The sequence below is a fragment of the Talpa occidentalis genome, unplaced genomic scaffold (genome assembly GCF_014898055.3).
Source record: "Talpa occidentalis isolate TD23 unplaced genomic scaffold, MPIMG_talOcc4v2.1 talOcc4.16, whole genome shotgun sequence".
Lineage (NCBI taxonomy): Eukaryota > Metazoa > Chordata > Mammalia > Eulipotyphla > Talpidae > Talpa > Talpa occidentalis.
The window spans coordinates 2559305-2696668 of record NW_023601653.1 but is presented as its reverse complement, the minus strand read 5'-3'; the positions used below and the strand labels follow the sequence as shown (position 1 = coordinate 2696668).

The following is a 137364-nucleotide window of genomic DNA, read 5'->3' as shown; positions in this document are numbered from 1 at the left end:
CTCGGGACCTGCCACACTCTGCTTCTATGCAAACGAGGGCGGAGGAAGCCGCCCTGAGCTCACAGGTGGCTGCTGCGGTAGCGCTGGACCCGGCTTGGCTTCCCCGTGTGTGTCCACTTCCCTCCCCCGGCTTACTGCCCTAGGCAGGGCGAGGGCCTGAGAAAGCCAGTGGCCTGCCTGGAGGGGGAGTATTCCCGGCAGGGACTGAGCTCCTCGAGAGCATGTAGAGGAGGGGAGGCCCCAGCCCCAACACAGAGGCGGACGCATGCCGGGGCCAGTGGGGAGAGGCTGAGGGAGACATGGAGCCTGGGCTGTGGGGGGCTGCCCAGCCCTTAGGGGGCCTTCTTGCCAGTTAGAGAAAGGCACCCCCCGAGGGGGATGGCCTCACCCCTGGGATCCAGGGCGTGGCCGTAGCCACACTGGGTCCCTCGTCCCCCTCCCCTCCTCTGCCAGGTCTCACGTAACAGGACCTGGTGGGTCTGGGTCTAGGGGAGCCACATGGCCAGAGAGCAGGGGTCACTGAGATCACACCGTGTCCCCAGAAAAGCCTTCGGGTCCCATGGCACGGGGAGGCAGACACCCCAGCTGCCTGACCTGGTTTCCAGATGGGCGTCTTGGCGGGGCCTGCAAGAGCAGACGCACCCGCGCCCTGCCTGGAGCCGACACCGGGTGCCCTGGTGGCCTGCGTGGGGCGCAGAGAACATTCTGCCCCGGGATCCTCCCGCATCGGAGATTTGTCCCGCCTCCCCCACTCGTTATTAGTCGTTACTTCACCGGTCATCTAGGGGCCGTGGGCATGTTTTTCAGAATACCGTGTTATAATCCAGTTCTTTTTTCTGTCTTTTCTTCAAATTGTTCCATCTTTGGCTGGTGTCTTCCTTTGGGCCCACGTCCCGTAAGTGTGTGTGTGCGTGTGCATGGGTGTGTTCGTGTGTGCACGTGTGTGTGCCCCCACACGCTCAAGCACTTCGTTTCTGGCATGACCAGGGGCTTGGGGCCCATTCTGCGGGTTCCTGCCCTCGTCCTGGAATCAGCCATGTCCCCACGAGCCTGGCTTCCTTTCGTCGCAGGACATCAGAAGCCGGGATCGGGTCGTGTCCTGCTGCGTGACCCTGCGCCGTATTGATCCTCCCTGGGGGGCACTGGGCTGCTTCCCCTTTGCATCCATTACCGTGGCCATCAGCATCTGTGCGCAGGGTGTGGTGTGGCCACACGTGTCCCTGTCTCTCGGGCGACCCCAGCCATGGCGCTGCTGGGCCCCACGGAGCTCTGCACCTGCCTCTGCTGTGCGGCCGAGCTCCTCCCCGAGGCCCTTGAGCCATCGCGTCCCCGCCGGCTGCTCTGAGGCTCCTGTTTCTCAACATGCTCCTCCCGGCCCGCGGTCGCCTTCTGTGACAGCAGCCCCTCCGGTGACCGGCCAGTGGCGTCTCGCTGAGGTTTGGCTTCCTGTCCCCGCCCACGCGCCGGGCAGGGCCTCGTTCCGCGTGCTTGTGGCCATTTGTGTATCCGGAAAATCGTCTGCTGGGGCCCTGTGCCTGCTGCTGACTGCGTTGTCTTGTTTACCGCTTTTTGGGTGCCCCCTTCAATTTGGGGCCTGAGGAGTGTGCCTCTCTTGCTTTGCCCCACCTCGATCTGAAAGAAAAGAACGGGTGACATGAGTCTTGGTAACGGGGTGCCCTGTCAGTTCCCAGAGTCTCTCCTGACCAGGTGTGGGATGGGAATGGGGCGACAAGGATAAGGAGCCCTAACTCTATCTCCTCATCCTGGTGTGAGGAGGGGAGGGCTCCGAGGGCACAGTGTCATCTGCAGGACCCTAGCAGTGCCCGGCGGCCCCCTCACTGCACAGAGACAGGGCAGGGGCCACCCCATTATCAGCTACAAGGGTGGTCCCAGGGTCCCAGCAGCTGACACAAAATAGAGGAAGGACCCCCCCCTACCTCCCCTGGCACCGCACCCCTCCGGGCCCCCAGGGAGCCTGAAGCACAGGTGCTGGGGTGCCCTACTTGGTCCCTCTCCAGGCCACCCCCACCTGAGCGAGCCCAGGGTGTTTGTCTCCAAACCGGTTTGTGCCTGTTGAGAGCTGGCTCTAGAAGCTCCAATGCTAAGTGTTATGTAAGCTGCTGAAATCCGAGGGCCAACGGAGTGGTTCCCGCGAAAATAAACTCCACCACCCTGGAAAAGCCCGACATAGGCAAGTGTCTCAATATTTTTCTGCCAATCAGGCGAACGAGATGACGGCTCTACGGGGAGCAAATGGTGCAAACCCGGAAGGGCCGCGCTGTCAGGTGACATCTCCAGCCTCGGAAGGTCCTAGCTGCACTGGGGGGACCTGGAAGTCACAGGTTCCCTGCGGGAGAGGGGGTTAGGTAAGAAGAACCACCGGTTTCCAGGCTGCACCCTCAGGCTCCAGAAAGGTCTGGAAGGGAGGCCGCATGTCGAGTTCCGGCAGACTCAGGCTCAAAGGAACAGTTCATTACTGACATGGTCACACCAGTCAGTGACCTGCAGACACTGCCTGTCCCCCAGCCAGCTGCAAAGGACGAAAGGTCTAGACCACATGATGGGCTCCTGCGCTCCAGGGGCTGGGGGGCTGTCAGGAGACGGGGGCGGGGGGGTGCGCGCTCAGGGCAGGGTCTCAGTTCCTGGGGTGCACGCAGCATCCCTGAGCTGGAGGCGGCCCAGGTGAACAGCTCCAATTCCCAGAGGCCACCACAGAGACTGGGAGGAGGGAGGGGCCACCCAGGGCTGTGGGTGGGGCTGCCCCCCAGGCTCTCCGAGCTCTGCTGCGTCAAGGAGCAAGCCTGGCAGAAAGGAGCAAGGCCAAGGATTGCACTGAGTGCAATCCCTGAGGGTGGGCCTCAGGGTTCAGACCCCTACACACCTGGGAGTTGCACAGAGGAAGGAACGCCGGCTCCTGAGTCAGAGGGCACCGGATGGCCCTTCCCGCCCACCCGCTGCGTGGCCTCAGGCATGTCCTGGCTGGAGTCTGTTTTCCCACTTGAGTGGAGAGGAGGTTGCCTGTGCTGCACACGCCCCTCCTGCGGCCTGGGCCCCCTCCTCCCTGAGGGCGTCTCCGCACACGGGTACCTGGCAGGCCTGCGTGGGAGACTGAAGTGCTGCTCAGGCCCTGGCACTTGAGCCCAGTCCCCAGGCCCAGGGTTCCGGCCCAGGTCTTGCACGGCTGGTGGCGGCTCCCCCTGCCCAGCCAAGGGGTTTTCTGCGTCGTGACCTGCTCAGGGCCTCAGCTCCTCACCTGTACGAGGGGGTCAGCGACCCTAGCTGGTGTGGGGGTCCTGGGGGCGTGTTTTCCACTTCCAGCACCAGTCATGCCAGGGCACCTCAGAGCTCTGTCCCCCAAGGCCTCACCCCTTTTGTTACGTCCTTAAACCAATTCACTTTTTTCCTCATGAAAGGAAACTTTATGTCATTGCAAACAGAGAACAAGGACCACTTGCCAGAAATAGAAAGTGACCAGAAAGGTAAGTGCCATAGAAATGTGATTGATTTCTAGCCACTGCACCTCCAGTCTGGCCAGCCTCGCCTCTGGAGAGCGTGCGTGCCCGGCCCGGGTCGCAGGGGCGGCTGGGGTCCGCGCACCCACGGAGGCTGCTCCTTAGCCCCATCAGAGGGCCGGAAAGAGAACTTTCTCCCCAGGGAAGCCACGTTAGTGAGTCTGTCAGTCCACAGAGCACTAAGCAACCCAGGCAACCCCCCCCTGCCCTGCCCACAGAGGGTCACACCCACCCAGCGGCCCTGGGAAGGACTTGCTGGGGCAGCCAGGGCCCTCCCTGTAGAGGTGCCCTGCTGCAGGCCTCCAGCAGCCCTCAGCTGCTCCCCCGGATGCCACCCCCGCGTGTCCAGCTGTGTAAACCAGGACCCGGACACTCGGGTCCTCACTCAGCCTTTGGAGTCCCGTTAGCAGAGCAGAGGGCGCCTGTCCTCTTGGTCCCGTGGTCCTGGATGGGGCCACCGCCAGCCTCCGTCCCGCCCCCAGCAGCCCTGTCCTTTGTGGACACACCCCTCACCCGCAGGGGCACTCAGACCCCACAGGAAGGGCTCCTCTGACCTGCCTGGGAGCCGGGTGGGGCTCAGGCCCAGGGAGATGAGGGCGGGCTTCAGAGCGAAGATGGAGATGCAAAAGGAGGCCTTGAGGGGCTGGGAGAGGCAGGGGACGTGGCCGACAGCTGGGCTGGCTTGGGGAGAGGTCAGCAAGGTGGGGTGCCGGGCTCCCAAGTCCTGACCCGGGCAGGCCTGTAAGCTTGAGAGCAGCTCTGGGCAAGATGGCGCCAGGGGGAAGAGGACAAAGGAGGGAGAGGCCGGGAGCTTGCTGCCGCCAGGAGGAGGCACATGGGGTCCCCAGAGAGACATCCCTGGCCAGCTGGGTCAGAGATCTCTCTGCAAAGCTGGGTCAGAGATCTCTCTGCAAAGCTCAAGTCACAGGCTCCCCATCCTGCTTCAAGAGCCCACCAAGGCCACCTGCGCCCCCTGGTGGCCAATTCTAGGCTGTCCACGAGAGGAGACGGGAAATGGCAGGATCCTACCTCAGAGGCGGATAAGGGCGGCCCCATCCATTCCGGCATCCCCCTCCCTGCTCCGGGACTTCAGCAGGTCACTCATACACCCAGCGTTGTCCTGGGGTTCCGTCCCAGGAGCCCTCAGCTAACTGGAGGCCCCTTCCTGCCCACCGTCCTTCCCCCCACCCCACCCCAGTGATGCTGCCTCCCTGAACAACACAGTCCCAAAGCTGCAGTGGAGCTGAGCCAGGCAGGCGGGCATCGTGTGAGTGACCCCCAGTGTGGGGGTGGGGGGAACTGACCAGAAGGGGTCAGGAGGACCAATGTGCAGGAAGACAGCTCCTGGAGTTGCTTGTTGGAACTAGTGTGATGGGGGGGTGTCCAAGGGAAACTGACCCAGGAAAGGATTTGGGGCTACAGTGGGGTGCGGAGGGTGTCTACAAGGAGAGAGCTTGGGATATTCATAGAGGATCAAGCAACTATGTAAATATATTCAGCCTTCTCATCTGAACAAACCCTTGGATGTTGGGCTGGAACTGGGGTGTCATTGCAAATTCACCAAAAATGAAACCAAATATTTTAATTGAATAAAATGCGAAGCAATCCCTTTGCACACAAGGCCATTTATCTAGACCAACAGCATGTGGAGGCTGCCTGTCCTTGTGTTAGTTGCCTGCAGCCCCATTCTGTGATTAGAATCTCACTTGTTCCACTAGATTGGTGGACACATCGGTCATTTCCTGAGTGGCTTCTATTAAATCAAGTGTCCACAGGAGCCTTGAACACACCTGTCCAAACACAGTCCTCTCCCCAACCTGCTTGGCTCCCTCAACCTTGCTCCCAAGTCCTGCCTACCTTGCCACTTCCTCCAGGAAGTACCTTGGGCTTCTATCCTGCCCCTGTTATGGTGCTCATCCCCCTTCACAGGGATACAGGATGTCCCAGGGACTGCAGGGCCCCAAGACTTCCAAGCACCTGGGCCAGGGAAAAGGAGCAGGGATTCAAGGAAAGAGACCCTAGCTCTGCTACCTGCCTGCTGTGTGGCCTGGGCAAGCGACTTGACCTCTCTGAGCCTTGTCTGCTGAATTGTAGAGAATCCTATCTACCACTGATTATAGGAGAAACGTCAGCTGAGCATCTTGATAGATGCTAAGGAGGCATTTGGTGGAATCCAACATCCATTCTTAATTTTAGAAAATGACAATTAAAATAAGAATAGATTTTATGTCCATGAAAAGGCAAGGATGCCCTGTCACCATTTAACACCGGTCTGGAGGAGCCACTGCATCGAGGACAAGGGTGATGTGTGGGGAATGCTGGGCAAAACACCACTGTTTTTATTTTATTTTTTAATAGTTTTTTTTTTTAAGATTTATTTATTTATTTATACAAGCACTGGGTACAGTCAGAAGCGCGGGAGGGTGAGAGAATTCACCAGAGCCAGAGCGGGGAGCAGAGCAGGCAGAAGGACCGAAGTACACTGCTGAGGGGAGCAGCGGGCGGCAGGAGAGGTCTGCGCGCCATGCGGGACCCTCCTCCGGTGGCCGGGGAGCAGCCGGGGATCGAACCGGCGCTGCAGAGGCTGTGGGCAGCTTCACAACCCAGCGCTCAACTGCTGCGCCACCGGGGAGGCCCAACACCACTGTTTTTAGATGGTCACTTGGAAGAGCTAAGAGAATCAATTTAAATATGAAACTTTAAGGAGATTAGAAAAAAGTTCATCGTTAAAAGTCAAGTGAGGGGCCTCCCTGGTGGCGCAGCGGTTGAGCGCTGGGTTGTGAAGCTGCCCACAGCCTCTGCAGCGCCGGTTCGATCCCCGGCTGCTCCCCGGCCACCAGAGGAGGGTCCCGCATGGTGCGCAGACCTCTCCTGCCGCCCGCTGCTCCCCTCAGCAGTGTACTTCGGTCCTTCTGCCTGCTCTGCTCCCCGCTCTGGCTCTGGTGGATCCTCTCACCCTCCCGCGCTTCTGACTGTACCCAGTGCTTGTGTAAATAAATAAATAAATCTTTAAAAAAAAAAAAAAAAGTCAAGTGAGGCTCCTCTGCGTGACACCATGGTGGGAACGGCTCATCGGATATCTGTCGAAACTCATGGAAGGGTCCGCGCCTAGAGCAAAAGGTGTGGGGCTTTAGATGGTCGTGGCGCGTCCAGGCAGGCTCACCTGGGGAGGGAGACGCAAGTGGGGGGCTGTGCACGTGTACAGTCGGGGCAGGACTGTATGGGAAAGCTCTGCACCTTTTGCTCAGTCTTGCTATGAGCCTAAAACTGCCCCCACCCCGCCCAAGTAGTCTATTTAGAACAATCAATTGCCTCGATGCAGCTATAGATTTGTAGTGGTCCATTAGGTCTCGGAAGGAAAGACCTTACCCGTAATAGCTCGAAGGGGGAAAAAAAGTAAAACGAAGGGCAAGGGCATAAGAGAAGAGTGAAGGAAAGGCAGGCTTTCCTCTTGGTCAAGAAACCCAACACCATTAAAATGCCTTTTTTCCCCTAATTTAATTATGCAGTCAATAAATCCAAACGGGATATTGAAGAAAACCATATGATTTCTCTAGGAGAGCAAAATGTGAAAATAGCTAGGAAGGACTGACTTTATTAGCTATTAAAAGATGTAATGCTTGTAATTCTAATTATCCAAGCTACTTAAGCATCGTATGTTCCACATTCAGTTTCAAGGGCTTTATAGAAACTCACTCATCTGATCTTCATCACAGCACTTAATGCAAAAGAAGTAGGGTTTTTAGGGTTCAGTAAGAGTACGTTCCTTTCCCTTGCCCCGCCTCCCTCCCAAGTTCAAAATCACAGAGAAGACAGATGCAGATCCATGGACATCAACAAATCCTCTTGATTGCTGATAGAAGCTGCAGTAGAGGCTGGGTATGAGCAGGGCAATGTGGGCCTTAAAACTCCACCAAGAGAGGGCCTCCCTGGTGGGGCAAGGGGTTAAGACACAGCGCTATGAAGCTATCAGCAGCCTCTGCAACACGAGTTCGATCGACTCTCCCGCTGCTCCCCTCAGCGGTGTATCTCAGTCAATCTGCCCGTTCTGTTCCCCACTCTGTCTCTGGTGAATCCTCTTACCCCCTGCATCTCTGGCCTGTACCCCAGTTCTTGTATGCATAAATAAATAAATCTTAAAAAAAAAAAAACAAAAACCTCCAACAAGAGAATGAAAAGACAAGCCACAGATATGCAGAAAATATTTTTTAAATACATGTCGGAAATAACTTGTCCAAAATATGCGAAGAATTCAGCTCAACCAGAAGAAAACAAAAGAACGACCCAATTTTAAAATGGGCCAAAAAGGGGGGTAAAAATTGGAACCAGACACCTCATCAAAAAAGATCTCGAGGTTTCACGCTGGGGGTGGGGGTGGGGTGGGGGGGAGATATAGAGGTTTCAAATAAGCCGATGAAAAGACAGCCAACACCCTCTGTATTAGGCAAGTTAAATCACCAAACGCCACCAGGACGGGTCACGGTAAGGGGGAACCTGACAAGGGGCCCCATCAGCCCTCGCTGGCAGGGAATGTGGGTGTTTGGATAAACGTGAAGCACACACTTCCTCCAGTCCACACTGCAGGCCTCCCGGCCGGCCGGGCCTTCCTTCTGCTCAGCTCGGGTTAAAGCCTGGGCGTGCCCCTTCCACCCAGTGAGCCCTATGCCAAGCCAGCGCCTGGATCCTCAGCTGGCGCAAGGGACAGCAGCCCCTACCCCGGCCCTCAGAGGTGTGGTTACAGACCAGTTAGCGCATTGGCATTTATTTTCTAGGCCGTACATCTCTGCCCTGTTTTCCCTCCTTAAAATCCACTGCTTGGGGGGGAGGGGCGGGGAAGGAGGGATTGGGTTCAAAATAAGAGGGTTGCAATTGTATGGGGAATATAAAAATAAAATTTAGGGCCTCCCCGGTGGCACAGCGGTGGAGCGCTGGGTTGCGAAGCTGCCAACAGCCTCTGCAGCTCCGGTTCAATCCCCGGCCACCGGGCGAGGGTCCCACAGGGCGCGCAGACCTCTCCTGCCGCCCGCTGCTCCCCTCAGCAGTGTCCTTCGGTCCTTCTGCCTGCTCTGCTCCCTGCTCTGGCTGTGGTGGATCCTCTCACCCTCCTGCGCTTCTGACTGTGCCCAGTGCTTGTGTAAATAATAAATAAATCTTTTTAAAAAATAAAAATAAAATAAATTTAAAAAAAAATCCACTGCTTAAAAAAATAATTTATCTGGGGCCTCCCCTGGTAGATCTGCCTGTTCTGCTCCCCACTCTGTCTCTGGTGAATCCTCTCATCCTCCCGCGCATCTGGCCTGTACCCCAGTTCTTGGATAAATAAATAAATAAATAAATAAATAAATAAATCTTTAAAGAAAAATAGAATAGAATTAGGGCCTCCCTGGTGGCACAAGGGGTTAAGACGCACCTTTGAAGCTGTCCGCAGCCACTGCAGCATGAGTTTGATCCCTGGCTAGGGAGCTACTCACATGGCGCAGCAGACCTCTCCTGTCTCCCCGCTGCTCCCCTCAGCAGTGGATTTCAGTCATTCTGCCTGCTCCTTCCCTCCAGCCTCTTCATTCCATTTATTATCCACCCCACCCGGACTCCTAGTTCTCTTGCACCCCAGGGACACCCGATGTTGGAGGCCCTGTTCGGGTCTGTCTCTGGTGAGTCCTCTCACCCCCCGCACCTCTGGCCTGTACCCAGCTCTTGTATGCATAAATAAATAAAATCTTTAAAAAAAAAAATTATCTGTTGGAGAAGTAAAAAAAAAATCCAAATGGCGAAAGAAAGAACGAGAGAGAGAGAAAGAGAGACAGGGAGACAGAAAGAGAGAAAGAAAGAAAGAAAGAAAGAAAGAAAACAACAACTAAAGCCCCCCAAATCCCAAAACCCAGCCCAGCGCCAGCGGGCACCGAGTGCCAGAACCCGCTCCCCTGCGTTGGGAGCGCCAGTTCCCACTGGAAGGGTCTGGCGGCTTCTCACCAGGCCCAGCCAGAAATCACCCTGCTCGTCTTCGGCCGTGACCTGACAGCCTGTGTCCACGCAGAACCCGCACGCTCGCGGGTGTGCACCTGCTGCGCCCGAGCGTCCGGGACCAGCCTGGGGCGTGCGCCCCGCAGGTGTGCGCGCCCTCGGGGTGCTCTGTCACCCCGCGTCCCCTGGGACGCAGAGGCCTGGTGATGGGGGGACCCGCGGGACCTGCCCCTGCTGGCCGCTCTGATCTCCAGGAACGCGAAGATGTGGAGGGGAGAGGGGGAGAGAGGGCGGAATAGGGGAGCCCAGGCCTAGAGGGGTCTCAGGAGGCTCCCTGACTGAGATCAGAAATGCCAGCACACAAAAGGGGGGATGCGCTCCAGCTGGGAGGCTCCGGCCTCCAGGGGGCACCCCCGAGTCAGGGAAAGACTCCCTGCACCAGGGGCGGCCTGGTCTTCCAGGCAAAATAAGGCCCCCTCCCATCCCTCTCTGGGGTATGAGTCCCTGAGGCTTGTCCAGCGCGCCCCCATCTCCGCTGCTCCGGGAGATGTTCCAGTTCATTCCCCTCTGATATCCCCGCAGACCCCCGGCTGGGAGGAATGGGGGCGGACCCTGAGGAGGGCGCTGGGGAGAAGGGGGACCCCCAGGAATGGCTCGGGTGTTGGGCAGACACTGCCCAGGGTGGGAGGCCCGCCCAGGGCCTGGGAGACAGTAGAGCATATCGGGTGAAGGTGTTCTGGGCAGCTGGCACAGCTTGAGCAAAGGCCTGGAGGTGGGAGAGTTGGAAGCGCCTGGAGCATGGCGGGTGGGGGTGGGGTGTTGGGGAGCCCTGGGTAAGAAGGAGGGGGTAGGTTTGTGTCCCCACCACGCACCCTTCCCGCACCCCCACCCCGCTCCTGCTCCTTCCCTCCAGCCTCTTCATTCCATTTATTATCCACCCCACCCGGGCTCCTAGTTCTCTCCCTGCCCCCTAGTTCTCTTGCACCCCAGGGACACCCTGGGGTGTCCTGTTCGGGCCCTGTTCGGGTCTGTGAAGCAGAGCAGGCAGAGGGCCAGGCCGCGGTGACCCCACCTGGAGGGCTGGAGGAAGCTGTGCCCTGGGGTGCTGAGGACAGGCCAGGTGCAGTGAAGGGGTTGGTAAAACACCAGCGCTTCCTAATAGCAGCCCCCCAGGCCCCTCAGGCGACTTCAACACCCCCCCTGAAATTTTCACTCTTCAGTCTTCCATACCTTTCCATGTCCCTCCTTTCAAAACCAATTGCTTCTTTTTACTAAAAATCCAGAAAAAAGGGCCCAGCCCCTCCCTCTCTGTCTTCTACGCAATAAGAGTTCCTACCAGTCCTCCCTCAGGGGACTCTTCCGTTTTACGAGAAAGCACCTGCTACAGGTAGACCCAAGGGAGCGGTCACGGAGGAATTTCAGGCATGAGCCAGGCCCTCTAACCCAGCCAGGTGAGGGTGGGATCCTGGATCTGTGGGCCCAGCCCGCTTTTCCTTCCATCCAGTCAGGCACAGGTGCTGAGCTACGTGGAGACGGGGGAGGGCGTGCCAGTCACTTCCCAGGGGACTTGCTGCAGAGCCTGGGCCGGGAGGCCTGGCCGGGGAGGCCTGGGCAGACTCAGCTAGAGGAACCAAGCTGGGCCAGGGTCACCTGCGGCTGCTGGGAAGTCCTGTGTCCTTACTTATCGTTCCAAAGAGGGACACTAGCAAGGGCGGGGGTGGCCAGAGGGGCCCGGCTTAGACACCGACTTTGAGCTCGTGTCCATCGTGAGCCTCAGTCTTCTCAGCCGTAAAATGAGCATAATTATCCCTCTTCTGTCTCTGGCAACCTTCTGAATGCCCTTAAGTCTCCATTAGTCACATGTAAGGCGGGGTTAATCACAGCCTCTGCTGTCTACTTTATAATTTTGCTATTACATCCACCCATCTATTTATCAAATAATAATCACCTAATAAGAAAGGACCGTGCAGGCCTGATGCCTGGCACAGGGCACCTGCCTCAACAGCTTGGCGGCTCCCGACAGCTCGGAGAGGCTGATGTCTGTATTTCCGTCACCTCACGGGTGAGAAGACGGAGGCCACTGACTCACGCAGTGTCACGTAGCAGGTGTGAGTCAGACCCCGGCGCCTGGCCCGCGGCCCGGGGGGCTGCTGCGGGGTGGCTGGCAGCGCACAGTGGTTACGCCTATGACGCCGTGAAGGTGCCCTGTGGAGAGAGGGTCTGACCGTCTGACCCCCTCAGACTGGGTCAATTCACATATCCCCTTACGAAGTTGTCGGCATTCCCATTTTTAGGGGGTTGGGGCGTCCGCCCCCACCCTGCTCATGGTCCCAGGTGAACTTGGAGGCTTTTGCATGCGACATGCACAGAATTCGCAGCACCAGGTATTTTCACCCCCTCTACGATCTGGGACTTCTTTGGGTCCCCCAAGTAACTGCTCCCCATCTTTGGGAGACAGTTCACGGCTCAGAGCAGTCTGTCCTCCGGGACGGGCGTTCGAGCTTGACTGTGCGACCACCTCTGAGCCTCAGAGGCATCATCTCTAGAATGGGAAAGTCAACAACTTCATGAGGGGATATGTGAGTTGACCGAGAAGGCGTAGGTGGGAACACCTGCTAAGTGAGCGGGGCTGGACCTGCCCACCCCCTCCATGGAAGGCCCAGGAGGAGCCGCGCCATTCCACACCATTTTCTCTGGAAAGCAATGTGGTGGCTGTTGACGTGGTACCAGGAAAAAAGCACAGTTGCTGGAAAATACCTTCATGGCAGCTGGTGGTCATCTCAGCTCCTGGGGCCCTGCTTGTGGCAGGGATTGCTTGCTCTGGGATCCCACGAAGCCCTTGGGGCCCCAGGCTGTTGGCTGGTTGCCCCGCATTTACTCAGCTGCTCCCACAGACAGCACCGCGCCGCGCTCTGTCCTCGGAACCAAGACAGCCAAGATTTTTCAACTTGCATTCTGAGGTTAATTTTATCATCAAAGAAATCAACCTTGTTGTTCAAGAAGGAAGTAAAACCATCGCTTGATGGGCCTGATGTGCCGGCTCCTGCTTCCTCCTCATTCTACCTCAAACCTGAAGCTCCTTCCCGGGCTCCTCTCCCTCTCTGATTGCAGGCAGCCGGCGCGTCAGCATGGGGCCTGGGGCTCCCGCCGCTGGATCTGCAGGTCGGCTAGATTCCTCGGCTTCTGCTGGCATCAGGAGGCCCTCACGTGGCCTCATGGCAAGACCCCAGCCCCAGCTCTGCTCCCGTGGATGAGGTCCCTGGCTCACAGGTCCTCCCTAGCCCCCGGACCTGGGGCAGTATCCACCTGCCTGGCGTAGCTGGCTTCACAGCCCTGGCAGCCTGTGGAGTTATCCAAACAAGCTCATCGCATCTTCCCGCGGAGCCAGAGACACCCACCCTCTTGGCGCTCCCCAGCCTGGCTCCCCCCCGGCGCGCGCTCCGGCCTCAGCTGGGCCTGCTTGCTGAACGGGGCCCTGGGGGGCATAAACTGTTGTCCGTCCCTCTGCCCAGTGTTGGGTGTCATGCTCGTGCCATCCCCGTGCCCCTGAGGTGGGATCCCTCTCTCACCCGCGAGGAGATGAAAGCAGGTGTCTGCTCCCATCTAACCTGGGTAACGTGACTGGGGTCCCATTCCCTGCAGCAGCCGATACAGCTCCCTTGTGCTTGAAGCTTTTCACTCACAGTTTTATTAAAAATAAGACAACAGGCCCAAATGGAGTCACGTATGCCAAGCCCCACATCTCCAGACTGAGACTGAACTTGATTCAAGCGCCAGCCTCTTCCAGAAGTGGCCTCCCCTCGCGTCAGCCAGGGGACGCCGGGTCAGCACTGGTCCGGGCAGGTGCCTGCTGGGCCCCTGCCAGCCCCTCGAGGACGGTGGCCTTGTACAGCGCCCCCCCCCCGCCCCGCTAGCGTCACCCCTTGATCTTGCTCCCTTCTACCCTCAGTCCTTCTTGACTGGATGCTGCCTGATTCGTGGATCCCCGAATGAAGAAACGAGATCTTTAAAATTCAATCACTTGAATTTTGTGGAACATTTTCCACAAGGCCCTTCCTTCCGTCTGGTCCCCAAACCAATGTCACATGGTTAAGATTTTGCCTCGACAGCATTTGGCTTCACAGCAGATTGCCTTCCGAGCCTCTCCTCCCGCATAACGGAACAGTCCCAATCTAGCAGCTTGAGGCAGCTGTCATTTCCTGGCTCACAGTCAGCCGCTCCGGCCAGCCGCTGAGCAGGGGAGTTGACAGCAGGGAAGACCTGCTTTCCCCGCGGCTCCCTCCCCGGCTGGAAGCTCTGAGGGCTGTTGGCGAGTTTGGGGCCTCACCCTGCTCCACAAGGGCCCATCCATGCAGCTGCTTGGGCTCCCCATGGCGTGGCATGTGGGATCTAAGAGGGAGAAGTGGAAGCTACCTGCTCTCTTCAAGTCAGGCCCAGAGTAGCCCGCCATCACCTGTGTGGGGACCTCGGCCCACTCCAGGCTCAAGGGGTCAGATGGAAGCACCACATCTTGACAGGAGGGCTGGCAGGTGTGTTCGAAGAGAGAAGCAACCATTTGGAGCCATTTTGGGGCACTAACTACCACATCCTGATTTTACAACTGGGGAAAATGAGTTTCAGAGACAGGATGGGGGGCACAGGGGCAGAGTAATAACAGAAACGGCAGCACCGGTCTAGTTTTCACGAGTGCCAGGAGATATGGGTGCCCCACCTGCAATCTCATAGTCATCACCTGGGGCAGCTGTCACAAGCAGATAGGTAACTCGCCCAAGGCTGTACAGCTTGTAGGAAGAAAGTTCAGAATAAAACCTGATGGGTCTGACTATAGGCCCCACCCTCTGAACTAGCAGCAAAGTCAAAAACCATTACATTTTTGTCTTGGGACGTGGTTCTGGCATTAACAACAAAGTGAAACTGCGCCCAAGATGCCAGCAAGTTCCAAATAAAGCAAAATGCAACATTCTTCCTACTTCAGCGGGTGTATTCTGGAAAAGTGTGTCATGGAAGGACCAGCATGTTCCCACAGGAACCCTCACTTCAGACGTGGCCAGTTTCTCTCCAAGACCAATTTTCTGTCCTATGCAGCACAGACATTTTAGTGGGGCCCCTGGCTCCCCTTGTAACTAGGAGAGTAAGGTCTAGCCAGTGGGATAAAAATGATGGGAGCAATCTGGGTTAGATCTGCTGTCGAGTTTGGGGGCAATGGCAGGAGCTAGAGCAGCTTTTTTGGATCATGAGGTGAAAGTTGAGTGTCATGGGGTGGACCAGGGGAGCAAGACCCTGGGATGTTTGGATGACTCTGGGAAGTAGCTAAACCTTTGAGCCCTGACTGCCCATCTCTGGCCTCTTACCTGAGAGAAAGAAAAACCAACCTTCTCTAAGCCACTGTGAATTTCAGGGTTTCTGCAGTGGACAATGTATCATGACTTAAAAACTACCTTCGGATGAAGGGTAAGCTGCTGGCCCGGTGGCTCTATGGTCCTTCCCAGTCCTGAAAGTCTGTGCTCTGTGCTGGGAAAGGTTTGGACTGGCTTGGGGTTTCCAGCAATTTCTAGGCCTTGAACTGGAGGTTGATCTTTTCCGCCCTTCCTTCATGTGAACTTTTTACTCCTTCAACCTCGGTTCTGACCTTCTATAATGGAATTGAAGGTTGGACTGCTTTAAAAGCCCATCTGGGGCCTCCCTGGTGGCGCAGGGGATTAGGCACCACACTAGGAAGCAGTCCGCAGCCTCTGCAGCACGAGTTCAATCCCCAGCCAGCCAGGGAGCAACCCACATGGCGCAGCAGACCTCTCCTGCCTCGCCCACTGCTCCCCTCAGCAGTGCATTTCGTCAGTCTGCCTGTTCTGTTCCCCGCTCTGTCTCTGATGAATCTTTTCACCGTCCCCCATACCTCTGGCCTGTACCCCAGTTCTTGTATGCATAAATAAATAATTTAAAAAAGAAGCCCATCTGTTTGCCAATGAATTTTCCTTTTCCTTTCAGTCTCTGTGGGAAGTTGGGGCAGTTTATGATCATTTTGCAATGACCAGAAATCCATTCTGTGAAAAGCTGTCTCTGTTGTTGTTGGTTTTCTACCAAAGCGTCACAGAACCATTTGGGGGTTTTATTGACTGTAATTTAAAATATATATATTTATTTGTTTTCCTAGAATGGGTAGGATGTGGAGTTTCCTGGTAAAGAAATATCCAGGTTTGAATTCATCTCCTTTCTAAGATTTCCTGAAAGATTCTGGGACTATCAGCTCATCTGAGGCAAGCAAGGGCTTCCCTGAGGCGGGGAACAGGGAACGTGGGGCTAGGAAAGACAAAAGCAGAACTGGGATGGAGGGAGGGAATGGCAGGGAATGGGGCCTGGTGTCCCAGCTGCAAGACAGAAATGGAGACGAGTGTGGCAGGGCAGTCCCCGCGGGGACAGAGGTGTAAGGCGGGGGCCAGGTCAACATGACAGTGACCACAGATAAGAAGGTGTTTTGAGACCTTGCAAAGCAGAGTCAGGGTTAGCCGTCTGCTGCGGAGTGAGCGAGGACTGGTGACATAAAGGGGGGCGCCTGCAGCCCGGCCCGCAGTCACCGCCACTTCCCGTTAAACGGACACGTATGCCCTGCAGCCAGCGTGGCCCTGCGTGACCAAGACAGGTCGGTCCTTAGAATGTTTCAGGGTATTAAATCAGCGGAAAGTAGCCAGCAAAAAAGGAAGGCGCTTCAACTTCCCTGAAACTGGAGGAAATTTAGGTTGGGGATTCCTGTCCCCGTGGAGACTTCTCCGTCGGGTGGATTTCCAGTTCAGCCACGGACTTGACCGTCTGCTTCCTGGCCTCGCCTCCCACATCCTATCTCTTCATTATTATTATTTTTAAAATGATTGTGGTAAAATACACATAACACGAAATGGATCCTCAGGACCGTTGGTGAGTGTTGCAGCCGCGGGGAGCACCCGTTGTTTGGGCCCATCACCATTTTGAATAGAATAAGGGCTCGCAGGCACTTGGGGGGGCACTTCATTTCTCTCTAAGCCTCCAGGATCATCTCTCCCTGTTGTGTCCTCCCAGTAGGATGAGCGCTTCTTGAGTGTGTTCGCTTGGAGGGCCCGCACCCCGACTTCCCCAGGTGGGCATCAAGGCTGAGCGCCGCCCCCAGTGGCGGGAGGAAGCACGGCCGCCGGCCCTCAGTGCGCCTCCTGCCCAGCGGGTCTTCATGATGCTGGGGTCGCCCAGATGCTGGGACACCCAGAGACATCAGGCCCAGCGGGGAGGGGCGTGATGTTCTGAAGACTCAGCGCATGACTCAGCTGAAATGACGGGGTTCGTGCTGACTCAGTCAAAGAAATGGAGTCCCGATGAGGGGACAGCTGGGCTGTGGGAGCAAAGGTGACTGGGAGCTTGAGGTGGGCAGAGGGCTCAGGTGGGGGGTCCGGGGAGGAGTCCAGACTGTGATGGAAGTCGAAGCTCCCCCGCGTCCCCGCCGCTGGCTGGCAGACTCAGCTCCTCCAGACAGCTCCCCTGGCCAGCTTCCTCCCTGCGCTGAGCTCAGTCCTCAGCCAGCCAAGGGCTCAAACCCCGGTTCTTGCCGAGCCTATTCCCCGTGAGTTGCATGTAACTCGCTAGGTGCCAGCTGCTAGGCTGGCTCATTTGATGGCAAAGATGATGCTACGAGGCAAAAGAGGCAAAAGGCACAGCCCAGGAGGCATCTCTGGGCCCCTCCCTGCCCAGAGGAGGTGCCAGAACATGGCATCTACACTGACATGTCAGCCTCACATGCCCCCAGCTCACTCCTGCCGATTCTGGTTGGGGGGCCGTCCCCGCACTTGTCACCTCCACTGAGACCGTTGCTGGCCCAGGGGGCATCCCCACAAGTCTCACACTGGCTTGTAGGAGCAGGTCCCAGGGTGCCTTCAAGAATACTCCTTGGGCTGACATGTCGGGAGCCTGCTGCCCTGCGGGGAGCTGGAGTCTTTGGAGAGCACCTGTTGACTCTGTACGCGGAGTGCCAGGACTTCGGAAGTTCTGCAAACAGAACTTCTTCCCAGAACTGACTCCTGTTCTCTGAGGAGGTGCTGGCGTGTGCTCCCTCCCAACCTGGTAAACTTGTTTTCAGCAGTAACTCATTCATCTGTATAAGCAAAACCACAAGCGCGTGCTATCTTCTCGTTCCTTTGTTCAAGTCTTTCATAAAAGCGTGGGCTGGGAGAGTGGGAGGCAGCGCTGCTCTCTTGCTCTCCCCAGGCTCCCCCTGCTGCAGCTTCATTTAGACTCCGGGTCTCCATTCATGGCAGAGAACTTCATCGTTGCCTGGCCTCATCTCCACGTCCCCAGTAAGAAAGGCGGAGACCCTTTTCCCTTGGGGTGGGGGGCCCGGCGGCCATCAGGAGTCCCCCTTCATGGCCGCGTGGGTGGTGGGGCAGTAGCGCGCCTGGAGCTGGGCCAGCAGGGCCCGGGAGGTGGCCTGGAGGCGCGTGCCCTGGCTCATCTTGTTCCACACGTGCACGGCGTAGGTGGCGTGGAGGAGGCGCAACAGCTCGGCGGGGCTGATGTCCTCGAAGTACCTCTTCCAGTCCTGCCAGGGGATGGGGTAGAAGGCCTCGCAGGGCAGCGCGCTGACGCCGCGGCAGGTGCTGTTGCAGCGGCAGGTGCTGCTGTCGCCCAGGCTGCGCAGGGCGCACCACTTCTTGAAGACGCGCGTGAGCAGCTGCGGGCCCTGGTGGCCCCAGACCCAGCCGTTGTAGCGCGCCACGAAGTCGCGCATGCACAGCGCCAGGAACTCGTGGTGGCGCTCAAAGGCCAGGAAGGCGCCGTTGAGCACGTAGCGGGACTGCTTGCCCAGCACGTTGGTCAGGTTCCGCAGGCTCTTGAGGACGATGAAGTCGGTGTCCAGGTAGACGCCGCCGAACTTCCACAGGAGCGCGAGGCGCGCGGCGTCGGACAGCACGGGCAGCAGGTAGGGCTCCCAGCGCCGCCAGGCCGCCGCGTGCCAGGCCGCCAGGGGGGTGCCCCGGAGCAGCGCGGGCAGGTCCAGCGGCCGCAGCCGCACGTTGGGGAAGCAGCGCAGCAGCGACAGGCCCCGGCGCCGGGGCAGGGAGGTGTTGGAGGCGTCGCCGGCCCGCAGCCCCTGCATCAGGACCAGCACGCGGGCCTCGGGGTGAGCGCGGGCCGCCGACTCCACTGAGCATGTGAACAGGAAGGTGGGGTCGGTGCGGTGGGAAGTCTCCAGGAAGAAGATGTTGCCGGGAGGGGGGCTGCCGGGGGACCGGGCGGGGGGCAGGAGGCGGGGGCAGGGCACGTCGAGGGGCGGGCTAGAGAGCTGTCTCGGGTTCCTGGGCTCTTCCACAACGTGCCAGTAGATCATGATGGAGATGAAAAACATGAACTTGAAGCTGATGATGAACAGGGTGCAAACCCGCTCCCGTCGGGTGCCCCAGAGCAGCCGGGGCAGACAGTGGGGGGATGTGGACATGGTCTCTTCCCAAGACACCAGGAGCCTCCTGCAGCAACTGGCCGGTCTGCAAGAGACGGGCACCACATTCAGGCAGGCTGCTGGCCTCCACGACCCAAGAACCCCACCAAGACCAGCCAGAGCCAACAGTGACTGTGGACCCTCCGCCCCTGGGTCAGAGCTCTGTGTCCTCCCTCGGGGGCAGTGGGCCGTGGGCCGAGCTCTGGGCAGGACTCCCCTGTGGGTTTCCCAAGTGCCACCTACAAAGTGCAGTCATCACGGCCCAGGCCAGCCAGGCACGTGAGAGGCTGTCAGAACCAGGCGGGCAGACTGTGGTCCGAGGGCCCACAGTTCCAACCAGGCCTGGGGCTGCCCCCAGAGGGCCGACTGCCCGGCAGCCGGGAGACCTTCCAGCATGGCCCGGGGCTCGGGCCAGCCTAGGCACTGCATGGCCAAGGCACCAGCATGGCGAGCTCACTGACAGTCAAGGTGGTGTGTTCCAGCTACGTGGGGATGCCTACCCGGTCCAGAAGCCTTGCCCAGGCTGGCTTCCCCAGCCCTTGCCCTGGACTTTGCTTCTCAGAGACAAAGGTCTGGAAGGGAGAACAGGGAGACTGTCCGTGACCCTGTTTTGTCCTTAGGGTGATGCCTACTGGGCCAACAGCCCACAGGTGTCTTAAGAGAATAAGACAGGCTTGGGGCCTGTCCCCTGACTGCCTGGAACACACAAGCGAGCAAAGGGCCGGTGGCCGGGAGAAGGTGCCTTCCGGGGAGGCGCCGCTGTGGGATGCTGAGAGGGGCTTCGCCAGAGGGACCCCTCTCCCTGCTGCTCAGCTCAGTGCTGGCACACAGTAGGCACACAGGGAACGGGCTTCCTCTCATCGACTCACTCAGTAGTCAGAGACATGCATCTAAAGTGCAAGCGAGGCCGTGCCACTCCTCTGCAGACCCCGAGGGCGTGGGGTGCGGGTTCCCAGGTCCTGTGTCCACACACCCCACTTCTCCCCTGGCCTCTTCTCTGCCCCGTCTCCCAGCCTCCTGCTCTTTCTCAAACCCAACCCAGCTGCTGTCTCAGGCCTCCACGCTGCCCCTGACCGCATGCCTTCATTCAAAAAATCATCTCCCGAAGGAGCAGAGACTGGGGTTCCAGACTGGGGTCTGGGGCAGGGTCATGCTTAGGTGCAGAGCTAGGGGCTTAGGAAGGGGCTCCCCAGAAGGGGGTCTGGGATCTGGGCAGCCCCTGAAAAAATCATATTTCTGCCAGGGCCCACTCCAGCTCCCTTAAAATGCCAACCCCCATCATGTCACAGCCTCCTCTGAGCTCACGCCACAGCAGTGACCCTACGCACCACGTGTCTGGGTGTGCACTTCTGGGGTGAGAGGACTCACCAGAGACAGAGTGGGGAGCAGAACAGGCAGATCCATTGAAGCACACTACTGAGGGGAGCAGCGGGTAGACAAGAGAGGGCTGCTGCGCCGTGTGGGTATCTCCCTGGCCGGGGATCGAACTTGGGCCATAGTGGTGACAGCGCTGACTTAATCCCTAGACCACTAGGGAGGCCCATTTCTGGGCATTTTTAAAGCAAGGTGAAGCACACCCAGGAGTGGACACACAGTTGGATGGCCCTGGCTGTGGGCTGGTGCGGGCTGACCCGGCGCAGCCATGGTGCAGGGTGGGGTCTCATGGTGCCGCCGGTGCTTCCACCTAAGCCGAGGGAGCAGACTTGGATAGCTCCATATTTGGTGCTGGAGCCCGAGACCCAGGAATAGAAAGTGTGTATGTGGCCAAGTTGGTCACAGTCCAATACCCCTGTGACCTCAGGCCCAAAGCATGCTCCTGCCCCCTGGGTGGGGGCAGCTGCCGTCCAGCCCTGGCTCTCATCAGTGGAGGCTCGTACCACTGCTGCCTCCCACCCCCCAGTTCTAGCCCCACACCTGGGAGACAGCGCCAGTTAGCCTGTGACTCGGTCACACCCTGCTCTACACGCTTCCGTGGCTCCCCAATCTCAGGAACCCCAAACCGTCACAGGCAGGAAGTGAAAGGGGAGAAATTCATGGCTGGTGGAGACAGGGCCCAGGGCCTGACCAAACCTTGCTGGTCTGGCCAGTGGCACCCCACTGGGGAGCAGGGCCTCAGGCAGCAGGCCTAGGTGCCTGGAAAAGGCTCCACAACCTGGTGCATGTCACCCCTTCAAAGCCTGCACCCACCTCAGCTTCCACTGTGGGGGAGCCGCACCTCTGACCTTCGGTGGGCCCCCATGTCCAGCCCGGTTTATCCCGGTCTTAGCTGACAACAATCCTAACAACAGCCTCAGTGCCAGTCAGGCCCAGCCTGCCCAGAACCCTGCTGCCGGGCTGGGGGCTGGCCTCGTGGCTCCCGGAGGACCAGAGGTAGTCCCTCCGAGCCCCCAGCACAGAGCCCGGGACAGAGGCTAAGTTGGGATTTGGACACAGGCACAAGGGCCAGTGGAAGTGTCTCCCAGCACCTCCTCTGGGGCCCCTCCTCTCTGGTCTGGTGACCCCGGGGTCACATGTTGCCCTGAACATCCCTGACAAGGCAGTTCATGGGGAATGTGCTGGCGGCCTTTGCTGGGCAGGAGAAAGGGTTCCCAGTACAGGGGGGTCATGCTCTGTTATGTCTACCAGCCTCCCCCTAGAGCTCACGCCACAGCAGTGACGCTACGCACCGCGTGTCTGGGTGTGCACTTCTGGGGTTTACTGGGAGCATAACCCCATGAGGACAGGCATCCAGAACTGTGCGTGGCTGCGTTACCTGGCCTGTGAGTATGGGGTGAGGTGCGATGACAGCACGAGAGAGCGTCTGCGCGAGGCTCCTGCATGAGGCTACCTGCGTCCACCCCTTCGCTTCATAACAGCATCCTGACTCCTTGGGGAACCCCTCTACCCCACAGACCCTACTCTCTAGCTCTGGGGGTGGGCATGTGATTCAGTTCTGGCTACTGACCATCACGATGGGCGCATCAGCCAAGCAGACATGCCCCTTCCCAGGGGGCTAAGATGTGAGCAGGGGGTGAGGGGTGGGGGGGAGCCTCCCAAGAGGACAGCGGCCTGGGGGCTAGCAGGGCCAGGAGATGGGGAGAAAGAGGCATGGCCACATTGTCTGTACACCCCAAGGAAGCTGCTCCCCCAGCCAGGGAAGTGAGCACTTGCCCCTAAAGGGCACCAGCACCCCATGCCAGGGAGAGGAAACCTGCAAGGCTCGGAGCTGGGTGACTCGGTGGTGGCAGCTTCGTGCTGATGGGGTGGTGGGGCCCGCTGTGCTCTTGCACTTGGCCACAAAGCCCCACTGCAGCCGGGAGGCCCTGGCCCGGCCATGCCATCTGAGTTCACACTGAGCGCCGGGGAGGGTGGGTGGTGCTTTTCCAGCCAACGGCAGCTCTTGTTCAGTTTTCAGAAAAGTGACTTGTCAGAGGCGGCCAGAGGTGCTGGGGCTGGCGTTTGCTTCTGGCTCTGCCCAAACCTGCTCGCAGCTGGCCATGTGACCTTGGGAAAGTCATTTTTCTTTTCTGGGCCTCAGGTTCCTTCTACACAAAGGAAGAGGGTGAGGGCAGGGTGGGAGCCACCGAAAGTTCTGACCTGGAGACACAGGGCAAGGGCTGATCAACTCCTTGATAAGTTCAAATGAGCAGATACCTGAGGCTCAGAGGAGTGTGACGTATCTGAGGAAGGTCACTGGGCCAGAAAGGCAGCTTCCTCCTGACAGCAGTAGATCTGCCACTAATAACCCACATGACCTGCGCCCATGCCTGCATCTTAGCTTCTTCATCCGTAAAATTGAGGGGTGGGGGAGCTTTTTGGTCATGAAATTCAGACGCTATTCAATATAAAATAAAGGGAACGTCTAGAGCTTTTAAATCCTGCTGGAGGGTTCACTGTCCTGTCCCCTGGCCACCGGCCCACACCCTCTGATCTTTTAGGGCATAAATTATGATTTCTATGCAAGAAGTAAGTGTGACAGTGACCAGCAAGTGGTGATCTTTGTAAGGATGCCTGTTTTTACAATCTGTTCCTCCTTCAAAGCCAGAAATCAGGGAGGCAGTGTTTGCTCTTCGGGGACTATTACAAACAGGAAAGTTGGGGAGACAGACATTTCTTTTACTGTTAGGAATAAGGCAGATTCTTGTGCTGAATCCTTTCTCTTCTGCTGATGTCCTAGGGAGCAGCGGGGGGAAGCAAAAATAAACTACAAGCTACAGCTTTTGGGAGACCAGGGCCAGGGGAAAATCACACGTAAGCATGGCCCAAAGCCCAGCATGCCAGCAGCTTTGGCAGTGAGGTGGGGAGAATGGGGTGCAGAGAGGCCCAGCAGTGGAATGTCTCAGAAGCAACCCCTTCTAAAAAGAAGTTGAACAAGTTAGAAGGCAGCCAGGTTGGGTTCTGGAAGGCAAAAGAGGTGTGGACAGGGGGAAGAGCCATTATCAAAGGAATAAGAGAGAGCTTTCAGCAGAGAAGCCTCCAGAACTATCCTGGCCTCTCTCCCAATTTCCACTGGGACTTCCTGCTAACTGCTGGTCCAGGAAAATCCAAGTAATTCAAATACAGAAAAAAGCCCTTTTTTAAAGGACTAAATATACTGTGCATGCACAGATGTTACAAGACAGACAGGGGAAAGGAACACTAATACTCCCTGATGTGTGAGGAAAATTCACTACAAAATATTGCCACAAAACAAAACAAAAATTAATCCAAACTACAGCATGAATTGACAAAAAAAAAAAAAAATGGAAATGAAATTCTAGTTTAAGAGCCAAAAACAGAAATACAAGAACTAGGTTAGAAAGGAACAGATAAAGGGCGGGTGGACATGAGGGTGGTGTGTGAGAACGAAAGAACTAAAGAAGATAAAGCATTTCAGAAGGGAAGGCCAACTTACAAGGAACAGACTTCACCAACAGGAAGAGATTTCAAGAGAAAAGTGAGCACACATTGCTGAAAGAATTAGATCTCAAAGGATTTCAGAAGCAAAAACAGATAACATGTACAAGAGGTCTTGTAACAGGGGGGTCCCCAGGAAAGGGGAGGTTCCAGGTTCCCTGCCCCCCCCCCACCAAAGAGGGTGGAGCTGAGCAGGGAGGAGAAGAAGCTGCAGAGGAGACTGAGGAAGGAAGGAAGCAGGATGGAGCCAGAAGGAGCCCTGGAGGAGGCGCATGGAGCCGAGAGACATGTGAAGAAACTGCGCCTGCCTTTTGGTTGTGGACTGGGCGACACAGATGTGGGTGAGACCCGTGGGGAGGTGACAATGGCAGCTTTTATATCGGCTTTGATTTTGCTCTTTTCCTCCCAGACTTGTCTGGCTGTTTCTGATCCTTTTCTGTGGGTCCCCACTGAAAGGTGCTTTGGACTTGGGGCAGCTTTCGTGCCTTGCTCTGGGCCATTCCCCTTTGGGTGGACTGTTACCCACCCCCTAGGGGTGCAAGGGATTCATTAAGACACAACCTATGAAGCTATCCACAACCACTGCAGCACAAGCTGGATCCCAGGCCAGGGAGCTACCCACATGGCGCAGCAGACCTCTCCTGACTCTCCCGCTGCTCCCCGCAGCAGTGTACTTCATTCATTCAGTCTGTCTGTTCTTCTCCCCACTCTGTCTCTGGTGGATCCTCCCACCCCCTACACCTCTGGCCTGTACCCCAGTTCTTGTATGCATAAATAAATAAATCTTAAAAAAAAACTCCTTTGGGGAAAAAATAGAATATAGTCCCTCCAAAGCCTGCACGAGGGGACAAGGCAGAAGAGACTGTTCTATTCAGAAATATAAATGGTTACACTCCATTATCTTTGACAAAAGATTTTTAGTTTAGATCCTAAGCAAAAACTAGCTCTGAAAGAGTTATACCTCCAACAGTGATTTTTTTTTTTAAGATTTATTTATTTATTTATTTATACAAGCACTGGGCACAGTCAGAAGCGTGGGAGGGCGAGAGAATTCACCAGAGCCAGAGCAGGGAACAGAACAGGCAGACTGACAAAGTACACTGCTGAGGGGAGCAGCGGGCACGGTAGGAGAGGTCTGTGTGCCATGTGGGACCCTCGCCTGGTGGCCGGGGATCGAACTGGCACTGCAGAGGCTGCGGGCAGCTTCGCAACCCAGTGCTCAACTGCTGCGCCACTGGGGAGGCCCTCAAACAGTGATTTTTAAATGGTTTCAAGTAAAAGAATGGGCAGAGGTATAAGGAAAATTACAAACAAAACAATGCTGGAGTCATAATCTTAACATCAGACAATGAGATTTCAGGTTAAATACCACTAAGTGAGCCAAGGAGAGCTAGTTATCATGCTAAAAGGAGAATTCACAATGGCCCTGCAGCAATTTTCAGGAAGAAGAAACGACAGGGATCCTAATACGGGAGAGGGTGAGGTGATTCTGGGGACTCATTTTATTAGTCAGTCTGTACCAGATATTCGCAGAAAACTCCAAAAACTAGCCATGGGACCCCAAACTCTGCCACACGAGCTTTTAGAAGCGGCTTTTAAAATCCTTAATAACAGGGACCAAAGTGCAGGGTTGGAGAAGGAAAGGAAGGCTGTGGTGAGTGAGAAAAGGCAGCTCAATCAACAGGCGCCGCCATTGCCGGCGCCCTGCAGACCAGGCTCAGCAAGACAGAAGACTGACCTGCCTGGAAGAAAGAACAGAGGAGCTTCGACGGCCCCGAGCTGCAGGTGCAACAAGACGGGACGCCGCAGCACAAACTGTACACAACCCAGAAATCCACCTGGCCGTGCCCCTGCTGCAAAAAGGAAGGCCACTGGAAAAGGGATTGCCCCCTTCTCCGAAGGGAGGAGGGACCGGTCCCTCAGCCGCCAGCCCGCCTCCTGGACGACAAGTGACAGGGCCCAAGGACGACGCCGGCTCCCCAGCTGACCGTCTCCATGGCTGAGCCTGGGGTGGGGTAACCTGGATGTCGCAGGTAAGAATATTAATCTTCTGATTGATACAGGAGCCGCTTACTCTGTACTCACCCACTTACTCTGTACTGGACCTCCCTTCCCTTCCTCACAAAATGTAGTAGGAGCAGGTGGAAAACTACAAAAATATCAATCCACCCAACCTCTACCCTGTTCTTAGTCCAACTCTACATTCTCTCATTCCTTCTGTTCCAGGGCAGCCCCGATACAAAACGGGGTGCCTGGCTGTGGGTCCTCACCCGCACGCTTAAAGGGACTTACTAATACTCCACTGCAGGCGCACACGAAAGGTTCATAAAAGGGAAGGGCAAATGAGGAAATGTACAACTCAGGAGAAAAGTGGGAGATAAAGTCTTAAATGCGTCCCACCCGATCTGCCGACCTGGAATCCCAAATGGCGCTCTGAGGGCTGGCCGCGAGCCACCAGCCGTGAAGCCAGGAGGCGAGCGAGAGAGAGATCCTGTTTGGTTTTATACCAAACCTGGCTGCTTAACCCCACCCTCAGGTCCCAACAACCTTCCCTTTGGTGGTGACGGGATTTGTCTCTCCCAATGTCCTGATGGCTTTGGTCTGGAGTGGGGGTGGCGTCCACAAAGCCTGCATGGAATTAGCTCAGGACATCCCTTCCCCCTAACATCCTTTCCCCCTATTACCCCAGCTGCCCAACTCCCTTATCAGAGAGAGATTTATTTATTTATTTATTTATTTATTTATACAAGCACTGGGTACAGTCAGAAGCGCGGGAGGGTGAGAGAATTCACCAGAGCCAGAGCGGGGAGAGCAGAGCAGGCAGACTGATGAAGTACACTGCTGAGGGGAGCAGCGGGCGGCAGGAGAGGTCTGCGCGCCATGTGGGACCCTCGCCGGTGGCCGGGGATCAAACCGGCGCTGCAGAGGCTGCAGGCAGCTTCGCAGCCCAGCGCTCAACCGCTGTGCCACAAGGGGAGGCCCTATCAGGGAGAGATTTAATGACGAGGCTGGGCACGCAGTTTTCCTCCATGGAGACGCCAGCCCTTGCCGGCCTTTTTGCCCGAGCCATCGTCGAATCAGATCAGATTTGTCCCACACCCAGAGAAACAGAGGAAAAAAATAGATCCCTTGGCTTGGGGTCAAAGGGTACCTGGAAAAGCTATAAATGCAATTCCAGTAAAAACCCAACTTAAAAACCCTGAAACTTAGGGGCCTCCCCTGGTGGCGCAGCGGTTGAGCGCTCGGTTGGGAGGCTGCCCGCAGCCTCTGCAGCGCCAGTTCCATCCCCAGCCACTGGCGAGGGTCCCACAAAAAAAAAAAAAAAAAAAAACAAAACTGAAACTTACCCAAACAGGAAACAATACCCTATCAAACCTGACGCTCGCTGAGGACTCCGGCCTCGCACTGCTCAGCCTGCCGGTCTCCCGCGTGGCCTGCGAAAGTCTGCCAGGCTCTGCGCAATGCTCCCATGCTGCCTGGAAAAAAATGTAGTGGTGAGTACCGATTGGTGCGGTACCTGCGCCTTCTAAATAAGGCAGTGGTTCCCCGGCACCCTCTAGTCCCAAATCCACACTCTTCCCACTCAGATCCTTGGGCACACCGAGGGGTTTGCTGTCCTTGATTTAAAAGGTGCATTCTTCTGCACCCCCTCCTCCCGGAGCCACGGAACCTTCTTGCCGTCGAGTGGAAGGCGCCTGACACAAACCTTTCTCGCCAATAACTTGGACTGTTCTTCCCGGGGGGTTCAGGGACAGCCCCCATCTCCGTGGAAATGCCTTGGGAAGGGGCTTGAGAGACTTAACTCTCTCAGGGGAGCTGTCATCCAACACGTGGACGACTCCTTTCCTGCAGTCCTTCCAAAGGAGCTTCAGACCTAAATACTATTCAGGCACTACATTTCCTAGGACAGAGAGGATACCAAGTGTCTCGGCCAAAAGCTCAGATTTCCTCCGGAAAGGTTAAATATCTGTCCCACGAGACAAAGGAAGTCGTCCTCAACCGCAGCCCTCCAGCTACTCAGAAGCAGCTGAGGACTTTTCTGGGAACGGGGGGGGTTTCTGTAGACTTTGGATCCTCAACTTTGGAGTCCTAGTGCCGCCATCCCCAGGATCCAGGGGAAACTGGTGCTGGGTCCCCCCACATCCTCAGGTGCTCAAGCCCCTTATAAAATGGCATAACATTTGCATCTGACTTACACATCCTTCCCTGCATTTTATTTTTTTTTATTTTTTTTAAAGTTTTATTTATTTATTTGTTTGTTTGTTTTGTTTTGTTTATACATGCACTGGGTACAGTCAGAAGTGTGGGAGGGTGAGAGAATTCACCAGAGCCAGAGCGGGGAGCAGAGCAGGCAGAAGGACCGAAGGACACTGCTGAGGGGAGCAGCGGGCGGCAGGAGAGGTCTGCACGCCATGTGGGACCCTCCTCCGGTGGCCGGGGAGCAGCTGGGGATCGAACTGGCACTGCAGAGGCTGTGGGCAGCTTCACAACCCAGCACTCAACCGCTGCACCACCAGGGAGGCCCCTTCCCTGCATTTTTAATCACCTCAGGTTACTCATAACACTGAATGCAAAAATCCCAAAGGTTGGCAACACACTCTCCTGACCAGACTGGGCGGGCAAGCTGTGCCCCGGGCTGACAGCAGTGTGCCCTGCTGAGGCAGCGGGCACAGGAATGGCCCCTGCAAAAATCACACACTATCACCTTCCCACCATGCAGCCCCCCGACCCGGAAATGTGCCCTATAGAGAGGTGACACTTGCACAGGGGACGGATTTGTTTGCCATGGCAAAGATGAGACACTACCCAAGGTCCTTTTTTTTTTTAATTTATTTTATTTATTTATGCATACAAGAGCTGGGGTACAGGCCAGAGGTGTGGGGGTGGGGGATTCACCAGAGACAGAGTGGGGAGCAGAACAGGCAGAGCTACTGAAATACACTGCAGAGGGGAGCAGCGGGTGAGCCAGGAGAGGTCTGCTGCACCTTGTGGGTAGCTCCCTGGCTGGGGATCAAACTCGTGCTGCCAAGGCTGTGGATAAGTCCACAGTGCTGAGACTTAACCCCTTGTACCACCAGGGAGGCCCTATCCAAGTTCTTCTGGAAGGGACTGATAAAATACACACAAGGGCACACCAATACCACAGAGAACAAGTCAAGACCCACAAGGCAGGGGCTGAGGCTGCCCATTGCTACCCATTGTTCCATCCTACCACCTGGCCAGCCCAGCCCTAGCACACAGCAGGTGCATGTGGCAGAGGGGATGAGTAAATGACCCCTAAACTGCCCACGAGCTGGATGCTAGGTGGTGCCGAGCTGAGGCGTTTACTCAAAGCTAACTAGAAGACCATTCCTCTGCTGTCTCACATCCTCCTTTGTCTGAACTGTAGAAAAGATCAGAAATACTTGGCAGTAAAAGAGAAGGCCAGACTGCCCCACCTCCCCCAAGGAGCACAGACTGTCATATGAGAATCTGGGCTGGGTGGGGGCTGGCCTGCCGCGTCCAAGGACAGCGTGCCCTGGCTTGTCCAGGCTGCCCGGGACAACAGCTATTTCCATAGCACTCGCTTTGCATTCAGTGTTAGGAGTAACCTGAGGTGATTTAAAATACATGGGAGGATGTGTGTAAGTCAGATGCAAATGCTATGCCATTTTATAAGGGGCTTGAGCACCTGAGGATGTGGGGGGACCTAGCACCAGTTTCCCCTGGATCCCAGGGGGGTCTGCACTGGGTATTCTTCTGAATGGTCTTTGCTAACTGGATATATTGCCTGAGCAAGGGACCAACCCAATTCTGATCCAATTTCTTCATCTGTGATATAAAGAGCTTGTAAAAGACCACCCCTAAGGAGCCTTCTAGAAAGATTTTTCTAATCTGGTCTCTGGATGCAGATCTGGTCCATTCCATCAGAGGCAGCTTTCCAAAGGCAGTCTCGGTCAAAAGCTGGAACTTCAGAGACAACACTCAAAGGTGCAGACCCCTGACCTGTCCTTTGGTGCCAGGCTGCCTCCTGTCTCTGCCTGGGGACCTTTCGTCCCAGCACCTCCATGACTTCCTCGTTCCCCCGACCCTACCAGGTAACCACACACCTTTCCAGGCTGCACAGCTTTCAGACCAGCAAGCTGACCTCTACCCACTGCTGCAGCCACCAAACTCTGGGGATTTCCACCTTCTGCAAAATGCTCATTCTCTTCCTGAATGTTCCTCATCCTCCCTGCCCAGGAACAGCCTAATTACGTGCAGGAAGAGCCACCAAAGACTCTCCATGTGCCAGGAGCCCTGCCAAGAACTCTACTCTTTACTAGACATCATGCTCACGTCGCCACGAGGACCCCAAGCTCAGCTGCAGAAAGGAGAGGTGGGCCTCCTAGCTTGTGTGGCCAGGCAGTGTGGGAGGTGGGACTTGCACCCGGGCCCGGCTAGGTCTGCCCCCAACTCTCAGACCCTCTTCCTCCCTGAGTCTCTCCTGACTTAGGTGAGCAGAGCAGCCACCTCCAGGAAGCCACCTGGATTTCAGCACAGTCCTCACTGTGGTCCATCAGTGGGGTCCCCGTGCTGGTACACAGTAGGAGCTTGTGGCTACCTGCCGAATGGGAGGGCGTGAGCAACACTTACCCTAAACTCTAGGCCACACCCACATCCTAATGCTCCAGTGAGTCCTCTTGGGAATGACCAGGTGACTGTCTTGGGAGTGAGCTGGGAGCCAGATGCTGCCCACCCTGCTTTCACTGTCAGTGACATTGAATTAGGGAGGGCCTGGCACCAGCAGGCACACCACGGCATGGGGTGGGCATAAGGAAAGCCTCCCCGATGATATTCAGGATGCCTTTGACAATGATGCTCAAGACTCAGAAGGATGCCATCGCCTCGCCAGCCCAGCTCAGCCCCACCAGGCACTGGGAATCCCGCTTCTGCCACATGTGGTTTCCTTTCCTAAAATGTCCCTCCACGTCCCCGATGCCCCGCAGCTTCCTAACTATAGTAGGGACGCAGAGTGGGCATTTGCCAAGAACTCTCCAACACGCTGCGGGTCTTCCTGCCGGCAGTAAGGGCTAGTGTGACTGAGCTGTCTTCATGCCTGTGCGTGTTGTCTCTGTGGCTCCAGGACACACACAGGAACGTGAGCCAGAGCTGGGGCCCACCTGCTCCAAGGGGGGGCACCTGTCACCCCTGCAGGGACGCCTGCTACTCATCTCAAAGTCACACCGGCCCTGGGACATGCCAGTTGCTGTGGACAGAGGGTACCTGCTGGCCTTCTGGTGTATTCTCTCTGATCTTTTTCTGTTGCCTCCACTCACGGGGAGCCATGGAGACACAGCCACTTCCAGGAGACTCACAAAAGCAGATCCTGTTTCATGGACGGTTCCACCCCTTGTTTATTTTTCGCTTAAAAATTAGCTGGGCCTGTATTCTAGCCAACGGGTGCCAGTGGCTGCACAGCTACGCGCATTTTCTAAAGCTGCTGGAGCTATCTGCGTGCAGGGTATGTGAAACACACCAGCACAAAGCTTCTTTTGTATTCCTTCGATACAGGTTTGCCGGCCCGGGGATCTGCCCCCAGGGCCGCCCCAGCTGTCCGCTCACCCCTCTCCCATCCTGACCCCAGGAGACGTGGTTCTCTCTCCATGCCAACGCCCCACCTCAGCGCCCAGCCCCATTATTTCCCAGGTCTGTTTGCTGGACGTGAGCCTCTGGGGCCAAGGGAGATGTCATTGAAGGTTTTATTTTTTTCTCCGCTTTTTTTTTTAAATATATATTTTACATCATTGTTCATTTTTAAAGAATGTTTGCTTCCCCCCACCCCCCCAGGTGTAGTCCCCATAGAATTTCCTTCACCATTTCAACAGCAAGCACATGAAAAAATGTTCAACATCCCTTATAATCAGGGAAATGCAATAAAAACCTGCAGGGGACAGGAATGACACAGAGCAGGTTTTCTGATCCAGCAGACCGGGTAAAGGAGGCGTCCTGGAGCCCTCAGTGGCTTTTCAGGCTTTTATTGGCTTTTACTGGGTACATGGCAGGTAGGCTGGCAGGCCTCCCAGCCCCCAGCAAGTCTTCACTCTTTCTGAGCTCTCTGGTGGTCTCTGCTGCTCGCGTGGTTCTGCATCTCTCGGCTTTTCTGTTCTTCTCGTGGTTCACTCTGCTTCTGCTTCTTTTCTTCTCTGTTTCTTTTTTAATAGTTTTGTTTTTCTTTAAAGATTTATTTATTTATACAAGCACTGGGTACAGTCAGAAGCGTGGGAGGGTGAGCGAATTCACCAGAGCCAGAGTGGGGAACAGAACAGGCAGACTGACGAAATACACTGCTGAGGGGAGCAGCGGGCATGGCAGTGGAGGTCTGCGCGCCATGTGGGACCCTTGCCGGCGGCTGGGGATTGAACCGGCGCTGCAGAGGCTGCGGGCAGCCTCGCAGCCCAGTGCTCAACCGCTGCGCCACCAGGGGAGGCCCCTTCTTCTCAGCTTCTGCTGGCGTCCCCGTGACGCCGCCCTTATAAGCCCAGTTTTAGCCCAGGTGAATCCCGTCTACCTCTGCCCACACCCTACTCCAGGTGCTGCCATCAGGCATGCGTTCAGGACCGCAGGATTTCGTCATCTATCCTAATGGCGGGAGGGCAGAAAAGCCTGATACCTTCTACCCTACCCTACAAAACCCCAGTGAGATAGCGCCTCACACCAGCAAGCAGGGCACACATCGAGGAAACGACCATCTAAGGTTTTGGATGCATACTATCAACTTGCCTCTGGGAAGGTTTCAGAGGACCCACGTTCTGCCCACGGAGCGGCCGAGTTCACGTCAATCAAAAGCTCCTGTCGGGCAAGGAGCACCCTGATTTAATAGTCACAATCGTGTGTGTTTTCTGAGGGCTGAGGACGCACAGCCTCTGGGACGGCGCTCACGGGGTGAAGGGGGACGCCACTCCAGTCAGCCCGTCTGTGGAATGGGGACAACAGCGCCCAAGGCGGCCAGAGGGCTGGAGCAGGGCAGGGGGCAAAGCAGCTGGCACCTGGGGGCTCAGTCCGAGGAAGCCTGCCCCTTGAGCCCTGTGGGAAGGGGCAAGTGAAAGCCACAACCATGGAGGCTGTGGGAGGCCTCTCTAGGCTGTGTCTAGATCTGAGAGACCCTCAAATTGAGCCTGTTCAGGGGGGACCACTGGCTCATGCTCACGGGCCTGCCCACCGAGCCCCCCTGGGTCCAGCCCAGACTGGGCACAGGTGTGACCCCGGAGGCCGTGTGCACCTGCGTGAGTCGACGCCCGGTGAAGGCAGTGCAACACGGGGAGTGTGCGGGCAGCAGTCAGGAAGGGAAGGGGGCTCTCCTCGTCAATGGGCACATTCACAGAACTGGAAGCGCCTGGATCCACTGGGGTCTGTCCAGGGGGAGGACAAGCCAATGCAGACGGGACAGGAAGGGACACTCACTCGTGCAGGTCCAGGCAGGCAGAGAGGCGGTGCCCCCATTGTGGCCTGGAGCGGCAGCCGTGGGAGCAGAGTCTCCCTCAGGATCATCTGGTTGGCACCGGGAGCCCACTTGCAATTCAGCCCAGCTCGCCTCAGCTGGCTGACCCTGAACAGGCCCGAGCCCCTCCCTCCAGAGTCTGTCACGGGAGTGCTAACACCTGTTACCTCCCAAGAAGCAGGAGGACTCAGGTGGCGAGGCTAGCAAAAACAGCTGGGGACCCTCTGTCTCCAAGCCCACCCCCTCCATTGGCCTCCTGCCCTCACCAGCCCAGAGGGCCCTCTGGCCAGGGCCAAACTCCCCATCCTCTGCATCATCCAGGAGCTCAGGCTGCTGACCTGCCCCTCTGTCTCAGTCCCTCCCATCAGACCTCAGTCCCTCCCATCAGACTCTTTCCCATCAGCTCCCAAGAGGCTAGAAGCCAAGCCTCTTATCGAAATGCATACAGATAGATAAAGTAAAATGAAAATAAAATGTGCAAGGCCTCCCCTGGTGGTGCAGGCAGTTGAGTGCAGCGTTATAAAGCTGTCCGCAGCCTCTGCAGTGCGGGTTCGATCCCAGCTGGCTGGCGAGATACCCACATGGCACATCAGACCTTTCCTGTCTCACCCGCTGCTCCCCTCAGCAGTGTATTTCAGTAGATCCGCCTGTTTTGCTCCCCACTCTGTCTCTGGGGAATCCTTTCACCCCCTGCACCTCTGGCCTGTACCCTGGTTCTTATATGCATGAATAAATAAATCTTTTAAAATTAAAAAAAAAAAAATGCGCAGCACACACACACCAGCAGTGGCGCACATCACTATGGCCCAGCGCACAAATACAAGCTACAAAGAGCCCAGCAACTCGACGCTTTGACTCAGTCACTCAGCGCACTCGGGCCCAAGGACACACTCTGACAGCTAGCTGGCTCCCACTGGAGACACACATGCTACCGGGGGAAAAAAACCCAGCAGAGTCAAGTTAAGCATGCATTCAATGTAGCATGCAATGTAGCATGCAATGTAGCCGAATTAGGGCTTCCCTGGTGGCGCAAGGGGTTAAGCACTGCACTATGAAGCAATCCGCAGACTCTGCTGGCCAGGGAGCAACCCACAAGGCACGGCAGACCTCTCCTGACTAGCCCGCTGCTCCCCTCAGCAGTGTACTTCGTCAGTCTGCCTGTTCTGCTCCCCACTCTGTCTCTGGTGAGTCCTCTCACCCCCCCACACACACACCTCTGGTCTGTACCCCAGCTCTTATATGTATAAATAAATAAATCTAAAAAAAAGCCAAATTAAAAAAAATCCTAGGGCCTCCCTGGTGGTGCAGCGGTTGAGCGCTGGGTTGCGAAGCTGCCCGCAGCCTCTGCAGCGCCGGTTTGATCCCCAGCCACCGGCGAGGGTCCCACATGGCGCACAGACCTCTCCTGCCGCCCGCTGCTCCCCTCAGCAGTGTCCTTCGGTCCTTCTGCCTGCTCTGCTCCCCGCTCCGGCTCTGGTGAATTCTCTCACCCTCCCGCGCTTCTGACTGTACCCAGTGCTTGTGTAAATAAATAAATAAATCTTTAAAAAAAAATCTAGTTAACATGGAGAAGCGGGGCCTCCCTGGTGGTGCTGTTATAGGACAGGGAGAGGGTCAGCCCAAACCCCACAAACCTGCCTATTCTAAAAGGGTTCTGTCATCCGCCGCATCAACACAAAACATAGGAGACTTTAATGGGAAGGAACTTTAATAAAACTAGGAAACAATACAGGTAAGGCAAAGAGTCTAGTTTCTAGATGAAGCACCCAAAGTCACCCGTCCCCCCGTGGGTAAAAGTCCATCCATATGGGAATGGCGCAGAGCAAAGCCCCAAAGCCTGCTACAAGTCTAAAGCATTTTCCAGTGGGGACCCACAGAGAAGGGTCACAAACAACCGGACAAGCCCGGAAGGAAAAGAGCAAAATCAATATCAAGATAAAAGCTGCCATTGTCACCTCCCCATGGGTCTCACCCACATCTGTGTCACCCAGTCCACGACCAAAAGACAAGCGCAGTTTCTTCACGTGTCTCTAGGCTCCATGCGCCTCCTCCAGGTCTCCTGGCTCCATCCTGCTTCCTACCTCCGTCTCTTCTGCAGCTTCTTCCTCTTCCTGCTCAGCTCCACCCTCCCTTGGGTGGGGCAAGGAACCTGGAACCTCCCCCTTTCCTGGGGACCACCCTGTTACAGTGCAAGGGGTTAAGTCTCCACACTGTGAAGCTGTCAGCAGCCACTGTGGCAGGAGTTGGATCCCAGGCCAAGGAGCTACCCACATGGCCTGCAGACCTCTCCTGCCGCCCGCTGCTCCCCTTAGCAGTGTACTTCGGTCCTTCTGCCTGTTCTGCTCCCTGCTCTGGCTCCGGTGAATCCTTTGCGCTTCTGACTGTGCCCAGTGCTTGTATAAATAAATAAAGAAATCTTTGAAAAAAATCCTAAATGTCAAGTGAGATCCACTGGCCACATATGATTAAACAATAAGTAAGCAGTTGAGAAAGACAGACTGTCTTGAGGTGAGGAATTTGAAAAATGTTTGTATTCAAAAATGTAAAAAGTGTTTTGAAAAGATCTTGCCAGAGGGCAAAGCTTATCCTTATCTCTAAAGTGATGCAAGTGTGGGGCTTTTCCCCTTTGTAAGGACCCAGGCTTGGGGTGGGGGGGGGGTGGATGGAGACCCCAGCAACAGGTAGGGGCGCGAAAACCTAACGCAAATCAGGAAATGGATGCTCAGCTAGGGCGCAATGGTGGCACAAACAACTCCTGGAACTGGACTCCCCCCTAAAAAGAAAATTTTGCACCCCCACGGACAGGCATAAAACCCGCAAAGTGGGGCGCGACTTCTTGGACTCCCCTCTCTGAGCCCCTGGACCTCCCCGAGAGCGCAAAATAAACTCCCTTGGCTCTCCTCTCTTCCCCTCGCCTTGCTCCTCACTCCGTGCCGATGCCGGTGCCGTGCGCCCTGAGCCCTCCGCCCTCGTCTTCCAGGTAATTTAGTCAAATAAGCAACCAGCGTCCTCGGGGGGCTGCGCGAGGGGACCCCTCGGCGGGGCGGGCTCTGCCCGGCGCTCCAGGCCGTGGCCTCTCCCAGGCGCCACGAGCGCCCCGGGGCCAGCCCTTCCCGTCTCCGGGGGCGCGGGGCGGCGCTGGCCCGGAGCGGGGGTCCCGAGGGCCGGGCCCAGCCCCGACCCCGCCGCTCGGACCCGGCCTTCCCTCGGCGGGGCCGGCCGGCGCGTCCAGCCCCAGCATCTCCAGGCCCCGGCGACGCCTCCGGCCGCGGGCAGCGCCCCTCCGTGCGCCCGCGCCCCTGCGGCTCGTCCAGGGGCGAGGCCCCCCGCCCCCGCCGCCATTCCGCACCCCCAGACCAGCTCGCGCTCGGCCGCGCTTCGGGCTCCCTGGGCCGCCCTCCCGCCGCGGGACCCGCCGGGGCGGCCCCGCCCTGCGCCCCGCGGCCCCCGCTCCGCTCCGGGCGCAGCTCGTGGAGGTGCTGCCGCGCCGCGCGCTTACCTGTGTCGCTCCCGAGCAGGTGGGCGGGCGGCGGGACCCCCGCACCTGCCGGCCAGCCCCGCCGCGCCCGCGCCCGCGCCCCGGAGCTCCGCGCAGCCCCGGCCCCTCCGGCTCCGCTGGGCGGCAGCGCCCGCAGCGCCCGGGCCGGGAGGGCGCGGGGGGGGGGCAGGGGGAGTGGTCAGCGCCGCCTCCCGCCCGCCGGCCGCGGCTCCGGGGCTCACGGCGGGCGAACCTGCCGGCGCTGAATAGGTTCTGCCACCCGCCGCATCGGCACAGAACACACGCGATTTTAATGGGAAGGAACTTTTTAAAAAAATATATATTTATGTACACAAGCACTGGGCACAGTCAGAAGCGCGGGCGGGCGAGAAAATCCACCAGAGCCAGAGCGGGGAGCAGAGCAGGCGGGAGGACCGAGGTACACTGCTGAGGGGAGCAGCAGGTGGCAGGAGAGGTCTGCGCGCCATGCGGGACCCTCGCCGGGGGCTGGGGAGCAGCCGGGGATCGAACCGGTGCTGCAGAGGCTGCGGGCAGCTTCGGAACCCAGCGCTCAACCGCTGCGCCACCGGGGAGGTCCTGGGAAGGAACTTTAATACAACTAGTGAACAATACAGGAAAGGCAAAGAATCTAGTTTCTACATCAAGCACCCAAAGGGACCCGTCCCCTCGTGGGTAAAAGTCCACCCAAGCAGGATCGGCCCAGAGCAAGGCCCCAAAGCCTGCCCCAAGTCTAAAGCATCTTCCTGTGGGGACCCACAGAAAAGGGCCAGAAATAACCAGACAAGTCTGGAAGGCAAAGAGCAAAATCAAAATCAAGACAAAATCCGCCACGGTCACCTCCCCACAGGTCTCTCACCCACATCTGTGTCGCCCAGACCACGACCACAAGGCAAGAGCAGTTTCTTCACGTGTCCCTCGGCTCCACGAGCCTCCTCCAGGTCTCCTCCTGGAGACCACCCTGCAGGGCCTCCCTGGTGGCCAAGGGGTTAAGCACGGCACTATGAAGCACTCCACAGCCTCTGCAGCACGAGTTTGATCCCTGGCCAGGGAGCAACCCCCATGGTGCAGCAGACCTCGCCTGACTCGCCCGCTGCTCCCCTCAGCAGTGTATGTCAGTAGTTCTGCCTGTTCTGCTCCCCACTCTGTCTCTGGTGAATCCTCTCCTCCGCCCCCACACCTCTGGCCTGTACCCCAGTTAATGTATGCATAAATAAATAAATCTTAAAAAAAAAAAAAAGAACTACATCTTGGGCAGCTATGAGAATTTAAAAAAAAAAAGCACCTGCACAGGCACAGGGGGCAGAGGGGGTGCTGCCCGAGCCCGTGCAGAGACTGCACTGCTGTGGGCTCCTTGTGTTTGGACGGGGCCACCCCTTGGGAGCCTTGGGGGAGTTGCTGATTTTGGTAACCAGGAGAATCTGAAAGGGACTGGAGATTCCACAATGGGCTCCATCTCCATATCTTTACCTTTAGATGCCCAGGGACGCCTGCCGGATGTTACCCTTTGGGATCTAGGGTCCCGCCTCAGGAGCTTGGTGTCCCCAGCGGTGTGCATGGTTCTGCTAATCTCTTCTGCCCCCACCTCCTGCGCCAGCTGGGTTTCTGGTCTTGTGGTGCCTCCTTTTTCATCTTTTTTCTATTCCTGTCCCCCATCAGTGGCAGGTGCCCCTCACTGAGGAAAGCTCCACCGCGAGCTGCTGGCGCTTCGTGGGCATCCCCAAATTATCCTTCAAATGAGGGAATCAGAAGAAAACCCCCCGCCAGCTCCCGCTGCCCTTCTCCACACCCATTCCAAGCCTCCCCTCTGGGGCCAGTGGCCCCCTCTGCCAGGTGGCCCCTGCGCTCCCATCCCTGTTTGTCCACCGGCCCCCCAGCCCAGCCCACCCTGACCCAGCAGCTCTGCCCCTCCCCGCCCCCCAGTCAAGCCAGCTCCCAGGCTGTGCTTCTACATTAAATTAAAGCAAGAAGACAAGGCTCCCCTCCCCCACCGCGACTCTGCTCCCTCCCGCGGCTGCTGTCCCCTCCCGCCTCCCCTCTCCAGCCAAAGCCCACGCGGTCTCCAGCCTTCCTTAAAGTTCCTGAAGTCCCTGTAATCAGGCTCATACCCCTGCCCCCCACTCAGCCCCTAATACGTCCCTCTGGGCTCCCTGCAAGGCCCATGCTGCTGGAGCCAAGGCTGGTCTCCACCTTTGTCTGTTGTTCTCCCCAGAGGAATTTGTCACTGCAGCTGCCCCCTCTTTCCTCCTGGCTCCCCAGACGGCACACCTGCCTGCTTCTCCTGGCCCCCAGCCCCCCCCCGCCCCCCCCCCGGCCTCCGCACACCCCCTTCCTTCCCCAAGTCTAAGTGTCCCGAGGGCCCAAGCTCTGCTCTTCATCTTTTCCTGCTCCTTCTGTAACAGGGGGGTCCCCAGGAAAGAGGGAGGTTCCAGGTTCCCTGCCCCACCCAAGGGAGGGTGGAGCTGAGCAGGGAGAGAAGAAGCTGCAGAGGAGACTGAGGGAGGAAGCAGGATGGAGCCAGAAGGAGCCCTGGAGGAGGCGCATGGAGCCTGGAGACACGTGATGAGACTGCGCCTGCCTTTTGGTCGTGGACGGGGTGACACAGATGTGGGTGAGACCCGTGGGGATGTGGCAACGGCAGCTTTTATCTTGATTTTGATTTTGCTCTTTTCCTTCCGGGCTTGTCTGGTTGTTTCTGACCCTTTTCTGTGGGTCCCCACGGGAAGATGCCTTAGACTTGGGGCAGGCTTTGGGGCCTTGCTCTGGGCTGATCCCATATGGATGGACTTTTACCCACAAGGGGACGGGTGACTTCGGGTGCTTGATTTAGAAACTAGATTCTTTGCCTTTCCTGTATTGTTTCCAAATTGTATTAAAGTTCCTTCCCATTAAAGTCCTATGTTTTGTGTTGATGCGGCGGATGGCAGAGCCCTATATAGAATAGGCAGGTTTGGGGGTTTGGGCTGCCCCTCTCCCTGCCCTGTAACACTTCCATGCTCTTTACCCCACTCCTGTCCCGCCCTGTGTTTTGGAGACTTCCACCTGCTGGTCAGCTCGGCGCTGCCCCTCCCTCCAGGCCCATCAGCGCCTGCCCAGGGCGCTGACTGCCTGCTCCCCCCACTCGCTCCGGGCCATCTGCGCACCTGCTCTTCTGGAACAGTCTTGTCAACTTTGTTGAACAGCTTGTTCAACTTTCAATGTGAGATTCTCATTGAGGCTTCCCTGACCTGCCCCCTTCAAACCTGGCCTCCCATCCTGTACCCCCACCCTCGCCTCCTTGATTTCCCCTCCACAACCTGGCCTGACAACAACAATATAGCTAACAAAGCCACAGGCTGACCGACTTTACGGGACACCTACAGCCTTAAAAATATACAAGTATTGGGCCTCCCTGGTGGCACAAGGGGTTAAAACGCAACCTATGAAGCTGTCCGCAACCACTGCAGCACGAGTTTGATCCCCGGCCAGGGAGCTACCCACATGGCGCAGCAGACTCTTCTGACTAGCCCGCTGCTCCCCTCAGCAGTGTATTTTGGTCAATCTGCTTGTTCTGTTCCCCACTCTGTCTCTGGTAAGTCCTTTCACCTCCCCACACCTCTGGCTTATACCCCAGCTCTTGTATGCATAAGTAAATAAATCTTTAAAAAACTATATACAAGTATTTCCAGCTTTGTTGCTGACAAGAGTGGCCCCGGAGCACCGACTCTCCCATTTCATGGGCACCCCAGCACCCAGACTTTGGTCTCTAGGACCTCCTCCTCTAAAAGAAACCAGGATTCCTTGCAACTTAAAAAACGAAAATAGAATGTTTCAGAATGTCCTGTCGTGACCAGGAAGACAACCCTCAGAAACATTAGAGGCACAGAGAAGACAGAGGAGCAGTAAAAACAGGAGGGTACAGCCCACGGTCTCCCAGCCCCAGGTAGGCCTTTACTAATTGGAGTGACAATAGTTACCTTGAGAAAATTCACCCTGTCAAAGGCCTGGGAATGATGAAACTCAGCAGGAGAAAGGCGTAGACTGCAAGGCATTCAAAGACTTGCAAGCATTTTTGCATTTTCACATTTTCACGGTGCTCAATAAATTGGGGTGTGTGGGTCTGTGTATTTTGTTTCTTTTATTGTTAGCAAACTAGAGAGACGAGTTTGCTTTATCTGTGTGATCAGAAAAGGCTGAGCTGGGAGCTCTGGGCTGGAGGCCTGGGGAGGCAGCAATGCAGCAGATACCCCTGCCCCCAGGGAACCCTGGGGGGTGAGACTCCAGGCCAGAGCCCAGGCCACTGCTGTCCGGGAGAAGGAGGCTTTGGCACAGAATGTCCAACATGACTCACAGCCAAGTGTCACCCCGGAAGAGGCAGCCAGTCCTGCGTCCCAGCCAAGGTTGACCCTCTAGCCCAATGACCTCAGCCTGTCTTGGGAGATGATCACGAGCTGGAGGGGTTCTCCAGATTCCATCACCGAAGCCCTAGGGTGAAATCAAACAGGTACAGCCAAATCCCTGAGAAGAAATAAAGGCAAGGATAGAGATGAAGCAGAAATGAATGATCTTGACGTCTTAGATGAGTTTTAAGTTCAAATGTTATGATCACGTTGTTCTCAGACTCCGCCGTAAGACACCTGTAGTTACAGGTGAGCTGTTGACAGGGACTTATTCAGATTCATAATCTAGGTTGGAAGAGAGTAAGAGCAGGGAGTCCCCGCCGGCTGTGGCTGTCCCTTCCAGGGACTGAGCTCTCTCAGTAGCAACAGCTTTCTCGGCAAATGAGTGGGTGACCGTGAACCCCACGCCCTGGGTCTCCTGCCATCTCACTGGCCACCCTGTGGAAGGCTCTTTGTTCCCAGCCCACCCTCCCATGCTAGAGGCCGGGGCCTTTCTTAGCTGCCCTCTCCTTGCCCTGCTTGGAGCCCAGCTGTCTAAGGCAGATGTGGCCTGGCCTCCTCCACCCTGCCTTCCCGCTGGCTAAGGAGCCCTAGTTCAGCCCTGAGCCTTGCTGCAGGTGCTGGAGCCAGGGTCTGCTCTTAAAATAGCAGCATCAGCCCTCTGGGGTCCTCCTGACTCCCCCACTGCCTTACCCAATCAGACACACATCTGAAGGATTTCATCGGCTCCATCTCTCAAGCCTGACTCTACCTTTCTGTCCTCTACATCAAGCAGGCCTCAGTCCCATGTGAGTTCATTACTCAGTCCTTGTTGAGCACTCACCCAGTCTGAGTTTCTAGAAACCCAAGATGGACAAATGTCCCGACCCCCGGGATTCGTAGGCACGAAAAGAGAAGGGCTGAGGATTGAAATGAGGGGCTTGAGACAACTTGACGCTAGCGTTTACTTCTTTATTTTTCCTTTTCCTTTCTTTTACTTTTCCCTGTCTTTCTACCTTCCCTGACCTTCTCTCTGCTCCTCTCGCAATAACCTCTCTTGCAATAACCTCTCTCGCAATGACCTCTCTCGCAATGACCTCTCTCGCAATGACCTCTCGACCTTCTCGTGGTTCTCTTCTTCTATCCTGGTAGCTCCTCCCATCGTACCTCCCAGTCTCATTTGATTAACAGGAAACACCTGTGGTTTCTCAGCAGGCAAACGGTAACGCGAAAACTAATTAATAGCACGTGTGTTGCGCAACACGGCGCATGCTCCAGGCGGCTCCGGACAGACAAAGACCCAAACTAGGGAGCTAGAGTCATTCCCTGGGGGACTATTCCCTAGGGGATTGGTTAAAATGCAGATTCAAATGCTACAGTTCTGATTGAAATGGGTACCCTGCCTAAAGCAGTATGTAAATGTAATGCAACCTTGATCAAAATGCCAGCACTATTTTTCAAAGAAACTGAGCAAAAATTATTGAAATTTATATGGTACTATAGAAGGCATCCAAGAGCAAAAGCAATCCTGAGAAAAAAGAGAGATGGAGGCGTCACATCACCTGACTTCAGACTTCACTGTAAAGCAACAGTACTAAAAACAGTATGGCACTGGAGCCAAAATAGACACAAGGATCAATGGACTAGAATCCACAGTACAGAAGGAAATCCACTCATATTGTAACAGGGTGGTCCCCAGGAAATGAGGAGTTTCCAGGTTTCCTGCCCCAAGCCAAGGGAGGGTGTTGCTGAGCAGGGAAAGAAAAAGCTGGAGAGGAGGCTGAGGAAGGAAGGAAGCAGAATGGAGCCAGAAGGAGCCCTGGAGGAGGCACATGGAGCTGAGAGACACGTGAAGAAACTGCGCTTGCCTTTTGGTCGTGGACTGAGTGACACAGATGTGGGTGAGAGACCCGTGGGGAGGTGACAATGGCGGTTTTTGTCTTGATTTTGATTTTGCTCTTTTCCTTCCAGACTTGTCTGGCTGTTTCTCATCCTTTTCTGTGGGTCCCCACTGGAAGATGCTTTAGACTTGTGGCAGGCTTTGGGGCCTTGCTCTGGGCCAATCCTGCTTGGGTGGACTTTTACCCACGAGGGGCGGGTCACTTTGGGTGCTTGATTTAAAAACTAAATTCCTTGCCTTTCCTGTATTGCTCACTAATTGCATTAAAGTTCCTTCCCACTAAAGTCTCATTTGTTTTGTGCTGATGTGACGGATGGCAGAACCTGTTTAGAGCAGGCAGGTTTGCGGGGCCCGGGGTGTCCCTCTCTTTGCCCTGTAACAATATCAGCACCTAATCTATGATAAAGCAGCCCAACTGTACAATGGGGAAAGCAGAGTCTACATGAAAGAATGAAGTTGGACCTCTCTCTCACTCCACACACAAAAGTAAATGCCCATGACACATTACATAGAAAACATTGCAACATCAATAAATATATAGAAGGGCCTCCCCTGGTGGCACAGGCGGTTGAGCGCCACGCTATGAAGCTGTCCGCAGCCTCTGCAGCGCCGGTTCCATCCCACTGGCCGGCGAGGGTCCCACATGGCGCGCAGACCTCTCCTTCCTTGCCCGCTGCTCCCCTCAGCAGTTTATTTCGTCAGTCTGCCTGTTCTGTTCCCCACTCTGTCTCTGGTGAATCTGCTCACCCTCCTGCGCATCTGGCCTTTATCCTGGTTCTTGTATAAATCAATCAATCAATCTTTAAAAAATAAAATAAATAAAAATAAACAAATACATAGAAGAAAACTTTGGTGATATGTTCCAGGACATCAACAATAAAGATTACTCAAGTTAAAAGGCTTTTACACAGCAAAAGAAAATAGAAGTAAAAAAAAAAAAATCCCACTGAACGGGAGAAAAATAATCACACAATATATAACCAACAAGGGGTTAATATCCAAGCCGTTTAAAAGAAAAACCTCACACACACAATTCAAGACTAGAAAAACAACCCAATTAAATGGGCCGCAGATATGACAGATGATCCTCCAGAGAGGATCTGTGGCTCTTGGACCAGTAGATGTGAAAGTGTTCATGTCTCCCGGGCAGCCTGGCTGAGACTCGTGGCTGCTTGTCCTGCCGGGAAGACGGTGTAGGGGTGAAGGGAGGAAGCACGTGCAGGGCGGAGCATCCAGAGCACCTGCGTGTGCACGCGTGGGGAACAGGTACGCGTCCGTATGCGAGTGCTCTTTCTAGAACACAAGCACCTGCTAACAGCAGCTGCTTCTGGAGGGGAAATGTGGTCGCCGGAGGAAAAGGGGGCTCACTTTCACTCCACCCTATGTCACTATTAGCCTCCCTAATAAGTCACCTGCCGTGGAGTCCACGCGCTCACCAGTCCACAGAGAGAGGTCCTGTGTCTTTTCTCTCTCAGGGCGCCCATGATGCCCTGGGGAGTCCAGCCTCTGCCGTGGGCCAGAGGGGCACTACCAAGGCTGCCGGTCCCCCTGGAACACTTCCACCCGCCTGGAAATTTAATTCTTTTCCTCCAGTTTGAAAACTCCTGGATCAGGGCTCTGAGACCTTCTCTCCCCTGCCCCGTCTTCCTCGCTGGTGCCTCCGAACTCTCACTTCCCTGTCCGGGCAGGCTGAGAACTCTGTTCTGCTGAGAACTCTCACGTCCCTTTAGAACGGGCTACGCTTCAGAATGTTGTTGGTTTTTTTTCCCATTAACAATTTGGGGGCCCTGGGCACACCTTGGTTTCATCCGATCACGGTCTCTCCAGGTGCCCAACTGCCCCGTCAAGGATGGACCCACACCCAGCCAGGCCTCTCTGGGGCCTCCTGAGCCCTGCCCGAGGGTGGAGGCCTGCAGCTGGCCTGGCACCGAGAGCTGGCCCATCGTCCCCAGAGCTGGCGCAGTGACCCTGCTCGCCTGTCTTCCAGAGCCCGGGCTCCATCATTATTTTATGGTTCTTGGCCGCTGCACACTGGGGCTGGCTGGGCTCCACGGCCTTCTGGGCATCAACTCACCCAAGAGACAAGCCTTCAGGAGGTGGATCCTCAAGCTCTGGGGCGGGACATGAAGACCAGGTTCCCTTGCCCTCCTGGCAGAGCTGGGACTGGCAACCGACTCCATCTTGCAGAAGAGGACGGGACTCTGGCCAGGGTCAGTGTGGGCCAAGCCAGGGGCTGGCAGGGCTGCAGCCTGGATGCCTGGAACCCAAGGATCTGAGAATGCCGAGGCAGGCCCTTCTGGACCCTGGGTCCGCGCAGCTGGACACAGACCCAGCAGAACCTGGCGAGGGCCCCACTCGACATGTCACCTGAGGGACTTCCTCGCCTGCTCAGCGTACATCTGTTTCCTCGCTGACGCCCCAGGGCAAGCTGCCTTGACCTGTTATTGGAAGTAAAACCAAACAAGGAGGTGGTAGGACTCACAATCATCTTAGAGTCGTCTTAAAAACATCCCCCAGGAAAGCAGACAAGCAGGACGGAGCTTTCCGGTGATGCGGCTGACGGTGGGGAGAGAGGACTTGCCCCGAGTCATGGGCCCATGGGAGCCGCTGTGCCAGGCGCCCTCACCTCTGGGCCAGCCCTGGACCCCAACCACCCTGGGCCCCCCGGGGGCAGGTCACAAAGAAAGGTCAGGATGGCCAGGGGCCTTCCAGGCCAGAGCAGGAAGGGGAAGGGAGGGTAGAGGTCACAACTGACTCGCTCCACCAGCCGGGCCTTGTCCTCACGCGGGCCCAGCCTCACTGAGCTGTTCATCCCCGGAGGCTGTGGCTATTCGGGCCTCCGCGTCCTCGTCTGCGCACAGGACGGGTGAGAGCTCCTAGGCCCAGCGCTGGCACCCGGGCCTGGGCAGGGAGGACGTGCGGGGGTGGACGGGGCTTCCGGACCCTACCAGCCAGGAGGGCTGTGTGTGGCCGCCTTCCCTCAGCCCCAGGACACCGCTGGCTGCCGCGCAGCTTGGCCCTAATCAAACTACTCGGACATCTGGCTCCAGCGCTGGTGGATTCCCGCCTGGCTCCGCCCTTCTCTCCCAACGGAACAGTAGATCAAGGACCACTTCTGCCCCTCTAGCTCATGGCTGGTTTTTCCTGACCTGAAGTGGGATCTTTCTAAGTGAGAAGAAGTCAAAGAGGCAGACTCCTGGCATCTGCGGCCCCTGACGTCCTGGGCGAGTCCCAGGAGCCGCGCATCCTGGCAGCCCTGTCAGCGCCTCCTCCAGGGAGCTGCCCGGAGCCACCCCCCTCTCAGGCTCCTCCCCTGCGGGCCCTGCGCGCCGTCCTCTAGCAGGGCCAGCCACGCCAGTGGACAGGAGGCCCAAGCCCCTCTGAGGCGGCGGAAGTGCTCTGGGAACGGCACGGCCCCCGAAGAGCCGGGCTCACCGTCCACCGCCCGCCATCACCATCTGCGCCCGTTCGTCTCCGTTACCCTCACAGGCCCGAGGCCTGAGGGACGAGCCCGGGCGTGCCCGGCCCCAAGTCACAGGTCCGCCGGGGACTGGGTGCTTTGGGCCCGTCCCCTGGCCCCTGAGCCTCAGTCTCCCCCCGGAGTAGGGACATGACGCTGGACAGCAGAGGGAGTGGACAGGCGGGGGGACTTGCCACGTGCAGGTGAACGTGTCTTCCAGGCCACGCCAACAGGGCGCTTCAAGTCAATTTTAAAGAAGACTCGTGCTTGTTGAAGTGAGAGGAAAAATAGGAGCTCATAAAACAAAACCGGACAACGGTGATGGCTCGTCCTTAGAGGGTGGTGTCGGGCAAGGGGCCGCCGTGCGGACGCGTGGGTTTTGCCACCCTCCCCACACGGGCAGAGCATCCACTCCCATTGGTGCAGGGGCCGCCAGCCCAGCGCGTCCAGAGCGGTGGACAAGCAAAACTGCTAGCAGAGAACATGACGGATTCCTTCCTGGCCTTGGCTTGCACAAAGACGTCCAAAGAGGACACAGAAACACTAGCCACAAAGAAAATAATTGCTAAATTAGCTACATTAAGATGAAGAATTTGTGTTTATTTTTTTACAGATTAATTTATGCATGCAAGAACTGGGGTGCAGGCCAGAGGTGCAGGGGTGAGAGGACTCACCAGAGACAGAGTGGGGAACAGAACAGGCAGACTGACTGAAACACACCGCTGAGGGGAGCAGCGGGCAAGACAGGAGAGGTCTGCTGCGCCCTGTGGGTAACTCCCTGGCCGGGGATCGAACTTGTGCCTCAGTGGCTGGCAATGACTTGACAGCGCTATCTTTAACCCCTGCGCCACCAGGGAGACCCCAAGAATTTCTGTTTATTAAGAGAGAAGATGGGGGACCCGCAGAGTGAAGAGGACAATTGCAATGTCCGTCCACCACGGAGGTGTCTGGGATACGGGCACGCCCGCGGGTGGACATGACGAAGAGAGTTGACACGGGGCAGATGGCTGCACAGAAGAGGGTCTGGAGGTGGTGGGCAGGGGCCGCTGGGAAACGAGCCAGAGCTGGCGCCTTCCCTGGCGCCACCCACCGTCAGCAGGTGGACCACAGGCCCCGCCCCGTGCTGGTGAGAAAGCAGAGCCAAGCTGGGGTTTCCCAGGGGGACCCCGCAGCAGCGGCCTCGGCAGTGTCTGTCCAGCTCGAGTTTCTGGCTCATTCTCCGGCTGGTCTGCCCCACCCCTCCCAGACCCCAGTTCGCACCCTCGGGGTGTTTGGGTGAAACTGGACTCAGAAGCTGGGAACACATCCCCACAGCTGCCTGCAGTGCAGGCCTCCGGGCCTGCCGTGTCTCGGCGAGCAGAGCCCAAAGCCTCTCTCTTGGGGCGTTTGTTGGGAGAGCTCCCTGAGGTCGGCCAGGACCCTCCGAGCAACGGACGTGGGTGCCCCTCGGCCTGTAACCACGGTGAGGAGGAGCTGGGATGGGGCGCTGTCCCCGAAGCACGTGCCCCCACCCGGGGGCCTCTGCTCCTCCCGGAGAGCCGGGTGCCAGCTCCTCCTCCAACACCGTCAGGTGGAAGCAGCAGCAGCAGCAGCAGCAGGCGCTTAAAGAAGGCCTGGCTGCTGGGAAGGGAGGCTTTGCCCGACGCCTCCTCAGCTGTGCTGCTGTTGGTAAAATGGAGTCGCAGCAGGAAGAGGTGGGGTGTCCGCACCTGGCTTCCCTCTTGCAGAGTCCTCACGTAGGAAGGCGACACCACAGTAACAGAGCAAATGCAAATTCGCCCAGGGAAGCCCGAACTGGCAAACACAGGCAAATGCACCTGCCGGGGGCGGGAGGAGGGTGCCTGGCGCACGCAGCCTGGCCTCCGAGGCCCTAGAGCAAACGAGGAGTCGGCGTCCCGTGCGTCCCATCACGACCACTCCTGGCACATTGGTGAAGTTCAGGGGGCGCAGGCCTTGTTCTTTGCACCATCAGCCAAACTCCCTGGGGACCCCCGGAGAGACCAAGAGGGAACTGCCGGGCCCGGCGTGGAGAAACCTGCGTCTGGCCAGGGAAGGAGAGACGCAAGGCCTCACCTCTGTGTGCGAGGTGGCGACTGGGGCGCCCCGTTCCCAGCGCTCCCAGCTACTAGCTGTGCCCCTGCTGTGCCTCAGGGGTCTCCCCACCTGTGGGTTGAGCCGAGGATGTTATACAGGTGCCAGAGCTGACCTTGGCAATGTCCAACCTGGGGAGCAGGTGTGTGCTTCTCCACCATCACCCTATTCTGCAGCCCTGAACCCCCCTCTCCTAGGAACATCACACCCACTGCGTGGGGTAACAGAAGCTCTAGTTCTTGCTTGACACCCTCTCAGGCTGCTTGGTTGGTGGGGGCTGCTCTTGCCTGCACAAAGCCCATCAGGCCCCTCCCTGGGGTTTTATTTAAGCTGGAGCAGGCGGGGTTGGGGCGCAGGGGAAGGGGTCTGGCTCCGTCCTGCGCCTCCACCTCCTCTCCGGCTCCCATGGCCAGGGCGGCGCTCTTTGCTGGGCCTGGCCGTGGGGTTTGGGAAATCCAGCCAGAGGGAAGTAGGGTCAGGGGCGCATTAGGTTTGGTGGGAGTGGGAACATGTCTTGGTTCACACTTGCCACGGGTGCCCCCAAACACAGACACCCAGGTAACATCCTGTGGCACTACAGTGGGATCCCCGGGATGCTGGAGGCCCAGATGCAAACGGCTGGTCCTGGTTCCACCGCCTTCCAGCCGCCTGTCCTAGGACATTGCCCTGTACCTCAGTTTCCCCATTTATAAGGGCAGAGGGGATGTGCACCCCACACGGTTGCTGTGGGGGTGACAAGAGCCAGCAACGCAGGGCCTGACCCTCTCTGTGAGGTCTGGTCAGTAAATGCAGACACGCAGGCGTCCTGCTCACTGTTCACTCCCAAGGCCAGCGCTGGCATGGCCGGGACACTCGCGCCCCTCCTGGCCACCCGCTCCTTCCTCCCGGGCCTCTGCGGGCCTCCCTGAGCCTCTCCTCCCGCACCTCTAACTGCAGCTCAGGGTGGGCCTGGGACCATTTCTGGCCATTAAGGTGCAGGGGGGAGGCAGACAGGGGGCATCCAACCCCTTTGTCCTTCCCTTCCTGCCTGAAACGCACCCTCGATGGCTGGAGCGGAGGCAGCCGTGTTGAGCTCATGGGGTGAAGGCCACGCCAGGAAGGTTAGCAGAGAAATGAGTGGCTGCCAGGCCCTGGCCAGCGGTCATGCCACACCACCCCCAGGCTGCTCACCAGGGTCACGCTTTGAGCAAAGGAAAACAAGCCTGTCTGAATGTGGACACCGTTTGGGGGTTTCTGCTAAAAGCAGCCACACGCAAACCTGAACGGAGCCGGTTTTGGAAGCCATTTCTGTCTAGCCTGAAGGCTCCTGCCCCACCCGGTCCCTGAGCTCCAGACTCACAGAGCCAGCCTGGGAATCCAGCTGCATCTCGGAGGGGCACACCCCAAACCAACCTCTCCGTGGGCTCCCCCGGAGCCCACAACCCCTCATCGGCCCCTTCCCAGCTGCTGGAGTCCCCATCCCTGACTTGCTCTCACCCTCCAGTGTAATGCCTCGGCAAAGCCCGCGCCTCCGCCTTTACCCCAGATAAACCCTAAAGCCACATCTCCGGCCCCCGGGCCTTGACTGCGCAGCGGCCTCCTCGCCGTCTTCCCACGCCCGCCCGAGCCCGCACATTCTCAGCATTGCCAGTGAAAGGTCAGGTCGTGCTGCTGCGCTCAGGCGCTCCTGGGGCATCTCATTTTGTGCAAAATAAAATGGCAAAGACCCCACGGTGACTGGCCAGCACCATCTCTGACCCCAGCTGACCCTGCTTGTTGCTCTGGCCTTCCCAGGGCTCCTTGCGAGCCTCAGGGCCTTTGCACTTGCAGCCGCTCTCCTCGTTACTCCTTCACGTCAGCTGAGTCTGCTCCAATGTCACCGCCGGAGCCGCCTCCCCTAGCCCCCTAAAAAGCGCCCCGTCTCTCTTCGCCTCTCCATTTCTCCTCTCCCCCCACCCTTTCCTGGCACCTGGCATGTACCCACCGGCCTCCCCATCCGGGAAAGGAGCGTTTCTGTGGGGCTGCGAGCGGGACGGGGGAGGGTCCTGGCCAGGGGGAGACAGCGCCAGCCCCACTGCCCAGCTCTCCCTCCACCCTCCTCCCCTCCACCCCCGAGTCCTCACCTCTTACCAGAAAGGGGTAGCTCAACTCTGCTTCTTTCTGCAGGATCTCCTCTCCCTCTGCAGAGCGACGGGTCTTTCGGGCTGCGTGGCCTCCGACTCCCCGGGAGCTGGGGACGCCTCCTGTGCTCACTGGGCTGTGGCCGTCTCTGTGAACCCCTCTCAAGGTACCCCCCCAGTCCGGCCCCTGAAGGGCTCCCCCCACCCCGTTCCCCACACCGACTACCCATGCGTGTGACTTAGGAGCACATCTGGCAAGTCCCGCTGCCCTCCCTCCCCAGGGCCCAGGGCCCAGGCCCCGACGCCGCGTTCCCTCGGGCCAGAGTGTCTGAGAGCTGCGTCCCGGCTGCTTCCCATCTGTATCCTGTGCCCGTCCACGGTGTGCTGAGAGGCCCCTTCTCGGTTCCACAGCGTTGGGTGGTGTCTCCTGCCGTGGCCACGCAGGACCCCCAAGTGCGCAGGAGAGGGACCAGGACAGGGGGTCCAGGGCCCATTTGCAGAGGGGCCTGAGTGATCAGAGGGACCCCTGGCGTCCGTCCATCTGTCCGTCCAGGTCTGCGCCAGGCGGGGCGGGTGCTCCTGCCACCCTACGTGCCTTAGGGAGACAGAGGGCGGGGAGCCAGGCAATAAGAAACAAACAGGAAAAGGGGCACCTTGGAGACTCCATGCCGCCCCCTGCACACAGCCGTGTCCCGTGCCCCTCAAGCCAGGAGGGACCCCTCCCGGAGGTGGGGCTGGGCCCCTCGGGCAGGGGCGGGGCCTCAGAGTCTCATCCCCAGGTCGCCTGAGTCCCCCACAGGCCCAGACCCCAGGCTAGGGTGCCCAGCGCCGTCTCCCCATGCCGCGAGGCCTCTGAGGCTGTGCTCTCCACCCCGCGACTGCCGGGACCAGCGTGGGCAGGGGAGGGTGGGCGCAGACCAAGAGGGCGAGTGTGAAAGGGGCCGCCGGCCTGCCCCTCACCCCCACCCACGTGGCCTCCCCAGGCGGGCGGGCCGGGGACAGTTGCCAGCCAGACACAGCGAGGTGGCACCAGAGGCGAAGCCAGGGGCAGCAGGGGGCACTGGGGAGGAGAGGAAGGGTGAGGCCCTGGAGGGGATTCCCCTTTTGTGCCCCTTTCCCCAGGCAGGCAGTGAAAGGAGGAGTCAGTGGGGGTGGGGCGGTGGGGGAGGGGGAGGGGCAGTGGGGGGAGGGGAGGGGAGGGGAATGGCCCACGGGCCCCTGTCAGGTTTTGGGAGGTTCTGGGAGGAAGTAAGTCGCCCTGACCAGGGCGATAGGGGACCCTGGCTTCAGTGTGAGACTCGGGGTGCACTCTGGGGTGGCACCCACAGATCTCCCCCAAGATGGAGGGAGGCTCCCCGGCTTTCAGGGTAGAGGGGAGTCTCTGCAGTGTGTAAGCCGTGGGGGTCAGGCCCGGCAGGTCCTGGCTGCCCGGAAGCATCCAAAGCAGCTTCAGGAGGGCAGGAGGGCTGGGGGCCGGCCTGGGCGCTGCTTCCCTGCCTCCTCCACCCGGGCTGGGCTGAGAGCCGCAGCTTCTCCCTGCTGGGGGAGCTGTGGGACCCCCCCTCTCCGGGCAGCGCCTCCGTCTCTAGTGCACCGACCTGCCTGCCTTCCCAGGAGCTCTTTCAGGTGAACAAAACACGCAGCATCTTCACCGAGCGTTGGTGTCCTTGGTCCCGGCTGCGGCCCTCCCTGGCGGCGGCTCCCGCTTCCGCAGACTCCAGGGCCTGATGCGGCCGAGAGCCAAGCAGGCAAACACTCCCCAAGGCGCCAGGCTGGCCCTTCAGCCTGGCTGTGCCAGCTTCCACGGGACCCTGGGATCCAGGTTGCCATTTTCTTTTTTAGTCTAGACCCTAGCGTTTCGTTAGAACAGGGACTGAGGGCCTCCCTGGTGGCACGGCGGTTGAGCGCTGGGTTGCGAGGCTGCCCGCAGCCTCTGCAACGCCGGTTCGATCCCCGGCTGCTCCCCGGCCACCGGGTGAGGGTCCTGCATGGCGTGCAGGCCTCTCCTGCCGCCCGCTGCTCCCCTCAGCAGTGTCCTTCGTCAGTCTGCCTGTTCTGCTCCCTGCTCTGACTCTGGTGAATTCTCTCACCCTCCCGCGCTTCTGACTGTACCCAGTGCTTGTATAAACAAATAAATCTTTAAAAAAAAAAAGGAGATTAAAACCTGCATTTCTTTTATTTATTTGTTTGTTTGTTTGTTTGTTTGTTTGTTTGTTTGTTTTGTTTATACATGCACTGGGTACAGTCAGAAGCGCGGGAGGGTGAGAGGACTCACCAGAGCCAGAGCGGGGAGCAGAGCAGGCAGAAGGACCGAAGGACACTGCTGAGGGGAGCAGCGGGCGGCAGGAGAGGTCTGCGCGCCATGTGGGACCCTCCTCCGGTGGCCGGGGAGCAGCCGGGGATCGAACCGGCGCCGCAGAGGCCGCGGGCAGCTTCGCAACCCAGCGCTCAATGGCTGCGCCACCGGGGAGGCCCAAATCTGCATTTCTTTAAAAAAAAAAAATAGAACAGGGACTGAGCCTCTCTGCCGTCTGCTGTCTTTGGGGCCCTGGGCCTTGACATTAAATGTGTTTTTTCCCTGTTGATCAGCCCTTGACTACAGGGGGCCTCACGGCCAAGAACCTCGAAGGGCAGAGGGAGGTCATCCCCCTCAGTGTGCCCATGCCCCGGCCCCAGGGGGAGGAGGTGAGGTAACTGAGCACACAGGGCGGGACCGGCCCCAGAGGACTGGCGTCCTTTTGTGGGGGGGAGCGACACCCCATGTCTGGCTCCTTCTGGGGAAGACCATGTGAGGAAGGACACGAGGAGAGGGTGGCCCGCCCCGCGCAGGAGGGCGGCCTCTCCAGAAACCAGCCCTGCAACGCCTTCGCCCTGGACTCTGGCGCGAGCAGGAAGAGGGGGCTCTTTTCCGCATGGGGGTATCCCCAGCGCTCAGAGCTTGAGACACACGCGCTCGCTTGCACATGCACACCCTCACTCCAGCATGGCCCCCTCCCCGGGACCACCCGGGCCCGCTGCATCGGGAAGGGGGGGTGGGGGGGAGGCCGGCAGCCCCGCACGGCGCCCGCAGGGAGACAGGACGCCTGCTGTAACTCTTTATTCCATTTAGAAGGCTACAAATTTTAGGTTTTAAGAAAGATTCACAAAATATTCAGCTGAAACCACATCTCTGGTTCAAATTTCAAATATATTTTACTTTGCTGAACAATATATTCTACTGCTGTCTAAAACACAGCCAATTATTTTTCTTTATTCATTTACACATATGCTGTAATTTTTGCAAACCCAAGATTAAGATAAAAAATATTAACAAACTACTCAATGATATTTTCCCCTACAGTGAGGCGTTCTCTGGGGGCGCACCTGCTTGCATTACTCTCTGCAGCTCTGCGTACCACGCCCATTTATAAGCAGCCCGGGGAGTCTCGTCTTACATTTCTCTGAAGCTCAAACAGCAACACCGCGTCCGAAGAGAAAATTAATTCCCTTGGCCGTGTGGAAGCTCAGTTGTGTTAAGAAGCACTCACTGAAAATTATTTTTAAATTTATAGATCCTACAAAATAAACAATTTACAAAGGGACGGATGACTGGAAACATTATTTTGAAATCACCTTAATATGTGAAACACAAGTGAAGCAGTTTGTCGCACCGGACAAGGGTCATTTTCGGTCTTTTGTTTTTATTCTGGGCTCCCTCTTCTGAAGGCTGCGTGCGCTGCGGGTCCCCTGCCTCCAGCCCGGTCGGCAACGGGGCGCTGGGGCCCCACGTGGGGCTCCCGGTGCTGGGAGAGCGGAGGGAGGGGTCTCCAGCTCCCCGCGGTTAGAGCTAAAGGTCCCAAGATGAAAGCAGGGCAGGCTCGGGCAGGCGGGAGCGCACGCGCGGGTGACACCGGACGTTACGGTCAGCTCTGCATCGGAACAGGGATTCTCAAAGGCAATAATCAAGTGCGTGTACGATGTGAAAAGTAGCAAAACGATCTGCCAAAGTGGCTCCTTCCGTGGCGGCCTGGCCGGCCCTGGCCCGAGGGAGGAGGCTCCTGCAGGGGGCTCGGACGGGCCTAGGAGCCGTAGCGGTCCTGGAGGGAGAGCACAGGCGTTTGCACCTCTCACGGAGGCTGGCAGGGACTCTGGTGGGCCCCTGGGCTGGGGGCGGGGGCGAGGGGCAGTGAGGTCAGGAATGCTGAGCCCTGGGCGGGGGGAGGGGGCGGGCAGGCACCTCCAGGGAGCAGGGCATATGCTGGGAGTCTGAACCCTGAAATTCTGGCCAGCGGAGGGGTCCTGCAGAAGTGACTTAACCTCTCTGTGCCTGTGTCTCTACCTATGAAATGGGGGTGACCATCTGTCAAACTGGGGTGTCTCTGGGGCGAGGAACGATGTGAGTGCAGCTGGCCAGAGGGACGGCAAAACGCGCAGGGCCCAAGGCCCCTCCGCCTGAGGGGCACCCCACCCTCCTAACCTGGGGATCCCCTTGGAGGTCCAGGGTCTCCCCTCCATCAGGCCCTACGTCTTCTGGCCACGTTTTACATCAATAAGTCCCTCCCAAACAGCCCGAAGAGCAACAGGGAACAAGCCTGCAGCGCAGCCGACCAGCCCCCGCCCCCGCCCTCCCCACAGGCATTTGCACCCCCTCGCTGGGAAGGGTCGCCAGCAACAGGCCAGCTGAACAAATGGCATTATGTTCACTCCACAGAGTGGCTTCTGAAGGAATTTTAATTACATGGAAATGCTCGCAACACAACGTGGTGGAGAAAAACGGGACAAAGCCGGCCCCACAACAGTCCTTTCTCACTTCAAAAAATGTGCCCAGAAAATGACGCCCAGAAACCCAGCCCGAGACCCAGCCCTGAAGAGGCTGAGCGCCGGGCCCCCTGGGGTTCCCGTGGGGTTCCGGGTCACTGCACGTTAGTTCCTTCTTAATTTCCCTGCTCAGAGCAGGAGACAGTGGGGGGCGGTCACGGCACTTCCTGTGCCCGATCCCCTCGAGCCAGGAATCTGAAAACCCGGCCGGAGGGAAGGCCCGCGCTCCGGCTTCCAGAACGCCGCGGGCCACGCTGCAGCGGACACAGACGTCCGTGACCGGAAACCTAACTTCCCGGCCACTGAAGCCTGGCCCAGACCTGACTTCGGAGCCCCGGCCCCGCGCCCCGCGCCGCGCTCCGCCCGGCCCCACTGACCTGGATGGAAGTCATGACCCCGTTGGCGAAGACGGAGAGCTTCCCGGCCACGGTGCGCACGCCCTGCTTCAGCTGGGCCATGTCCGGCGCGGCGGGCAGCACGCTCGTCAGGGCGTAGTTTCCTGCGCGGAGCAGACGCTGGTCACGGGGCTTCGGCAGACGGTCCAGGCGCCCCCGGCTGGGGACCGTGAGCCCCTGGGACCCCTCCCTCCCGCTTCCCCTCGGGAGTTCCCAGGGCAGGGGGGGGAGGCTGGGCGCTGTCCCCGTGAACCAGCCACAAGACCCACCCGAGGGCAGCCGGGCCCTGGGGCTCCAGGCCAGCAGCGTGTGCGCCTCCGAGGCGGCCTCGGTCTCCGGGCCGTTCCCTCCAGGGGGTGACCCCAGACCAGAGAGGCGCGGCCGTGAGCGCAGCCGCCCATGTCCCCTTCTGTGGAGGCCCTGGCCCTTCTCTGGATGCCGTGACCAGGCCTGGCCGATGAGAGCCTTTCTGGGTTCCTCGGCCTCAGAGAGGAGCGGTGCTGGCTGTGGGGTGACGGGGGTAAGGCACGGCCGCCCTCCCGCTTGCTCCTGGGGGGAGCGGCCCCAGCACAGCGGGCCCTGAAGCGACACTGTCTCCCCCAGCTGCCTTTCCGTGGGATGTCGAGGGGGAAGAAGAAATCCCAGAAACGACACTACGAGGCCCTGGTTCCGTTACACACCCGTTCACACACACAGCCCAGCACCCCAGGGGGGCCGCGTGGGTGAGCCTGCCCGGCACCACTTTCTGCCCGACCTGCAGCCCAGCTCTCGGGCAGCCCCCACGGCCAGAGCCCGTCCGCCCTTTCCCGCTGAGCCAGTGGCCGCAGCCCCATCGCTCACGTCTTGGCCACCCCGACGCAAATATCAACACGTTTATCCCAGCCCCGGGAAGCCGACGGCGTGGCCACACCTCATGGGCCCCCAGAGCTGCCAGGCGGGGCTTGGGGTTAACTTTTGTAGTAGGTCTTGTAGCTGTAATAAGACGCTTGCGGGGGGGATGCGAGTGAGCCAAGCAGCCCTTTGGGGAGCCAAGCCTAGCTGCCCCGCAGGCCCACACGCACCCGGACACCGCCGTGCCCGGAAGCACAAGCACCAGGCCCCTCTCCCAGGACGAACTGGGCCGGGGCGCGCCGGCCCCAACCCCGCATGCCGGGCCGGGTCCTCCGCTCCACAGCCCCGCTGACCTCAAAGCCTTGGAGGCCTTCCCCTGTCCGAGCAGAGGCCCACCCCACGGCAGCGGCGGACGCGGGTCCCACCTCAGCAGGCGGAGCCTGACAGCAGAGCCTGAGAGCCCTAAAGCCTCCTCCGGAACTCGATGCGAGTCTGGGGGCCCTTGGGGCAGCAGGCTGGGCCGGCCACCGCGGGCCACAGATGCTGTCTCGGTCACACAATGGGCTCAGGAAACAGCAGTGCAGACGCTTCCTCAGGAGGGGGCCCCTGGGCCCGCGGACTCATCCGGCCCCCGCTCCCTGCTCTCAGTCCCTGACACCTGCCGCGGGCCGGCTGGGCCCAGCCCTGCTCCCCCGCAGACAACACGCAGCCAGGGCAGCGGGCACATGGGGTCCGCCGAGGGGCCTGTGGGCAGCCTAGGCTGGGCAGTGGGACCCTGGGCATATGGGGCTGTGTCCTGAGGAGGCCACTGACCCGCTGGCCGTGGGGACTAGGAGGGACATGAACTAGGGGCCTCCCAGGTTTCCAGCTAGAGCAGCCAGTGAGGTGGGGGCTCTCCCTGGCTCGTGGAGCTGGAGGGGACACACCAGGCTGTGTGCCTGTCGCGCCAGGCCATGTACCATGGGCGGAAGGATGGGGACTAGCTGTGGGGCCCCAGCTGCACAGCTCCCGTGTTACCGTCCATTCGTTCACCCGAGTGAGGGCTCCCCTCGCCAGGCCTGCGGACACCAGGGGTGGCGGGTGAGGAGGGACAGGCCCTGGGGGGCCAGGGGTAGCCAGGCCAGTGGTAAAGGGAACAGGAGCCACAGCCCTGAGGGTGGATGACCTGGTGGTGGGGCCACGCCCGAAGCCAGGGGCGGGATTTGAAACAAAGGATGACTAGACTGGCCTCTGGAGGGACATGGGAGGATGCCAAGCCCAGAGGCAGGAGGCCCAGGCAGGGCTGTGGCTGTGGCCAGGGGCACAGGGAGGCTGGCCTGGGCGGGACTGCGGGGCCGCACACTGAAGGTGCCCAGCACGGCTCCCAGCACTTTGTCCAAACAATGAATTTTCAGTAGAACATCGTGTACTAATCTCCCTGAAATGAAAACAAGTCAAGAGAAAATGAACTGAGAGGGCAGGGCCGACGAGCCAGATGCGGAAGCAAGGCCGGCCTAGAGGACACTGAGGGCCACAGAGGGACCCGGCTGGTGGCAGGAAGCCTGGGCCGCAGCGCCCCCCAGCCTCAGTGCGGGACAGACACACCCGCAAATCACCAGCAGCTCCTGGCCAGGCCGAGGTCAGCGCTTCTGAGGCTCGTGGGCCCCAAAGGCCCCATTGCTGGACTCTGGGTCAGAGCAAGGAGGAAAGAAGAGACTGGCCAAGGGCTCGGGGGCCCAAGGTCCAGCAACACGAGTGAACAAGAAGCCACAGAAGGCGCTCGGGGCTCAGGCGGACGCGTGTGGGGCTGACGGGCGGCGGCCGCGGCACCTCGCTCCGGGTGGGCAGGCGCAGACGGAATGGCAAGGGGCCCCACAGCTAGTCCTCGTCCTTCCGCCCACGGTGGCATGGGACGCCTGCTCTGGACCAGGAGGGCGGGGAGTGTCAGGCGCGGCCACCTAGGGGTGTGGAAGTCTGTGCAGCAGACACCTAGAGATGCCCCTCGGCCCGCGGCCCGTTACCTGCTGCCTGCTTCCTCTGCTCCTCGAACAGGTCTGCGGAGCTGATGGAGGAGCTCCCCGAAAGCCTCTCCAGCCGGGCCCTGGTCTCGTACTAGAGAAGACAAGGATAAAGGAGACATCAGCTCCCGTCGTGCACAGGACCATGGAGGGGCCACTATCTGCGCGTGTCCTGGCTCCCTGTGGCCCCCACAGCCAGGCCTGGCGTCCTGCGGCTCACAGCTGCCATGTACCCCCGGCCAGCGGCCAGCGACAGTCGTGGAGGGGACACCAGAGGGCCAGAGAGCGAGGTGGCTGTGCAGCTGCACTCACCCAGCGGGGACAGAGGCCAGTCCCCCCAGGCCTCACACGGGGCGGCCAAACTCAGCTCCACATGAGGCTGACTTGAGGGGCAGCCAAAGCACCAAGGAGCGCCAAGCACCCTCAGAACCAAGGGACAGTTCTCTGCCACGAACCACAGGCTCCCCTGGGCTCGGAGCCCCGCGACGGGCCCAGCAGCTGCCACCACGAGTGTCTCTGAGGACCCGGGGCCTGGGGTCAGAAGGGGCCAAGACACTTGCCCTGGAGTCTTCTGCTCAGCAAGCCCCACTGAGATGGATGGACTCATCACCTTTTCTGAGACAAGAAGCGACAACCTGAAAACGCAGGTGTCCGCCCCCAGAACTGTGCAGACACACGTCAACTCTTAAACATCATGTAAAACACAGCACAGCAGAAAACAAAGGCTGGGCTGCCTGAAATGCATCCCAGAGCGCAAAGGGAAGACTATTCAAAGCGCTGGGAAAGGAGTGAGGGGGGCAGGGGCGCCCCGCCTCACGGGCCCGACACTCCCCGGGCTGAGGGGCTGGTGAGCCGAGCACCCGGGTGTGAAGCTTGGCTCAGCGCTGGCCCAGAGGCCTGGCAGCTCCCCCCTCCCCCCTTCCCGCCAGTCGGTGCCCCTCGCCCGCACTGCTCACGCCACCTGCTGGCTGCCGTGGGGCCCACAGAGACGCCCTCTGGACACTTACGTCGGCTTGGGCTTGTCTCCCAAAGTACATGTCTGATGAAATGGCTTTGACGTTGCCAAACTTCTTCTGGGCCTCATCGGTGCTCACAGCGGGCTCGTAGTCTGGCTTGCGGCGAGCAGCAGGCCTGACAGCAGAACAGGCCCAGAGGGAGAGCGTCAGCAAGATGCTGAGCTAGAGCTTTCAACCCCCCCAACAGAAATCACCCACAGATGAGGCTGCCTTTGTGGGAGTCCAGGGGCCCACAAGGAGGTCCCACCCCATCCCTCCATCCCTCCATCCAAGGTTGGGTTCACTGAAGAGGGTGAGGGGGACGTGCCATGTGCCTGTGTCACTCGCCCCCACAGGTGGGGCAGCTCAGCATCACGAAAGTCTCTTGACCTGAAACTTCTCCCACAGGGGAGGGTGAGAAGTGGGGGCTTGGTTTCCCCAGGGCAGGGGACACCGGCCCTGTCCATCCAGAATACTGAGGGGATTTGTGTGGCTTAGGGGCTGGGAGGAGCTGGAGATGCAGCAGCTGTGGTTTGGGTGTGTCGGGGGCCCGTGATGTGCTGAACCCACCTGTCTGGGTGGCCCAGGGTCTTCAGAACCGGGTCCCTGTCTTTGATGGTCTCCTTTTTCCAATAGGAGTCTGAACTGTCATCCCAGCTGGAAAAAGAACTGGTCCTGAACTCCATCGGCTCCTCAAAGTACCTGCAGGACAGAGTAGGAAGGTGACTTTGGAGGCCTCACTGACGTCTGCCCCACAGGTACGTGGGGATGGCGCGTCCCAGCCCCTCGAAGTTGCGGGGCATCATGTGGGCAGACCCGGCCCCCACGCAGGAGCAGACAGGAGGCCTCGGCACTGCCGTGCCCACACACCCTGGCCACGCGTCCCTTGCTGTAGGCAGGGCTGCAGCCTTAGGTAGGGACAATCTCCATCTACCCGGACAATGTCGTTGCCACCGGAGGACAGGCCATCTAGACAGTCACCCGCCTCTCAGCTGACTCTATGCTATGGAAAGAGACTTTCTAGCAAGAAGAAAGCCCGTCACCGGCCTCCCCGGAGGCGCAGCGGTTGAGTGCTGGGTTGCGAAGCTGCCCGCAGCCTCTGCAGCAGCAGTTCGATCCCCAGCTGCTGGGCGAGGGTCCCACATGGCGCGAAAACCTCTCCTGCCGCCCGCTGCTCCCCTCAGCAGTGTATTTCGTCAGTCTGCCTGTTCTGTTCCCCGCTCTGGCTCTGGTGAATTCTCTCACCCTCCCGCACTTCTGACTGTACCCAGTGCTTGTATAAATAAAGAAATAAATCTTTAAAAAAAGAAAGCCCGTCGCGGTGTGGAGACTGGAGAGTCGGGGTGTCTGCACAGCACGTGTCAGCATCACATCTGCTCCGCAGTGGAGAACGTCACTTCCTGGCGGCCTGGTCTTGCCCAGGCAGGTGGCTGCAATCGCGCAGCTGGGCCAGCAGGACTGACCCCATCATGGAGTTCCTCCCTGGCATCCCCGCAGGGACAGTTGCATGGGGTACCGAGCCTAACAGTGATGACCACGCAGTGTAGACAGTGCTAACTGGCCGGCTCCTGGAACCAGAGCCGGGGCCACATGGCTGCCACCAGTTCCGGGGGGCTTCTCAGTCCTGAGTGTGAGGCGGGCGTGGCCGGTGTGCATCCCAGGCAGAAGCTGGCCCGCGGGGCCAGTTCACACCTTCATTGGCCAGCATCCAACAGCAGCAGCGTCCGGTCCTGTGCAGTGGGAGAAACTGACCGAGAGCAGAGCATTGCAGCAGGAGAGGGGCTGAGGGGCGAGCTGACGGCAGGGGCGGTCATGAGACGTGAAGATGCCACCTCGGGGTTCACCGCAGCTCGGGGGGGATAACAGCCATCAGGTGCACGCTCCTAATGAGGTAGAGTTCACGGAGGTCAAGAAGTGGGGGCAAATTCCAAGGCTCAGGTCTCAGCAAGGGCAGAGAATGGAGCAGAAGCCTCTGCATGTCACCAGGCTTTCTGCAGAGTCAGAGCAGAAGCGCAGGGACCAGTTGGCGTCACGGGAGGCGACTCCGGGGCCACGGGGGGAAGGCAAGGTCTCCGGATGTGGCTTCTGCAGCTCTGGCAAGAGGCCATTAAGGACAAATCTCATTACACTCGCCTTCTCTCTCCGAGAAGGAAAGCACACAGGGTCAGGTGGGTGTGGATGTCAGCTGGAAAGCGAGCAGGCTGTCCCCGTGGCAGGAGGCGGCCAGCGGAGGAGCCCGGGGCCGGCTCTGCTCGGAAGAACAGACGGCCATCCTTGTTCAGCGGAGAGACCGGGACGGGGAGAGCCTGGGGCCACGCGAGAGCGAGGTTCCAAAGACACATGTTGGCCTGGGAGGCGCAGCAACTCGCTGGGGACAGACGCCGGCCGGCCGGGAGCACAGGGACGGACCGGCTCCCGGCGGGCACCGCGCCTCTCCCGAGAATGAGCGGCGGGCCCCACCTCCGCGTCTGGATCCACGTCCTCCTGTTCAGACTTCCGGATCCCAGTTCTCGGTACCTTCCACGTTCACTTCCGCCCTCCGGTCCCAGCCTCCCCAGCCCCAGAACAGTCCTTGACGAGCACGCCCTAAAGCCACATCCTCCCCGAGGACCAGCCCCCGGCAGGCGTTGGTCCCGGAACCACACTGACTCATGGGGCTGAGCGGTTGTTCCAGGCTCGCCGTTTTGATGCTGGAAATAATGGAATTCAATAAAAACAGGAACCAAAGATATGGTTGACCCTATTTTTCGGAGAAACAGCACTCTTTGATAATTCATAGGCTCCAAGAGCTAATGGGCTAATGGATAATTTGGGACTGAAATGCTGGCCTTCCCGGCGTCCATGTTTTTTTGACCTCCGCGGCCAAAGTACTGACGGGACCCTTGTCCTACTGACAATGGCCACTGACGGGAGACCAGCAAAGGAGCTTCTGGTCCTGTCAGAGGACCTGCAGGTGACTGGGGACACGCGCCGGGCTCTGGGGGTGCCCAGAGAGTGTGGTCTCCAGCAAAACACCATCTGCTCCCCAGTTGCAAACCACACGCCTGGGGGTTCCTGAAGCTCCTGCAGGCAGGTGGAGCCCAGAGGCACCTGCCGGGTCCTGGGGCAGGGGCTCTCTGGAGTTGCTTCTCCTTCCCCCTCGGCTCCCAAGCTGCAGTTTCGACTTAACGTGAGACTCACTGTCCTAACTCCCCGAGGCCGCACCTGGGGGGGCTGCTCATGAGCAGTGTAGTGGGTGGGAGGGGACGTGCCGCATGGGTGCTGTGGACCCCGTGAGGATGAGCGGTTCTTCCCACCAGACCCCTCCCTCAGTCAGTGCATGTGCCTCAAATGATCTGACCTGACACAGCTTTCAAATCCAGTTAAAAATGTAATGGTATCTGCACAAAATGTATTTACAAAAAGACACGATTTGAACGTTACCCCTAAGTAGACTGAAGCCTGCAGTGTGATGATGCGGGCCACTCACACGGAAGTAGAAACCTACGCCTGGCTCTGAAAGTTGACCGGGAGGACCACTAAACTGCTGACTTCTTTTGGAAAAATATCCGGGCTTCAGCTAATTTGAAGCTATGCTAAGAGACTTCTTAAGGATCTGCTCCGGTACCGCTCCTTATGTGCGAATTTTGGTAGCAGCCTATACAGTCTCACAATTAGATTTCACACGTTGTCATAACCCTGTCTACTATAGCCATGGGCAGTCTGCTCTGAACACGAGGATACCTGGCACCTGGACAGCCTCCAGGGGACTCTTCCAGGCATGAGCGCCTCCTTGTGGGCACCACACATGTATGAGAAGCATGAACGCCAAACCAGCAGGTGGCCGTCAGCGTGGCTAAGTATCTAACAACGGTGATTACATGTTCAGACTGAGTCACACGTCTCTGGCGCTGTGTCTCTGTACAACAGCAGCTACGAGGACTGTTCTGGCTGTCTTAACTCATCTCACGCTCACACCACCCTGGGACGTAGACTCGCCTGAGGGTCTCTAAGGTACAGACGTGGACACCAGGCACTGAAAGGCCCCGGCCCGGCCATGGTCCCTAAGTGGTGCAGCCCCAGCGTCCGGCCCGGGGCCTTCCTTCATACCCTGCCTGCTCCAGCCACACCCCGGGCTGCCTGGCACCTCTTGGGCCAGGCTACACAGGTCCCTGAGGAACCTTACAGAGAGGGTCAAGTTTAAACTCCTTCTCCCTGCCCCCACACCCCAGGCTCTCTCTGCGGTCAGCTTCACACAGAAGGGGTGACAGTCCTAATGGATGGCCGGCGCCCAAGTATCCTGGGCACCCTGAGGGTGCAGGGCGCCCACAAACGTATCTAATACTGTGTCCTGCCACCTGTAGTCCCTGAGCGTGAAGGCCCAGCGGGGAAGGCTCAGCGCAGGAACAAGACGAAACAACTGACCCGTCCTTCAGGCCACGCCCCCTCTCCAGCGCCCCCTTTCAGGAAAACACAACCTCCCAACCCCGATGTCAGCCCTCAGCGCCGACCTTATGATCCACATTGGAATATTAGCCAACAGGGCCAACTTAGGAGGGGCTCCCGGCTTTTACTCCAAAGGACACCTTGGCTCCAGCCAGAACGAGCCTGTACTTGCTGCCGCTGCAGACCCCGGTGAGCCGGCCCCTGCGCTCCCCAGCCCGCCGGCCCTCGAGGACGGTCACCTGGAGCTGGAGGTGAAGTAGAGGTCCTCGCTGTCGCCGCCGTACTTCCTCCTGGGCGTGGCTGTGACTGGGGTCTCCTGCTCGATGGTCTGCAGGTCCGAGGCCACCGAGTGTGAGACGCCACTGGGGAAAACGAGGGGCGGGGGACGCCACGTGAGTTCCCGAAGACGATTCACCGAAGGAGGACTAGAGTCTCTCGGGCCCGTGCGCTCCACGGCGGGGGGTTAAGCACTGGGAAATACCGGGCTCTGGGAGGACTGCAGCCAAGGCTGACGGTCTCCTGCGCCCATGGGTGCCGCTCAGTGGGCGCCCCGCCCCCCCGTCTCCATCTTTCTAAGAACCACAGGTTTGGAACTTTTCGTGCTATACTGAATAGTAAAGCAACCACAGCTGAAGAAGAGAACAATGAAGCAGCACCTCTAAAGCTGACATTGATAAGGAAAGGCTGTCTGTGGTTAGCAAGCTGGTTTAAATTCTGGAATCCAGGCCTCCCGCTGGCCTCGGGGTTGAGCCTCAGGCTGTCAGCGCTAGGGCCTGAGTTCCATCCCCATCCCTGGCCGGGGAGCTACCCAAACGGCGCGGCAGACCTCTCCGGTCTCGCCCGCTGCTCCCCTCAGCGGTGGATCTCAGTAGATCTGCCTGTTCTGCGCCCCACTCTGTCTCTGGCGAATCCTCTCACCCCCACACCTCTGGCCTGCACCCCAGTTCTTCCACGCAAAAATAAATCAATAAATAATATCTGGAACCCAAGAGAGCGAGTCGCACATACCTTCTGCAGTTTCCAAACCCCATGCCAAGTCTCTCCGACTCCATCTTTTTTTTGCCACTCAGGTTCATCTTCTCATCTCTCTTTATTTGGATTTCCAGGTCCTGATAAGCTAATCGCAACGACGAGACTCTGCCAGGGAGAGCAAGTGCTCCTTAATTTAGCTTCCAGGCTGCATCTCTCGGTTGAAATACTAAGCAAAATTGAACCTTACACTAAGCAGGCTCAAACACTCAGACTCCAGCTTTGTGCCTCTTTCCATAATTAACATCGAGGAAGGCACGTTGGCCTTGTTTCCCTGAAGGTATTTTTTTGAGGAGATGTGCAAGAAAATGCGAATGAATTTACAGCCTCTTTGGGGTGCTGCAGAGCCGGCACCTGCCCCAGTGCACGCACCTGTTATGCTCCATTACCGCGCGCTAAGCTGACTTACATCCAAATCCAGGACTTCTGACGTGGGCTAGCATTTCATTACCCTTCCCCATTACATGGCAAAAATACCGGGTTTTCCTGTCATTGGTTTGTTTTGGTTTAAGATAAAGACACTCATGTATAAATTTGACTTTACATATGGATAAATTAAGGTGGGATTATTTCAGCACAAAAGCACTCTTCAGTTTCCAAGCTGTCCCTCGGGTGTCCTCAGGTTCTGTGAGCGTTTAACACAGAGCCGCTGTTCCTCAGCCAAGAGTTTCTCTGACACCACAGTCAGACACTGGTCCTCGGCCAGTCAAAAACTTGTCACGAACAACACACCAGAGGCAGCAGGAGACGCATAAAACAGTGTTCCTCGCCCTCGGATTTCTAAAAGTGCTCTCAACACTTAATTTCCCATCAAGAAGCGCCTGTTAGCAATAACAAACTGTATCATATTAATAACCAGATTTCAGAACCCTGAAACGTGAAGGACTCCTAAGCTATCGTCTGCTGTATGGAACTGCGGGGAATGTTCTCTAAGAAAGGTGCTCCATAAACGCATTTTTGTGTAGTAACAGGGAACGAGAGCAGAATTCCTCACTAGGCAAAAACAACCTCTTGTCTCCTTTCTTCTCCTTTCCAACCAAAATCCACGGTCCTGCGTGCTTGTGTGGCACAAAATGGCCCAAGGCAGGCTGGCGAGGCCTGCAGGGTGGGGGTTAGAGGCCCCTGACCGTCAGGGAGGGCGCGGGGCCTTTTGCACTCCTGGCTCCCTTCTGACCAGGCCTGGGAAGAGGACAGGCCCCAGCACGCGGCAGAGCCCACGCCCCACAGACGCTGCTGCACTCTCACCCCACCTCCGGCCCGGCCAGACGCCCTGCGCTAAGAGACAACAAAGCCAAGACTGAGGCAACTCAAAGTGAGCTCTGCTTGGGCCTCCCTGTGGCGCAGGGGTTAAATCTCAGCACTGTGAAGCTATTGGCTGCCACTGCAGGACGAGTTTGCTCCCCGGCCAAGGAGCTACCCACAGGGCACAGCAGACCTCTCCTGTCTCCCCGCCGCTCCCCTCAGCAGTGGATTTCAGTGGATCCACCTGTTCCGCTCCCCACTCTGTCTCTGGTGAATCCTCTCACCACCCCCCCACCGCCAACCTCTGGCCTTCTATGTAAAATAAATCTTAGAAAAACAACAAAGTGAGCTCCCCAGAAGGTACTTCAAACCCCATGGAGCCAACTGCAGGGAATGCTGCCCCTGTGTGCTGCGAGTCGGATGACAAGGAGCAGCAGCTGGACCCTCGAGGAGGGCCACAAAGCGAGGACAGCGAGGAATGGACGTGACCCCGGCCAGCTCCAGGCCCGGCACCATCACGTGGCGAGCATACACTAAGCCGTCTCAGAACAGGCTCGGGCGTGAGGAGTATCTTCCCCCTGCGCAGCCGGAGCGGACGAGGTCCCCACGAGCTAGAAGACACCGCATGCAAGAGCCCTCACGCTGCCTCCCCTCCCTGGTGCGTGGCCCACTCTCGTGCTCCCACCGCTTCCCGGCAGCCCTCGCACCTCCAGGGGGCCTCAGTTCTCCTCTGCTCTCGGCACAGAGGAAACCTCTCGAGAGCCTCAGGCATCTGCTTCACACCTGTCTCCTGACCGGCCCCTGCCTTCCGGTTTCTCCCCCCATTTTTCTGTGTGGACCCCCCCTTCCGCCCGGCCCCCCCTCAGACGACACAGTAACTCCCGGCCTGACTAAGGTCCAAACCGTCATCCCCACCTCTCCCCTCAGGCGGGTCCCCCTGTCTGACGTCCTGATGCCCTCTGAGTCGTTCTCTCAGACGCTCCTGGCGCCTCCTCTGCGCCCAGCGTGACTCTGAGACCCCTTCACGAGCCAGGCTCGTGCTCTCTGGAGACGCCACCGCCTCTAACCCTCCCACCACACCTCGGAACTCAGCCCCAGGCCAACGGCTTCCACACTAGAGTGCACTTTTCAACGGGGAGCTATAATTCACACACCAGGACTTTCGTAGTCCCAGGTTACACGACCATCACTGCTCTTGTTCCAGAAGCTTCCAGTGGCCCCAAAGAAGCGCCATTCCCAAGCCCCACCAACAGTGGCTCTCCGCCCTCCTCTGCCCTGGCCCTGCCACCAGCGGCCTGAGTTCCGTCTCCAGGATTAGTCTGGACATTTCCTGTGTGGGACCACACAACACGAGGCCGCCATGACCGGGCCTGCAAAGCTGAGTGACTGCGCATGGAGAGGCCATAGTCGTGGGCCTCTCGCCAGCTGACGGGCCTCCAGGATGCTTCTGCCTCTTGCTGAGGGGATGCTGCCAGGGGCATCCTGCACACATGCATGTGGCGCCGAGGCAGGATGGGGTGCACTTTAGCTTCTCTGAGGATATACTGAGCAGTAGAACTGCTGGGCCATGTGGCAACTTTATGGTGGACTTTCTAAGAAACTGCCGACTGTTTCCCACTGTTGTCGTGAGGCTCCGCGCCTCTGGGCTCCCGCCGGCACCGGCCACTGTCCTCTGAGCACAGCCACCGCAGTGAGCGAGGAGGGCCTCAGTGTGGTGCTGATTTGCATTTCCCTAGCGGTGCTGCGCATCTCCCCTGCACACTCACACACACACGCACATGCGCATGTGCACATAGCCTGCTTGGCGATCGCTCCTCCCTGGCGACGCCATCCCAACCCAGCCCTCACAGCCCGGCTGGGGGCTGCCCTGCTCGCTGCCCTGCTCGCCTGCCTCCGTCTCCCCCTTCCAACCTGCATTTCAGCACGAGGCTAGTGTTCTTGAAACTCCTTGTGCACATATGCAAAAATAAATGGTGTTTGGAAAGTAAATTTTAGAGTTATTTAATTAACAGCTTTATTCACAAAACCCACTACTGCAACCAAAACCAACTTACATTGATTCTTCCTTAGGAGCCGCCCTGGCCAGGTCTTCCTGTTCCTTCATTTTATCCACAGCTTGGGCTTGTTTTTCGATCTCACTGAAACTCATATTCTCCAGTTTCTGGGCTCCCAAACTTCCTTTCTTGGCCCCAAGCTAGAAGAAATAGAAGACTATATTTTACCCAAGCTGCCTGAAACCTCTCGCATGACAGCTGACATACTCTCCCGCCCGCGCACCGGGCGTTACCGCGATCCCAGCTCGCGGACGAGGGGCCAACGCTCCCGGAAGCCCAGCGACTCGGCCGGGAGCTCATGGCCAGCCACGGACACAGCCAGGACCAGCCCCCAGTGCCTGCCCCAGGGCAGCGGCCCAGGAAGGGGTCACGGAGTCTGAGCGCCCCGCAGGCCTCACCACACAGTGCGACCCACAGGTGCAAACTCTGGGGAGCCTGGGCTGATTTTTCAGAATTTTGTCATTGATGGAAGAAATGTTAAACACTCCTTCTAGAAAACTGTCCCTCGGTGGAACATTCACCTCACTGAGCATTACACAGGCCTTGTCAAGGTTGTGTTTGTCACAGTCTGACTCAAAATACAGCTAAAATGACAGAGACGGCCTTTTCGGCATCTACGCTGCTGTGGAGGCAAACTGTCCGGTAACTGACGCAGAATACTCACTCCTTTTTTGGCTTGATTTGGTTTCTTTTTTATGATAGAGGAAACCTCTGTTAAAAAAAAAATCAAACAGTCAGACCAACAGAAATCCTACATCATTTTTCTAGCTTAGCGTGTCTTTTCCTGAGAGAGTACACGTCGTTCCTGGGGAGGTTACAGCAGTTTCTACTCTGTTTGCCATCCAGAAGATGGCACGGGGCGTGTGAGGGCAGCAGAGCGGGGCCTGGGATTCCCACACAGTGTCCGAACCCAGAGAAAACTGTTTCTGGACACCGCACGGGAGAGCAACGACGAGCCCAGCGAGCCGCCACCGCTTCTTCGGGACCCGCCCGCGTGGCGTCAGGACAGCCTTCCTGTGAGCCTCGACGCCGCACGCTTTCAAAATTACTTGAAAGTGTGAATTTGTCCAGCTCTGCGCACACAACCGAGCAGCCATCGACGTGCTCCTCCCGACACACGCCCGGCATCACCCCACTAGCCAGCGCGAGGGGAAGGTTCCCGCCGCCCCAGCAGCAGGACTTGCTCAACGCAGACGCGTTTAGAGAAGTAGCAGCTCATTCCTCCTGGGTGAGTGTCCCTCGTGGACTATCTAGGATGCTTTTAGGATTGTGTGTAAGAGACCCAGCAAGAACAAATGATTTCTCTTCAAGGGTGAGAATGTACTAGAAGCACAAACAGCCAAGGAAGAAGGTCCTCAGCTCTGACCCCTCTGGGCTGGAAACGGGCCAAGGACGTTGTTCTTCCCACCACTTTCCCGGATGCGAGCGGGGGACGTCTCAGGGCCTGCTCCCGCCTCGTCCGGCCTGGGGGCCAGGATGACCAGAGCCAGGGCCTTCCAGAGGCTCTGTCTAGGGCAGTGTAACGCACGGACTTCAGACTCGACTTCCCTGACAGTGAGACCTTAAAGGTGCAGTTCGCAGGGCATGAAACCACAGAGGAGACAATGCTTAGGGCCCTCGAGTCATCGGGGGTGGGGCGGGTGCCCGGCCCCTCTGCCTGTCTGCAGACAAAGTGGCCCGACATCAGCTGGCGTCAGCGCAGCCACCGCGGCCTGCACATGGGCCCCGAGCCTCGCGGTCATCAGGTCGGCTAAACAGAAGCCCGTCCGTGGTTAGCCACATCCCACGATGGGAGGAGCAGTCGTGACGACACACCACTGCCACGTCAAGTTTAGCCAGATGCAGGCACAAGGCTCACTTTCGCCAAACACATCGCCCCTTCTAAATGAGAAGGCAGCTTTAAAGTTTTACCTAATGGAGCCTTCGTGGGCATGTTAAGACCTTCCACGCTTGGTCCTTGTTCCGGTGCATCTGCGAGTTAAAAATAATGACGTTAATGAGGAAAAGTACTGCCCAGGTTTGCTTCTGAACATGCAACACCTTCGGCTTCTCAGCACACACCTTACCCGTGCCACCTGGTCTGTCTTTCTTTTCAGCTTCATGTGCTACTTCATCCCTCTCAGTGTTTCTTACTTAACGGTCCATTAAAACAGCGTATTTTCTGTTTAGTTGCTTTATAGCATGAAAGTGTTAGTTGTCTCCCAATAAAAAATCCCTTGGAATTCTACCACATGACCTGGCCTTTTACAGGGAGCTGGTCTGAGGTACCTGGCGAGCGTGTGGGTGACTGCCCACATGTATTAACCTTTGGAAACTCTGACACGACTCTACCAGTGCCAGAATTCTAACTTTTCAGTTGCCAAGAAATCTTCCCTGTTTTCTAGTTGACTTTTAAAATGATCCTGGTTAGGGGCCTCCCTGGTGGCACCAGGGGTTAAGCACAGCACTATGAAGCAATCTGCAGCCTTTGCAGCACGAGTTCTATCCCCAGCTGGCCAGGGAGCAACCCACATGGAGCAGCAGACCTCTCCTGACTCACCTGCTGCTCCCCTCAGCAGTGGATTTCAGTCTGTCTGCCTGTTCTGCTCCCTGCTCTGTCTCTGCTGAAACATCTCACCCCCCCGCATCTCTGGCCTGCACCCCAGCTCTTGTATGCATACATAAATCTTTAGAAAAAAAAATGATCCTGGTTATTCTGCAGTGTTTGTTTTATGTATTACTTAAAATGGAAAAACAAAACACAGCCCATGCGTGCACTGTACTGTCCCTGGGCCACCGAGGTGGGAAGCACTGACCAGTGCGACGTGGACGGACCTTCAAAGACTGTGCTCATCACAAAAGCTGGCCAGAAAGACCACATGTGACATGACTTCATACCCAAGAAATGGCCACAGAGGCAAATCTTGGAGGAAGAAGCAGACTAGTGAGTGGTTGCTGGGAGCTGGGAGCAGGGGTAGGGGGGCGGCGAGAGACTGCTAATGAGCAGGCGGGGGCAGGTGTGGGGTGCGCTGAGAGCGTGAATTCCTTGGTGTGTGACAACATCCATGAAAATAACATAACATGCATGTTATATAACATGCAATAACATCCATGAAGATAATATGATAAATCCATGAAGATATTATCAAAAAGGGCCATCCCCACAGTGATTTAGAGGTAACTCGACTGCTTTACTTCTGTGAGCCTTTAGAAGGTAAACTCCAGTGAAAGCATTTAAATAGGCAAAGCAGGAGGCTACTTACATTTCCGTGTATAATACTTAAATTTCTGATTCTGCTCAGTTTTATTGTTTTGTCCAAACATCAGACACTTCTCCTAACTCCACTCATTGTTCTCCCAGATGCAAATGTTCCTGTCCTGACATGTCCACTCCCTCCTCCCGGAACAGCAAAACCAGGGACAGGCACCAGAACCTCATCGTGGGATGGGCCCTCAGACACTCCCACCCTCACACCCGTCGCCCTGTGCAGACCAGTGCCTTCTTTTCCTTACCACACGCCCCGGCTCCACTGCTGCCTGTCTCTGCCAGGATTCTTTCCTTTCTTTCTCTTTTTTTAAGATTTATTTATTTATGCATACAAGAGCTGGGGTACAGGCCAGAGGTGTATGTGGGGCGGGGGGTGAGAGGATTCCCCAGAGACAGAGCGGGGAGCAGAGCAGGCAGACTGACTGAAATGCACTGCTGAGGGGAGAAGCAGGCGAGTCAGGAGGGGTCTGCTGTGCCAGGTGGGTTTCTCCCTGGCTGGCCGGGAATCGAACCCTCCCTGCAGAGGCTGCAGACAGCTTCACAGCACAGCGCTCAAGCCTCTGCGCCACCGGGAGGCCCCAAAAGCAGGCATTTCTTAAGGAACCTGACCCGTGAAGTTCATTCCCAGTTATCAAACATTACTTTTTTGTTGCTAACAACACTCTGCTCTAAAAAGTGCCCCATTTTAAGACAGAAAGAGCTGCTGTGCTCATGCACGTCACTCAGATCTCAGAAGTGATGTCTGAAATGTAAGCAGCGGACGGAAGGGTGTTCCTAAGGAAGTGTAATCCGGCAGCACCGTCACCAATGGTGACCCGTTAGGTATCAGTTATTTACAGAATAGCTTTTAAAAATTGAAATCTTGCTTTTTGATTATGAAAGTAACACACACTCATCCAACCAGCGTGCCCCGTCCGGAAGGCTATCTGTGTCTACATGTTTTGGTTCTGCTCTTTACCAAAGGCGATTATAGTCCACTCCACGTCCAGTAACCCCCACTCTACACCCCTCACGGCGCCTTCCCGCGAAGCACACTCGTCGTGGGGCTGCGGCGCGGCAGGTGCGAGACAGCTCTCCTACCTTCGCTGTGGGCTGGGGCAGCCTCCACGGCCCTCGGCATAAGAGATGGCATCTCTGCTTGTGCCACATCCCAGCCTGCACCGCTCCCCTGAAGCAAGGGCAGAAAAGTCGTAAGAAACAAAACAAAGCAGGGAAAAACCTATTCGTCACCTTCAGTGTACCTGGATTAGTGGGAAGGAGGATAATGTGAAAACACCTCTATTCCTTTTTTTTTTTAAAAAAGATTTATTTATTTATGCACACAAGAGCTAGGGCACAGGCCAGAGGTGCAGGGGGTGAGCGGATCCACCAGAGACAGAGTGGGGAACAGAACAGGCAGACTGACTGAAATACAGCGCTGAGGGGGGCAGCGGGGAGACAGGAGAGGTCTGCCTCGCCATGTGGGTTGCTCCCTGGCCGGGGATGGAACTCATGCTGCAGAGGCTGCGGATTGCTTCAAAGGGCGGTGCTTAACCCCCTGTGTAGCCAGGGAGGCCCAAAACACGTCTATTCTTAAGTCTTTCACTGTATGACCATATTTCTTAGTCTTTCCTCCTTTATAAAAGATCTTTTCACAATAACTTCAGAGTTTCACAAAAATTGCAAAGACAGTCCAGAGGGTTTCCATGTACATGTTCCCCAGCTTCCTCTAAATAGCTTAAGGGCCTCCCTGGTGGCGCAGGCAGTTGAGCGCAGCGCTGTGAAGCTGTCCTCAGGCTCTGCAGTGCCGGTTTGATTCCTGCCGGCTGCGGAGCAACGCACAGGGCGCAGCAGACCTCTCCTGTCTCGCCCGCTGCTCCCCTCAGCAGTGCATTTCAGTCAGTCTGCCTGTTCTGTTCCCCACTCTGTCTCTGGTGAATCCTCTCACACCTGTACCTCTCACACCTGTACCTGTACCTCTGGCCTACACCCCATCTCTTGCATGCATAAATAAATAAAATAAGTCTTAAAAATAAGATAGCTTAAAGTCCCCATGACATGAAACTTCTTTGAAAACTGAGAATCGTCCTTGGTACGACACCACAAGCTGAGGTCCAGACTTTAGCTGCATCTCCCACCTGGTTCCACCACCATGTCTTTCCCGGTGCTGGACCCCACCTGGGCCCCCGGCACTGTCCCAGCTCCCTGACCCCTGGCTTGTGACAGCTCCTGACTCTGCGGAGGGCACAGACCAATTGCCCCTCAGTGCGGGCTTGTCCGTTGACTCCTCATGACTAGACTTGGTGTGGGGAGGGCAGCACAGAGGGGAGCTGCCCTCCCGTGTGTGTGGCCAGCGGGACCGAAGGCCAAGGGTGCTAGCCTTGACTGTGGGGTGGCGGTGGTGCCTGCCCGCCTCTTCCTCTGGGAAGTTACTGTTGCTCCCTTTCCAATCTGGAGTCTGGGAGGCGGGACAGGAGTCTGCCTGCTCGGGCGGGCGAGCGAGTCTGCAGCCGGGTCTGGGGCTTCCTCCACAGGGAAGACCTGCCCCTTCTCTGATTTATGGACATAACCGTCTACTCACAGCAGGTTGGACTCAGGATATTTATTTTATTCTTTGGAGGATAATACTGCCATTATTTGTTTTGTTGTTCAAACCAGCTTTGACCTTTGAGAGCCCTTTCCGGCTGGTTCCTGACAACTTCAGACCTGCCTTCATGCATTTTCCCCTTATAAAAGACAAGGGTCTTATATCTTCATGGTTCCGTAGCATGGAAACCCTGCAGAACGGCATTTAGAAACCCACTGCAGGTGGGAAATTAATTTCTTACTTAAGTGATCATACCTCAAAATCACATCCAGCCTAAGACATACCTCAAGAGAAGCATGAGATGCAAAGAAATCTTCTTCCTTGGGTGCAGGTGACAAAGCCGGAACTACACAGCTGTCGAGCCACAGCTGGAATGGAGACAAGCAGGCTTAGCACCCCAGCTGGGCGAGGGGCTCCGTTCACCTTTTCCCTCCCTTTCGGGCACTTTCCACCACTGTGGGCGGGGACACGCCGACCTGACGCGGGGCTGAGCACACTTCAGTAAGGAAGCAGCCCATACACCCAGCCCCACAGAGCAGTCCCCAAAAGGGGGCATCACTGGCCTCACATCTATGTGCAGGCTCAGAGCACAGCTGCCGTTGGTGCCCGGGGTTCCAGAGCGCGGATCCGCCTGCCCGCTGCAATCCACGCACTGCCATCCCCGGGCCCCTGGAGGCTGACCAGGCTCGGCCTGCATCCTCGTTTCAGCTCGTACTATGACAAATGTCCTCTCCCTGACACATTTTTCATGTTTCTGTGGATGGTTTCGGGGTTCACAGCCCGAGCACAAGGCTGAGCCAGGCTCTTCCCGGGAATCACAGCGCCAGATAGACTGCATCCGCGCGTTCGGCACTGGCGCTGGGCTCAGGTGAGTAACACTGCACACTAAGTGTCTTTAAACAGACACGCGCGACACGGGTTATACATTCATCCGCTGACTAAAGCGTGACGTGAGCCCCTGCTCCCAAGGGGCCCTGAGTGGCTCCTGCTGCTCCGGCACCCGCTGACCCCCAGCTCCCAGCTCCGCACTCACGGCGGCACCACAAAACGCGATCCCTGTGACCAGTGAGCACCCCCTGTACATGTCTCCCTCAGAGGACCCAGCTAGAAGCTCTGCTGTTTGGAATGAAAAGTACCTTTTCTACTGAAATGCGCCGTGCGAAGGGAACTTACGTCGGTGCCATGCTTCCGTGTGGCCTGGGTGGCGAGGGACTTGACCTTCTCCCTGTAGAGCTGGGCAGCCCGGCTGTTGTACTTGGCATTCGTGTCACTGGTGGCACAGCCATGTTGATGGAAGAAGGAGGCCTGCAGGGGAGGACATGGGTTACCAGCCACCGCGCCAGCGCGCCCCCAGTTCTGCATTCTGTCTCACGGGACGGGCGACAATGCAACGTCATGTCACAGGGGACTTTTAAATCCTCCTGAAAACCAAAGCAACTCAAACGCGGAAAGGGACCGCCTTTCACAGTGTGACGCCACAGGCCGTGAGCGCTGGGCACGGGAGCCGCTCACGGGAGGAAGTCACAGGCCCTTCAGGAAACCATCCCGTCGCCCTGGCGCCGCCTGAGGACATTCTCCCCTCAGAATGACCTTCACATTCGTGAGAAATCCATGTCAAATTGGATTCCACTAAACGGGTTTCGACACACGGCAAGGAGCTCTGCTGACCCTCACCTCGCTCCACCGAGTCCTCCCTCAGAGACCACAGCGGTGGCAGTGTTTAAACAGTCGGAGGAAACAGCTTCCAACCACCTCAGAAATCCACGAAAGATGCAAATGGCAGAGCTGAGAACTGGATTAAAGCAGGTGTTCTAAACGCGTCAGAAGCAACGCTCTTATCCATGCAATTATGACCAACAGTATTGAGCGTGCAGAGGCGTCAGGTCCTGTCCTGAGGGTAGTGGGGCTCCCCCCACTAAGGCCTCCCTGCAGCGCCATCAGTTGCCATTTGGACCAAGGTGGGTGGTTCCAGGCCAGTAACTCCTATTCCGTGGCTTGCACTGAAGGACCCCGCGGCTTGCACTGGGGACCTTACCCCCCACCCCGCCCCCATTAGTCCCCAACCTCTGAGACTCTGCAACCTTGGGGAGGCTTAGAAATAGGCCTGATAAATCAAACCCACAGCAGTAAGTCTAGGAACCAGCCTGTGGACTCAGGAGGCTGCGCGCTCATTTCTAACAAGCAGCTGAGGTAGCCGAGGCCAGCACTGGGGCCACCGCTCTGGGGAGGGCAGGAGAGCGCAGTTACCGCGATGGCTGGAGGCTCCCAAAGCTTAGTCCTAACAAAGGTGTATTCCTTCATGTTCAATTTCTCTCACCGTTGAAAAATTAAACCCAATTTAAATTTAAAATAATCTAATTTATTTTTTAATTATTAAGGGATTTTTTCTGCTTAGGGTGCAATCATGGGTAAGGGTTGAGAAACACTGACTTAAGAGAATCTGGAACTTTGAAAACTACTATTTTAGACTTATTGTTTGAATCACAAAGGTTTAATTGATGCCAGGCATGATTTCTATCTGATGCACAGATCTGATTTTCTTCTACTGTGACGTCCAACGGCATGCCCAAGGGGTTCGCCGTGAGAGCATCAGTGCTTGGGGTGATCTGCAAGGCTGCTCGTCTCGTGTTCTGAGAAATCAGATACACTGAACTTGTTAGTGACATTTAAACTGTCTGGGGATCCTTAGTTAGGTCCACAAATGGGGTTCAGGAAATCTGCTCTTCTAAACTGACAAATGAGTTGAACCATTACAATGCTTTACACAGAAATTATAAATTTGACAGATTAATAAGAAGATTTGGAGAACAGGTTTTTAATTTGTACTTAATAAATTAACGTTCAGATATAAGCAGCTGTAAACATTCTAAGCTGCCCTCAGATATTAAAAACTATCCTGTCATAAAGAAGCCTCCCTTTGCTCGACAGCGTCACTCCCCGTTGAAGTTTCCTTCGAGTCCCTTATCAGCACCTGCGCCTCTTCTTTATCCGCTCCTGGCCTCTGCCTGGGAGAGTGGGGTATCGTCTGCCTCGTGTCACTACACCCCAGCATGAGTCCAAGCTCCCTGCTCACAGGGGCTGACAGAGTCTTGCGTGAGCGAGTCGTGTGGGTGGCCCAGCTCAGGAGCCCACGGGTCTCCCTGTCACCCGAGGAGCCCCCCGGCCTCTGCAGGCAACACTGAGCATGACACAACGGGCGCCAGTCACTGAGTGTGACACAATGGGTGCCAGTCCCAGGGGAACTTACGGCATTAGCATTTCCCCCGACCTGCATGCAGCGCAGCTGAAACCAAGACCAGTTAGAATCCAGCTCCGTGGATCTAAAAGGAAAGAACATTCACGAGTGTTAGCACTTTGGTTCCCCAGAACCAAGACTGAACTTTCGAGAATCAGGTTTCCTAGATCTCAGGATCCTGAAGGACCCAAGTTGGTGTCCACAGGACAGTGTCCAGGTGCTGGGACTGGAGCACACAGGACAGTGGGGGGAGCAGCCCCGGGCCCCACCCGTCCTCCCTGAGAGCCGACGGCCCACGCCTGGCCCTGATCCCCTGACCAGTGCCGTCCTGCCCGGCCAGCAGCGCCGAGGCCGCCAGCCATCTCCTCGGGACAATGGGGCCTTCTGAGCTCCAGGGGCTGCCGGAGTAACTCCGACTCTGCCTCACATCCTCACGGCGCCTCGGTCTAAAATTCAGTGATGTGCCTCTGCTCGCAATAGCGCTGTTCGGGTTTTGGATTTTTTGAGGTCAGTGTCTGTCTGGCCTGAGCCCTGAGGGCAGCTGGGAGGAAGCACAGGGTCTTGTCCTCAGGCGGACGGGACCTCCCCACATCACCACCCACAGCGAGGAAGAAAACTCAGCAACCAGTGATCACCAGTGAAAACCGCCGCTGCCCGCCGCCGCCCGCCCAGCCCTGCTTGTCTGAAATCTAAGGTCAAGTCGGAGCGAGGGCAAGGCAGGTGCTGCAGCCCCGAATGTAATCCACCGCGTGAACAGCGAGGAAGACGTGACGGTGCAACCAGGGCGAGGGCTTTTCAGTGGCTCCACAGCGTGAGCCTGAAGCCAAGCCTTCCGCGCCAGCCACGGCCAGCCTCGCGCCAAGAGGAAAGGAGGGGGTGCTGGTGGGTATAGCGACAAGATGGTGGAAAGACAAGAGGCTTCAGGGCCACCAGGAATTCCCTCTGATGCTGCCTTTCCCTGTGCTGAGTCCTCTGCCGGATGGTGCCTCTGACCTCTGCAATTATTAGGATGTGGTTTCAAGGCTAATAGCTGTTTAAAACCCATCGTACAAACATATAATCTTAGCACATATACACACAGCGAATCCACTGTGTGGTGACATATGAAAAGCAGAACTTTAAATCACACCTTCAGAGAAACAGATTCCCCAAAGACCAAAAAAATCTCCTTTAAGAAGATGATGATCAGGGCCTCCCCGGTGGCGCAGCAGTTGAGCGTTGAGTTGCGAAGCTGCCGCAGCCTCTGCAGCACCGGTTCGATCCCCGGCTGCCCCCCGGCCACCGGAGGAGGGTCCCACATGGCGCGCAGACCTCTCCTGCCGCCCGCTGCTCCCCTCAGCAGTGTACTTCGTCAGTCTGCCTGTTCTGTTTCCCGCTCTGGTGAGTCCTCTCACCCTCCTGCGCTTCTGACTGTACCCAGTGCTTGTATAAATAAATAAAATCTTAAAAAAAAAAATGATGATGATCACGGAAATGATTCAATTCTTATCTAGCTCTCAAATCCTTTCCTCTGAAAGATCCTGCTCACTTGCTCGCTTTTCATGAACCCCAGGCCCCCCGACCGGTTCCCGTGCAACCTCAGCCCTAGGTCGTGGGTGGCAGCGGACAGCTGGTCCCGAGAGACAGACTGGAGTGCGGCGGGACCTCGGAGAAGCCCTCAAATCCCTGAACCGCTCGGTGCTGCACTTTCCTCATGTGTGAAGAGGGGGTAGTTAGAGTTTGATTGATTTCAGTCTTGTCGAAATCTAAACAGCTGATGTCTGAGACGTACGTGGCTCTTGATGCAAACCACACGACCCAGGTTCTCACAGCCCGGGTTCATCACTGGGGTCCCCATCACCGCAGCAGCCAGTCACCCCCAGCTGCAAGCATCAAGCTCCCAGGACAGGGCGTCCGTCTCCCCCAACCCCGGCCGGGTGCACGACAGGGGCCTGGAGAGGCGGGCTGCGAGTGTGTCCTAAACTTACCCGTTCGTAGTCCTAAACTAGCTTGGAGAAATAAAGCCAAACATTTCCAGATATATTTCTCTCAAATGAAGATAAAAAAACTAATCGCTTGTGAGCTGAGCTGACAGGAACCCTCCCTCAGAACGCCGGGATTTCAAAACGAAAGTCCTGGTGACAGTGGCCTCTGAACGTGGTCACCCTGAAGACGCACTCGACTTGGCCCCGGGCCTTCCCCCAGCAGGGGACGGCTGTGGGCGCGAGCATGTGGAAGGTCCGCCCTGCCAGCGCTCAGGAAAGAGGAAGGAGGAAGGAGAGGCAGAGCTGGTGTGGCTCTAACACGGCAGCTCCCGTCACCAGCGAGGTAATGAGAAGACAGGCCCCGCGAATCCCCGCAGCCGACAGGACAGACACTCCCGAAAACTGTGCGAATTCGTTCCATTGCTGCTGCCACAGTCAATATTCTTTTCGGCAGCGGAGCATTTATATAGATTTCAGAAACACAGGAGATGGTTCACTGAACAAACATGGCGAAGTTTCAGGGCATGGAGATTTGGCACGGCGGGCGGCACCCGGTGGCCCGGGCTCCACAGACGCCCGGGAAGGGCCTCCAGGCCGCCGCTGTCTGTTTATGCTGGCTGGCAGGGTCAGGTCAGGAGGGTGAAGCCTTCCCACTCCAACGTCACAAAAAGCGTCTCCTCTTGCGCCCACTGAGGCGACTCCCCGAGGATGTGGGGCCACAGCTGGGGCGCCGGGAGAGGGGCTTGAAGAGAAGTCGTCTGGTCACCCCTCCCTCAGCCCCGGGCTAGTAAGGACTAGTGCTCGCAGCACCCCGCTCCTCACCCCGGCCCCCCCTAGGCTGCCAGCCCCCAAATCCCTGTGGGGCCCCTGGGGTGGGCAATGCCCCTCCTGTACACAATCAGGAGCGCAGAGCAAGCTCCCAGAGGCATTGAAGACCCCCCCACCACGGTCCCCTTGGGGACAACTTCTCTGTCCTGTGCACATAAAAACCACTAAACCGGGCCTCCCCAGTGGCGCAGCGGTTGAGTGCTGGGTTGCGAAGCTGCCTGCAGCCTCTGCAGCTCTGGTTCGATCCCCTGCTGCTCCCCGGCCACCGGAGGAGGGTCCCACTTGCCTGCTCTGCTCCCCACTCTGGCTCTGGTGAGTTCTCTCACCCTCCCGTGCTTCTGACTGTACCCAGTGCATGTATAAATAAATAAATAAATAAATAAATAAATAATAAATCTTAAAAAAAAAAAACCACTAAACCTCCCACTTTCCCCGCCTCTATACCCGACAGCCTCAGCGCCCACCTCCTCGCGTCCCGGCCTAAACGCTCACAAAACCTTCCAAGTTCACTGCAAAGGTCACACCCTCCTTTAGCTTCACCTGCTCGTCCAGGCAGAGGGACACGGCGCTGCTCCAGGCCCCGCGCAGTAGCTCGGCCCGCTCCGACCCCGCCGCGGCAGGGACCTGGGCCCACTCGCCTGAGTCAGCGCACGAGCGACTGAACAGGGACTTGGGGCGGAGGCCAGGGTGTCAGGGAGCAAGCGAAGGCCCCTGCCCCAGGCGCGGTGGGCCGGCCGACGGGCCCCTGGAGGCCGCTCGCCAGCTCCGTCCCCCTCACCTGCTATTGCCCTTCCGCTGGGGAAATGCTCCCTTTGGACAACTGTTAACGTGGGATTCTATTAAAAAATAAAAAGAACTCCGCTGAGAGAAACATTCCGCCCGAGCCAAACCGGGGTGGAGCCGGCGGGGTGTGTGTGTGTGTGTGTGTGTGTGTGTGTGTGGGTGTGGGTGTGGTGGGTGTGGGCGTGTGTGGGTGTGTGCGTGTGGGTGTGGTGGTGGGTGTGGGTGTGGGGATGATGGGGTGGGGGGGGTGGGAGGTGTGGGTGGGCCGGGTGGGGGTGTGGGAGATGGGGGGTGGGGGGGAGGGGGTGGGGGTGGGTGACAATAAGAAGGGAAAGGGGTTCTAGAGGAGGGACTTTCACTTCTTTAGATTTTGGGGTACCAGCATCTTCCCCCAATGAGCTGGTGCTTGTAATGTTTTAATAAAAAAAGACGTGTTGAAAGAAGCACCCTCTACCTCCCCCAAAATGTGAAGCACCTGACTTTCTTGGGCTTCTGGACTTTCCCTGCCCGGACCCTAGGCCGCCGGCCCTGGGCTTCGCTTGGTTTTTGATGACGTTTCCGAGCATCCGCTTGGGCTGCTGCGCTGATCTGACTCCCTCCTGGCCAAGCGCGCGGGTCTCCGGTCAGCCCTCCCTCAGCTGCCGACACGTCACAAGACCCGATTTCCCGGGATGACTCAGGCCGGCGTGTCAGTGTGCTTTCGTGGTGGGGGAGGGAGGGCCGGTCAGAGGGCGGCGCTCGGCAGGGAGCAAAGAACCGGCAGGAGAAAGGGCAGCAGCCCGTGCCGGAGGGACCGGGTTCGTGGGCCTGGAAGAGGAGGTGCCCATTCCTCTGGGGGCAGGAGCACATTCAAAAAGCTCTGTTTGCCCTGGCAACTGACTCCTCCAGCATTTGAAAAAGAGCTCAGGACAGGGGAGTGTGTTCAAAATATGCTGAGCCCAGTACCGAAGGAAAAGGAAGCCAAGAAACGCATAGACGCGCGGAAGCCACAGCAAGCCACAGACGCGCCCTCCACTCCGCAGCCCCGCGGGCCTCGCGCCCTGATGTTCAGCCCGTCGCGCCCTCACAAACTGATTTCTGAAAAAAGAGCTCAGGAGATTTTTCTCGAAGTTAGTATGTTAAAAAAGAAAGCGATGCTGTTATTCCGAGCGTGTAGCCTTTGTGCCCTGGTAGACACTGTCTCGCCATAAATGATGACCGACTACGAACCAATGCTCTTTGCAGTAACTGCTTTGTATCAATATTCCTCGGGACAGAATATGCAATAAAATAAAACCGCACACTCCAAAGAGCTGCCTGTCCGGCCGGGGCCCTCCCTGCAAGAGGAAGTGGCAGGGAAATGGGTGAAGTGTTGGGGGGAGGCCTAGGGGGGCAGAGATGCGAGGGGCTGCTGGGCCGGGGCTGCCTCCTGATGCGCGGCAAGGTTGGCGAGCTCAGCCCCCATGTCCCCACTCCCGCATCTAACCCTGCGCCCCCAGATCCTCTCATTCCCTCTTTCATTGTCTCCATTTATTTTACTTCGCATCAGGTCACTCGCACCCCCAGACTGCGGGTCGTGTGTGTCCAGCGAGGCCCTCTCTCTCATGCGCACAGAAGGCCCAGGAGGGTCAGGGAAGCAAATACCCACCAATGGGGCAACCATGGAAAATGGGGTGCGGCCAACCCACGGCCCCTGAGTCCCGTCCGGCAGGAGGGAATGACCACGGCGAGGGTTCCGAGCTGCTGGGACTCAAGAAGACTTGAAGGGAGAGGAAAGTGTCTCGAACGCGTCTGCCACCTCTGCCCCCCTCCCCGCGGCCGCGTCCCAGGCGCAGTGACCCGGCAGGAAAGGCCTGGCCGTCCCGTGACGTGGACGTCAGCACACAAGAGCCAAGGCCCCGGGCCCACAGCCAACCTCGCACTGACTCGGTGTCCAGGCTAACGTGAAGCAAAAGGGGGCGGAGCCACACGGCCCGGGTCACTGCACGCAGCGGGGTGCACTTACCGAATGAAACTCAAGTGAACCCCGAGGGACCGGTGAGACCCCGAGCAGTCGATGCACAGGAACACCCCGTAGGTGATGCTCGCCCAGCTGGGGTTTTTGGCGCCACAATCAAAACACACCTGAAAGAAATTTTTTACTTTAGTTATTAGTTCCTGTGGGTGGAATGAGCGGCCCGGGGGGCGTCCATGACCCGGAGGGAACCCGCTCCCCCTTTCAAACCGGCCACCAGCGAACATCTCCCGAGGAGGGAGAGGGAAGCGTGGGGCGAAGTTGTACCCCAAAATGATATAGTTATGTAAATAACTGGCAAATGAATGAAAGTTGAGGGGAAAGGGAAATACCTCACCAGGACTGTTTTCAGGGCTGGAATTTCAATTTATTGGGTGACACCGCATCACACGAGTGGAACCGCTGTGAGTATTCAGCGTGAGCCCTGAACCCTGCGGACTCCGTAGCAGTGTCATAACATTCAACTACCAGCAGACTGCATCGGCTCCACTAATTATTAATGGGCTCCTAGGACTACAACACCCGCCTGGTAAGGACGGGGCCATCACGCCCCCAACCCGGCCGCACGGGCGCCCGGCACCCCGCCCAGCGGGCCCTTCTCCCTGGAGCCCGACGGATCCCTCCCAGCCACGCGACGGGACAGGGGCCCAGCTGTGGCCTGGGTGGGGGCTCTGTGCCCGACGGCAGGTCCTGGGGCCTGCTTCTCCCCCGCCGCCGGCCTCACATCCTCACGCGCCCCTCGCTGGTCCCTGGGGGTCCGAGTGCCCCATGAGGCCAGACCGTGCTGAAGGGGTGGCTGAGAGGGCCTGGGGTGGGGCAGCCGGGCTGCAGCTTCTGCCCAGCCGGAGAGACCCCCAGCCTTCCCTCCTCGGCCCTCCCGCTTCCTCTGGTAACGTTGCCCCGACACGCAGGCACGTGTCCTGGATCCTAAGGCTCACGGTTCCTTCGCGTCAGCACAGGAGAGGCACAATTCCACTCAGAAGAGAATGTTTTTTTTTTTTTTCCCCAGGAAAAAAAAGTGTTATTGCGTGAAGCCATTATTCCCTCCTGCCCCCAACACCAGGCTCCAGAGCCTCACAACCTGTGAGCCATGTCTGTTGTTTCAGACGCTCAGTCACCCAGATAACCACAGAGCACTCTGCTCCTGGCTCCGGCCGCCTCGCCCTGCCCGGCCAGCGTGGGCCTCACAGCTCCCTCCCCAGGAGCCACCCTCCTGGCCTTCCTCCCCCAGGCCTTCCTCCCCGGGGCTTGATGCTCAGTAAACGTCCACATTCAGGGAGCCGCCCCCTCTCCCGCAGGGCCTGGCAGCACCCACATTAAACACTCAGTAAATATTTGTTGATCAAATAAACAGCTTAGGAAGCTCACGACAGCCCACAGAGGATGACAGGTCCCTGCAACACTGACTAAAGCCAAACATCCTTCATCTGATAACAGGACATAAATTTACCTTACAGCATGTGAAAAATACCTGGTTTGGGGGGGGGGGGCGGGAGGGCAGGGGCAGGGGCCGTGGGAAGCCAGGCCTGTGCGCACGCCGGGCTCAGCCCCGAATGTGCCGTTATGAGAACAAGGGGCAAATCAGTAAAATTTGAAAAAAAATGAAAGCCCACAGAGTTGCCTAGAAATTAATATTTATAATTAAAGTCACAACAACAGCACAGTAAAAGCTCCACTAAAAGAACTGCTTTAATTTTAATTTTTTCCAGAAAAAAAGGCCTGTTTTAGGTCCACTTTGTAGGCAGCCACTCAGGCGAAGCTTGTTCCACCCATAATCATCAGGAAAGATCTGATTTCTGGTCTTTTTATTATTATTATTTTTAATTTACTTATGCATACAAGAGCTGGGATGTCAGCCAGGGGTGGGGGGCGGGGTGAGAGGATTCACCAGAGACAGCGGGGAACAGAACAGGCAGACAAAATACACTGCTGGGGGAGCAGCGGCCGAGCCAGTTGAGGTCTGCTGCACCATGTGGGTTGCTCCCTGGCTGGCCCGGGATCGGGATCGAACGCTTGTGCTGCAGAGGCTGCGGACAGCTTCATAGTGCTGACACTTAACCCCCTGCACCACCAGGGAGGCCCTGACATCTGGTCTTTTTAGGGCGACACAAGCGTGAACGCCGGGGACTCCCCACAGCCTCCCGACAGGCTCGAGTGGAGGCGCCCGTCGTCCGCGCTGTTTATCATTCCTGCGGTCTGCCAGGCCATGTGCTGGGCACCGTGGCCTCTGCCACAGGTGCTGTCCTCGCCGAACAGCTGCTTGTAAGCCCTCGGCTACCCGCAAGCGGTGCTCTCACCATCAAGCCCGAACCGGCACCCGCCATGTGGATGCAGAGGTGACCCCAGAAGCGCGGGCTGCTTGGAGCCCCTAGGCGGCAGCTCAGCAGCTCAGCGGGTCCTGAGGTCGATCCCAGCTGCCAAGGACGGGATGTAAGACGTTTTCTAGACAGGGGCCCAGAGCCACGTGGGGCTCAGCAGAGCCTCCCAGGCGGCATGCAGCCCTGGAGAGGGGGTGACAGGTGGTGCACAGCCCAGAGCTGGCGAGTCAGGGGTCCCGTGGAGGGGGCCGGGGCTCCGAGAGCCGCTTGGCTCCTGACACGCAGCCTCAGCCAGGACAAGCCCAGGAGCGGCTGGAGCGCAGCCCCACAGGGCCAGGGCCTGTCTCTCTTGCTCACCTGAGCTGAGGCGTGAGACTGGCGCCGAATGGGCACTAAATGCAAACACAGGCCGCGGGGTGCTGTGGGGGTGGGAGGTGAGCCTGGGAGCTGCAGGGCCTGAGTCAGACACAGGTGGAACCCAAGCCAGGGGCTCCCGCTGGCGCAGACCAGGGCCTGTGAGAGCGGAACTGCCCTTTGCTTCCACCTGTCACCCGCCTGTTCTTATGGTGAAGAAAGTAAACAGCTCCTGACCGACAAGAGCTCTGCCTGAGGGTGAGGACAGCAACGACCTGTTGGCCAGTCCACTCTGCCACACCGTGAGACGGCGCCACTGAGGCCCTGGCCAGCTCTTGGGCCTGTGTGTGGCTCCTGCAGCCCCAGAGGCCTCGCCTTGGAAGGACCTCGCTGCTGGCCCCTCTGCTGTGGCACCCGCAGATTCTCAGTGCTGCCCCGACGCCCATGCCTCTTGCCGCCCCGCGGCCTCCACAGCAAAAAACACACCGCCAGGCGGTGCCCTTCCTCCCCGACAGCCCGCTCCCGGAGGGCAGGCGCTCCTGTCTCCCCAGCTCGACAGGCCTTTGTTGGGCGAATAACTGGCAACCAGTAGCCAACTGAGGAACAGAGTAGCTTCAAGGAAGGACTTCACACGCGAGGGACGCGTCAAAGCCTCTGTCCCAGACCAAGTCCTCAGTGGACCCGCGAGGAGGAAGTTGGAAGCCGTATTCCGAAAGCAGACAGGAGCCCCCTTCCTGCCTGCTGTAGCTCAGCGTTCCTTCCTGGAGCCCCGCTTTTAAAATGCTTATTGTTACCCAACTCTCCCACATCACTAAAATTGGTTTTCCTCTTGGTCAGGGTAACGGCTTTTCTCACTAGTGATCAAACGGAGAGATTCCATCAAGAAACGTGGCGCATCCCGCGGCGCGTCACCCGAAGACTGCACCTCATGCTTCCAGCACGCCCACGCCTCTCGGGACCCTCAGCCTCCCGCTCCTGCACTGCTCATAACAAAAAGAACAGTAACGAAACATCGCTGGCCTGGCCTGCAGGCTAGAACACGGGGCGCTGCGGCTCTCCCCGGCCCTCCCAGCAGCCCCGAGTTCGGCCCGGTTCATGTTCCCATTTCAGATGAGAAAAATGAGGCCTGAAGCGGCCGAGTAACCCGCCCCGGGACAGAGGAGAAAGCGGCCGTCTGGACAACTCAAAAGCAGGCCCGCACACCCTCCTCGGCAGCGTCTCTGCATATAAAGGCACGGACTTCTGCCTCCCGGGGCGGCTTCTCCGCACTGACGCCATCAAGGGGGACGCACGTTACATTTGTGAGATGAAGCAGATAAATAACGAAGCTCTGCCTGCTGAGCGCAGATCCTGATGCCGTCTAGTCACCAGGAGCCACCTCAGCAATCTGCCTTGGAAAATCAAGAAAACAGCAAAGAGACTGGCCTGAAGCGCTGCTGCCCCCCCTCCCGCGCCCACCGCACGCCACCTGCCCTGACAGTTTCCTTCTCACTCCCCTACGCTGGAAGCCCACGGCCCCCTCCAGCGGCAGGGGCCCCCCCAGCGTAAAACAAAGACATCTACCAGGTCCGGGAACCCGGGAACTTTCTACACTTTCCGCTGGAGCCTCAGGCCCGGGCTCATTAACAGCTGCTCCAAGTGGGGAGCAGACACACGCCCCGAGGGGAGAGTCCAGGCCGGGGGGAGAGTCCAAGCCGACAGGGCAGCCCTTTGCACTCGCCAGGCTCCGCTTGACCTGCGATCCTCGGCCGAGGGCATCCCTGGCTGTGATGTAGCCAGATGTGTCATCACAACGTCTCCGGCCAGCCGGGAAGTTGTAAAAGCCCTGGGTGGGCGGGAAACCACCCCTGGAGGAGCAGAAGGAAACCCCCGATCTCCAAAGAGACGTGATGGGAGGGAAGAGCCAGGGTCTGCGGCGGGTTTTCTCAGCAAGAGAAAGGAGCCGGGAGCCAGCCGCCCCCTCGGCAGTTCTGTCGGGGCAACTTAACTGAGGCCGCCGGCGGGGACAGGCCACCCCGCGGGCCCCAGCGGCGCCCCCAGGAACTTTAGAGGCCGCTGGAGGATGGGGAGGGGCGAGTCCCACTTGCCCAAGCGGCCCGCGCTGCCAGCTGGGGTTTCGGGGCGCAGGAGGCCAGGCTGGGTCACAGGTGGCCTGGGTGCCCGCCCGCGCCCGGGGCTGGGTGTGCGCCCAGCTCCTTCTCAGAGGCCCCGGCTGCCCCAGTCCAGTCGCCTCCCAAAGCCTCCCGGCGGGTGTCAGGAACCCCAGTGCCACCCCTGCCCCCAGGGACCCCAGAGGAGCGGGGCGCCTCCTGCCCCGCCCCTGCCTGGCGACGCGGGGGGGGCGGGGGGCATTGGGGGGCCGGGGGGCCGGGGCACCGGGGGCCGGGGGTGCGGGGGCGCCCGGGGTGCGGGGGGCCAGGGGTGCCGGGGGCCCGGGGGGCCCGGGGTGCCGGGGGGGCCGCGACCCGGCGAGGCCGCCCGCCCGCCCGAGTGCGACGTGTCACTGGCGGCGGCTCCTCCTCCCGCCGCGCCCGCCGCGCCGCGGGGCCGCCCGGGCCGGGCCGGGCCGCCGCCTCCCGCGCCGGCGCTACCTTGTTGGTGGGCACCGAGCGGAGGCGCCTGAAGACGGCCAGGATGTCCTGCCTGCCGGGGTCGCCCATGGTCGCGCGCCCGCGCCGGAGGCCGAGCCGGTCGGTTGCCGCCTCCGGGAGACGGCGACGGCGGGGGCGGGGCCTCGGGGGTCGCCCCGCCCCGCCCGGCCCCGCCCCGCTGGCCCCGCCCACCGAGGCCCCGCCCCGCGCCGCGCGCGCGTGCGCAGGGGCCGCGCGGGCCTCGCGGGTTTCCTCCGGGCGGGGCGCGGCGAAGCCGGGGAGCCCCGCGCGGCCGCCGGGGCCGCCGTGGTCTCGGCTCCGCGCCGCGCGCCCCGCGCCCCGGCCCAGCCTCCTCCGCGGCCCGCGGCTGAAGAGGGCCTCGGCCGGGAGGGCCCCGCGTCCAGGCCGGGGCCCCCCGGCGCCTCCCTGAGCGCCCCGCGACGGGCCGGGGCCACGCCGCACCGTCCGGGGAGCCGGGGCCGCCTGCCCCGCGGGCGCCGCCAGAGCCGCGGCCCGTCCCGGGGGCGCAGCCGGGGCCGCGTGAGGACGGGCAGCCCCCGCGCGCCCCGCCCGGCCCGGCTGTGCGACCCGGCTCGGCCCCCGGCCCCCCGCCCCCCGCCCCCGCCTGAGGGGCGCCCGCGCGCGGACGGCGAGGCCGCGGCGGGGCGGGAAGCCCGGCTGGCTGGGGACGGCCGGGGGCAGCCGCCCGCGCCCCGCGTGCCCGCCCCGCCCGGGCTCCGCGCCTGGCCGTGGCGGGCCTGGGGGCGTGAACCGCCCGCCGCGGCCGGAGGCCCGGCCCGGTTCGGCCCGGCCTGTCCTGCCGGGCAGGGGCTCCGCGAGCCCACCCCGCTCCTGTCCGCCAGGGGGCGCCGCCCCCCGCGGGCCTGGGCACGGCCCCCCCCACCGGCGACCGGGAGCCCCTCCGGGAGGCCGCGGCCCGCCCAGCCGCGGGCAGCGGGGCCTGGGTCGGGGCCGGGGGCGCAGACCTCCCCCCTCGGCGGGGGCCGAGGGCAGGGCTGGCGGGAGCGGGGAGGGCGCGGCCATCACCCGGGCACGGGGCCGGCGGGGGGCGGGGGGGGCTGGCAGGGACGCGCAGGGCGGGGCGCCCCCTGGCCGGCCCCCGGGGGGCATCCCTGCGGTCACCCCCACTCAGGAAAGGGGTCACGGGTCCTCCTGACCACCGCCCTGGCCAAGCCCCGCCCCTCTGGAGGTGGGAGCGCGGCTCGAGGGCCCTGGTGCTCGTGGTGGTTTGAGCTCCTGGGCCCCGCGGCCACCTCGGAGCCGCCAGTCCTGCCCGCGCCGCCTGGCTGCTGCCGCCCTGGTGTCAGCGCCCGCCCCTCCCTGGCTCCAGAGCCCTGGGGGAGGCAAACCTAGGCCTTCTTCACGCTCTGGCACCACCACGCCTGGCGCGTAGGCGGAGCTCGAGAAACAGCCGCTAAACCAACCCACACCGCCCAGGCCCGCACAGACAGGGAGCCCGCTGCCCGCTGCCTCGCCCGGCCCCCCCCTTGCCTCACTTTCTCCCCGAACAGGACTGGGGTCGGTCAGGAGGCCCCCAGGGCCCTTCTCGAGCCTGTCCATCCTTCCTGGCTGATGGTGAGCCCACCGCCCCCAGACTGACCCCCAGTTCCTGAGACCTGGCACTGCCCTGGTCCCCTAGTGAACCCATGCTGGACTGGCATGGGGAGAGGCCTGGTATGCGTTTAGGTGGGTAAGGACAGAGGCCAGCCCTGTCGCCCCTCTGCAGGGACCTCAGGAGACCCAGCTTAGCTGGAGCAGAGCCAGAATCCGGGGTCACTCGGCCAGAACTTGCACTACCAGGGAGACCGGGAGAGGGGTGACAGTACCCCCTTCCCCCATCTGCTGTGGGGAGGTCCTGGGCAGGCTGCCAAGGACACTGGGGACTTGAGGGTGGGGTGGAGCCAGCAGTGGTCCAGGGGGAGGAGGTCGGTGCCTTGGGGGTCCGGTGCGGAGGGCGGGCAGGTCAGCTGCGGCGGCGAGGGTCCTGTGTGGGGGCCAGGCTAGGCCGTGAGTCGGAATCCCCAGGCTTCCGGCTGAATCAGTGTCACCTCCTGGGTGTCTGTGGCCTCTCACCCCAACTCTAGCCCTCCAGCCACTCTTGCCTGGGGAAACTGAGGCCCAGAGGAGTCCTCGGAGCTGTGAAGATGACAGGAAGTTGAGAGAAGTTGTTTCACCCTGACTTTTCAGAGTGGCTCTCGCTTGCCCCCTGCTCTTACCTGCCGGTGAAGCAGGGGAAGGGGGGGGGCGCTTGCCCTCCAGCCCCCTCAGACGCAAGTGAGTCACGGTCTGTCTCGGACCTTGGGCATCTGTCTCCACACTTCTGCTCCCTCTTCTGTGGAGTGCAGGGCCCAGCTCCCCCTTGGGCTGGGGTGAGCGTGCATGAGCACCCCCTGCCTGCCCAGCCCTCCCTGCGCCCTCCCTCATTTCTTCAGGCAGCCTGGGGCTGGTGAGGCAGAAGCTGGCGCCCCCTCCCCCCAGGCAGCAGGTGGCTCCTCCTCAGAGGTGGGGGGCAGGGCCTGATGGCCAGATGACAAAGGTTAGCCCTCGGCCCCCCCAGTCAGGCAGAGGCCCCCCTAGTCAGGCAGAGTGATGCCACAGGGGCACTGCCTGCCTTGCTGCCCCGCAGTGCTTTGTTGGGCAGCCCCAGGGGTGCTCACACCTCTGGTCTCTCCCTCCCACACATCTGCCTTTGTCACCCCCTTGAGGGTGGAGGATGCCACAGGACTTTACTCAGTACCCCGGGCCCTCTGTAATGGGAACGGGGACCCCCCCACCCCGGGCGCCTGGGACTGGCACGCTCCCCACGGTGTAAGTGAAGGGCAGAGCCCAGGGCGCACGTTGGAACCGGCACCTGCCCCTCGGGCCCAGTTTCCCTGGGCAGAAGTGGCGTCCACCAAGCGGGAGCCGGAAGCCTGGTGATGAGTGGCCGCCGGTCTGGTCCTGCCGTTTGGGCCTCAGGGAGGGAGGAAGCGCCAGCCTGCTGCCCGGTCGGGGGAGCAGGATCCCCGGGACTCGGCCCCCAAGCGCCCCAGCTCGGGCGGGCAGGGCAGGGGGGCAGGGGCATGCCCCGTGGGCAGCAGTCGTGTCCGGCACTTGCCAGGCTCTGCAGGCCGCCGGCGCTGCCCGCGGGGGCCGCGCGCGCACAGACGTCACACTGGCGAGATCAACTGTTTATTGATTTCTTCTAAAATACTCCACAGTGAAAGAAACGCGTGAACTGAGAAGACAATTTTTGGTAAATCTGCAGCAAAGGAACGAGCTTTCTGCTGGTCAGTGTTCGTGACACAAACAGCCACTTCCAGGCACGACACGGAGCTCACCGGAAACCCAGGCCGTGCGCCGCCGGGGTCGGTGGTGGCAGCGCCGTGGCACGGATCAGGCGGTCCCTCCCTCCCTCCCTGCCCGCCGCCTTCCCGGGTCGCTTCCCACAGCCGCGCCCGCCCCCGGGGGACGAAGGCTGCTCAGGAGAGACCCCTGGCTGGGGGAGGCCCGGCTCCTGCTCTCGAGGAACGGGGGCCGTGGGGGGCGGGGCGCCCACAGTGCACCGCTCCGGGAGGCCGGCCGGGCAGGCGCTGACCCCGGCGGCCGTGGGGACAGACGTCCCCGCTTCGGAGGCCAGGCCCGCGTCCCGAGCCGGGGGGTCCGTCCGCCAGCCAGGCTTGCGCCCCGAGGCCACAGTCTGCAGGTCCCAAGTAAACACGCGCCGAGAGCCAGGGCCTCTCCCCGGCACAGGAGACAGCGCTCTGGGTTCCCCGGGATCCGGTGGCACGAGCAGACAGACGCCGGGCGGCCCGGCAGGGCGGCGGCCACAGGCATTCCCTGGAAGGGTTGGTCTCACTTTTCAACCTTTAAAATCACTGATAAAACTGTTAATTTGCAAGAGTAAAGTTCTAAGCACAAATTCAGTGAAAATAGTTTTTAAATATGGCAACTCTGGGCAGCACAACGTAAGGTCGTTTCTGAAAGTCACGGGCCCCAGCATGTCGGGGCGCATTCCCAGCGGGAGCCGCCTCATGTCGCGGCACTGCCCCTGCACCCCCGCCCCGGGCCCCCAGCAGTGCCACGGGGAGCAGAGGCACCTCTGGGGTGGGCACATCAGCTGTGCCATAATTTAAGTAGCAATGAATGGAAGAACAGGTGTATAAAAAATAGAACTGTACATAGCCTTTAAATTAAAAACCTCGAAATCTTCACTCAGGCCACGGCATGGAGGTTTTGTTCATTTAAGCTGGGGGGATGGGATTCGCCAGAGAGTAATCATCCGTGGAGCAGAAGCGGGGCGCCCACCACTGACCGGGGCGGGGGAGGGGCGGTCAAGGCCAAGCTCGCAGAGCCGCGGCGGGCAGGCGGCGGGCGGGCGGGCGGGCGGGGGCCTGGCGCCGCGGCTGCGCTCCGGCTCCATCTGCGCGTGGTCGGGGTGCCGAGTCCCGGGTGGAAAGACCCGCTCGCTGCCTTCAAGAGACACCATGGAGCCAAGAGCCGGGAACCAACATCTTTTGCAGGAAAAGTAGCGCGGGGCACTGGAGGTGGTGCTGCCCGGGCGGCGGTCAACGGGGCAGTGCCTGGGCCGCGGCCTCCGCCCCGCCGCAGCCAGCCGGGCCATCACTGGATGGCCTCCACGTAGTTCGCTGGGTACAGGCCAACCTGCCCGTTGTCCAAGCGTCCTTTGCACCAGCCCTGCTCATCCTCGTCCTCGATCTTGGTCAGCTGGTCCCCTGCAAGACAAAAGGCGGCGGCGTTGGCGAGCGGACAGGGGCAGCCTGGCCCCAGGAGTCAGAGCGCCACCTCCCTCCCGAGCCCGGCCCCGGCCCGCCCCGCATCTCTCCCTTGAGTGGGAGGCCGGCCCGCTCCCGGGGCCGAGGCCTGGACATCGCTCCCTAGATTGCGCTTTATGCTGTTTTTAAGCCGTGGCCTCCGCGAGGCGGAAAGCCACTTACCCTCACGCTGACCAGAGCCGGTGGCCCCCAGAGGCCACAGCAGCTGCCAGACACAGCAGAATTCAGCCTGCGGCCCGCGCCCCCGGGCCTTCCCAGGCCGGGACCTTCTCAGGAGCCGCCCTCGCCCTGCACCGTCCTTCCTCCCCTCCCCGAGCACCTGCGTCCAGAGTGCAGGTGGGGTGGGACCCGGCATGCCCGCCCCTGCGCCTGCCCGGGGCATCTGTCCTCCGACTTAAACCGACCCCTCCCGCATTCTGAGGTGGAGGCCGTCGCCAGGCCCAGGAGCCCCATGGCTCACTGGTAGGGTGCCTTGGCTCGTGTTTAGATGTGAAGGAACCGGGTGGCAGGGGAGGTGAGAGGAAGAGAGGGACAGCCCGAGCCCCAGTTCCTCCAGCGGTGGACCTGGGGTCTTGTGGGGACACCTCTTGGGGTGGACTCTGGGCACCACGGCCACGTGGGGAGTGACCTTGGCCCCCAGCTCAGACCTTCTTGGGAGCAGGGAGCTGCAGGCGGGGTCCACCGGGCACAGCCTGTCTGTCTGGGTCCAGTCTGCAGCTTTGCGGTTCCTGCGGGGCCCTGCTCTGCGCCCTCAGCCGCCCGCCCCAGGGGCGAGGCCCCTGTGATGGCCCCTGGGTCCAGGGTCAGGGGACAGCCGGTTGGCCTGTCGAGTGCGGAGCGGAGGAGGCTGAAGGACACTGCATCCTGCCACCTCCAAAAGCCAGAGAGCAGGTGATGGAGGTCAAGTGGGGGTTTTCTCACAGGTGTAGCCTAAGCTGTGACTTCCTTCACCTCGAAACACAGATAAAGCACACTCACTGCACCACGGGAGGTTCCAGTGCCAGCAGCTGTGCCCGGGCAGGGCCGGGCAGCCCCCAGGCAGGTGCTAGGGGCTTCGGGGAGGGCAGTGCCAAGGAAGGAAGCCGCCACACAAGTCTCCTGAGTTCTGAGACTGCTTTTCAAACTGAGGGTTGCACCCACTTTGGTGAATTGCCACCAGGTCAAAAAAGAAAAGAAAAAAGGGATAGAAAATCTCGGCACAAAGCAGCTCACATAGTCAGGACACAGACTGTTCTAGAAAACGTGGATTCCAGCCTGGCCGCACGGCGTTTATGGCGGGTGCCACACAGCACGCGGCAGGGAGAGAGCTGGGGACGCGGCTGGGGCAGGACTGCGTGGGGCCCGGGGCTCACGGGGCTCTGCCCTGGGCTGCCTTGCCAGCTGGGGCAGGACTGGTCTGGGGGTGCTGATCCCACAGCACTGAGGGAGCCGGCGGTGCTGGAGGTCAGCAGCTGCTGCCCAGTGCCTGCTGTGCCCAGGCCTCAGCCCTGCAGGGGCGGCACCTGGCCTAAGGCACAGGGCACCGCTGCACTTTGGCGTTGAGCTCCTGCTGCTTTGGAATTCAGGGAGACCCCCACAGGGGCAACACCGGACTGAAAAGAGGCCTCGCAGCAGCCTGGAAGCCTCCGCCCTGGCATGCCAAGGGCCCACCTACCGGCCTTGAAGCTCAGCTCGTCGTGCTCCTGCCCTTCATAGTCGTAAAGGGCCCGCACCCGCACTTCGGTCCCCGAGGTGGTGTCCTCCTCAAAGGGGTTGGAGTCCCCATTGGCGTCCGCGGAGGAGAATGGGTTGTTGGACTCCTCGTCCGACCAGTCGGGGGCAAAGCTCTGGGTCTTCTCCTGGCTGCTCACGCTGCAAGAGAGGGGCGACGGGGCTCTGAGGACCCGGCCCTCACCAGGGGAAGCCGCAGGGGCCGCAGGGCTGGGGCGCCGCCCCCAGGGTGCAGTCTCGGCCCAGCCCGGCGCCTGCAAGCGGAGCTGCAGAGGTGGTGCAGGCCCGGACGAGGCTGACAGAGGACAGAAGACAAGCAGCCACAGGTTCCTAACTGGGGCCCTCCCCGCCGGAAAGAGAAGCCAGACTGTCCAACGGCTGGCCGCCGGGCCCCACCTGCGGGCCTCACGCATTGCTTTGAGCGCTGAGAGGCGAGACCCTGACCGAGAGAGAGAGAGCGCGCGAGGCAGGAGCCAGAGGGTAACGTGTGTTCACCCACTTTTTGGCCTTAATCTCCTCCTTCTCGCTGACGGTGCTCCCTGTGTCGTCCTCGTCCTCGAAGGGGTTGTAGCTGGACAGCGACTGTGCTGACCGTGCGGGGTTGCTCGGGATGCTAAGGTCACTACAGGGAGAGAGAGAGCTTTCAGGGGACCCCAGCTCGCTGGCCACGGGGGGCCTGGGGGCTCCCACTAGAGGGGCCCGGGGCCAGGCTCTGAGGGTCCATCCCTGCAGGACGGGGGCATCATCTGAGCAGACAGCTTGCGCCAGCAGAACACAGGGCCGCTGACCCCCGTAACGTGCCCAGAAGAAAACCCCAATTCCCTCCTCGTGACAGGGCTGGGGGTGGGGCCGGGCTGCTGGGGGGCACACGGGCTCTTCTGTGGCGCCCCCACCCTGTTCCCACCGCGGGGAGCTGGTTGCCGGGGAGGCTCGGAGGCCGGCTGATGAGCAGGAGTGGGCCTCAGTGCACCCCGTCCTCTGGCTACCCAGAGGACGCCCCAAGGTGGCACCCAAGCCTGCTGAGCTGCACTTTCTGGGAAGGAAAAAGACCGTTTCTGTGCTCCAGAGACAGAAGCCGTCTGCACAGCCACATCAACGCCTGCCGTGTGCCGGCCCAGGGGCACCGGAGCGACGCCTGACCCATGCCCAGCCTGCGGACACCAGCAGGCCCAGGAGGACGCAGTGGCTGTGGGAGCCTGAGGCAGTGTGACGGACGGAGGTGAGTGGCCTGGGAGCCCACGCCCGGTGGACGCACAGTGATGGCCCTAAGTCAGGGAGTGGCCGGTGCCACCTCTGCCTCCCTGCTGGCCACGCGGACGGATGCTCAGAGGGCACTGCCGAGGGGGCGGGGGGGGAAAGGTGGAAATGCCTCGGACCAGACGAGTGACCCTGAGTGGCCAGGAACTGCCTCGTCAGTTTTAGGCCTGGCGGGGTCACTGGACACTCCTCCGCCAGGCTTCTGACACCCCTCTATGGCACCCTGACCAACCCTCCCACCCTGGTGCTTCTTCCAGCGGACCCTGGGGAGCTGAGGCCAGCAGCTGAATTCGCACAGCAGCTGGGGCCACCCTCCCCACGCCCTGGATGGGGTCTGGAATGGGGTCACCCTTGCCACGCCCACCCCGTCACACCTGGCCTGACCCGGGGAACAGCATTTACCCAGCGCTAGTCCTTATCAAGCTGCCTGCCCAGCAGCTGAGTGAGGGTCATCTCTGCCCAGGGCACCCAGGGAGGGCTAGAGACAGGCCTCCAGAACCAGAGCTGAGCCCCCCAGCAAGGCAGCTCTTTGTGAGGTGAACAGTCACCCCATGGGGCAGCGGTGACGCCCATCTGTCCGGAGGCCTGAGGCCCTGGGCAGGTCTGGAGAAAGGACTCATCTTGTGCACTTTCCAGGAGGTTCTCGTGACCTTGGCGCCTCCTCTTTCATCCGACTTTGGTTCTAGCAGTAATGAGGTCAGAACTGACCCGCACTCTCAGCGAAGAGCTGACTTCAAAAGGGACATGCCCTGCCCCCCCGCCTGCCTGCGGTGCCAGCACACAGCACGGGAAGTAAGTCCAGCTCGACGGTGGCCTCCGCCGCCATGTGCACCCCTGGGACACATGGGCTCCACCCTCACTTGAAGCCTAAAGCACTTCTGAAGCTAAGACTGCCATGTGCACCCCTGGATCTTGCCGTGGCCCCCGCACCAGGTGGACGGTGCTCCCCGGCAAGACCCGCAGACCAGTGTCCAGCACAGCACCGGTCTCCAGAGCGTCTGCCATGGTGCCCACTGGGGTGTGACGCCCCTGCAGAGACCCGGGGGCCCTTGCCGCCGGCAGAGGAGCCCCGCCCACCTGCTAGACTTGCTCTGCAGAGCCTGGTCGCCCGTCTGGTTGATGCTGGTCAGGGTGACGCCGTCAGCGGCCTTCTTCTTCTCTCGCCGGCTGAGAGTTCGATTCAGGTCTGCGGACCACTCCTGCACCAGGGACCGAGGGAGAGAAACGGGAAGCTCATCGGTTTGAGGCCAGTCAGCATAAAACCCCAGCCAGTGAGCCAGGAACCTGCCCGGCACAGCCAGTGCCATTAGCTCGCTGCCTCCGCACTCCCTTCTCCCCGCTAGACCCCAGGCGGCTGACACCCCCTACTCTGACCCATCCTCACTGTGCCAGGCAGCGGCTCCTCAGGGGGCCAGGCGCCGGCACCAAGTCCAGCTCCAGCTGGTGGTGGCCCAGCACCCGGAGGGGGTTCTGACCCCCAGGGAGCCCCGAGCCTGGGCACGTGGCTCTGCCTGCTGGGCGCAGCCGGAGGCCTCCCCAAGTTCCCAAGCCTGTCAAGGTAGACCGAGCCGCCCCGCGGTGCCGAAGACTCTTCGTCTCTGTCCTAAACTGCCTCTGCTTTGGGGTGGGGGAGACCTGAGCGAGTCCGCCATGGGATCCCCGAAGGCTGGCACTCTTCCCCGCGCCTGGGCAGCTCACAGGAGCGGCACAGGGAATCGCCAGAGGCAGAAGGAGCAGGAAGGCGCTAGGACTTGGTCTCCCAGCACGGCGCGCGGCTGGCTGATGCCTGCTCCTTCCCGCCCACCCTGCCCTCCACCCAACGGCCAATTCACACGCGCCGTGACTGAGCCCACGCTCTGCTCGTGGGCAGCCACAGACGTTCGAGGCTAGAAGCCATCTCAGAACAGTCTAAGCTGGCAATTGGTCAGGTGAGGAAGAAAATGTGACTTGTCTGCACAGAGCCGGTGGCCAACGTGGGCCCAGATCCCGATCACCTGCTCGACGACCAACTGAAATAGGCTGCCTGGGAACTCAGCCCCCCAGGGAAGAGAGAATGTTGGTCAGTTCCAACCGGGTGGCTTCCGAGGCCCCCGGAGGGCAGCAGGGCCAGCTGGCCACAGCCGGGCACAGCAGGGCCGGCTGCAGCCGGCCGCGGGCTCCCAGCGCCGGGGGCAGCGCTCGCTGCCAGAACCAGGCTGGGGCCGCCGTCACAGCCACGCGGCTGGCCCACTGCACTCGGCAAGAGGCCTGGAACTCAGTCAGCTAGCCATCAAAGAGAAACTTACTTCATCCTCGTGGCATGGAAAATAAAAACAAAACATTTCATTAGAGAAAGTCAAGCACGATCCCCTAACAGCGCCAGAGGGGCCACATGCAGGCGCTGGTGCCAGCCCGCAGGCTCCGAGGACAGGGGCCCCCCTCAGGGGCCAGGGCAGCACTTTGCAGGAGATTCCCTGAGCCACTCCCGAGAGGCCCAGGGTGAAGTCCGGGCGGCGATCACCAGGCCCGAGGGGGAGCCTGCCTGCGCCCCACTGGGGAGGCGGGCGGGCGGGCGGGCACTTTCTCCTCCAGACCCACGCCCAGGGGAAAGCCCTGGGGCCTCCGCCCTGCCCCGGAGCCCTGGGGAAGGGGTCTGCTCCCAGCTGCTTGGGACTGAAGGGCCTCCAGACGGTGGGGGGGCTCGGCCGAGGGGCCCAGCTGCCAGCGGACCAGCTTCCTGAAAGCCGGGAAAGCGGCAGCTCCGGGTGAGGACGGACCACACCAGCCGAGGGCACCAGGAGGCTGCTGTGCGGTGGGCGGGGCCGGGGGCTGACAGCTGCAGCCTGCTGGGGCAGGGCCTGGGCTGCCGACCAGCTGCTGAGGAGATGGGCTTGTGCCATCCCCGTCCAACACAAGGGGGGGACCGCTGTGGGCAAAGGGCTTGCTTGGCACCCCACAGCTGCCAAGTGGGGAGGCAGGATGGGTGAGCCTGGGCTCTAGCCACCACCCGTCAGGGACCTCGGCCTGGGCTTCCCACGAGGCAGGAGACTGTTTTCCCTCAGAGAACAGGGGGCAGCGCTGGTAGCTGCTGCTGCCTTTGGAGGCCAGGGGGGACCTGGCGACCAGTCCTGGGGGCGAAAGACCCAATGCCCGGCTTTCACATTTTGCAATATAAAAATACTGGAAGGCTCAGACCCGTGAAAATGGGAAAAGAGGAACATGAACCTTGATCCCAAACGGGGTGGATTTGCTGGCTGACGTAAGAAGAATCCCCACTAAGAGAAGCCACACAGAGTCCCCGCCCCTGGCCCCGCACCAGAGGCTTCTGGGCTGGGGCCCTTGGCCTGCCAGGCTGCTGTGTGCCCGGCCACTCCCTCTGGCCATCCCGTGGGTGGGGCAGGGAACCAGGGGAGGGGGCTCTGGTTGTCCCCATGAAGGGCATGCCAATGGCCAACAAGTGACCGTGTCAAAGTCCCAAGTGAGAAGAGCATAATGACACCTTCACTGGAGAGTCTGAGGCCTGGGGTGAGGCCGGGCCCCCAGACTCTCAATGCGCCCCCCCCCACAGGCCACGAGGTCACAGTGCAGCGCCCTCACCTCAAACTGAGGCCAGTTCATGGACATGCCAGGCCCGTGGTTGGCGCGGAACCAGCGCAGGTCCTCCACTGCGTCGGCAGCCTTGATGCTCTGCTCCAGATCGCGGTAGATGTGCTTGTAGCTAATTAAGAGAGAAGCAAGACGCTGGGGAGGCGGGACAGTCACCCCGGGGTCCTGACACCAGCCCTGCTCGAAGGGGGGCCGTCTGCAGTGACAAGCACAGAGGGAAGAAGCAGCTCCACGGCTTGGAAGCCATACTGTGGCGGTCAGCAAATCAGCTTTAAATCAAAGCTGGTAGCAACAGCATTTGCCCACTTGGGGCACCGTCTGTTTCATTTAGTCAGGCCCAGAATCGTCCCTCCAAAGAAGCTGCATGATTTACATGCAGAGCGCAAGAGCGGAGAGGCAAGCCCGACTCGAGCAGAGCAAGCTGCGGCGGCCACGGGGCCCAGCTGCTCCTGGGGGTGCTTTCTGCCAGCAGTCAAGCCCACCCACCTGCCAGGAAGCGGCCGGTTGGGCAGGCGGGCTGTCCCTGGGGCCTGGTGCAGCCAGCTCTGATGCGTGCGCCTGGCACACATTTGCCCCTCGGGGCCTCAGGCTCCCCCTCCTAGAGGGGGCTTGGTGCTATCTGGGTGGGGAGCACTGTGTCCTCCACAAAGGCACACTGGGGTCTGACCAAAAGTCCAGTGTCTCAGAATGTGACCTTATCAGGAAACTGGGTGTCAGAGGACACCTTTTTATAGAAGGGGGAGGGTGGACACAGGCGCGCGCGGAAGGTGCCACGTGCATAGGGTTTGCCCACCCACCAAGGACACCAGGGCTGATGGCGCGGCTGGGAGGCAGGAGGACCCCTCCCGGGGGGCTGCAGCAACAGACCCCAAACTCTTGGCCTCCAGAGCGTGAGCGAGGACGTTTCTTGTGGCTTTAGTCCTCGCCACGTCTGCACCACCTGCTCCCAGGGGTGTGGAGCACCCAAGGGACAGAGCAGGCCAACCAGGACAACAGAGCGGGCATGGCGGCTGCTGCTGCCCCTGGCAGGTCACTCAGCAGCGCCCAGCCTCAGCTTCTCATCAACAAGATGGGGACAAGGCCCCTCTTTGCGAGACTGTCATAAGCTGCGGCACAAGGCGCGGCCTCCTGCGCCGTCCCATCCCTTCTGACTGTGCAGGACGAGGGGAAGTGACTCCCCACTGGCAAGCCCTGACCTGTGATGCATTTCCGAGAGGCTCTGCCGGGAGGACAGCGCAGCTAGCGCAGGCCTCTGCCCTGGCGAAGGCATCACAGGACCAGGGCAGGGGCGGGTGGAAGGAGAATCACTGCTTCCGGGTCGCAGTTCAGAACCAACCTCAGGGTCTGGCTGCCTGGCCTTAGACCAAGCGGCAGCCAGCTGCCCAAGGCGGGAGGGGCCTCACACAGGGTTTCACGCAAGACCCAGGGGCCGGTGCAGGCCTGGGGATGCCGGATGTACTCCCAGTTGATTCCAGCTGTGCTGGCTGCATTGGCTGAGCTGCAGCCCCCAGGGGGAGGCGCCCTTCCTGCCCAGACCAGAGGGCTGCACGGGGTGGGCAGAGTGTAGCAGCGTGACCAGTCAGCGGTCAGCAGCTCCAAGCTCCAGGCTATTGCCAGGCTGACCACCAGGCACAGGCAGGCTCAGCAGAAGGTCCTCCTGGCGTCATGGTCATAGCAGCGCAGAACCTGGCACCAGGGAGACTCCGCCAACGCCAGCCCCTGGTCTGGAGAGCAGCGACTGAGCTTCACTCAAAGGCAACTTGCCACTACCTGGAGCTGTGCTTTGTAGCGCAAAAGCCGCTCACCTGACCACGTTTGACAGGTCTAGGTGCTTCTGAACCTCCAGCAGGACTTCCCGGAAGAAGCGCAGCCGCTTCTCTTCAAACTGCTGGCACTGCTCGAACACCTGCTCCATGTTCTCCATGTACTGGGGGGTGCCCTGGTCCAGCTCCTTCAGGGACTTCTCGTACTTCTCCTTGGTCTGCAAGGAAAGCCGGGCTGGGTTCCTCTCCGCCCGGGCCCTGACGCCCTCTGGTGGGTAGAGGCGGGCAGGTTCTGCCTCCCGTGCTGCTGGCCCCGTGGGCAGCCAGACTGACTCATGGGGCAACCATCCTGAACAGTCACTTGGTGACTTGAAAGCAGCGGTGAGGAGAGGAGCACCCTGAATGGTCGCCTTCGTGCCCCTCAAGTCCAGCCCCGAGGACCCCCCCGCTCTGGTCCTGGAGAGCCCGGCCCTGTCTGGCTGTGGAATTGCTGGGAGACCCAGGCCCCACCCCTGGCCCCACCCTGCAGCGGCCAAGGCTCAGCCTGAGGCCACCTCCACAGCGACAGCACCCTCGGGAGGCCACCACTCACCTTCAGCACATCTTGCTTGCACTTTTCTACTTTGTCTTGCAGCTTCTTAAGCTGTTCCGGGTTGAGGGACGGGTCTGCTTTGCTGTTGGTCTCGCGCGATATGGCCAGCTTCTCCTCCTTGCAGGCTGCGTGGTAGGCCTTCTTTGCTGCTTCCACCTGCGGGAGAAGGTTCCGAATGCCACAGTCCTCACTGGAGGCGGCTGCAGAGAGCAGGGGAAGCGCTGGCCTGCCACGCCGAGGAGGGGCCGAGGAAGGGACGGCAGCGCAGCCGCTCAGTGCTGTTCCCGCCAGTTTCAACAGATGCTGGCTCGCCGGACATGGGCCGGAGCCTGCTCTGTGTCAAGCACCGTGCTGGGCACCGGGGCCCTGAACCAGGCAAAGAACTGGGCTTCTGCGGCGCTTACAGTCCGGTCAGGAGAGGCAACAAGAGGGAGCCAAGTTACAGAGTAGCTGTGGAGGCGAGAAGTGCCAAGGAGAAGAAAGCTGAGTGGCAGGGAGCACTCGGGCGGGGTTGGGCTGACAGATCGTGTAGAGAACAGTTGAAAGCCATCCAAGGTGACATGGAGCAAAAATGAAGATGTGGCTGTCTGAGGGAACAGCATGCCAGGGAGCTGGAACAGCGCATGCAGAGAACGTTCCAAAGGAGAAATCTACACGAGGTGGCGGTGTTCAGAGGCAGGGCCACAGCCACGTTTTCCAAACTCCCAGCGGCTGTTTTATACACACAGCGTGACTTACACACGCCCCCTTAGATACAGCTGTCTATTCAATAAACACTCCATTACTTGAGCCAGTCACAGATTTCATTCTAGAGAGAAGAGCTGGCAACAGTGAGACGACCCCCCTCGGGCCCCTCACGAAGGGGCCGGCAACAAGAGAAAGGAGATGTGGCCAAAGACAGAAAAGAAGGACGCCTAGTGCTGCCGCCCCAAGACAGGGGCCACCTGTCTTGGGGTGACTGAGGAGGAGGGGGGCAGAGCAGCTCCCGGGGAAAGCAGGTCGAGGGAGCGGGGTGGCAGCAGTGGCTCGTGTCCCCAGGAGGAGTGGCTGGCCTGGGTGTGAGGATCGCCTCCCCCAGCCAGCGCTGGCCAAGACTCAGTGATTTCCGTTGCTGCGTTTAGAAAGTGAGTATCAGTATCGTTTGCAGGTTTGAGCCAGGAGCCTGTGTCAGAGGCTAACCCGTTCGAGGGCCTAAAGGGACTTTGGTCAGCCTGCCTAGTGGTGATCCCCGGGGCTCGGGGAAGCACTGTCAGCGGGTAAGAGCCTGGGTTCTGAGCTTTACTACGGCGGGTGGTTCGGGCCTGTTTCCACGACTGTAAAACGGGTTGGCTAAGGGCCCAACGTCTGAGCGCACACAAAGCACCCCAGGCTGGGCACCTGGGCCTGTGGCTTCCAGCCTTTCTCTGCCAGCCATGGCATCCTGTGCCCGCAGCAGCAACAGGGGCGCCTGGGAGTTCAGGGGGACCAGCAGCCGGGCCTGCAGGCCAGGCAGGGAGCCTGCCCCTGCAAGAGGGACTGACTCACCTCCTTCAGCTTCTTGGCCCAGGGCTTCTGTGCCTTCCGGAAGCCGTCCTCAGCCTCTTTGGTCTCCTTAAAGCTGCCCATCATCTGCTTGTGAAAAGCGTCCTTCTGCCAGTTCTTGATCTTCTCGAAGTCCTCATTCATCAGCGAGGCCTTCACCTCCAGGTGCAGCTCGCTCACCTTCTCCGCCTCGGACATGAAGGCCATCCAGGCCTTCTCCACCGTCCCATACTGTGGCCCTGCACAGAAGACAAGCTGGTGGGTTACTGGGCACGGGCCGTCTCTGGGAGCCCCTCCCTGTGGGGGTGGGAGGGGGCTCTGGCCAGCAGTCCAGCTGCTGGCTGGGAGTTGTCTCACCCCTGCTCTCTCCACAGCTGCCCCTTTCTCCAGCTTACGAGGGCCCTTGGAGGAGGATAGATATTTCTTTTTCATAAAATCACTGAATTGTTTAAAAACTCATCACGCCAGTCTTAATTTGCTTAAGGCTGATGGAGGAGGGGCCTTCTGAAGGGAGTGCTCCCCAGGCTGCTCAGAGCCCACCCTGCACCCCACCCCGCCCCCGCTGGGCAAAACATTCCCCTTCATTGGCTCCCAGGACAAGCCCTGTGCTGAGGGAGGAAGGAGAGCAGCTCTGGTCCAGATGGAAATCTCCAGAGTGTGCTGCGGGGGTGCCAGAGCCACTGCACTCTGTCCTCAGGAAGGAAGCCGGAACCCAGCCTGTCCTCCTGTTAAGGGGGGGCAGGGGTCTGGGCGGGGTAGGGGAGAGCCAGCCTGCTATTTAGGCTGAAAGCTGAGGGTGAAAACAGGAAGGCCAGGGCCTGTCCTCCAGCGCTCGCCAGGGATGGGCAGGAGCACCGTGGCGTGGGTGGAGGGGAAGAGGGAGAGACAGAACCCAGAGAGTTTAGCCAGGAGGCGTGCTCCGTGGGCCTGGTGCTGATGGCTGGCCCTGAGAGAGGGGCCTCGGGTGGGCAGAAACAAGATCTCCGCTCACCTACGAAGCTGACCCAGTCCCAGCTACTCCTCACCCCTGTGGGCCGCCCCTCCCTGGCCCCTGCTCCACACCAAGGCTCTGTGCTGAGCCCAGGGGCAAAACCTGCCCCTTACCCACTGTTAAAGGTAGACAGTGGAAGGCCTGCTGCGGCCTCCGGCCCTCCCAGCTGACTTGCCACCTGGCTGGGTTACAATGAACCGCCTCAGTAGGGGGCCAGGTGAGCAGGGCGGCAAAGCCTTCACCCAGCGGGCGTGATGGGAGCCTGGGCCCGTAAGGGGTGGGCAGACCGGCAGAAGGGCTGGGCACATGGCAAGGAGCAGAGGGGGAAGAGTCCCGGGCCCCAGAACTCCGAGGCGCACCCAGCCCCGCTCTGACCAGTGAGGAAGCAGGCCCAGCGCGGCCCCTACCCTTCTCCACCAGCTGCCTCCAGCGCCGCGCCCACTCGGTGAGCTGCTGCGCGTAGGCCTTCTCGATGCGCGCCCGCTCGTGCAGGCAGCTCATGAGGTCGCTGCACAGGCGGTGGCCGTCGTCGATGCGCTTCACGGTCCGCTTGTAGTTCCCGACCTAGGAGACAGAAGGCGCTGCGAGCTCGAAGCCGGCCCTGCCCCTTCCTGCCCCGGCTCCCCGCCCTGGAGCCCCACTGCAGAGCTCTCCTCTCAGTGAGTCTGGGGCTAACCCTCCCCTGGAGTCCCTCGGCCCCCAAGAGCCTGCTGGGTGGCACGGGGGTGGGGGGGTGCTGGAGAGGGGCAGCTCGGAGGAGCTGGAGCCCAGCCGTCCTGTTGTCCTGTCGGGGACCAGCGTGACGCAGGCAGCAGAGACAGCGGCTCTAGCAGGCAGCGGGTTTATTATTACAGGTGCCGGTAAGGACTGTTCCAACAGGTCACACCGGTTCCTGCTCCTCCTGCAGGTTTTGTGGCTGAAAACAGTCCAGAACTGCCTGAGGACGCTGGAGCATGTTCCAGGTCTGCTTTTACAACCGCCTTATCTTGGCCACCTCCTTGCTGCGGGACTCTGTGGCCACAGGCAACAGAAAGGCTGGAGGACTGGAAGCAGGAGCCCAGGTGGGCGAGAGGGAGTGAGCCGACCTGGCCCCGCTGACCCCACAGGCGCCATTAGCGGGGTCAACTGAGGCCGCAGGTGCGGGGGACGTCCAGCAGGGTGCCACGCCCGCTTACTTCATGCACCTTCCGGTTCACTTCCCCCTTCAGCCGGTGACCATCAGGCCCCTCTGGCCAGTCACCGGCTGACGACGACAACCAAGTCCCTGGCTGAAACCAGGGCCCAAGGGAGAAGGGAACCGGCCCTGAAGCACAGGCTCGCACACCCCACGCAGGGGCCTGAGGCACCAGAGAGCTGGGCCTCTTCCTGCCCAGGGTTCATCTGAGCGCGAGGAATCCAGCAGACTCTGGACCCCCCGCCCCAGGGCCCCTAGGGAGGTTCCGGCTGTCCTGACGCTGACTCAAGGCCCAGCGGAGCCGGGAGCAGCCAGGCCCTGGACAGTCTTACTTCCCGCACCTCAGGCCTGATGGGACATCAGCTTCTGACACTGTGCCCCGAGGAGGCTGGGCCCCCGCCCTTCCCCCCATGGCCTCCCACTGTCCCGCCACCCGGCAGGAGCTCAACAACGAGCAAACCGCAAAACCGTCAAGTGGCCGGAAGAAAACGCAAGCGCGTGTCTTTGTGACCTGGGAGGGCAGGACTCCTTAAACCAAATTTCAAAGGTAAAAACTATCAGGATGCTGAGGACATACGTACATGCGTGCACCCCCGTACACGAGCGCTGTGTCCACGCGTGTGCACATAGCATGTAAATACACTTTATCACATCAAACATCCAGAAACCACCACCGCAAAGCCCCGGAAGTCAGCACATGGAAGTGGAAAAGGCCCCCTGGGTGTGGACAGCAACCTCAGTGAGAACTGGGCGCTCGGGGCTTCGAGCTGCCCCCACTGGCGGGACCTGGGGGAAGGCCCCAGAGAGCAGCGAGGCCGCTCTCACCCCGCAGGGACCGGCGTACCCCAGGGAAATGTCACGTGTGGGGTAGAGTGGGCGGACGGGAGCCTCTGTGCCCCTGGTGGTGAAGACTGCGAACCCAGCGGGCAGAGCCAGGCAGCACCGCACCCCGAGGGCCCGGCAGTTTCAGTCCTGAGCTATGACCTTGCACGGCTGCTAAGGGGCCAGGCATGGAGGAGGCTGCTCCCCGGGAATGTGTGTGCGAGGTAGGGGCACACTGTCCTCCATGTGAGTAAGACGCTGCACACAAGCCCTGAAAGTTCACCAGGACATGTGTGCCCTCGCCGGGGCAGAGGGAAGAGGGGAGCCGGGATCAAAAGGGGGCGAGGAAGCCAGGGCGAGGTGGGTGCTGAGGCACAGGTCCGGTCCTACCTGCCCCGACTCCGGCTCCCTGGTAAAGCTCAGCTGGTCGTCCCCACCAAGGATTCCCTGACACCCGCCGTCCGTGCCAGCCCACCACGTGGGGCCACCAGCATCACCGGCGCTGGCAGGCAGGCGGCTCCAGGTGCCCACCATGGGCTCCTGCTGGCCGGTCCACAGAGGGGCCACCCGGGCCCTTCCAAACACACCCCCCATGGTGCTGGTGGCCTTGTGTGCATCGGCCTCCTGCCCATCTGGACACTGGCCTCCTGGCAACAGGTGCCAGGCACCAGGTGGGCAGCAGCAGCATCATAATGGGGCCTGTGGGTGCCTGCTGGGCAGCGGCTGATGCCCTGGGGGGGTCTCCTCATGGAGGTCCTGATAGTAGGCAGGTCAGTGCTCCCAGTTTACAAAGAAATTCAGGTTTGAAAAGGCAAAGTCATCCACAATCATGTAGGTGGAAGAGGCACAGCCCACCTTCCAGAACCTTCCTCAGGCTGAGAACAGAGAGGGCTAGAGTCCAGACTCAATGGGTGGCGGCCAGGTGGTGCCTTCCAACCAGCAGCCCCTCGGGTCCAGGGAGGTCAGAGCTCAAGGCTGTGGGTGGTTCAGGCCTGCTGTGGTCTCGCACCCCAAACCTGCAGGCTACTAGGGCCACTTGACAGAGAGTCGACTCAGATGCTCAAGCGCTTGAACACTCACCCCAAAGGCCCAAGCACCCAAGCTGCTCCCTCTCCACCTAGCAGAGGAAGCCCCAAGAGTGAGCCAGCGGCGTGAGCTTGTAACCCCTCTCCCTGTCCTATAACAAGCTGACCGGGGAGGAGAGGGCCCCCGGCCAGTCGCTGTCTCGTCCATGCTGGTGCGGTGCGGGGAGCTTGGTCTCCTCTCAGCCCGAAAGGCAGGCTTGGGTGAGCCTCTGGGAGGTTCTTGTCTCCTGTCATTGCACAGCTAAGAACCCAGCAGGAAGCCCAGGAGCCTGAGTCAATGAAGGGCTGAGACAACTGTGTGATGTGTTGGGCGTAAGCAGCCGCTCCACCTGCTGCCGCGCTCTCCTGGGCTGCTTCACTTTTCCAGAGCATTCTCCCTATCAACTGGGAATTAAGACGGGGCTGCCGGCCCCCCTGGAGGACAGGCGATAGGGCGTAGTGCCGGCCCCCCTGGAGGACAGGCGATAGGGCGTAGTGCTGGCCCCCCTGGAGGACAGGTGATAGGGCGTAGTGCCGGCCCCCCTGGAGGACAGGTGATAGGGCGTAGTGCCGGCCCCCCTGGAGGACAGGTGATAGGGTGTAGTGCCGGCCCCCCTGGAGGACAGGTGATAGGGTGTAGTGCCGGCCCCCCTGGAGGACAGGTGAAAGGCTGTAGCGCCAACCCCCATCAGGGGCAGCACTGGCCTGCTATCCCCACTGCACGCACAGGCACACACATGCAGCACTCAGCAACCCCAGGTCTGGCGACCGCCACTACCTCCATCTTTAGATTGGGAAACTGAGGCAGAGAAAATTAGTAACTTGTCCAAAGCCTCAACACAGAGTAGGTGGTGGGGGCAGGAGTCAACCCGTGCCACCTGGCAACAGCACGCTTGGCCCTGCCTCCCACCCCCACCAAGACCTGGCAGCATGAACCCTAGCAGGTGCAAGGCGGATGCCCATGACCTAGAAGCTGCCAGAGACGGTTCGGGCTCGGCGTGGAGAGGATCCAGAGCTGCCTCTGAAGCCCAGCCCCGTGGGTGCACGGAGGCTGCGCAGTCACCAGGCTCCAGGTGTCCTCGAGGGAGCGAGGCCTAACCTCCCGGTGGCCCACAGGTGGAGGCCGTCCTAACCCCAGCACGTCCGGGGACCTCCACATGCACCTGGTTTCATCACCACCCGCTTGGGCCGCGAGAAGGTCATGCCAGGGAGCCACTGCTGCCCAGGGGCTGGGACACATCCGTCACCATCCCTGTCCTGTCACTCTTCTGTGAAACTGCTTCTTGGGGCAGATGTGCCTCTCTGGTGACTGAGAGTCGCGCTCCAGCCTGGATGCCCACCAGCAAAGCTGCTAGCAGCCAAGGAGCCCGCATGCTCGGTGCCAGCCAGTTTGACTCTGCTCTCAAAGAAGCCAGCTCCTTGGGGCAAGGATTCAGCTGTCACAACCCCCGCCGGGGCCTCCCCAGGTGTGGAGAGCCTGCGTGCTCCAGCAACACTTCTAATAAAATGATGTCTTCAGCTGAAGGTCAATGACTCCCCCCCAAAATACAGGAAAGAAAACTTGATAGTTCTGAGCTCCTCACCCATCGTTTTAAAACGTGGGCATCTGTGGTCACTTGTGTTTATCAGACGATAGTCAGGTGGTATCTGACAAAAGGAAACGCCCGACCCACCGACGTTGACAGCAACCCCGGGCCAGCGCCTCATGTCTCCCGCTGCCCAAGCCCCTGCCCGTGTGAGGAAGGGGCCTGTGTCCTCATCTCGGTCTGGCAGCCTCCCTCAAAGGCCAGAACCATCCCCCCTTTATAGACAAAGACCCCGAGGCTCAGGTCAGGCAAGCAGCCCTCACGGGGCCACCCAGCTAGTAAAGTGGAGCCAGGGCGGGACCCAGGGCTCTCCACCTGGGAAGCCAGGGCTCGAAGGCCACAACTGCCAAGAAAGTTCCAGGGCTTTAGCTACCAGGACAAAACTTGATTAATAATGGACTTTCCTTTGACCAACAGCAGGCAGAAGGAAGAAGCGGGGTGCAAGAAAAGTGACTCCCAAAAAAGTTTTAAAACTCATCAAATCACTCAAGGGGGCGGGAGCCTGCCACCGCACGGACGGCCGGGCACGGGGACAAGCGCCACACAGCCCGCTCCGCGTGGCCGCTGCCTGTCCCGGATGATGCCCATCATGGCCGTGCGAAAGCGACAGCACCTCTGGCCAGGCGCGGCCTTAGCCCGAACAGACACTCCGACCTCAAGGAACCTCGCCGTCCCCAGCAGGGGAGCTCCCTGCCCTCGCCGACCGCCCAGCCGACCTGCTGGCCCCACACGCCTGCCCGCTTCCGGGGTACACGCATCTCAGCCTGCAATCCCTGTCCCCCAAAACGAGAGCCTGCCGAGCCCCACAGGCCTGGTGGCCATGCTCACCAGGAGGGGGCAGGGCTTACCTCCCAGAAGCTGTCGCTGGACACCTCCACGCCGACAGAGTCATCGTAGGTGACAGACATCTCGGCCCCGGAGCAGGCGCGTGGAGCGCTCGCGCCCAGGGGTCAGCTCCAGATGCTTGAGAGCCGCAGACCGGCCTGGAGAAGAGAAACAGATTGTTGCGCGTTTTAACTCCCAAGGCACGAAAGCAAGTCCCTTCCACCTCCGCCGCGGCCTTCGGCAGAGAGCAGCTCCTTCAGGGAGTGCCGGGCGCAGGCATGTGCGCGTTGGGTGTGTGCACACGCACGTGTTTCACAAAGTGAAAACTCTCAACCGCTACGGAAGAGCTCCCAGGGCTTTCTGAAGAACAGTTTGTGGTCTCAGATGGACAGATTGACACGAAACCATCTTCCCCATCCCTGGGGAAGGGCAGAGACCATGAGGGAGAACCAGGAGCGGGCAGAGCACCCGTGGCTGGGCCCAGCAGTGCGGCACCCACCTGCCGGAGTGATGCATTTTTATTGCTTACAGCTGAGAAGCTGAAGGCCCGCGAACTTGCTCGAGGTTATGAAGTAGTGATAAATGGCGAGGTCAAGACTCAAAACCAAGTTCTGTGCTTCCAAATTCAAGTTCATTCCACTGCCCCGTGTCACGCGTGGTCAGCCCTGACGCTGTGAAAGGCTCAGGAGGCGAGGATGCGCCCGTCCCCCCAGGGCAGGGGGCAGCTGGGCATGAGCACAGGCAGACGGGCTCTGCCTAAGTGCACGGAGAGGGGTCAGGGCCACGGCAGGTCACAGGAGGCCAAGGACCTGTCTCTGCCCTAAAGATGCACGTCTGGGAATGACACGAGGAACATCCTCCTCCGGGAGCACTCGGCACGCTCATTCCCGGCCGGGATCTGATGGCCACGTGGGACCCACACCCCCACCCCAGCCCCTCCGGTGCCAAGACGGCCAGGCTCCAGCTGGAAAGATCTGGAAACGCGTGTGTCAGCCTTGAATTGGAAAAAGGGAGCACCTGTCACTCTCCGGCTGCTCTTGGGAGCCTCGGTCGCGTACTAAAGACCTACTTAAACCTCGGGAAGACGCACGGCCCAGAAACTGGACCCACTTCTTTCCTTTCAGCACAGCGCTGAGTGAGCTCCGTTAACTCCCAACCACGAGCACAGGGGTGTGGGGTCCGGAGCTCTTCTGCCCCGCGGCCCTCTGCCTCCTGGCACACGCGCCACAGGCACCACCACACCGAGACGGCTCTGGTGGTCTGACCTGGTGGCAGAAAATGGCCCCTGAATTCACCTTTGGGAAGGTAGCAGGTGCTGAGCCACTCCTGCCTCCTCCCCAACGCCACAGGAAAAGCAAAGACAAGACCACCCATCCCAGGCACTTCCTGTGACTTTGTGGGGAGCAGTGGACTCTCTGAGGAAAGCGAAGGGCTGGGTTGAGAGAAAGTCACCCCCAAAACACCAGGCAGGAGTGAGCCTAGGGCAGGAGCCCCATGCCTAGAGCTGAGAAAGCAGAGTTGGGGGAGGGGGGAATTTTTAAACTTCACTGGGACCCTTCAGGTCCAGACCCCCTTAGGGAGGCCACCTGGGGCCAGACTCGCCTCAGAGGGCAGTTCCTGCCCAGGGATCAGCTCCCCAAGCCCTCAGCACAACACCCCCCCCCCCACCACACACACACACACACACACGGCTCTTCAACCAGAACAACTTCCATTCTGAACTGATTTCTGGGGAAAACAGACACTTGAGGGAAGAAAATGGAAATTCTAGTAAATTCTGATAAGAACCCTCAGAGAGTCAAGGGTTAGCCTAGCATAAAACAAGACCAGGATGCTGTGAAAAGGAGCTATCGGGAAAGAACACACCTGCTTCCTAATTTTTAGGACTTTACTGCCATTTTAACGCACGGTCTGCGTAAGGAACCACAGGGTTAGCGGCGGTGACCTGGATGACAAACCACAGCCATCACGCTCACAAACGCAGGAACCAAAACAGAGGTGAGGGGCAGGAAGGCCACGCCAGAGGTCCCGCGGGCTGGGGCGCAGGGTGGGGGGTCCTGGGGCTGCAAGCCCTTTGCGCATCTCATTGACTCCACAGCGGTGGCCCCGTGCTGCACCCAGCAGGCGCTCGACAGAAAACAGCCCTTCCCTCCTCTTTCTGCTGCTCTGGGAGGGCGTGGTGACCACTGTGGGCTCTCTGGTCATCAGGGGAGCACAGGGCAGCCCCCCAGGGTGCCTCCCCTGGGAGACCTGAACACGCCTGTGGCACGAGGGCAGGACAGGCACATGCTTTGATCTGAGCGCAAAGACGCACCCCTGCTGAAACCCTCACGCCACCCCCACCCGGACAGGCACACAGTGGGTGCTTGACGGGTGTCTGAGAGGCTCTGGGCAGGAGTCTGGCACTCAGGAATGACCCCGGCAGGGGTGTGGCTCCGGATCTTGGTCTGGCTGCTCTGCACTGACTAAGCACTTGGAGCTGCGCCTAGAATAGCGCAGAGTCAGAGGTCAGGGAGGCGCCGAGGGTGCCCTGGGCCTGATGGTGACCGGCACAACCTTCTTCCCCCCCCCTGCACCTGATAACAGGTATCAGGAAAACAACAGGTACAAATTACACAAGCACCTCTCGCCCCCCTTAATGTCCTTAATTTGTTCCAAAAAGAGAAGCCAGAACAGGTCTTTAGGCCAAAGGCTGTTTCTGTGAAACAAGAACATTCTGCATGACAGCAGCGGGCAGCAAAGCTCTCCAGTCCACTCAACGCACAAGGCAGCGCGGGGAGGTAGGCCCCACCGACTCGCCCTCCCACCCGGCCCCTCGGGGCTGCCCGAGTCCTGGCCAGGGGCACCACACCAAAGGCCCCGGTTGTGATCCTGGGCGGGAGGCTCTTTGCTAACTGGAAACCACCACAGCTTCTTCTAAGCCACAGCCTGGGCCCGAGTGAGGGGAGAGTCTGCCCCAAAGTGTCCACCACTCTTTCTACAAACAGCCCTGTGGGCACCTGCCTCGTGCCGGGCACGCCTCGGAGCCCCGGGGATGGCACGGCGACAGGCAGAGGCAGCCGCTGCTGGGCTGGGGCCGGCCGGCTGTGACGTGAACACCCTGCCGAGGACAGAAGGCGCTGGACGATGCTAGGAACAGTGGGGGGGGGAGGGCTGGGCGGCAGCAGGTGGCTGGCCGTGGGCATAAGCTGGGAACAGCAAAGTTCGGCCCGTCCGCCTCCAGCAGCTGCCTTGCAGCCTGGGGCTCCCGGAGGAAGGGCGGCGCCCCAGGAGCGCCCATGACTCACTCTCCCATCTGGGCTGCTGGCTCGGAAGTTCATGTCTCTGGTGCTGCCAGATGTGCCTGCAGCCAATCAGGCGTGCGCGCGGCGATCCCCGCTCGGCCATGCGGCGCCTGACATGGTCTCATCCACCTCTCGACATGTGAGCTTCTTCACAAAAGAGAATCACCCGTCCTTTGACCCCGCTGCTTCTGCTCGAATGTTGCTCTAAAGACAAGCCCACCCGAGGTAACTTGCTACGGTGCAGGCTTCAACGTGACAGACACGAGACGCGCTGAAAACCTCGTCACGGCCACAGGGAGTCCACAGCGCGCTGGCCCCGGGGCACAGCCAGCCACAGGTCTAGCGTGCAGACGCCCGACGAGCCCCCCGCGTGGGCACCATGGGCAGCAGCACAGAGCACAGTCTGATCCCATGGGCACGAAAGAAGCCGCTGGGACTCCAGGGCCAGGGCCAGCATGGGGATGGCCCTCAGCCTCGGCCTTGCCAGGGCAGGGGTGAGGAACTTGCATTTCACTCTGTAACCCTCTAAGCTACCTGACCTTCTGGGCGATCAGCATGGAAGACCTTTAGAACACAAAGCAAGTCAACAAAAATCCCCCACTTGAGTCAACATTTCTTTCTCAACATAGTGGCCTTTCAAAACTCAAGCCTGGCCTCAGCGCCCCCCCACACTCTGTCTCTTGCAGAGTGCAGCCCCCTGCCCACCCACCTCCCCGCCACCCTGCCTCCCCCAAACACATCCTGGCCTCCTCTCTCCCCACCACGCCCCAGGCCCTGCTGGTGGCGGCACCCCCAGGCACCCCACACTGCTCTCTGCCCACAGGCCCCCCCCACAGGGAGCCCAGGCCAACTCGGCAAGAGGCCAGCGGGGGCCACGGCCGGCAGGTCTGACCCTTCCCCGCCCTCTCAGGGAGAGAAGGCCTCTGCTTTCCTTTCCTCCTGAGAACGCCTGTCCTTCGCCTGTCCTTCCAGTGTTAACGTCGTCGTTCACCTGATTGTTTCCTTCGCTCATTGTCCGGGCCCCCTCCCCCCGGCGAGCTCCGGGCAGGCAGTGTTCTGATCTGTTTTGTTCACTTCCACAGTCCCAGTTCCGGGATCCGACACATCACCGTCACCTCCTAAAAATTTGCAGGATGAATGATTCAAGATAAGTTGAGCTGGACGGTGTGGGTAATTCTGACCGGCAGAGTCTGTCGGTGCCCAGATGGCGCACATGTGGGGCACTTAGGGGAAGATGTTTTCACCCTGGAGGTTTGAAATCTTCCATAAACACAACTGCACACGTTTAACGGAGCCACACGTGGGTTTGGCACCCGGCAGGGAGGATGTGGGGCTGAGTCCCACCCACCATCCGCCACCAGCCACACGGGAAGCCCCTCTGCCACTCAGGACCCCCCAGGGCAGGGCCCCCCCAGCTCCTGGCTGCTGTCTCCAGCTTCCACTCCATCTGTCTTGTCTGTCCCGTCAGCCCCTGTGAGAAAATTGGGGTCCCCTGCTTCTCTCTGGTCTCCAAGGCTCCAGCATGGTGGGGGCTCCGGGGACAGGGCCTGGGCAGGAAGGCTTTTGCTTTAAGAGTCCGAACAGCGGGCACAGTGTGCTTTGTTTCCAGTGATCTCATTCGGAAAAGCGAACATTCCTCAAAGGAAGAGATAGAGATCAGCATGTAACGCGACTTAACCCAGGGACACTGTGCAGCGGTGACTTCAACAACAGGGAGCAGCTGCACCCCGAAGCTCGTCCTGGGCAGAGCTCATGCTCGTAGGCCCCGCCCCGGGGGGCAGAGAGGGAGGGTCCTGCAGATGCCCCATCAGGCGGGCAGTGCAGCCCAACACGCTCACAGGTGCTGCCAAAGATTCAAAAACTAGCCCCGCTGGGCAGACACGCTTGTGGTGGCCATTGAAACCGGCCACTCCCAGGCCCTCCCCGCTGGACACAGTCATCTCACCGAAAACAAACAGGCTCAGACCCTGAATCACAGTCTGAGGCACGACAGGGCCCTGCTCTTCCTCCCACAGAACAAATCATCTCGGAGTAGAAGTCTGGAGTGATTTAACAGTAACGCTGATTTCTCAGTCTTAACAAATGTACAAGTAATATAAAAAAAAGGAAAAAAAAAATCTTTTAAACAGGCCAGCCCCGAGGACGTGGAGAAAAAGGATCCTCTCACCCACTGGTGGGAATGCGCCCTGGTCCAGCCTCTGCGGAAGGCTGTATGGAGCATCCTTAACACGCTAAAAATGCGTCTACCATAGGACCCAGAGATTCCACTCCTGAGAATCTACGCCAAGGACACAGAAACACTAATTCGAAGGGAAAACTGCACTCCGTGCTAATGACAGCGCTAGTTACAACAGCCAGGATGCGGAAACCACCCAAATTCCCCGAAGCAGACGGACGGATCAAGGAGACGTGGGCCAGAGCCACCGTGGAATACTACTCAGCGATCAAAAAAAGATAAACTCATGCCGTTTGCGACAACGTGGAAGGAGCTGGAAGGGGTCATGCTAAGTCAAGAAGTCAGAAGGAAAAAGGAAATATCGACGGTCTCGTGTCTAGAGGGAACACAGGGAAACCGAACCCAGGAACAGGAAAAAGACAAAACTTGCAGGCAAACCACAGCCCCGCGCAGGGGAGGGCGGACAGGAGCCAAAACCGGGAGGGCCGCGCGCAGGGCTGGGGTGGGTGCCAGGCTCGGGGGAGAATCGCAGGGTCCACACGGGGAGAGTCAGGTACTGTACAGAAATGAACAATGATGTAAGAAAAATGAATGAATGAAAAATAACTAAATAAAAAGAGGCAGACAGGCCAGCCCGGGGACGCTCGTCCACAGGGGGAACACGGGCCTCGGGCCGCCGCAGGCACCGTGCACGGGGCTGGAGAGACGCCCGCCTGGGCTGCTTCAGCCCGACCCGCCTGCCAAGGCGGGAACCATTTTCCATCCAAATGTCAATTCTTCCGGCCAGCGGTGGTCACGCCAGGCAGGGGTCACGCCAGGGCTCTCCGCGCCCGGGCTCTGTCCACCACCCCCGGGTCCTCCCTGCTTCTCTGGTGAACCTGAGGCGCTCCAGGAGGTGAGACAGCACCCGCAACACTGCCCACGAGTAAGGAGTGGGCTCTCGGAAAGGGGAGGCCGCGGCTGTGGGGGGGACAAGTGGCCCTCGCCAGAGCTCTGGGTGTGTCACTGGCAGGTACAGAAATCAAGTCGGTGACCGATTTTTAAGGAATTGAAAGGTGAAACTCCTCTGCGTGGTAAGGACTCAGCGTTCAGGACTCACGCGGCCCACCCTGCCTGGAGCTGTGCCCCAGGAGACAGTGTGAACGTCTGCACACAGTGAGCCCCCGAGAGGCAGGAGTGGGGTTTACCAGTCCTATCCCGTCTAGGAATCACTGGGTTCACCTTGCCAGAAACCCCATCTTTTAAAGAAAAATACACACAGATAGTCACACCCCCCCCCCCCCCCCCCCAATAAACAAAACCAGTAAAGCTCCACTGAGCATCGCTCAGCATGGAGGATTCAGACCTCACCTGTTACTCTGACAAAGGGCCTCCGAGGTGCGTGCGTCCGCGTGGCCTTCCCGGCTACCGAGCCTTGGCCTCCCATCTGGGCCCCACAGCCCCCCGCGGGGCACTCACTGCAGCCCAAGTCCAGGCCTGAGCTCACGCTCGGGGCTCGCTGGCAAGCTTGAGAGGAGAGTTACCCACCTCCCAGGCCCACTCTTGCCGCCTGCGGCCTCCAAGAGAGGCCTCACCCGCAGGCCCCGGCCCCTCTCTTCACACTGCTCCTCCTCCCTGAACAGCCTCCCAGATGACCGTCCAGACCCCAACCACCTGACCGTCCCCTGTGCCCAGTAAAACGAAGCCTCGAGGCCTGGCCTCCCGAGGGCCCCTCCTCACTCACAGGACTGCCTGGCCCTGTGTGTCTGCACCGCAGGGACCAGGGCCCTCGGGGCAGGGGCCTCGAATGTGTGTTTTCAGATCCCGTTCTCTCATGCATTAGCTGAACTGAATGTGAAAGTCTTTCTTTCTTGACCACGAGCTGACGGGAACCTGGACTGTGCTCAGCAGGATGAAGGAAGTCTGCCCCCCAACCCCGGGCACCCCTCCGGCTCCGGGGCAGAGGAGACACAGGCCAGTCGGTGTGTGTGTGGGGGGACCTCCCAGGATTCAGACTGCCAGACAGCAGGCCCCGTGGCCACCCTGAAACAGGAACAGCCAGGGAGGAGGGAGGAACCGGGCTCATATCCTACACAAAGGCCCCATGGGGTTTCCACTTGGTGAGTCCTCAGAACTTGCAGCTCTTTGCTGGCCAGGCTGAGAATTATTTTACATGCTATTAATAGTTGCGTGTCTTAATTGACAGGATCATGGGGAGACCATTGAGGCCCTATTGTTACTCACAAGCAGGGTGTATTCACACTCACAGGCTCTCTGATCACAGGCATGCGAGTGGAATAACTAAAATTTAAACAAAAATTTAATGTTCCCTAAGGAACCCCAAAGACTCAGTAAAACAAGCGAGCCCCACGGTTGCTTCCAACGTCCAGGCTGCACAGGCAGCCTTCTCGGACATTTAGATTCTGTCTCTTCCCCACCCCAAGCCCATCTCACAGTCATGCCCTCGCCTCCCACTTCGTACATCCTGCCACAGGCCACCCGCGGCCTGCCTGGCCTCTCCCCCTCTTTGCTCTGGCCACACGGACCTTCCCCTGCTTTCTCCAACACACCAAGCTCATCCCTGCCTCTGAGCCTTTGCTCATGCTGGCCCCTCTCTCGAAAACACTCTCCCCTGAGAGCCTCACCAGCTGTCTCACACCCTTGGGCCCCTGCCCAGAGGTCCCCAAAGGAGCCTGCTGACCAGCCCTTGCCCGAGCACCACCAGCCTTAGTCTACCAAAGATCCATCCTTTTTTCCTTCTTTAAAATAAAAATCATGACCTGATTTTTTTTTAACCCACGTCCTGTCTGCTTCCCTCTCCAGACAGTAAGCTCCACGGGGCATCTCGCTCACAACGGGTCCCCCCAACTTTTACCCCAAGGGACAGGCACATACCGGGATCTTTGCCTAAGAAAGAAAAGCAGTGACTGGGTAAAGGAAAAGCTCATGGATTCTGATAAGACACTGTTGTTAGCGATTTCATTCATTCAAGAAATACTGGCATTTGTTGAATTTCACAGAGGGGAGAAAAGACTAGTTTCTGAGATGATTCACCGCACATGTGTCCTGAGCTAAGAGCAAATCTTAATTTTCAGTGATTCTTAGAAAGTCAGCTCGTCTGCCGTGGTCAGCTCACACCTCCCCCAGGAGGGCTTCCCCCCTGGGGCCTCCCGCAGCTGGAAAGGGATCCTCTGAATCAAGGGAGCGATTGCGCTGGGAGCTGAAAGGGGGCCGCAGCATACTTTAAATTCTGGAAGAACGGGAAGTGCGAGCCCACCGAGCCAGCACCGTGCCCCCTGGAGACCCTGGAAACACTCGGCAGGATCAGCCCCAAACACCAGCCCAGACCCTAGGCTGACCGCTTACTGCGGCAGGGGAAAGCCTGCTCTCCCCGAAGACTGCAGAAGGCCAAAGACTCGGGGTGATTGGAAACTCTACAGCTTCCGGCTGCTCTGGGACTTTCTGGAAGCGCTGAACAACCATGAAAGAAATACACATTCCTCAAAGCAATGAGATGCAGGAAAGTGTCTCCAAGAATCACCCCGGACGGCAGGAAGAGGGCGAGAGGAACTTCCAGTGACTGCCAGGGCCAGCGCCGTTCACCTTTAGACTGCGGATTCTTGAAACCAGGACCTGCTCCCAGGGGCGTGTCCACCAAGCCCACAAGCAAGTGAATAAATAAATAAGAGCGAAGAGAACAAACACAGCTCAGGACCAAGGAGAACCGGGTCTGGACCGGATGCCCCAGGCCAGCCCCCTGCAGACTCGGCCATGCGAACGCGTGGGGCCTGCCGGGACTCCAAGAGATGCCAGGGGCCCCTGCTCAGGCCACACCTGCCCACCACTGCATTGTCTCTCACAGAGACGAGCCCCTTTTTTCCAGGATCCACCAGCGGGAAGAACAACTAACTTTCCCAGTTTGGAGGAAAATGCTACTATCCTTGGATGCGTGCATGAGGAACTCTGCGCCCGAGGACCTGAGGACTTGGCTGTGCCGCGGGGCGTGTGAAAGCATGAACAAGCAGATTTGAGGAAACATCCTGGCGCCATGGCAACAGGAACCCAACAAAGTGCAGTTGCACACAACAGTTCAAAAGTAAACCGGACACTAAAATACCCACAAAAAGCTACAATGACTCACTGTTCTCCCCCAACACTTCAAGAACAGCCAGTTCTTTGACGCTCTGACAGACTTTTTCCCCACTGGAGAAACTGAGACAAAGAACCTAAAAAGCAGCTTTGAAATTCTCTCTCGTTTCACCAGCAAGTTGATCTGAGGAGATGCGACATGCCTGGAGTTCAGAGTTTAGAGTCTGGAAACGACCTTCATGTGGCGAGAACTGTTTGATGCTTTCCCTGAAAGCCCACCTGAAGGTCCAAGCAGGCCGGCCCGGCGTGTGCCACGCTGAGGCTCAAGCTCCGGTCAGGGGCGAAGACAGCACCACCTCCACCGCGAGCCGCCTTCCCTTGCCCCGCACAAACGGCCGCTCGTCCACCTGCCCCACGACCTGTGGGGACACGCCGTGACCTCACAATCTCGTCTGCAGTAGGAAGCACCAGAAATGCGCCTGGGAAGGAGCTTTGCCACCAGTGGGTAAACATTTGTCAACAAAGTCACTGCTTTAAACTTGACCTAGTGTGGCCTGTTGTTTTAATCTTTCGCAACATAAATTATTCATGGAGTTTGAAAGTCACTGGGATTCTATTTGGCTTGTTACCAAAATCCCAGGAGAACCCCCTAAGCTCACACTGAGAGCCCAGAGGGTCGCCCCGGAGGCCAAGGTGAACCTAAGAAGGGGCTCAGGCAGGGAGTGGGGTGCAGGGCACCGAACCCCAAGGACCTGGGGAGCTACACCCAGCAGCACAGCTGAGGGGATTCCGTTGCCCCCATGAGGGGCTCCTTGGGTGTCCGGCAGAGCCTGGGCCAGGAACGGTTCTGACCTGAACGCCCGGCACCACTGGCCGTGTCACCTGAACGGTCCCATTGCTCCTCCGGCCCGATGCCAGGACGTCTCAGCAGGAACTAGCTCAGGCGAGGCGGGCTGCGCTGCCCCATGCCGCTCCCTCCCCGGGCTCTGGATGGAGCGGATGACCTGGGCCCAGCACCCAGCTTCTGGGCTCCCTGGACCTGAAAGTCGGCGCGAAGTTACCATCCACTTAGGCTGATGGCAAAGATGGGCAGCGCTGGCTGTGCCAGTCCCTGGGTCACAGTTTTAAGTAAAAATGTATCAAAACAAGAAATGAAGAAAGATGGTATTTTAATAAATCAAAGGGGCTTTTTTGTTGCAAGGACAGGAGCTCCCAGCCTTGGGCGTCCTGGCCACCGCCCGGCTGCTGATTTGCATCCTTCTGCAGGAAGTCTGTGTCCCTGCGCAGGTGACTGACAGAGTACGTCACCTGGCAGCTGCTGCGCAGAGACATGACGCAGGAGAAGGGTGAGGTGCAGGCGGGAAGCTCCTAGAGTCACTCTTTCTGAGCCAGGACACCTGAGACTCGAAGGGAAGGGGCCGAGGGAGGCTCTGGGGTGAGCATCCAGCAAAGGAAAGGGCAGAACAGCAGGCACGGGAGCAAGGCAGGCCAGCTGAGAACAGCGAAGCCACCCCAGGTATCCCCAGCCTCGAGGGTGTGGCTGAGCGGCCCAGAGCTCTGAAGAGCCCTGCGGATGCCTCATCCTTCCAGCGTCCCCGCCACCACTGGGTCCCTCCCCCAGCCCAAGGCCCGGCTCCTGGCTCCAGCTGTCAACCAGCGCGTGCTCAGTCTTGGCATCTCCCAGGAACTCAGCTCTCCTGGACCCAGATGGGCCCCAGGCCACTGTAAGAAGTGGGGCGGCCTGAGCCCCAAGCCCTTCCCTCAGAGACCACATAGGTCCAAGGAGCAGGGAAGTCAGGACGTGGGGTCCCATACTATTTGGGGGCCAGCTGCCCAGACATGGCCCAGGGGCCCCTCAGCATTCCCCTCCTTAGCTTCCCAGGGAGACGGCAAGGCAAGACGCTCCCAGCACCTGTCCCTGCTCCCGCCCTCGCGGCCCCTGCCCACCCCAGCCCATCTGCAGGGGCTTCCACCAAACAGGCAGTTGCTTCGGGTAGCGTGGGGAGGTCTTTCGAGGCCTTGCTCTGCACTAGAGCTTAGTCTAAGTCGCCCCCTGGCTCTCGAGGAAGCGGAAGGCTTGAGCGACAGCTCAGCAGTGGGTTCCTCAGCAGAGGAAGGGGTTCGGGGTTGCGCCCCAGAGAGCAGCAGGACCTGTCATCTCTTCTTAAACTCCCGCGAGGGAGGAGGGGAAGGAAAAGGCCCAGCGTGAGAAAGCCCTGCATGGAGCCCTGGGAGAGGCCGGGGGGTGATGGGCCTCGCCTTTGCTTTGGCTGATCGTTAGGGCAGTGAGCAGTGAGCCCGAGCCCCGGGCCCAGCGGTCACCTCTCGGGCAGGCTTCAGCAGGGCGAGGCTCCTTTCTCGGGGAGCGCCCTGGGCAGGTGACAGGCACCGGCAATTCCCCGTGTCCCAGTTGCTCAGCCCGGGGGGTCAGCGCAGCTGCTGGGCCGGCCGCAGACCTCACGGAAATCTCTCCCACGCCACCCGGAATTCCACAGGCGCGGCCTGGACGGTCCATCTGCGGGTGACCAAGGCAGCGCGCGGGGAGGGGGGTGGAGGGGAGGGAGTGGTGCTGTCTGAGTCTGAAGGTTGGAGAAGGTGACAGATTTTCCATGAGAGAAATTAGTATTAAATGCACCAGATTTGGAGCTGGTGACCCTTCCGGGGACTGCCTGTGCCCTGGTGCCCGTTACATCCTAATGACTCAAAGCAAACACGTCGATGGAGACTTTTCCTGTCCTGACTAACCACTGCCTCGGGTCACAGAGAGTGGAGGTAAAGGCAGGGCGGACCAAAGTCGCCTGGTCCCAGTTCCCACCACTGCCAGCTCACCGAGGACTTAACCAGGAGCGGGACATGTTTAGGGCGGACACGCCCCCACCCCATGTGTCTTATGCAATGGAAACGCGTCAGCTGACAGGTCAGGGCCTCGGGCTCGTCCTGCAGGCCTCTGCTTGGCAAGCACCCTGGGAACCGAGACTCTGCGAAGCTTTCCCTAACCTAAAAACTGATTTGATGCCCCACGGGTTTAAAAATAGGAAAAGTTACTTGAAAAAGAACAAAAATGACACATTTTCAAATCTAATGTTTTGAAATGCAAACAGCAGTGCAAAAATAGGGCCGGGGGAGCCCGCGGGTGACTCACACACACCGCTCACTCCGGCGGACACGGACATGCGGCCATCGCCTCAGTGATGCTGGCGTGTTTCTGTCACCCCGAAAAGCAGCCCTGTGCTCCTGAACAGCCCCCCGCCCCTCCCAGCCCTGGCAATCACTAATCTACCTCCCGCCCCGGGAGCTGCCCACTCTGGCCTTTCCTGCCATGGCAGCAGGGCCCACTGCGCGGCCTCGGGGCGGGTTCCCCTCGCAGGCGCAGTCCCTTCGGGTTTGCCCACGTGGCAGCCGGGTCTGGATTCTTTTCCTTTTATTGCCAAGTGCTGTGCCACTGTACAGACCACCACTCGTCCGTGGCTTGGCTAAGGGGATACGGGCGCCTGCTGCGAGCTTGTGCGCATGAGCCTTCGTGGGTGCCTTTTTGTTTCTTTGGGGTGATCCCTAGGAGTCACTCCACCACACCTCGAACTTTCAAGGAACTGTTTTCCCAAATGCCACACGTCTCACACCCCGAGCTGCGCGTGGGAGGGCCCCTCTCTGCAGTCCCACCACACCGGCTAGTTGGCTATTTCCTTTCTGCTGTGAGCAACACAGTGGCATCCACCTGCATCTCCCTAATGACTAATCACGTCGAACATCTTTTGATGGGCTGGACTGTTTGTGCGTCTAACACAAATGTCTTGGGAGAAACGTCTGCTCAGATCCCCTGCCCACGTTAAAACTGGGCTGTCCTTCCTTACGAGTGTACACTTTCTTCACACGCTCCAGTCAAGTCCCCGACCAGGTATACGGTGTGAGATACACGCACCCACTCGGTGAGCTGTCTGCACTTTCTGGATCACGTGCTTCGAAGTTCAGAGTTTTTCATGGTTATAAAGCCCAACATATGTTTTCTGTTGTTGTTTGTGGTTTGATGTCACGACTAAGAAGCCACTGCATGACCCGAGGTGATGAGAATTTATGCCTGTTTTCTCCTAAAAGTTGTACAGATTGAACTCCTTTAATTTCAGCCTGAGTTTCACTTAGAGCTCGATGTTCCGGTGCTGTGAGCAGAGGTCCAAACCCTTGCGCACACCGGCATCAGGTTGCCCAGCACTGTCTGTCCAGAGGCCGCCGGCCCACTGAGCTGGTTCTGCGCCCTTACCCAGACCACTGGCCATATTAGGGTTTAGCTCTTTCCTCTCAGTCCCACCCCTGTGATCTACATGCCTGCCACTGTTCCAGCACCACACTGTCTCGCCTTTGCCGCATCTACTACGAGAACAAAGACCATTCTCAGTGATCAGACCGTTGACATTCCAGAAAACGTTGCCCTCTCCCTGAAGAGATGCCCTGTGATTGTGAGGGTCCGGAGAGGCGCCCTGCGGGGGGACGTCAATCACGTCAATGCCCACCTCAGTCTCCTTGGAAAGGAAAAGAGGCTCTGGGTTACAAATGGTGGTGGGGCAATGGAAAGGGGCTGGCTGCTGCTGGCGCCATCCGCAGTCGCGCAGGGAACACGATCGAGGGTCTTCCACCACCGCCAGACGAGGTCCACCTGCTCTTCCCCATCGGGGCTGTTATTCAGGAAAATGAGTCTCTTGCTGGAATCTGGAGTTTCTTAGGCAAAAATACATTGGCAGCGCTTGGATGCGTCCAGGCGTGCCTTGTTGAGTATCTCAGGTGCAGAAAGATGAGTTAATGCTTGAAGGAAATGACATTGAACTTGTATCAAATTCAGCTGCTTTGATTCGGCAAGCCGCCACATTTAAAAACAAGGATCTCAGGGAATTTTTGGAAGGTATCTATGTTCTTGGAAAAGGCATAGTTCAGCAGGCTGATGAGAATTAAACTGCCCCGCTACAGAAACAGCAAGATACTGGATAATTTCTCATGTTGATGATACTTTTTTTAAGAGATGCAATAAAAGTATCGATTTGAGGGGGGATAAAACCACAGTCTTAAATACTGCAGATTTATAGAAATTTTTGAAATTGGGAATTGTGAGTGCTCCAATTCTGTTCTGCCTTCTCAAAATAGTTTGGGCTATTCTGAGTCCCTTGCGTTTTTGTATGAATTTTAAAATCGGCTTGTTGACTTCGACAGAAGATAGCTGGGGTGTTGACAGAACTGCATAGGATATAAAGGTCAACTTGTGGGGGTGTTGTCACCTTAACAGTGTTAAGTGCCATGACCCACGGATGTGGGGTGTCTTTCCACCTAAGTCACCTTTCACTTCTATCAATGGTGATTGGTAGTTTTCAGTTTACACATCAAGTACTTCTCTTCTTAGATTTATTCTTAAATATTTCTCTTTTTTTGATGTTGTTATAATGGAATTGTTTTCTAGTTCCAGTTTTGGATTAGCCATTGTTGGTTTATAGACACACCAGCATTTTGCAGACTGATCTTACACCGGCAAGCTCGCCAGCCTGTGCTCTGGTGCGAGTGGCCCTTTCTCTTTGTAGGTCCCTCAGGATCTCCCACATACAAGACATGTCCTCTGCAAACAGATAATTCCGCTTCTTCCTTTCCCCTTAGGGTGCCTTTCCTTCCTTTTTCTTCCCTGGCTCCCCAGCTAGAGCCTCCAGAGCAAATGAATAGCAGCATGGGAGTGACGCTCTGCCCCTTGGTTCTCACCTCCCCCAGCCTGTGAATAGGTTTCTGCTTTATCTGGAAGGTTCACTCGATCCCACTTTATGGAACGATTTTATCATAAAGGGCATCTCGTCACCTGCTCAGGTTCTTTTAATGTTGCACAGAAAACAGGTATCACCCAGGGTCAAAGTCAACTTAGATGAAAACTACTCACTCAACATTATGTACTTTGACAAGTTTGAAGTGCATAAGGAGCCAAGTGAAAATCCAAGTGATTCCCTGGCTTTGAGAAAGAGACAGATTTGTGATATTAACAAAAAGGTGTCAGAGAAAAAAATGAATGTGCCCAAAATGCATGTAATTATTTCAGCCTTTGCAAAATAAAATGGAATGTTGAAAGCACAGAAAGAAAAGTAAATTTGGCATCACTGGTAAAAATCTTATGGCCTAAAGCATATTAAGGACTGATAAAAGACGGAGGATCCAATTCCATGGCACAGAGTTGCTAGCGGTGAGCAAACAGGACACGAGACCGCTGGGCAGAGCGCGGGATGACAACAGACGTACTGTCCGCCACACACAGCTGCGGGGGGGGTGATCTGCACGGAACCCCAGCCCTCTCTCTTCTTCTGCCCGAGGAGGCCACCTTGCAGCTGCAGAGAGCAAGCCCAGCCCACACCGTGAAGGGCTGTACCCCAGCATCCCACGAGGGCAGAAACAGAAAGACATTGCTGGTATGTAAACCTGAGATCGGGGTTTGCATGTTCCTGCAACCTCATCTAGTCGAATCCAACACAACCAGAGAGCTCAACTTCCTTAAAAAAAAAAAAAAACACACAACTTAGAAAAATAAGAAACACGACTAAGACAATGCCAATTTTGGGCAGGGCTACAGGAAAACAGGAACGCGCACGTCTACTGCTGACAGGCTTCGTGGAGAAGATTCTGGAAACATAGAACAAGGCAAATAATAGTTCACAGCCTCTGACCCTGCCACCCACTCTGGGGAACATGCCTGCCTAAAGCAAATAAACTCATAGGAAAAATAGCTTGGATGAAATGTTCATCGTGGTGATATTTATAACAGCAAACACTGGAGACCAGGCGGGTGCTCGCAGACCGAGGGAACAGCGGAGGGGTGCCGAGTGGGGCGCACAGGCTGCCGCACCGGACGAGGAGCCGAGCCAGGGCACTCGCGACGTGGGGAGAAGCCAGCACCAGAGACAAAATGGCAGAACAACGTTCGTTACGTACCAGCTTGAAGGCAAGGACAGTGGGTTTTCCTCTTGGCCTCCCGGCGCTGAGCACGAGGCAGACACTCGAGTATGTGCTAAGGGGCTGGATGACCAAAGCTACAAATAACCCGTCAGAGGGACACGGGGCTGGAGGCCGTGGCGGCTGAGCTGGGGGTTGCTTTTCCTGTGCAATGACTTCAGTCTGTAGTTGTGAGTTAGGGAGTCGGGGCCATGGTCAAGGGGGTGGGCCAGGACCACACAGAGCAAAGCTCACCACGCTGAGCTCTCCACGGCAGGGGGGCGCCGGCGAGTGGGAGCCTGGAGCTCGGTGGTGCGCAGGATCAGGCGTTCCCTGGTCTCACCTGGCCTGCAGGTGCCAACGGGCCGAGGAGTGAGGGGCACACTGGACAGAGGTTTCCCTGTCCAGACGACCAGGGCCCTGTCTCAGCCACACTTGCAGTGGACTCTCGCTGTCTGACAAGACGGCCTGTCACTGTAAGACCATGCTTCTCCCGTGGACTAATGTTTACACTCATAGGGAAATTCTCCAGAAAGTCAAAGAGCAGATACAGACTTGTCTTTCATCAGAGGAACCCTGCTCGACGGCCTGGACCTAACCGCTCCTCCTTCCCCTGGTCCAGGGCTGAGCAGCAAGGCCAGCCTGCACCCCTCTGCCCCCAGGGGACCTCAGGAACCAGCATGTCACCGCCTCCTCTACTCTCGCCAGGTGACAACTCCACCCTGGGGCCACCACAGCTGCATCGCTGGTGCTGAGAACACAGGCGGGCCAGGGGGGCTAGGGGGCGTCCCTGCAGTAACTTCCCCGCAACAGCCCCCACCACTCTCAGCAGACAGGCCCCTCACAGAAAGAGGACAGCGGGCAGTCAGCAGCCCCCACTCTCTGCTACCACTCACACACAGGCTGGCCAGCTCACCCCACTCTCTCCCACAGCCGGAGCTCACCCCACCCACCTCCACCCACCAATGCCATTTGTAGCTTCTTCCTCGACTCCCAGACCCCCTGGGTCCAGCTTGGCCCTCTCCCCTTCAGAGCCAAGCTTCTTGCTGGACAGCTCTCCAATCTCAGCCCCACCCGGCCCCTCACCTGGGCCTCCTGGCCCATCTTTCCAGGGAGCAGGACCCCTTCCTGCTCGCTGCAGACACTTCCCAGACACCGGCGCTCGCACCACTGTGCGTCAGCACAAACGCACACCGGAGCGAGGGGAATCACTTCTTGTGACCAAAGAGTTTCAAAAGCAAAATAACAAAACCCTTTCCATTAGTTTTGCAATGCAAGAAAGTGTTTAGACTGAGGTGAGCACAGTGCAGTGTATTGAACATAATCCAGGGTGGGGCCTCCAAGTGCCCAAAGCCCACAGCCTCTAGGGGGAGAATGAGGAGAGAGCTTCTGGCTGGGGGCAGTGCTGAGGGAGCACCTGGGGCCTCCCGGTCAGGCCCTCCTGACTTCTGAAGCTTGGCCACAGGGAAGCTCAGGAAGCCTCTCACATCTAAGCCGGCAAAGGCTGAGCCGCCTGAGGAAGTGGTGCCTGCGGGGTCCCCACTTGGGTGGGCAGGGGGACTGCAGTGCAGGGGCCTGCCCCACCCACAGCTCTTGACACGCGGCAACCCCTTCTCCACGATGCGGGGAGGGCAGGACAAGGGTCTTGGCTGTTCTGACTTTCTACCACTCCAAGTGCGGGAAGGGGCCCTGGCCTAGGGTCATCACGCTCTCAGGCGGCCACCGGCCACGAGCAAACACAGCTGACCACGGGGCTTCTTCTGCCCCCAAGGGTCAGCCTCTGCCTGACGGCCCTGCAGCCACCCTGCCAAGGACAGCCGACGCCTCTAAAGGACAAGCGCTTGCTGACTCACCAGCGTGCCACCCAGGTGGAAATACGTCAACCCCACAGGGCCATGCACACACGTCCGCGAGCACCCCCAGAATCCCACCTGGAGGACACATCAGCTCACACGCCATTTGCTACCGGGTGTCTTCCAGCCTGGCAAGGGCCAGGCCGCAGACCAAAGGCTGTGTGACAAGCTGGGGGCAGCAGCACTGCGCCCTTACTCCCTGGGGCTCTGGCGGCAGCAACGCCGCCCCTGCTGGTCGCCTGCACAGCTCCCCGGACATTCCTTTCTCTCAGCAGCAGCAACTTGCCGGGGGCTACAGCTTCCTTGAGCTGCAAGTTTTCCAACTCAAGAGATAGACTTAAACCCTAGAACAGAAAGGTCACATTGACCCCAAATGAGACAGAAAGCTTCTTCTGGCAAAAGCAGGAGGAAAAATATACAACGGGTCAGGAGGTTGTCCTTTGTTCAGGCAAGAAACGGGGCATTCAACAGGGCGGCGGGAGACGCTGACCGCTGAGGGCTGGTGATGAGGCCGCCCTCCCAGGCCTGCTGAAGCAGGTTCCCAAGATCTGACAAAGGGCATTATTAACGGGGAGGGTGAGTCAGAGTGACCTCAGGGCAACCACTTCAGCTTCTTTCAACCCCTCCACTTTGAGGCAGCCCTTGCTGGAAGCTGACTTCCTGTCACACAATGAGCCTCTGTGGGCAGGCCCCGGCGCCTCTTTCCTGCACAGAGCACTTTTGGAGCCTCTCCCCCCCAGCCTCCCTGAGTCCCTAGTGGGGCTGCAGCCCCAGCTGAGGGGCGAAAGTCACGCATCTGAAAACTAGAGAAGGCCAGAGAGAGACCAAAGAACACGGAAAGCAGGATGCGGGATGCGTGCACAGGGCTCTCTGAAAGGGCCGTCACAAGCCCTGCAGGCGACACTTAGGCTCTGCTTATCTGGCTCTGCTTATCTGCGAAGGGAATCCGATCTGCCTTGAGGGCTGGAGGATGAAAGGCAAGGGTCTGGGCCCTGGCATGGTGCCAGCCTGGGGGCCTCCAGTGTCCTTCACAGTCAGAGGGATAGGGGCTGTCCCCCTTGCCAGGGCTTGACTGACGTGCCAGCTCTTTCAACACAGGGCAGGGGCCAGGAGCCAACGGAAGCCCCAGGAGGGCCCAGGGTGCTCGCGCAGGGGAGTGCCCAGGGTAGAGGAGGAGGTGTAACGGGGGGTCCCCAGAAAAGGGGGAGGTTCCAGGTTCCCTGCCCCACCCAAATGGAGGGTGAAGCTGAGCAGAGAGAGAAAAAGCTGCAGAGGAGACTGAGGAAGGAAGGAAGCAGGATGGAGCCAGAAGGAGCCCTGGAGGAGGCGCATGGAGCCGAGAGACACGTGGAGAGACTGCGCCTGCCTTTTGGTCATGGACTGAGTGACACAGACGTGGGTGAGACCCGTGGGGAGGTGACAATGGCAGCTTTTACCTTGATGTTGATTTTCTCTTTTCCTTCCGGGCTTGTCTGGTTGTTTCTGACCCTTTTCTGTGGGTCCCCACGGGAAGATGCCTTAGACTTGGGGCAGGCTTTGGGGCCTTGCTCTGGGCCAATCCCATTTGGATGGACTTTTACCCATGAGGGGACGGGTAACTGTGGGTGCTTCATTTAGAAACTAGATTCTTTCCCTTTCCTGTACTGTTTACTAGTTGTATTAAAGTTCCTTCCCATTAAAGTCTCATATGTTTTGTGTTGATGCGGCAGATGGCAGAACCTATTTAGAACAGGCAGGTTTGCAGGGTCTGGGCTGCCCCTCTCCCTGCCCTGTAACAGAGGCACAACCAGCGCAGGGTCCACCTAACTCCTAGGGACAGGCCCGGAAGCAGCCGTGGCTTCGAGGCAGGGAGAGATCATTTACAAAGGGCAGGGAGTCCTGGAGTGACCATCTGGGGGCCCCTGAGTCACTCCTCACACTGCAGGAACAGTGACTTCTGCTCCATAAAAGTGGCACATCCGGGTAAGAGTCCACACCTTATAAGGTGAGGAACCCCCACCAGATGTCACACCCAGCAGAGCCTTCAGGAAATGGGTGCTTGAAGCAGCTCAGTCAATGAATGCCTTTGAAGTCAGAAAAAGCCAGCAAACCAGACAGGGACTGGGCCTCTAAGCCCTCAGCTGTGACGCCACTTTCTCAAGAAACGACTGCATTTCCTGCAGAGGTCCAGGTGGGATCCAGAGCATGCTGCTCTGCAGAAGGCACAGACGGCTGGACCCGGCAGGACAAACTGACGATGGAGCTGACACGACCGTGATTTTATTTTCTTTTAAAGTTTACTTAACCTTTTCTGAATACATTGAAAAAAAATATATTTACTAACTCCCCTTAAATTCAAGTTAGTTTCTCATTGAAAGTATTGGCAACATCTTAAAAAAAAAACTGAAACCATTTATTTCTTGTTGGCAGTATATTCAAATGTAATGTGTGGTTTTTATAAATTTGCTGTGCTTTACTTGGCTTACTTTGTATGGATCCTATCACATTTTTAAAAAAGACACCCTACTATGGTAGTAACACTTGATGCAGGACTCAAAAATAGCAAAAATAAATAAATAAATAAATAAATAAATAAATAAATAAAGTTTACTTAACTTGAAGGACTATCCAGTAATTTGAAAAATGAACAGGGAACGCGTATCAAGCAGCAACCTGGAACTGACGAACGGGCTAAGGCCAGGCACACACCTCCCCGCGGAAGTCCCCCGTAAACAGGGAGAGCAGGAGAGAAAGTGTGCGGGCTAGTGACAGGTTTTGACGTCCAAGCCTCAGTCCCCCGTCTGTAGGATGGGCAAGCGTGGCTGACCTACTGCCTGGGGAAGCTATGGGACATTTACGTGACCAGCATGAGTGGGTGCGGGCGCCTGCTGTCTCCCCGCAGCCCACAGGGCAAAAGTCCCTCCGGCAAGCAGAACTCACCAGCCGCCACCAAAGAGCCCCTGAAAACTCCAAGAACACAAGACAGGCACCTGCGAGGTTCAGCCTCCCAACAGGCCCTCTTCAAGAGGCCCCCTGCCCGATAAACATTTCCAGCCACCAGGTCACAGGAAGAAAAAAGAAGACATTTCCATTTATGGCAAAATACCAATTACCATAGAATTACTGAGAAACTTTTATCTTAACTTCGAGTATAATATCAAACACACACACAGAGAGGGGCAAAAAGCGCCTATTCTATGTCATTAAACATTTGTCAGTTTGGTTAAGAAATAGTTTGGGCCCCAAATTGTCAATAAATAATGTAGTCTAATAAACTCAGTACAATGTTAAGCCAAAATAATAATGTTTTAATTGAATTGCATATGTTTTTCTCAATATTCTAAAATCATTTACCTTCTGAAGGCCAAAAACCTTGCTAAGAGCTGGGGGAAGGGAAGGCGATAAGGCAGACCTCACCCGGCAGCCCAGGGAAGGCAAGGTCACCTGGCCACACCTGCACAGGCTGGGGTGGGGCAGGGGGGCAGGGAAGAGGGGAGAGAGAAGTAGGGAGGAGGGCAGGGAGTGAGGAGAGGCAGGAAGGGGGGAGGAGGGCCAGGGAGGAGGGAGAGGGAGCTCGGGGAGCAGGGCAGGCAGAGCTGCAGCTGGGGGAGGAAGGGAGAAGCCAGCTGCCTGCAGTCCCACCAGGAGAGGGGCTGCCCCGCTGGCTCAGGTGCTGAGAGGCTGGAAGGTGGAGGCCTGGCCCCCGAGGGCACAGAGGGCCCACAGCAGATGCTTAGATCTAAGACACTAAACAGGCTTAAGAAATGTTTCCTACTCAAACGACCCAGGAAAAAAGCCCAGGAGGCACACACTCAGCCCGCAGCCTTCCCCCAGCAACGTGCCTTAGCAGCCTTCTGCACTCTGCTCTCCGGTCCTAGGGCCAGAGGCCAGAGACCAAGCACAGGCCAGGACGGCAGGGGGGTCGGAGGGTGGCCAGCCAGGGTGTTCCTGAGGAGAGCTGTGCGCAAATCCTTGAATAAACGTGACCACAGCTCACCCTCTCTGCGAGTGGCGTATGTTCTTCTTTGGCAAATCTGCATTTCTTCCTTAGTCTTTCTGCCCCAAGAGTATATGAGCTGGATCACTTTTGAAAATGCAAAAGGATTTAAAAGAAAAGACGGCAGCACCTGGCCCCTCTGCCATTTCCGCAGGCACGAAACCCAAGCCTCCGGGAAGGAGTCCAGGCCTCTCTCCACGGCAGGGCCTCGGCTGTGCCCCCAGCTGCCAGCCTCTGTCCGCCCCACGCTGGCACCTCCTCCTCCCGCACCTGCAGACCCCTAGCTGCCTTCTCCGCTCTGGCTCCGGGTCCCAGGGACCCTCCTCACGCAGCTCCCTGAACACCAGCCTGGGCTGCTGCCTCCAGCTTCGCCTCCCACTCTGCACAGACCCCTCCCTGCGCTGACCAGGACATGCCACTGCGGGCTCTGCATCTCCTCGGGCCTCTGAGCACTGCCCAAAGCCAGCCCTGGCTCCTCCACCCCCGTGGGCTGCTGCCCGGTGTCTCGGTGAGCAGCTGCCCAGGATGGAAGCCGCCGCGCCATCCCCGCTCTGCCCTGGCGCACCCCCACCTGCAACAGCCCCTTGGACAGAGCCAGAGCTGGCCGCCTCGCACCACCACCACCTCCACCAGCCTGGCTCAAGCCAGCACGCTCAAAACTTGCCATGTGTCTCACTCATCTGCGCTCCCTGCCCCGACAGACATGGTCGGGGTGACCCGGCTTCCGCGGGCTCAGGCTGGCCAGCCCTTCCCCCCACCCCTCCAGCTCCTGCGACCTTGCCGTGGGTCTCCAGATGCACCAGGCTCAGCTTGGCACCTGTTTGCTCTTCCTCTGCAGGGGCTCCGCAGGCCTCACTTAGGGATCAGACACCTGCTCCATATCACACCTTGTCCAGAAAGCCTTCTCCAACTCATCCTTATTCCTCTCCCCCTCCAAGCCCTGTATGTAGCCCCAGACCTGGGCATCCAGCTCACCTACTGAAGGCAGTCGCTTTTTCAAGGATAATGACAAAAAGTGCCCGCTGGCACACAGGAGGGAGGGCACAGTCCCACCCACACGCAGAAAAACTGCTTAGTTCATTCTCAGGCTTTGTAGATGAAAACAGGTAAAAACACCGAGCTCATGAAAACAGGCAGCCACCACGATTTCAAGTACAATTAAATATGTATGACATCTGTTTTCCCATAGTATCTTTGTCCAGAAATTCTCCAAGGCAAGTTCTGAATAGTCCCGAAATCGCCAGGGAGCACTGGCCCAGAGGCCTGGCCCATCTCCGCAAGGAGACTCAGGCGATGGCAGAGTTGCATGAGCCCAGGAGTGGTTGCCAGGCTCCGAGCAGGCCTCGCACTGCATCTAACGCTCACACTTGAATTTCAGGCAATTTTTGGTGAAGACTATTTTTAACTGATTCTGGAAAGGTGTGGGTAAATTCTGCCTCTATAATCAAGTTTTTCTCTCTCTTTATTTACATTCTAATGTATTGTTTTAAAGCCCACCTGTTGCAAATCCCCACAGTCCAGACTTGGAGTTAGCAAGACTTAAGAATTGTCAAAAGTCCTTTCTAGGAGGAACTTCTCCACAGAGGAAATGCAAATGGCCAACAGGCATATGAAAAAGTGTTCAGCATCACTTGTAATCAGGGAAATGCAAATCAGAACTACAATGAAATACCATCTCACACCAGTGAGAATGGCACATATTAAAAAGAACCAGCAATGGCAGATCTTGGGTGGCTGGGTCAGCTGACCCAGGGGACAATCGGGCTGATTTAGGCCGCTTGCCTCGGCCTCACAGTCGCCGCCGCCATGGCCAGTCAGTCGCAGGGCATCCAGCAGCTCCTGCAGGCCGAGAAGCGGGCCGCCGAGAAGGTGTCCGAGGCTCGCAAACGAAAGAACCGGAGGCTGAAGCAGGCCAAAGAAGAAGCTCAGGCCGAGATTGAACAGTATCGCCTGCAGAGGGAGAAGGAATTCAAGGCCAAGGAAGCTGCGGCTCTGGGATCCCATGGCAGTTGCAGCACTGAAGTGGAGAAGGAGACCCAGGAGAAGATGACCATCCTCCAGGCCCACTTCCAGCAAAACAGGGATGAAGTTCTAGATAACCTTTTGGCCTCTGTCTGTGATATCAAGCCAGAAATCCATCAAAACTATCGTATAAATGGATAAGGGAGAAGAAAGAAGTGCCTGTTCCATGGATTGGCATTTTAGATGCCATTTTAGATCCTGGAATATGAAGCTCTAGCAAGGCTTGAGTTATATTCTTCTGTAAAGGCATTAAATTATTTCCATATATTATATAGTCGGTCCCTTCACTTTTTGAGGAACAGCAAATCTAGCTTCTTTGTACAGATTTAGAGCTTATCCAAAGATTTCATCTTTTTACCTCATATTTTTTAGAAATTTCATGGATAGGCATTGTCTGTTTTCCTATGCTATTAACTCAAGCAACATATATATCAAAACTGACTTTTTCTTTCTTAGATGCAGTTAAAAAGAAGTTCTGTTATTTTTTTTAAAGAAAGAAAGGGATTAAATATTATTTTCCCTAATGCTTTCTTGAAGGTCACGGGCTTTATCTATGAAAAAGTAGTAAATAGTTATTTGTAACCTGTGTGAAGCAGCACCAAGCCTTACCGTAGTCCTTTCTGGCTAAGGCTTAGAACAGTGAATAACTAGTATAATTGTTTTATCTGCTTTTAGTTTCTCTTAATCAAAATTACTAGAAGATAGAATTCAAGAACTTGTTACATGTTATTACTTGGTGTACTCAGTCATTTAAAAGTAAAGACTCTTCGTCATGTGTTTAAAAAAAAAAAAAATAAAAGAACCAGCAACAACAAATGTTGGCGAGGATGTGGCTGGTGGGAGTGCAAACTGGTCCAGCCACTATGGAAAGCTGTGTGGAGATTCCTCAACCTGCTAACGATGGAGCTTCCGCATGATCCAGCAATTCCACTCCTAAAATGTGCCGCCTGAGGTGCTAGAAATAGCTGATCACTGACAGTCTAACATATAGATTTTCTGTGGGGCACAGACAATGGCGAGAGCTCTGCAGAGCAGAGGGGAGTGCCCCCAGTGCTGCCAGCAACAGGTGATCTGGCCCAAAGACTCACTTGGAGGTGGGTCACCCAAGCATCAGGATTTTTAAAAAAACCTTCTAGGGCTTCCCCAGTGGCATAGCAGGTTGAGCGCAGCGCTATGAAGCTGTCCACAGCCTCTGCAGAGCAGATTCAATCCCGACCAGCCAGCAAGAATCCCACATGGCGCAGCAGACCTCTCCTGCCTCACCCGCTGCTCCCCTCAGCAGTGTGTTTCGTCAGTCTGCCTGTTCTGTTCCCCGCTGTCTCTGGTGAATCCTCTCACCCTCCCACGCATCTGGCCTGTACCCCAGCTGTTGTTTAAAAATAAATACATCTTTAAAATAAATAAATAAATAAATCTTTAAAAAGAAAAAACAAAACACCTTCTAATTAGGATGCAGCACTGCACAGTCAGGGGAGCAGAAAGGGCGTCATTTTTCAATTCCAGAACAGGACTCCCAGGTAGGAACAACCCAGTAGGCACTTAAGGCTGCTTAGTTATTGAAACAATAAAGCCTCCATATTTGCTATCTAATAAAAATAAAACAAAGTGTCCAGTGACCATGAGGGCACCAGGTCCTGCTAAGAAGAGACGTGAGAGAGCCGAGGCGGCAGAGCCAGCAGCCATAGGCGCTTCCGCTGATTCCGGGGTCCTGTGCCACAACCCCAAAACAGCAGTCACGGTCAGCTGGAAGAGCTACTCTTAGCTCATTTTCTCTCAAGTCCCGTTTATGATTGCACCTGGCTCTTAGCCAGGAAAGGGCAGCGTGGCATACACATCGTGCCCTAAGGCAGAGTTGACACCAGCATGAGGCCAGTTCCAGGCTCTCAGCCTCCCCACGAGAAGGGGCAGCAGACGCAGGGAGGCCCAGCTCAGGCCCCAGGGGGCCCAGACACCGTCTTCTGAGATGAGGCCGGGCTTGAGGCATGAACCCTCATTTGTTGAGGCCAAAATCTATTCCCCAAGAAGATCACTGTCTCGTTTTCTCAAAGCATTTTGGACAGGCACTCCGCACCATTCAGCGAATACCGAACTGGTTGAACACTTCTGTCAAGAAGCTCGAAGAGGGCCTCCCCGGTGCGCAGCGGTTGAGCGCTGGGTTGCGAAGCTGCCCGCAGCCTCTGCAGCGCCGGTTCAATCCCCGGCTGCTCCCCGGCCACCAGAGGAGGGTCCCACAGGGCGCGCAGACCTCTCCTGCCGCCCGCTGCTCCCCTCAGCAGTGTATTTCGGTCCTTCTGCCTGCTCTGCTCCCCGCTCTGGCTCTGGTGAATTCTCTCACCCTCCCGCGCTTCTGACTGTACCCAGTGCGTGTATAAACAAATAAATAAATAAATAAATAAATAATAAAATGTCCCAAAAAAAAAAAAAAAGAAGCTCGAAGACTAGGTGTGCTAAAAAGGGAGAGAATTCTGTTAAATCAATCGCTCAGGAAAAAAATGAAAATTCCACTTTCCAAAAAGGTCTCCACCAAAAAAGCAGCATAAGCCGCAGGCTGCACACTCAGTCCTGAGGCCGCGGGGGGCTCTGTAGCTAACTCTACGGAACAGCCCCCACCTGCCCCGCCCGCCCACCCTGCTGTCTTCACATCCACTGCCCGCCCGCCTGCCCGCCCCACACGCTGAGAGCTAGGCCACGCCTCGTGCCACCTCCAGCCTTCAGGACCAGCTTCCCAGGGAAGCTGATGGAGCCAGCTGGGACCTCACTGAGGGGCTTTCTTTTCAGAAAATGGCCACATAGAAAATCTTGGTATTCTGTGGGAAGTCTTAGGAGGAGAAAGGTTCCGTGTCTGAGGGCAGGCTTCATGGGGCAGTGGGCTGGGGACTGGCCAGCTTGGGACAATCCCCCCGGTTCCACATGCAAAGCTGAGCTGCTCTCTGGGGCCCTGGAAGCAGAGCAGCACGTTCGTGGGAGACGCCGGGAAGTGAGGTCCATGGGCCCGGGCCTCCGCAACAAGACTGGCTCTTCAGAGGGGGCAGTCAAACAAGCAAGCTCTG

General features: G+C 58.7%; 4 protein-coding genes and 1 long non-coding RNA gene across 11 annotated transcripts; 2 read left to right on the top strand and 3 right to left on the bottom strand.

The window, feature by feature from the left end:
• Positions 1-1527: 1527 nt before the first annotated feature.
• A4GALT (alpha 1,4-galactosyltransferase (P blood group)) lies at positions 1528-27252 on the bottom strand. 2 transcript variants are annotated; one of them, XR_008552107.1, is made up of 2 exons: positions 27147-27252; positions 1528-1632 (listed from the first exon to the last, which is right to left on the bottom strand). XR_008552107.1 is itself a non-coding variant. In XM_037513424.2 (2 exons), exon 2 carries the CDS (start codon positions 18922-18924, stop codon positions 17836-17838), a length of 1089 nt encoding a protein of 362 aa, XP_037369321.1. In that variant the 5' UTR covers positions 18925-18970; positions 27147-27252; the 3' UTR covers positions 15421-17835. The 2 variants fall into 2 exon arrangements, 1 of the variants encoding a protein (XP_037369321.1); XM_037513424.2 differs by lacking the exon at positions 1528-1632 and adding an exon at positions 15421-18970.
• A 26498-nt stretch (positions 27253-53750) lies between these two features.
• On the bottom strand, positions 53751-88413 carry ARFGAP3 (ADP ribosylation factor GTPase activating protein 3). The gene is made up of 16 exons (XM_037513423.2): positions 88308-88413; positions 83036-83154; positions 77489-77561; positions 75415-75546; positions 74526-74609; positions 72756-72843; positions 70340-70399; positions 69093-69139; positions 68429-68568; positions 65112-65240; positions 64343-64465; positions 60249-60380; positions 59691-59814; positions 58687-58777; positions 55838-55959; positions 53751-54739 (listed from the first exon to the last, which is right to left on the bottom strand). Exons 1-16 carry the CDS (start codon positions 88374-88376, stop codon positions 54722-54724), a joined length of 1551 nt encoding a protein of 516 aa, XP_037369320.1. The 5' UTR covers positions 88377-88413; the 3' UTR covers positions 53751-54721.
• Positions 88414-92704: 4291 nt separating this feature from the next.
• Positions 92705-110160, bottom strand: PACSIN2 (protein kinase C and casein kinase substrate in neurons 2). Of its 2 annotated transcripts, none has more exons than XM_037513421.2 (10): positions 110017-110160; positions 104930-105086; positions 103535-103770; positions 102011-102166; positions 101461-101636; positions 99647-99767; positions 97148-97269; positions 95313-95435; positions 94758-94954; positions 92705-93043 (listed from the first exon to the last, which is right to left on the bottom strand). In XM_037513421.2, exons 1-10 carry the CDS (start codon positions 110074-110076, stop codon positions 92931-92933), a joined length of 1461 nt encoding a protein of 486 aa, XP_037369318.1. In that variant the 5' UTR covers positions 110077-110160; the 3' UTR covers positions 92705-92930. The 2 variants fall into 2 exon arrangements, with proteins under 2 accessions (XP_037369318.1, XP_037369317.1); XM_037513420.2 differs by lacking the exon at positions 110017-110160 and adding an exon at positions 106909-107166.
• On the top strand, positions 107219-120125 carry LOC119247179 (uncharacterized). 5 transcript variants are annotated; one of them, XR_008552106.1, is made up of 6 exons: positions 107219-107288; positions 111878-111991; positions 112656-112773; positions 116466-116608; positions 117276-117414; positions 118256-120125. It is a non-coding gene; the product is annotated as an uncharacterized LOC119247179 (long non-coding RNA). The 5 variants fall into 5 exon arrangements; XR_005125653.2 differs by lacking the exon at positions 112656-112773 and having other exon boundaries at positions 117315-117414; XR_005125651.2 differs by lacking the exon at positions 112656-112773.
• A 13905-nt stretch (positions 120126-134030) lies between these two features.
• Positions 134031-134697, top strand: LOC119247178 (V-type proton ATPase subunit G 1-like). Its single transcript, XM_037513422.2, has one exon. It carries the CDS (start codon positions 134099-134101, stop codon positions 134453-134455), a length of 357 nt encoding a protein of 118 aa, XP_037369319.1. The 5' UTR covers positions 134031-134098; the 3' UTR covers positions 134456-134697.
• Positions 134698-137364: the final 2667 nt, after the last annotated feature.

What these genes read in the sequence shown, in the direction of transcription:
- A4GALT (XM_037513424.2), bottom strand. Translation starts at nt 18,924, where the DNA reads ATGTCCACATCCCCCCACTGTCTGCCCCGGCTGCTCTGGGGCACCCGA.
- LOC119247178 (XM_037513422.2), top strand. Translation starts at nt 134,099, where the DNA reads ATGGCCAGTCAGTCGCAGGGCATCCAGCAGCTCCTGCAGGCCGAGAAG.
- PACSIN2 (XM_037513420.2), bottom strand. Translation starts at nt 107,112, where the DNA reads ATGGGGGGTGTGTTTGGAAGGGCCCGGGTGGCCCCTCTGTGGACCGGC. An exon ending in GAGGCAGCTGGTGGAGAAGG is followed by an intron (nt 103,771 to 104,929) that starts GTAGGGGCCGCG and finishes TCTTCTGTGCAG; the next exon opens with GGCCACAGTATGGGACGGTG. An exon ending in CTGCAGAGCAAGTCTAGCAG is followed by an intron (nt 95,436 to 97,147) that starts GTGGGCGGGGCT and finishes CTCTCCCTGTAG; the next exon opens with TGACCTTAGCATCCCGAGCA.
- ARFGAP3 (XM_037513423.2), bottom strand. Translation starts at nt 88,376, where the DNA reads ATGGGCGACCCCGGCAGGCAGGACATCCTGGCCGTCTTCAGGCGCCTC. An exon ending in CACGGAAGCATGGCACCGAC is followed by an intron (nt 74,610 to 75,414) that starts GTAAGTTCCCTT and finishes TCTCCATTCCAG; the next exon opens with CTGTGGCTCGACAGCTGTGT. An exon ending in CATCTCATGCTTCTCTTGAG is followed by an intron (nt 72,844 to 74,525) that starts GTATGTCTTAGG and finishes CCCTTGCTTCAG; the next exon opens with GGGAGCGGTGCAGGCTGGGA.